The 112,331-nt window shown below is 39.1% G+C and overlaps 13 protein-coding genes, 1 long non-coding RNA gene and 5 other non-coding genes across 26 annotated transcripts; 15 read left to right on the top strand and 4 right to left on the bottom strand.

Moving 5' to 3' along the window:
* Nucleotides 1-21,835: 21,835 nt before the first annotated feature.
* LOC111599730 lies at nt 21,836-25,779 on the bottom strand. Its single transcript, XR_002751447.2, has 3 exons — nt 25,575-25,779; nt 25,208-25,243; nt 21,836-21,893 (listed from the first exon to the last, which is right to left on the bottom strand). It is a non-coding gene; the product is annotated as an uncharacterized LOC111599730 (long non-coding RNA).
* A 4,003-nt stretch (nt 25,780-29,782) lies between these two features.
* LOC111599727 (protein twist) lies at nt 29,783-33,110 on the top strand. Its single transcript, XM_023315471.2, has 3 exons — nt 29,783-30,814; nt 31,708-32,121; nt 32,543-33,110. The coding sequence occupies exons 1-3, from the start codon at nt 29,910-29,912 to the stop codon at nt 32,793-32,795; spliced, it is 1,572 nt and encodes a 523-aa protein (XP_023171239.2). The 5' UTR covers nt 29,783-29,909; the 3' UTR covers nt 32,796-33,110.
* An 11,131-nt stretch (nt 33,111-44,241) lies between these two features.
* On the top strand, nt 44,242-46,275 carry LOC111599676 (protein yellow). The gene is made up of 3 exons (XM_023315381.2): nt 44,242-44,627; nt 45,046-45,718; nt 45,784-46,275. Exons 1-3 carry the CDS (start codon nt 44,347-44,349, stop codon nt 46,273-46,275), a joined length of 1,446 nt encoding a protein of 481 aa, XP_023171149.2. The 5' UTR covers nt 44,242-44,346.
* A 1,630-nt stretch (nt 46,276-47,905) lies between these two features.
* LOC111599674 (trypsin alpha-3-like) lies at nt 47,906-48,831 on the top strand. Its single transcript, XM_023315378.2, has one exon. It carries the CDS (start codon nt 47,906-47,908, stop codon nt 48,680-48,682), a length of 777 nt encoding a protein of 258 aa, XP_023171146.2. The 3' UTR covers nt 48,683-48,831.
* Nucleotides 48,832-50,275: 1,444 nt separating this feature from the next.
* Nucleotides 50,276-57,691, top strand: LOC111599713 (fibulin-1). The gene is made up of 14 exons (XM_023315446.2): nt 50,276-50,474; nt 51,292-51,564; nt 51,638-51,874; nt 51,942-52,271; nt 52,822-53,094; nt 53,244-53,326; nt 53,399-53,456; nt 53,743-54,057; nt 54,677-54,814; nt 55,088-55,565; nt 55,815-55,947; nt 56,729-56,817; nt 56,998-57,228; nt 57,522-57,691. The coding sequence occupies exons 1-14, from the start codon at nt 50,402-50,404 to the stop codon at nt 57,682-57,684; spliced, it is 2,874 nt and encodes a 957-aa protein (XP_023171214.2). The 5' UTR covers nt 50,276-50,401; the 3' UTR covers nt 57,685-57,691.
* A 19-nt stretch (nt 57,692-57,710) lies between these two features.
* Nucleotides 57,711-60,061, bottom strand: LOC111599714 (transmembrane protein 104 homolog). The gene is made up of 4 exons (XM_023315447.2): nt 59,911-60,061; nt 59,264-59,721; nt 58,744-58,982; nt 57,711-58,677 (listed from the first exon to the last, which is right to left on the bottom strand). Exons 1-4 carry the CDS (start codon nt 59,962-59,964, stop codon nt 57,914-57,916), a joined length of 1,515 nt encoding a protein of 504 aa, XP_023171215.2. The 5' UTR covers nt 59,965-60,061; the 3' UTR covers nt 57,711-57,913.
* Nucleotides 60,062-65,304: 5,243 nt separating this feature from the next.
* Nucleotides 65,305-72,678, top strand: LOC111599661 (long-chain fatty acid transport protein 1). 6 transcript variants are annotated; one of them, XM_023315364.2, is made up of 6 exons: nt 65,305-65,445; nt 66,721-66,847; nt 70,405-70,658; nt 70,714-71,355; nt 71,457-71,658; nt 71,718-72,678. In XM_023315364.2, the coding sequence occupies exons 2-6, from the start codon at nt 66,794-66,796 to the stop codon at nt 72,657-72,659; spliced, it is 2,094 nt and encodes a 697-aa protein (XP_023171132.2). In that variant the 5' UTR covers nt 65,305-65,445; nt 66,721-66,793; the 3' UTR covers nt 72,660-72,678. The 6 variants fall into 6 exon arrangements, with proteins under 6 accessions (XP_023171132.2, XP_023171131.2, XP_023171129.2 ...); XM_023315363.2 differs by having other exon boundaries at nt 66,716-66,847; XM_023315361.2 differs by having other exon boundaries at nt 66,713-66,847.
* Nucleotides 68,005-68,767, top strand: LOC111599665. The gene is made up of 2 exons (XM_023315369.2): nt 68,005-68,212; nt 68,270-68,767. Exons 1-2 carry the CDS (start codon nt 68,129-68,131, stop codon nt 68,417-68,419), a joined length of 234 nt encoding a protein of 77 aa, XP_023171137.2. The 5' UTR covers nt 68,005-68,128; the 3' UTR covers nt 68,420-68,767.
* A 376-nt stretch (nt 72,679-73,054) lies between the features above and the next one.
* Nucleotides 73,055-73,854, bottom strand: LOC111599664. The gene has a single exon (XM_023315367.2). The coding sequence runs from the start codon at nt 73,679-73,681 to the stop codon at nt 73,073-73,075; it is 609 nt and encodes a 202-aa protein (XP_023171135.2). The 5' UTR covers nt 73,682-73,854; the 3' UTR covers nt 73,055-73,072.
* Nucleotides 73,855-73,933: 79 nt separating this feature from the next.
* Nucleotides 73,934-75,661, bottom strand: LOC111599663 (zinc finger protein 277). The gene is made up of 3 exons (XM_023315366.2): nt 75,294-75,661; nt 74,849-75,231; nt 73,934-74,788 (listed from the first exon to the last, which is right to left on the bottom strand). The coding sequence occupies exons 1-3, from the start codon at nt 75,532-75,534 to the stop codon at nt 74,084-74,086; spliced, it is 1,329 nt and encodes a 442-aa protein (XP_023171134.2). The 5' UTR covers nt 75,535-75,661; the 3' UTR covers nt 73,934-74,083.
* Nucleotides 75,662-75,985: 324 nt separating this feature from the next.
* LOC111599684 (H/ACA ribonucleoprotein complex subunit 4) lies at nt 75,986-78,472 on the top strand. The gene is made up of 6 exons (XM_023315389.2): nt 75,986-76,085; nt 76,151-76,513; nt 76,654-76,905; nt 77,096-77,370; nt 77,636-78,052; nt 78,116-78,472. The coding sequence occupies exons 1-6, from the start codon at nt 76,073-76,075 to the stop codon at nt 78,320-78,322; spliced, it is 1,527 nt and encodes a 508-aa protein (XP_023171157.1). The 5' UTR covers nt 75,986-76,072; the 3' UTR covers nt 78,323-78,472.
* LOC111599743 lies at nt 77,406-77,547 on the top strand. The gene has a single exon (XR_002751449.1). It is a non-coding gene; the product is annotated as a small nucleolar RNA snoR639/H1 (small nucleolar RNA).
* A 381-nt stretch (nt 78,473-78,853) lies between the features above and the next one.
* Nucleotides 78,854-78,943, top strand: LOC111599745. Its single transcript, XR_002751452.1, has one exon. It is a non-coding gene; the product is annotated as a small nucleolar RNA Me28S-Gm1083 (small nucleolar RNA).
* A 155-nt stretch (nt 78,944-79,098) lies between these two features.
* LOC111599746 lies at nt 79,099-79,193 on the top strand. The gene has a single exon (XR_002751453.1). It is a non-coding gene; the product is annotated as a small nucleolar RNA Me28S-Gm1083 (small nucleolar RNA).
* Nucleotides 79,194-79,366: 173 nt separating this feature from the next.
* On the top strand, nt 79,367-79,460 carry LOC111599748. Its single transcript, XR_002751455.1, has one exon. It is a non-coding gene; the product is annotated as a small nucleolar RNA Me28S-Gm1083 (small nucleolar RNA).
* Nucleotides 79,461-79,623: 163 nt separating this feature from the next.
* Nucleotides 79,624-79,719, top strand: LOC111599744. Its single transcript, XR_002751451.1, has one exon. It is a non-coding gene; the product is annotated as a small nucleolar RNA Me28S-Gm1083 (small nucleolar RNA).
* A 1,097-nt stretch (nt 79,720-80,816) lies between these two features.
* Nucleotides 80,817-90,013, top strand: LOC111599741. Of its 2 annotated transcripts, none has more exons than XM_023315502.2 (5): nt 80,817-81,113; nt 82,738-85,133; nt 85,618-85,778; nt 85,838-89,604; nt 89,673-90,013. In XM_023315502.2, exons 2-5 carry the CDS (start codon nt 82,739-82,741, stop codon nt 89,794-89,796), a joined length of 6,447 nt encoding a protein of 2,148 aa, XP_023171270.2. In that variant the 5' UTR covers nt 80,817-81,113; nt 82,738; the 3' UTR covers nt 89,797-90,013. The 2 variants fall into 2 exon arrangements, with proteins under 2 accessions (XP_023171270.2, XP_023171269.2); XM_023315501.2 differs by lacking the exon at nt 80,817-81,113 and adding an exon at nt 81,862-82,212.
* A 67-nt stretch (nt 90,014-90,080) lies between these two features.
* Nucleotides 90,081-92,117, top strand: LOC111599742 (7-methylguanosine phosphate-specific 5'-nucleotidase). 2 transcript variants are annotated; one of them, XM_023315504.2, is made up of 2 exons: nt 90,081-90,166; nt 90,887-92,117. In XM_023315504.2, exon 2 carries the CDS (start codon nt 90,959-90,961, stop codon nt 91,955-91,957), a length of 999 nt encoding a protein of 332 aa, XP_023171272.1. In that variant the 5' UTR covers nt 90,081-90,166; nt 90,887-90,958; the 3' UTR covers nt 91,958-92,117. The 2 variants fall into 2 exon arrangements, with proteins under 2 accessions (XP_023171272.1, XP_023171273.1); XM_023315505.2 differs by lacking the exon at nt 90,081-90,166 and adding an exon at nt 90,180-90,257.
* A 333-nt stretch (nt 92,118-92,450) lies between these two features.
* On the top strand, nt 92,451-97,023 carry LOC111599710 (ubiquitin-protein ligase E3C). Its single transcript, XM_023315441.2, has 8 exons — nt 92,451-93,310; nt 93,365-94,106; nt 94,170-94,584; nt 94,643-94,764; nt 94,840-95,568; nt 95,628-95,772; nt 95,834-96,533; nt 96,586-97,023. Exons 1-8 carry the CDS (start codon nt 92,975-92,977, stop codon nt 96,751-96,753), a joined length of 3,357 nt encoding a protein of 1,118 aa, XP_023171209.2. The 5' UTR covers nt 92,451-92,974; the 3' UTR covers nt 96,754-97,023.
* The last annotated feature ends 15,308 nt before the right edge of the window (nt 97,024-112,331 follow it).

Genomic DNA, 112,331 nt, shown 5'->3' with positions numbered 1-112,331 from the left:
TGAGAAATAATTTATGCATTTCTTTGTCTGCAACAGATAAACGATGCGACGGTCACTTAAAGTGGTTTCTATATGCGTGTGTACTGCTGGCTGTGTGTGTGTGCCAAGTAGAATACACGTTTGTTGCCTTTTCAGCCTGTAAGGCGTTTAGTGCTTAGTGTAATGATTAATTGATCGTATTTATTATTGATTAGATGTTAGAGAACTCGCTCTTTCGAGGATTACGACACGAGTTCTGCTAAGCGGCTAAGCGAGAGATAAATTATCCATAAGACTTAATCGGCTGCCTGAGCTTAATTTAGATTAAATACTGTCTTAGAGAACTATATTTTCTTTTGCCTGCATTGTCATTTGGGTACAGCAATAAGTGACTCAAAAGGCAATTGAGAGCTAACACACGTTGTATATAAAGATTAATGTAGTTAAAGGAAAGACTTAATAGAAATAAGCATCTAAATGGTAATGTCTCTTACAGTTGATAGTTATCGATCATCAACAGTTGTCAATAGATCAAACTTATCCTATATTTTGGCATAACTGCTTGAGATACTTATCTCCACTTGACTTAATAACGATTAGTGTCTCTGGGCTTCAAGCATGGGCTTAGAGGATATCGCTGGTCTAGATAACTTCAGTTAGACTTTGAGGATTATATCGTTTAGATGATCCGATAGGCGATAATTGTCTATCAATTACAATGTAATAAGAAGTGAGAAAACAACTCTCCTGATCTTATCTCTATATGTTTAACATCAATACAAGTCGCTTAATTCTGCAGCAATAAATCAGAGACTTATAGACTTTCTGTGTACACTTAAAGGGATCCATATTAAATGAATCCTTCTCATATATAGCAATTAAAAATGAGTTCGATTAGTTTTTGAACTGATTTGCTCATCGGATCAGCACATCCTTAGGCCATGAACGAAATCGTGCGTCTCTAATATGCGATAATATCCATGAATTAAAGAGTCTTGAGCTGGTGAGCGGTAATTGCTGTGTGTTAATTCAAACAAATGTCGGGAATTGCGCATTTAATGTGAAAATGAAGAAACATTGCGCACAGTATGGACGCCGCCTGGGATGACTGTGCTTGGCTTGGAGTGGGTATACATAGACGAACGTATGTGCCAGGTGCCAGACCGGGCCGGGTCGGGCCCAAACGAGCTAGCGAGTTAGGTGGAGCGAGTGAAATAAATGATCCCAGCTTCATGTTTAATTTATTTGAAAGTTAACACACATATAACAACTGCAACAACTACAACAACAACAGCAGCAGCAACAACAGCTAGTCGCGACGCGCCGTCGGTGACTGTAAAACAGTAAAACAAAATACAACGAAAAGATGCAACATGCAGTAGGGGTAAAGCCAGAGCTGCAACTCGAGTGCAGAAGGGAACGCAGGTGGGTTGAGGGGAGAGACGCCGCCTGGCGAACGGGCATTAATGCGTCGTAATCACACTAAGCAGACATTAAATGCGTTTTCGCTGTTTGAGCACCAGCCCGAAGTCGGGACAGCGCCATAGAAAAGAGCCGAGAGACAGGCAGCCAGGCGAGGAAGCTCACCAAGTAACAAGCAACAAGCGACTAGCAACAACAGCAACAACAGCAACAACAGCGGCAACAACCTCCACAACAGCGCCTAAATGATTGATAAAATAATTGCTTGCACGTGATGCGCACTTAGCAAATGAACAAAAGAGCAGAAGAGGCAAAAGTAGGAGCACGAAAAGAGAAAGGCTACGGCCTCACGCAATGCCCGCACAAGTCCAAGTGTCAACAACAGCAGCCACGCCAGAGGGGCCTGCCCCAAGCCCAGTCCAACAGCCCTGCCTAGCTTTACAAGTAGCCCAATAAAACGGGCTCAAAGTGAAGCTTATCTAGGCAACGAGTAACTATTAGGAAAGTGTAGAAATTAAAACAAGATGTGAATGGAGAGAGGCAAAGGCAAAGGCAAAGGCAAAGGCAAAGGCAAAGGCAAAGGCAAAGGCAAAGGCAAAGGCAAAGGCAAAGGCAAAGGCAAAGGCAAAGGCAAAGGCAAAGGCAAAGGCAAAGGCAAAGGCAAAGGCAAAGGCAAAGGCAAAGGCAAAGGCAAAGGCAAAGGCAAAGGCAAAGGCAAAGATATTTAGATCCTTAGATCTTTAGATCTTTAGATCCTTAGATCTTTAGATCTTTAGATCTAAATGCTGTTCTTTACTATTTCTTTACTTTATATCTTTACTATTCTTTATTAGATATTCGACTCTTATTAAATTATATGATTGGTTCCCACGTTAAGTCAGCCAAAACATTCAACTTGAAATAGTTTTAATTGATAATTTGATTTATGATTTACTTTTTACTGTGATTACTGTGATAATAAACTGAATTATTGCTCCAATATGCACTTATCATTCATTAAAAACACATTTTGTTTGTTTTTGATATAATTGAAAGTTTCTTGTCGCATTTGTTGACTCAAGTGTTGACAAATTTCCTACTAGCAACATCACTGCTGATCCCTGCTCTAAATTCTTCTACTTCTTGGGCTGCCAAATGCCTGACTACCATTTTAAGCGAGTGCCATTAGGTGTAAGCAGCCCAAGCTAAAAAACTGTATCAAGTCGAGAAACAGTCCAAAAACTGAAGTGAGGGCATTGAAAATCTAACGAATTATAACGTGGGAAACTAACTGAGGGACGCTGGCAGCACAAATTGCCGCAGTTAACGGTTCCTGTTTCGTCGCAAATTTGGCTAAGCAAAAAACAAAAAGAGAGACAAAAATACAGAAACAGAAACCGAAAGACAAGCTGAATGAAGCATCCAAGCCCGATACGAACTAAACCAGGCAGCCAGCCAGGCAGCCAGGCAGGCTGTGAGGCAGTCAGGCAGTCAGGCAGTCAGCTTGGCAACGATTGCCACGACAAGTGGCCCCCCGCACGGCTCTAGCTACAGTTCCAGCATTTGCCCGCCCACTCGTGCGCCACATTATTTCATGCAAAATCATGCCATGGGAACCACGACGTCGCTTCTCCCAAATACAGCAGTCTAGAACTATTAACGGACTAGCCCTCCATGCCGCTCTGGCCATGGCCAAAGCCGAGTCTCCTCCTGCTGCCTGCAACTAATGCACAATCATCGCAGATTATTTCATTTAATGTCAATACAAAAACAGCAAGCGAGCTGTGGCTAGAGCAACATCTTTGCTGATGCTGCTGCTGCTGCTGCTGCTATTGCTGTAGCTGGCTGTTGCTGGCTGTGGCAACATCGTCCACATCGCCATCGACATCGACATCGCCATCGACTGGGGCTGCGGCATCCTGGCGTGCATTGAAAGCTGAAAGTTTGACACTCCAATTCTCAATGCCGCAGGGCAAACAAATTGAGTGGAAGCGAGTGCAGAGGAGCCAGACAGGGGTAGAGCCATGGGAGGGGGCCAGCCCGTTAGTGTTTTGCAAACGAGTTTAAGCTGCTGTTGACTTTTGAAAAGTCTAAGGGCCCAGTCAGGGGACCAGACTTAGCCAAGTCAGCTCGAACGCTGGGCCACATTGCTCATACGCTCCGTTTGACCTTGCAAAATCCACGTTCAACGGTCGCCGCGTTTGTTTCATTTTTTTCAACAAATTCTTTTTTTTTTCATTTAGTTTATTTTTTATTTATGGCTGGGCATTGTGATATTTATTTGGGGCCGTCTTGATGGTCGCTGCGATCGCATCAGTCATGCGCCTGCCCCACTGAAGTGTGCAATCAATTTTAGAGCAGGCAAGATTTGCATAAGCCACAAGCAAAAATAGCAAAAGAAAACACTAGCAGAAAATCGCGGCCAGACAGCTATAAATGAAGTAATCAAGTGAGACGAACACTGATAGAGTGAAATGTATACAATTTGGCAAGGATGGATTAGGGAGTGTTGGGGCGGGCGCAACCGCAACAGCAACAGCCACAGCAACAGCAGCAGCAGCAGCAGCAGCAGTCATAAAGACAAGTATGCAAGACGGTAGCTTAGGCTCAGCTAGATTCAATCATTTCCCGTTTAACTCAATGTGAACTGCCTTTCTAACGTCACTGCAGACACTCGCTTTTGATTCAAGACTTTAACAGAGAGATAAATAACTCTCAGAGTCAAAATTGAAGCTTATTTATTCATATTTAAATGATTTCATAGCTTGAACAATTCCACATCTAAAAGGATTATAAAGTAAGTACCAAATCACAGGCAAATATAGCCTCCGGCGAGGGCAGCATCTATGTACTAGCATCTTTGATTAGCTGGCTTCATGGCAGGTTAGCTTAAATACCTCAGCTTAAACACCTATCAAGATCTATTTAAATACAAATATTTGGATTCTTCGCTTTCACAGTGGAGGCTACACTATAGATAAACATCATTCAAAATATATAATATCTATATTTAATATTTAATAACAAATTCTATCTGCATCTAAATATTTTATTATAATATATATTGTGTTAAGTAGTATAAATTAATAATATATATTGTAACATATATTTTGTTAAATAGCTATCCATTGACAAGTCCAAGCTCAGTCCAAACTACACACTTTCTTGTTCAGTGAGCTTATCGAGTCGATGACTTAAACAACGCTTAAGTCGGTGTCACGCTGTCCAGCTGGATGCTGGCAATCTGTGATATATGTTCAACACGATATGCCACAGGAACAAGTGACTTCGATAAGACACACACTGCTGCCACACACACAGCTCTCTTTGGTGTCCACGTTGTTTTTTTTTTTTGTTGTATTTTGGCTGTGCGGCAGGCTAACAATACAAGTTCAAAATAGACGCAAGTCCTAGTCAGATATCGGGCAATCGCTTAAATTAATTTGTTGTCACCAGTTTGTTCAAATAATCTATGCAGGCTGTGGGGCACAGGCGAATGTGTGCGCCACAGAGCTGTCCAGGTGGGTGGTGGCAGCAACAACAACACAGCAGTAGCAACACATGCCTCACAGCGGCTGTTGTTGTTGTTGTTGCTGCTGCTGATGCTGGTTGGCTGGCTGGCTGGCTGGCTGGCTGTCTGGCAAGTTGGAGCACTCAGGCCGCGGCCCAACCCAAAATTGTTCACCTGTCAAATCAGCGCGCTGCGATCTTTTATTGGCCACAGACAGCGGCAAAACGGCCAAGCGCCAATTGTTGCTGGCCACAACAGCAGCAGCAGCAGCAGCAGCAGCAGCAGCAACAACAACCAGATTTATTTATTTAAGCGCTCGAGTTGTGCACCCATTTGAAATTGTTGCCGCTGCCTCGTAAAGACTTAATTAAACCCCAATCTCGAGCGCCGAGACTCCGGGGCTGTGTCTTCGAGTCCGCGTTCGGCGTTGGTTCATTCGTTTTAGAGCGATAAATTTATGCCGCTAATTTGGCAGCGTTAACTCAATTTGTGACCACAAAATGCACAATTTGTCGCGGCTTTTGATTGCCACGGCACAACAGCACAACCACACAACTAGTCAGCCACACAGCCACTCGGATTGGCTGCAGTGCCTGCCGCAGTTTGCGGTAACGCCCCAATAAACTGCGCTTTGTTTTGCGGCTTTTGCTTACTGTCTAATTATAGGCAGGCCAACTGCAACTGCAACTGCAACTGCAACTGCTGCAGCAACTGCGAGCATTAACTAGGGACAACAACTGGCCGCACAGCCACAGCTACACGGCTACAGCATTTGGCCGGAGATCTGCTGGCAGCATCTGCTGGCCGAGGCACCCATGCTGCGAGCGTTTGCCCCACGCTCCCAAGTGCATCCACATAGCCACAACTTTTGCCGCCTTATCGCGACCAGCGAATCTTTGCCACACAATTGAATGCAGCTCCATGGAAAGAGACGAGGCAAAAGAGATTTTCCCATAGTTTGCCGCTTCATATTTTAAACTGATAAAAGTGTGAAGTGGCTGAAATGTGGTTCAGCTTATGCATAAAGCCGCCATATATGGCCAGCCCCGACTAACGGTCGGAGCACGCACTCTTTGGCTCTCAGGCACCAACTAACTGGGCTCATAAATCTCGGCAATTAATTTTTAAAGTGTTGTCACCGTTCAGCAAGCACTGCACCACAGCACCACAGCACCACCTCGAATGCCATGTGACAACTGTCAGCAACTACTTGATACAAACTGCAAGCATTCGAGCTACTCGCGAGTGAATAAAATGTTGCTAACATTTGTTTAGACTCTTTGCGTAATAATTAACGGCTGTGCAGACTTTAATTAAATTGCGCCCGAAGACCATAAAACGTAAAGTGATGCTGCCTCGAACACTAATTGACCAACAGACATCGAGATACCCTAAAGTTGCTCTTTCGAAACGTTTTCGATGGAAACAAGTGCGCAACAAAGTGGATAGCAAATCCTGGACATATAGAGCCCACATATTTAGTACTTACTAAATCGAAGTGGTTAATTTCGTTCACAAAGATGTGATAATAAAGCCCTGCCTCTGTTCTAGCATCTTATATTATTAAAGAGCAAGATCTTATTGTCATTTAGGCTTTTCCTAGTATACTTCCCATTTATATTTAGCATAAGGAACTATAGCAATATTTTTTTTTTTTTTTTTTAATTGCTGTTTTTATTTGCAATCTGTCTTATACTAGACAATAAACAAATTTGTTAACAATAATATTACGTAGCAATATGAATATTCAAAAGCTCGAAATTTCAATTTTTTATTCAAATCGCATAAGCTAAATCTAAATTAACTCAGCTTCTATCAAATGTACCTCTTGAAAGCAATTTTATTAACAATTGTTTAATTTTATAACCTGAATTTTAAATTGGGCTTAATGAAAATGTATGAAAAGTACAGAAGGCAGCGAGGCAATTTGTAACCCACAATTTTACCGATATTATTATTTTTTTCTAACTCATCCCTATTATCGATAAAAATCGATAAGTTGAGCTCGTTCTTAAAGCATTGCTGGAATACCAAGAATTTACGATGGGGTTTGTGTATTGAGTACACCAATTTTGTGTGAATATGAATAATAATAATGATGTTTGTTAAGAATATTTTTTAGTTTCAAATATGATAATAATAACAATATTTTTGCTCTTCTGACAATTTCTGAAATATGAAATCTGCAAAGCAGAAGGAAAGGCGCAAAATTCATTGTCCCCAATCATCATTTATTTAACCTATTCAAATAAAGTTTGTATGTTTTTCGTATCATATACATCAATACGAAGAAAATCAAATAAATATAAATATATTTTTTTTCAAACCATTTCTTGCGTTTTCACTGATAGACTTCAAATTGTAGTTGTACTAAACAGTTAAATAATGAATTTACAGTAACAATTCATTTAAGCTGCAATTAACAAGTAAAAATGCTCTCGTCGGGACTAACCAAACCTGAAGCCGTTATTCATATAGGAAATAACCCAAGCAAACACACGTAAAGGTGTTGAGTAACACTTAGAAACTCAAACACATTTCCCTAGATCCATTCAGCTGGTTATTCTGATCGGAAATCTGAACACTTTAGAGGATGTGTCACGCCTTCTGCTGCCCGTTGAATACATTTTCACACAAACATGAAACAGTGACCGACTATGTCCTCTCTCTGGCCGAAACAAACAGTGTTGAAAGCATTCGACTAGTGCAAAGTTAAACTAATTCCAATGTAGCCCAAATACCATATAACTTAATATGGGCTTGGACAATTGGATTGCATTGATCGAGCTGCTGAACCAAAAACTTCCTGCACATATTTTACAAGCACATCACATTCAAATCGTTAGCCAAAATGCGCTCAATTTTGTGTTGTTGTTTCTTCTGTTGTTGTTGTTGTTGTTGCTGTTGTTGTTGTTGTTGTTGTTGTTGTTGTCGTATTTTATTTTTCAATAATTTGCGCAGAAATATTTTTCACGAACGTGGGAAAAGCTCGGCTGTCTGCGCTCGCAGTTGTCCATGTTGTAATGCTTCGCAGACTTGTCTGCCGGCGTCGCTGCCGCTGTCGACGTCGCAGTCGGCACAGTTGGCGCAGGCTTGCTACGTGGCTTGTCTCGTCCCGTTGGCAAGCAGATCAGCTGCAATTCATGTCAAGCTGCAAATTCAACAGAATTCGAGCGCCGTCACTGTCGCCGTCGTCGCCGTGTTGCAGTTGCAGTTGCAGTTGCAGTTGCAGACGCAGTCAACCAATTATTTTTATCGATTTTCGGTTGCCAGCCAGCCAAGACGCAGGCGGCTGCTCATAATCAAATGTTGCTGCGTCGCGTCGGTGATGCCCCAGCCGAAATATGGCAGGCGCAAATGTGCGACTTGTTGCAAGTTATATTCGTAGTCGCAGTCGCAGTCGCAGTCGCAGGCGCAGTCGCATTCGTTTACGAATGATTGAATGCATGAATGACTGCTGACTGAACGAGTGTGTGAGTGTTGAAAATCCTTTCAATAAATAGCCAAAGACAAGTAGCCGTTAAAACGCATTCAGCCAGCGCAGCTCACCTGGACAACAGACCAACTGTCTGTCTGTCTGCCTGTCTGTCTGACTGTCTGTCTATCTGTCTTTCCGTCTGTCTGTCTAGCTGGCTGGCTGGCTGGCTGACTGTAGTTGTTGTTAGCTGTTGGCTTGTTGATTCATGATGCTGCTGGTCGGCAACTGCGTCTCCCGACTTGGCACCGTGTGGCATGTTTCGTTTGTTGCGTTTTTGATCGCAATTTGACAATGCGAACAACAACAACGGTTAAATAGACAGACAGTCAGACAAGCACACGGACAGACGCACATGCGCCCGCTTGTCATTGAACATTTTTTTATGATTTTTAACATGCAAACTGGCTAAAAGACAGTCTTCAGTCTTCAGCTTTGCGCCTTTCGTCTCTGGGCAATTCTTCATTAAGCAGAAAATTGGTTTTGTTTGGCTTTTATGGCTTAATTGAAATGACCAACTAATGCATCGATTGAATTGCCAGAGGCAGGAAGTATTTAATTGTAAATGGAAATAGAAATGGAAATCAAAATGGTTTGAATGCCTCTGGCAACATGCATCATTGCCATGTAGCATGCCACAAGACATTTCAATTTGAATCGCCTTTAATCACAGTTTTTAGCTTTATTTTTAAGTGTATGCTCCATTTTCATTAGCTTGCCAAATGCGATCACAGCTAAAGTGTTAAGACTTCATTGTTTAACTGTTAATTGAAATTAAATTTTATTTTATTTTATTTATATTTTATTTATTTACAGCAGTTTTAAAAGTTTATAGTAATTTTAAAAGCAATGCCTAAGGGAATTAAAAACACTCTTATCTCAGTTGTTGGTACAGTTCAACTTGCATATAATGGCAGATAATAGGATTGCGATAGATCAGAGAACGCTCCGAATTAAGACTAAAAATTAGGACTAAAATTAGGACTAAAAACATACAATTAAAAAAAACTATAATAATATTTATTCAGAAAAGGTAAAATGACTTCTCTGCAAGCGGCCTGGCGGAAATGCAGAACAACTTAACAGCGTTTCATTCCACTTATTCCACCACACACTTGGGTCACTTAATAGTTTCAGTTGTTCCGAACAGAGCGTTTCATTCCACTTGTTCCACCTCATACTTAGGTCACTTAATAGTTCTAGTTGTTCCAAAAAGCGTTTCATTCCACTTATTCCGCCACATGTTTAGTTTACTTAGTAGTTTCAGTTGTTCCAAATAGCGTTTCATTCCACTTATTCCGCGCCATGCTTAGTTCACTTAGTAGTTTCAGTTGTTCCAAATAGCGTTTCATTCCACTTATTCCGCAAAATGTTTAATTTACTTAGTAGTTTCTGTTGGTCCACTCAGAACTTCATTCTATTTATTCCACAACACTTAGTTCATTTCGTAGTTTCAGTCGTTCCAAATAGCGTTTCATTCAACTTATTCCACTGTATACTTAGATCACTTAGTAGTTTCAATCGTCCCAAATAGCATTTCATTCCACTTATTCCGCCCCATGCTTAGTTCACTTAGTAGTTTCAGTTGTTCCAAATAGCGTTTCATTCAACTTACTCCTCGACATGCTTAGTTCACTTATTAGTTTCAGTCATTCCAAACAGAGTTTCATTCCACTTATTCCACTACTTATGTAAATCACTTAGTAGCTTCAGTTCTTCCGAACCACGTTTCATTCCACTTATTCCACCACTTAGTTTACTGTAAGTCAGTGTTTGCCTAATTTAATTGTCTGATACGCAGAATTGTAACGAATAATCAAAGCAAACCCAAAAAAGTTTTTATGATAAAAAAATTGCTTCGGAAAGAAATAGGAGCATAATAACTAAAGCAATGAGAACTGTCTGCTGCTGATGATGCTGCATTCGACTCAATCTCAGTTCCGATGGTAAACAAAAGCAACAAGAAAAAATCACCCATGACAACAACAACAAAAGGGGCAAGCACGGCGACAGCAGCAACAAAAAATAGAACGTGAGAAATAATATTCGATGAAGCGCCAAAGTAAACGCTTCAAATGTTAGTTTTTTTCTTTGCTGCTTCTTCTTGATTATCAGTTGTTGCTGCTGTTGCTGTTGTTGCTGTTGTTGCTGTAGTTGTTTGCAGCCCATTTTGCGCCTGGTACACGCTACTCGTTTGTGGCAGCGAAAAACCTTTTGAAGGTTGATTGTGAAAGTCACGATCAACGGAGGAGTCGCCAACGAAATCGGAGGAGGCGTCGCTCTTAGTTTTATTTCCCGCTGCTTGATTTCTGTAGTACTTATACCCTTGTCGTGGGCATTATAGATGTGTCACGAAATGTGTAACGCATAGAGGCACAGGCTGCCCGAAGCCGTAAACTGATTAGTATCAGCAAGATATAGCCATGTCAATCTTTCATCTATCTTTCTCCATGTACACTGATGTCTCACCTTTTTAATATGTTTGTTACTCTTTTTGAGGAATTTCGCATGAGTTGCATATGCAAATTTTAATTGAATTCGAACTTATCTGCTCCGAAATTATTTTATAAAAACTGTTTTCTAAGAGGGCACATTCTGATGCGGCAATCCGTATGTGTTGCAGCCGTTCTTTCCTCTCTCTAGCCATAATTTTGTTCATTCACTGGTTTTGTTTGCCATCTCGAAATAGATTTGAAATCATTAAGTTTGATGGAAGTTTTGGATATTCAAATATGTCGGCTCCATTCAAAAGGTGACAAAAAAAGTATATTTTCTGTGATTACGCGCATTGCTGCAGCTTAAGACGCCTTGCCACATGCGTATCATTAAAGCGACGACGACGCGTTTGAAATGCACCGACTGCATTCAACAAAGTGTAGCAAGAGGCTAGAACACACCTTTCAGCCGCAACATTTGCCATCAACGTTGCGACATTGTGAAATTGTCGCCAGATTTTCGACACACCCGACAGAGTTGGGTTTTTTGCTGGGCTGGAAGTGGCAGAGCTTTAGCACTTTTATTATTATTTCTTTTAAATCAGGCAGCGAGGCAGCTTCTGACTGAGCGCGCAGCAGACAAACAAACAGACTGACTGCATGTCTGTCTGCCTTTCTGTCTGTCTGTTTGTCTGTCTGTCTGTCTGCTTGGCTTGCCACATTCAACGCCCACACATTGCTTGCGCCCACACACACACAGCCACATGTTCGAGACGTTCTTGCAGCACATATCGCTTACAGAAACGCATATCCACACCCAAAAAAAAAAGAAGAAGAAGAAGAAGAAACCGAAAATAAAAAACACTCAAACTTCCGTAAGCAGTCGACAGTTTAATGACTTTGATGACGCAGCGTGTGCTTTCAATTTACGATCAGCAGGCAACACAACTGCGCAACTGCAACTGCAACTGCAACGGCAACAGCAGTTGCGGCAATTGCCGTTTAGTTTTTGGGCTTGGGTGTTGCACCTTGGTGGGCGTTACTAAAGCAGCCAGAAGTTTCCTTTTTAGATTGGAGCGCATCAATCGACAGCCAGTTGCAATTTGATGGGCTTTGGATCTAACGAACCATCTAAAGCTAATGTAAAAAGTCGTTTGTCAGCAGCTGACTTTAGTCAACTATCGAAAACTATATCTTATCTTCCTAAACTTGGAAAGGCCAAAGATGTAGAATGTCTGTGGGATAGCAGCCATAAGAATAGATATCAAATATTTTCGAAATTAAATATTATTTATGATTAAATTATATAAATTTCTTTAAATTCAAACTCGAACATTTGCCCGAAAGAATTTGAAAAATTCTATCAATTCCACTCAGATTGAGAGGACAAATAGTACTTCACTTCATCTAACTACTTTCACTTTAAATGGAATGTGATTGGTTTATTTGGCTTCATATTTTCTAGTGAAAAAATTGATAAATAAATCTATATTTCTGCTAATTAAATTTAAATATTTGGGAGCTAGCTCTAAGACTAAGGCGCACAGCTAGGTCGAGTTGTCGTTCAAGCTGTCACAGCGGCCACAGAGTTCTTTTCGTTTGACAACTGCCAGTGGTCGAGGAAATCAACATTACTCATACGCCATGTATGCGCTGCAATTGATTTACATGTTTTATTGATGGCTTCGATGCGATAGTCGTGTATTTCATTTTATGCAGCAATAAATATTTGGCTACCATTTTCGTTTGCTTTTCGTGCTGTTTTGTACTTTTTTGGCCAACATGTGCCGTGAAAATGAGCCAATTAAAGAAATGCAAACAGCAACAAGAACCATAACAGCCTTGCGACCAATTCAGCTAGGCCAGCGAAAAAAAATATATGTACAATTGGCGCTGTGGCTGGTTTTCTTGTTGTTGTTGTTTTTGTTGAGCTGGTCAGAAGTAAAACCAATCAAGTGGCGCACAGTGTCACTATTACCACCTGACATTTACACAAATCTTGCTTTATGCCTCAACGAAATGAAACAACAACAACAACAACAACAACAACAACAACAACAGCAACAGCGACACAAGGCAAACAAACAAACAAACGGCCAAGCGACGACTTCCTAACAACGCAGCTCAACCGCCTATCGCCTGGCTGCGATCAAAATGCTTTGACTTGGACCCAAAGTCAGGCTAACACACAGAGGTTGCGAGCTGGCCAGGCAGAGCAGCAGCCACTCGGATTATCTTAAGAGCCGACCAACAGCAGCAGCAACCACAACAACAACAACAACAACAACAACAGCTTAACTCTTTTGTATGCGCGGCACATGGTGGCTGCTGCACCGCCGCTGTACCACTTGCCACAGCCAGCCAGCAAGCCAGCCTTAAACTGATCGCTAACAATCAATTTATTGATTGAGGTCTCAGGTGTAATCGATAAGAATGTTTTTCAGCTTTGCTTTTGACTTACTGCTCCAGTTCGTAGCTGCCTTTTTTCCACTCTTATATATATATATATATATATATATATATATATATATATATTCTTTTTTGTGCTGCTGCTGCTGTTGCTAACATATGACATGGCAACATGACATTATCCGATTCGCATTTGTTTATCTAGCCGGCATCGGGACCAGCTCTAAGTAGCCGCAAATCTTGACCGACTATCTACAAGTCAGAGATGGACATGTGCAGTGCACAAAGCACTCGTAAATCCCATTAGTTCAATTAATATAGACATAAATTTAACTAGAGCGGAGTTTCAACAGTAAATAAAAAAATATAAAAAAAAATCGTGATATATATATGATATATAAAGACAGTTATTTGAAGTCAAGTTGTCAATAAACCTTTAAAAATTTATTCTTCTTCCCTGAAAATCGTTTAGAAATTTAATACAAATAACAAAAAAATACTAAGAAATATAAAAATAGTTTTGATACATATCTAGAGAAAACTCGAAATAAATAAAATATAATAAATCTGTTCAGCTTTTATGACTATGAAACAATTGGCTAATAAGTGTAAAATCTATAAATATAATTATAAAATTTAAGAAAATATAGAATAATATTTAAAAAAAAAATAATATTAAAAATAAAAAATTTAAAGCAAATGCTTGAAGTAAATATTTATATTTAAGCATTAGAATATTATATAATATTTAGAGAATACATGGAATAGTATATAGTCATATATATAATGTTTAATTATATATAAAATATAAAATAAAATTATATTTAAAAATCATTTATAAAATATTCAACTTTGCTTGTAAGCCCAGCGAAATCAGATCAGAACTTCATTAATATATATATATATATATATATATATATATATATATATATATATATATATATATATATATATATATATTTAGTTTTCTGTTTTATATATATATATTTAGAATTTGTTCAGATATATTTTTTTAATTCTATCGAGTTCAGGTTGTCATCTCTAAGGCGAATGTTAATTAGGCTCTGGGTCATTGATTAGCTGGCAAATAAAAAATATTATAAGAGTGCACCATGCGGCTGGTTGCACAAACGTGGAAAACGTGGGCGTGCACACGGACGCAGAGTGATTTTTTCTTCTTTTTTTGGACCATTTTTCGGTGGCCTGCTACAGATTTGGTTAACAGTTAACAAGCTTATCGCGCTCTATACGGCAAACAAAGGTGACGCGACTGCAGCTGTTTTTGTTTTTTAAGCCTAAACGAAACAAAAAATAAAACAATTTGGTATAGTTTATTTTTGTTGCTGTTGCTGCTGCTGCTGCTGCTGATGCTCTTTTCTTTTTGGCCATGCAGATAATTAAGGCAAGACGTTGCTGGCCAGCTGTGGCTGCCAATTGCGGACCCGCAAGGAATCACAGTGGTTCACCCACTAGCCGGGCAGCAGGCAGCAGGCAGCAAGCATACAGCATCCACCGTCCATAGCTGCGGCTTTTGTTGTTGTCTTGTTAGCCGCCAGATAATGATCAGAGCGTGGAGCAGGCAATTTAATGGTAACTATTAATAACGTGATACGAAATTGGCGTTAATTTGTAGAAACACAGCCGCAAAAATCCCGCTGACTAATTTGAGCAAAACTAAAAGTGTAGCACTGTGTTGCATGCCCCCGCCAAAAAAGGATGTGAATGTGTGGTGCTGCTGCTCTCCTTGTTGCAGTTGTTGCTGTTGTTGCTGTTGGGTCTGCTGCACAACAAAGTCATGAGTCAAATTTTTCTGTTTACACGAAGGCTCCATTTAGGAGTATGTGCGCGGGTGCACGAATTGGAGGCGGATGCAGCTTGTTGCAGCTCCAGCAGCCGCAGCAGCAGCACCAGCAGCATTTGGCCCAAGAATTCTTTCACAGCTACGAACAAGCCTGGCTGGCTGCCACAGGCTATTGTTGGCTGTTTTTTATATAAGGCTTGCAGCAGTTGGAAAGGCCTCGAAACCAGTGCAGACACCAGCCAGTCCCTCCGTCTGTCTCGCTGTCGCTCCGTCGCGAACAATGCAAATTGCTAATATGCAGGCATTTTGGCTTTTTGCGGCGCTTTTGGCCTTTTTTATTTTTTAGTTGGAGACAAATTTTCGAACAATTTTGTTGTTGTTCGCGTTTTTGTTTTTTTTTTTTTGTCGGCGCACTTATGACCAATAAATATGCAGCTACAGTTTTTATGTTGAATGCCGCTCTGTGGCTCGGTGGCATTGTCTGGCAACGCTTGCGAAATTAGCTGCCAACTAATGAGCTACATGGGCCAACGAAGCGAAAAGAGTCGCGATGCAGATGCGATCGATATACATCAGCATCGATAACTTGACTGTGCCAATAATATGAACAAAATTGAAGAAATATATTTATTTATTTTTCTTTTTATGCTTTGTTTCTGTTGCTTTTGAGGAGCAGCCAGCGTCGTGGCTTATGATTCGTCGTCGTGTGGGTTGCTCTCGAACTCCCCCACACACTCTCTCGCTCTCGTCGCCTCGCACTCGCATCGATCGTCAGCAGAGATCGTCGTTAACATGTTATTGCACAGCACTTTTGTCAGCTTTCGAATTGTTTGCTCACGAAAGCGTGGATCTACTTACAGCTGCTACATGCCCAGGCCCAGGCCCTGGCTCAAACCCTGGGACGGATCTGCTGAGCGGCGTCTGGCTCTTGCTTTTCTTTATTTTTATTTTTTCTTTTATTTATTTTATATTATTCGCATGCTCCTGGGAAGATGCGCACACATTCAGTGAGAAAGACACTGTGCAGCAGGTTTTTTGGTTGCCCAGTTGCCACATGGGCGTTGATTTATGGGCCAACAACTGCTGCTGCGGCCCGAGGCTGCCTGTCGAGGGCATTGAGGCACTTGTTAGGCGTTAACTGACGCCAAAAGCTACGCATGTCTGTGATCAGTCTCAGGTTACTGAATAAATTTAGACAGAGCAGCGAATCCGCCTGCAAATGCGCCATGTAAAAGCATGACCGAAGCTCGTGTACTTGTATATTCCCTATGCATTATAAATGATCCTACACAACTTATCCTACATCTTAATTGGGTGCGAACAGATGACAGGGTCAAAATATACGCAAAACAAGCACAGGAAAAGCGCAGAAATTTAACAATTAAATTATGAGTGCTACAAGACTTACTCAAAGGACTCTCAGTATTCTATTATTAATGGAATCATCATCATTATTACTCAATTATTGGCAGCATTGATTCCTATGTCTCAGTAATATGTTTAACCCTGCGCAACCCTTTGGCAAGATTATAAAATAAATAGCAGTATTCCCTCAAAGGCTCACTTTCTTACTGTATTTGACTAGGGTCCTTAAAGGTACAAGCAGTGTATAAAAAGAGTTTCGTAGTTGAACTTGGGCTATTCGTGTATTCTATGTGAATTATGAATAGCAAATGAATAAATTTTAAAGAGAAATTTACAGCAAAATAAAAACAGCCATAAAATAGATTTTGATAAGCCTCTATCTGACTATAATTTTGGAAATAAAATCAAGTTATCTGAAAGGCAGCCAATAATAAAATAACACAATAAATTTCAAATGAATTCGAATGCAATTTTTTGTCCTAGCAAAGCTTGAGCCAACGATGTTGCATGTAGGCAGCTAATCCGCAATCAAAGTGCAACGGCAACAGTCGACATTCAAATCATCCTCAAAGCAATGCAGCAGAAGAAGAAGACGATGAAGAAGAAGAAACTGATTCCCCACCCAAAATAAAAGAAAAACTTAAGATTGCTGCACACTCCCCGCCCTGCGCATACCTTAGCCGCACCCTGTGTTGTCCAGTGTAATTTTTGGTTCGTGTGGCATATGCTGCTATAACATTTCGTCGTTGTTGCTGCTGATGCTGTTGCTGTTGCTGTTGCTGTTGCTGGTGTGTCAGTTGCACGATTGCCAGAGAGACAACGTGTCTCCAGTGTCATCAGCATCTCCATTTTTTGTCTGTTTTCTGTGTTTTTTTCGGGTGACTGCTGCCACCGGAGCTAGGAGCTGGAGTTGCAGTTGCAGGCGACGCTGGCCGTTGTTATAGTGCAGAAAAATTACTATGACAACGCTGGAAACAAGTAAACCACAGTTTACATTCACTCAATTTGGTGCGACAAGGCAGGCAGCGGTGCAGCGATGCAGCGATGGAGAGGCGCAGCGGGTGGGGGACTGGGTGGGGCAGCCGGGGCAGGCAGTGTGGCAATGGCAGAATCGTGGCGTGGTGGTGGCACGCTCATCTTCAATTTTTCTACGACGTCGTCTTTGGGCTTTGGGTCGGGCTCACACTCGAATCCCAGCCTTACCCCTCCGCGTCCACGACTAGGCTGGGTTCACTTGGGCCTGGGTTGAGTTGGAGGCGTTTGGTAGGCAGACAGGAAGGAAGGCGGGCAGACAGGCGAGCAGTCGGTACGCCGATCTGCGCAGCAAGATGAGTGGTTGGCAAAAATGTTTGAATGCGATCACGAACTTGACCTTTCACATAACCTCAAAAAGGCAGTCACTCAGTCAACTGGAGTCCAAGTCAACGCGAACGAGCCAAGCGACAAGCGCGCTACATACGCGCCATGTTAAACAGACAGAACTTGGACCTGTGCCCAGTCCCGAGCTCTAGCCTCCGACTGGGTGTCAGCCGCACAGCTCGGCTCGAGCATAATTAAAAAACAATCGCAGCGGCTCTCGGCTCTCGGATCTCGGCTCTCGCATTGTGCGGGCCAAGCAAATGAATTTTCTGCGAGTGGCATTCAGAGTCAAGGAGCGGCCGCTGCCTGCAGTTATGAAAGATTTTCCATCTCTTCAAGTGAGAGAGAGAGAGAGATGCTGTCTATCGCTCGAGATGCCAAAATCAGCAGCAGTCGCATCGATGAAGTGCAGCAACGGTAACAGCAAAACTTGCATATCATTCAATGCTTTGCTGCTTGCTAGAGTGCTGCCCCATGTTGCAAGTTGCACGTTGCCCGCTAACCCACTGCTCGCTGCCCGCTGCCCGCTGCCATGTCTTTAGGGTCCTTTGCTTTGGCAACGACCCGCGTGTCGTCGCATCTACTTAACCTGAAAGCCTATGCCCCCAAGTGCCGAGCCAGCCGCGCAGAAGAGCACCACAGCACCGTCTGCAGCGCAGAGTCTCAGGCTGAGAGACTGGGGGTACGGCACCAACGCCTGCACCAGCTGCTGCCCCTCGCCCATCCAGCGCACTGTGCTGTGCGGCTAGTTCAACAGCTTTATTTATGGGCTGTTTGGGTAGCTTAAATAAATCAAGTTGTAGTTGTTTCGCTTTAGCTGCAACGCTTCCCAGCCTGCAATTAGACTTGGTGGGAATTCGCACTCGACTGTCGGGCATTCGGCCGGGCAGACAGCCGTCTTTTTTATTTGGCACTTTTTGGCAGAATTTGGCTATACCCTGCGCACAGCAAGTGCTAAGAAGCTGCTCTACGTTTAACTGATGAATAGCTCCTTGGACACTCCACTCTTATTTCAAACTTGAATAGTCAACATACATCATTTAAATAGCATCCACATTTCAAGTATATCTTCACTCTCTTGCAAATATTTTATTTGAGTAAATAACAGAAAGATGCGATCTTTCCACCTTCACTGCTCTTAGCCGAACATAGCTAGGCAAATGCCAAGAGACAAGAGAGATAGATATATTAAGATAAGAGAGATAGATATATTAAGATAAGAGAGATAGATATATTAAACAGTTATCTCGGCTCTCGTATGTTCTTCAATACTCCTTAACAAGCTGACGGGATCGCTGCTCAGCTTTATAGTCGAGTACAGGGTATATCGTGTTCCCCACTTCGCTGGATGATTTTCATCTCGTTGTCTTTTTCTGCTTCATTCAGTTCATGCGCAGTTTGGGGCTATCGGCTATCGGCTATCGGCTATCGTGGCCGCTGCCTAATTGCATAATTATTTAAAAGCTTTAATTTATGTAGCCAAATAGCCAAGTGTACACACACATATATATAATAATAAACAGATATACATATATATATGACCGTTAAACTAAAAATTAAGCCGGGGTCTCCCATTATGTGCCGTTTGTTTTACAAATTTTAACGCTATTTAACACATTTGCCACAGATCCGCAGACAAGTCGCGCGTTGTGGTAGCACGCCATAAAAGCAAAGAAAAAACCATTAAGAGCCGAGCGACTGAGTGAGCCTCTCTCTGCGCTTCTCGATGGCCCAAGCGTATTGACAAAATTAATGATGCCCTCACTAATATCATGCCTAATTGATTAATATGCGCAACTGCCGACTGGAACTCAGTCTTTATATATTGTTATTTTGTGTTTGTATTTTGTATTTTGAATTATATATATATTCTTTTTTTTTAATTTTTCTCTTTTAGTCGATGTCTAATGAACGCAACGCGTTTTGGCTCTTAGCTGTTAATCTTACTGTATAGCCATTTAAGGCAGCCGAGCTCTGCTTCTTAATTAAATTATGTGTACCGCTGGGGCACCCTACGGCCAACGGCTTCGCAGCAGCAGCAGCAGCAGCAGCAAACATATAACTATCTATCTAACCGAAGCAAACATCCATCTCATAAGATAGTCACTGATGATGTCGCTGCTGATGAGTTGAGACCCGGAACGGGTAAGTACCACGCAGTGGGCAACAGTTTTGGGGCGTTGCTGTTAACTTCACACACACGCCACAAACCAACACAGTCACATTATGCGCCTAGTCAAAGAGAAAGGCTGCCAAAAGGTCAAATGGTCAACAGCTGGTGGTCGGTCAAGTGGTAAAACCAACAAGAACCAAACAGCAACAACAACAACAACAACGACACACGCTCTCTATGGGCTTGTTAGTTGCGCTAGATTGTATGCCCCCACCCTTCGCCTGTGCCTTCTGCTGCGCCTCCTCTATTTAACTGCCTTGGGTTCAAGCTTGGGTTCTGGCTCAGTGGGCAGCCAACAGCTGCGGCCCATTGTCGTTGCGTTAGAAATGGAGCTACGTTTAGAGGGAATCAGCGTGAATCCGTTTTTATGGGCCTACAAGTGATTTTCATGTTGATTACGAGCGAACGCTACGCTTGCAACAAGTTGCATGCCGCTTGAGGAACTCACATTAAATGGATATTAAAATGGATACACAAACAATTAAGCGCTTCTATTTCATTAACTAAATGAGCTGCGTGTAATGCTCAAGCAAATGCATTTGGCGTTTCACTTTCCAAATAATATATATATATATATATATATATTTAAATATAGATGAGATAAGCCAAAAAGTTGTTGCCAAAAGTTAAAGACTTCGTTCGCTTTTGGTCTCGAAATTCCATTGAATATATTTACAGCGTAAACGAATGAACTTTGACACCGAAGCGCAAGACCCGGAACACGTATAACATAAAAGTGAAACCGGAACTTTAGCTACTGGATAAGTTAGTTAATTTCGAATGCAATAAATCTTATAACGAACGTCTAAACACTTTTGCATGCAACTGAAATTTGCATAGTTTGATATAATCAACTTGGCTGCCATTAATCTATTTGCTACAGCAATCAAATCGGGATACCAAAGTTGCCATCTTAAACACTTCACAAATGTCGCTGGCATGAAGAACCTAATTTAGTTATCAAATATATTCAAATGTTTGCCAATTTAATCTGCTGCCAATCTACATTCGACGCGGCGACAAATTCGCTAACAAATTTGAATAGATTTGATTGATCGGTCAACGAAAATAGATTATATTCAAGATAGTATACGATAATAGGTATCATGAATCGCAGTTTCAGTGTGCGCAGCGTGTTAAAACAAGCTTCCTAAACTTTGGATCAGAATTCATATGAAAGTTCCTGGCATAAAGAGTCAAATTAATGAGATGCACAAGGAAGCTTCCTGGCCCCAAATATTAGTTTTCATGGCTTACCAAATATTGGGCTTAAAGCAAATTGATCTTCAGCTGATAGAATGCAGCTGCCCAGCCACACATATATTTTTATTATTAATAATAGCGTTAATAATACAATTTCTGTCGCTGATATGAATATGATTTATCGGCATATTAATGTCAAGCAAATTTGGCAAGCAACAAAATATTTGGCTGTGATATCGAGTCAGCTTGAAAATAGTTTTAAATTATTTACTAGCTAACTAACTAGTCTAAGCTGAGCATTTGTATCTTAAGCCCTTCGAGCATTATGTAAAATGGAAACACTTAAGAGCCAACACAACTTACTCGAAAACTTTCAACTTTCAACTTTCATTGAGGTATCTGAAGTATAAGGCCAAGCGCTTGAGGCTTAGCCATAGCATTTGTTCTGCTTATCAATTACACATTTTTTACCTGCCACCCACTTCGATGTGGGCAACTGTTATAATTAAAAGCCCGCCTCCAATCGCTTTTCACTCGAGATGCAAATTGGTTTCTTTTCGAAATTTCTACTTGACCCGTTTAGAAAAGCCAATTTTACGCAGATGATGGCTAGTCCATTGATTAATTACTCGGAACCACATATGTTCAGTGTGGCCAAGAACAGCAACAACAACAAGCTGCAGACGGAGCTTTAAGATGAGAATGTGTATAATTAGCAACTTACCGCGCGGCGAACGTAGACTCAAATCAACTGGTTCAACTTGAACCGGAGGGCCCTCTGCCTGCAAAAGAAGAACACAGAGGGAGAGAGATAGAGATAGATCGATCGTAACAGAAAGAGAAAGAGAAAGAGAGAGTGAGAGAGAAAGATGAGAGAGTTTGAGATCATTATCGAGAACATAATTATGACTAAGAATGTGGCTTATTAGATATGCAAGTAAACAATAAGGCCATAAGCTACGGCTTCGGCTAATCAAGTTTGACAAAATGCTGAAGAATAGCCAAGAGAGAGCCACTGCAAATGTGTGTGTATCTGTGTATCTGTGTCTCTGGCTGGTGCGTGTTTGCCAGCTGTTTGGCTTATTGAATTCAGCTGCGTGGAACCGCAAACGACTTCCGTCGGGACGAACGCTTCTGCTTTCTGCCCCATATGGAAAACCGCAATTGTTGCGCATTAAGCGCTTACGAAATTTTTGACCAATAAACTAGCGGCAATAAAACCGAACCGACAAGAAAATATTAAAAAAAAACAGATACATATCTATCTAGCCATATATATATATATATATATATCTATATAATAAAACTACAAAAAGAGCTGGCTTAAAACAGTTATTGGCTGCCCGCAGCGCTATAAAACGGATAAATTTTAATTTAGCATTGCATATGCAACGGAGTGAAGAAGTCGGGAGAGGGGTGCGGGTAGGGGGAGACTGGAGAGTGGAGAGTGGAGAGGGCAAACGAAGCTGAGCTTCGAGCTAAAGTTGGCGCGCTGAAGCTGTGAACTGGAGGTGCGAAAGCGCCAACACTTCGCGTTTCGCGCCATACGAAGAGCTTTTGGCCAAACGGATGCAGTGCGCTGTTGTTGCATACAAGCTGCAAACAGAACAGCAACAACAACAACAACAATAATAAAAACATTGCCCAGTGGGCAACAAACGACAATTGTCAAGCTTGTAGCGCAAATTATGAAAAAATGTCAGCGTCGAGTGGGCGATTTACAAGCTGGCCAACTTCTAGATGCTGAGATTTTTACACTTGGTCAGCCACGCGATGCTGCATGCCCTGTAAATGCGCAATTTGCCAATTGGGTATGAATGTTTCTTCTTTCTTGAAGGTGCGAACATACCTTGGCTTATGCCAGCCTCAAATGCAACTCTTACAATGCCTTAGACCAGAGTTTAATAAGCAGTCATAAGTCTACAGTTCTAGAAAATTCCCTTTAAAAACTATTTGCCTTTTTCGGCTTCTGGGAGAAAGCTCATTTTTCGCTTATTTTTTTTAATTTTTTTTTTTTTTATATTTATTATATTTTTACTATTTGAAAACTTCTTAAAAATATTAAAAGTTACTGACTTTCTCCATAAGTTGTAGCATAACAATTTAAAGCATATAGAATAATATTGCTAGAAAATTTTCTTTATTTGCCATCTTTGGGCTTTTGGGAGAAATTCCTCTTTTTGCATTTTTTTGTTTTATTTTTTATTTTCCTAATGTTTTTCATTTTCCGTAGATCACTCGACCTGAACACAATATGGAATACTTTCACTATTTGAAAACTTTATTTAAATATTAAAATTTATTTAATTAAATATTAACAATTTAAATCATCTAGAATAATAGTTCTAATTAAAACGACTTTGCTGCAGTCGAAGATCCCTTTTCACTTTTCATTTGAGCCAAAACAATTCAAATAAATTTTATTGCAACTAAAAGTTTTGTTTCTGATTTGATTTGATTGTATAAAAGAGTTATTATTTTTATGTAGCTAAGCTCAATATATATTTAAAATAATTTATATTTTCTTATTTAAACTGTCGCTAATATTAAACAAATTGGTTGAACTCTTAGCTTCAGCAACTCGCAGCTTGTAATTTTCGCAATGATATTGCAGTTGAGCTGCTGCGCTTGTTGCTTGTGAGTGGATAATTAAAAGTCGCTCCCTTTCAGTGGCTTAGCTAATTACAAGGTATTGCTGTAGTCGAGCTAGCCCTGGGGCGATGTTTGATGCAGTTGTTGTTGTTGTCGCTGGTGTGTTGCGGCTGCTGCATTTATTTATTCAAACAAATGCTCATTGCCTTTGAAAACAACATTAGATTAGATAGTTTGTCTTCGATTGTGTCCGGCGGAGCAGCCGCTGGGGCCTTTGGGGCCGTTGGGGCCAATGCACATGCAATCGTTAACTTTTGGGCTATTTTATCTTATGGATTGCAGTGACAACAACTTCATCGGACACATCGAGAGTTGAGAGTCGATGCGAGTCGATCGAGATGCATTGCAATTGATATGCGAGCCTAGCAACCGTTCAGCCATTTTATCTAATTGCCTCGCTTAACTGAGCTGATTTATTGTCCGCGATCTCGCTCTAGCCAGTATAGAGACTCCTAACCCGACCGCCCGACCGCCCGACCGCCCGACCGCCCGCTCGCCCTTCTTTATGATATTGTTATTGGCGTTGCAATCGCTGCGCTAATTTGTGTGAGACGTGCTGAAATGTCTCATAGGCGCCGAGATCGAGAGGAGTTGACCATTAGCTGCGCCTGTCCAGCATCGTCGCGTCGACAGCTCCGCCTGCGCCCCCCACTTGATGGCCAGTTTTATGGATTGTTTCCCGATTGGTATGCTAGCTGGCAAATAATATTTGCCGCCAGGAATTTTTCGGACAAAAAAATCGATTGCTGTGCGGCTTTTGCTTTGAGGCGCGCGCAGTTTGCTGCAATTGATGAGTCTTACAGTTGACCAGTTGCAGAACTGGGAATTGTCTGGCTGATATCATTAGCCGAACTATATCATTTACCTCAAAGTCTCTATGAGTGTCGTGCACGAAGAGCAAATCACCTTAATTGATTGTGATTCGAATTAGCTAAATGGCAAAACGGATTTCGGGGCGAAGCAACGCTGTCATCAGATATATTCTCAAATAATCTATTATATAGAATCTCTAAGGTATTTCTTCTTGTTTCAGTAATTTGACAGCTTTAATTTTAAGATATATCTACTCTCATGTTTACTTTTCTATTATTGGACTGCATTTAAAATGAAAAGTCTTAATAAATCTCAGAGGCGAACCTTGAAGTCTTTTATTTTAGTTATTATTCTTTCAGTTTGACAACATTTTTCATTACAATCATTGAGAAATTATGGAAATATTACTTGGTTAGAGAACTGCAGATCAAACCGTAATATCAAATCATATCTAAGCCAACCCCGACTCTGATATACAAATTTGCTAACTCTTTGTGATTTAAGACAATTTCATATTTTTGCTAGTCTGTTAATCTTAACCATTTGCATTTTGATTGTACGCCAGATATCCAAAGAAAACATGAAACAAATTTAAGAATAGGTAAAGGTTCACTCTAATGCTGAAACTCACCTCCTTTGCTGACAGAGGGTCGGATCCCAGTCCATTCTGAAAGCAAAAAGGAAGATACCAAAATAAAACAGGGTATAATAAAGCCAAAAGGTGTGTGTGTATGTGTGTATGTGTGTATGTGTGTATGTGTAGCCTAATTAAGCCACGACTATTGCTACAAAGGTGTCACTCAGGCACTCAGGGACGTCTGCTGTCCAAAAAGGGCAGAGCAAACAAGAGAGAGGGAGAGAGAAGAAAACTTGACTGGGATTGGGGCAGGGCATAGGCAGGAGGGCACATGAAAGGAAGACAAGAACGGGGGCACATGGCATATGGCGTTGGCGTTGGCGTTTTGGTGCTCTGGCCTAGTGACTTGAGTGGTGCTTACCATGAAAACCATTAAATTGTAAAACGTCTTACAAAATAATAATTGCCCGGCAACGTTCTGGCCACGTTGCGGAACTCCAACTGCAACTGCAACTGCAACGACGACGACGACGATGGTGCTTGAAATAATCGCTGCAACTATTGTAGTTAGTCTCTATTGTCGCAGCAGCTGTTACCGTTTGCCACTGCTGCATGCTACCCGCCAAATCAATGACAACAAACACAACAATAATAACACAACACAAAACAGAGGCGGGGGCAGAATCAGAGGCACTGGCAGAGTGCAACGCACCAAGCGGGCGGTAGTTGCAATTGCTATTTGAAATTTTTAAAATTTGTTGTTCCTCTTTGAGAGCGCTTTAGCGTCGGCGACGCAGCCAACGCGGCGACAGCGGCAACGGCAACGGGAACGGCGAAGGCGACGGCGACGGCGACGACGACAGCGACGGCGAAGGCACCGATGTTGCCCGCCGCATTGTGCAAAAACAACTTGCAGACGAAGCGAAAAGCTTTGCAGTGCGTGACGCGTGCGATCGAGCTGGTTGGCGGTATGTGAATGAGCGAGCGAGCGAGTGAGAGAATTGTTTAGCTAGCCGTAGGCAAATATTTATTGAGGCGGCAGCGCATGACCGTATTGTGTGTGTGTGTTTCTGTTCCACAATTATTCCGCTGTTCCACTGTCCCGCGCTTATTGTGCGAGCTGACGCTTGGGCGTCAAACGCACAAAATTCATAAATACATCCGGTCCGCTTCACTTATTAGCACTTATTGCAGCCGGCTTCCTGGGCGGGGGTGTTACACATTTTCCTGCATATCCGTTAAATTGCCGGACACGCAGCCGCGGGCGCAACAAACAGCAATCAGCAAAGCAAACGCACACACACACACGATGCACACTTAATTCGATCAACGACTGCTGCTGCTGCCGTAGTTGCTGTGGCTGCTGCTGCTGCTGCTGCTGGGGCGTTGTAATCACGCGCAGTGTAGTTGTAATCAAAAGGCTAGGCACATGCTACGCCCCACGGGCTGCCGCGTGTTTAAAATTTATTGACACTCGCCTGTACGTACATATGTATCTATAGGCATGTGTGTGTTCGCTGTATGTGTGTGCAAATTACAGCACATCCGTCATTTTAATTTCACTTAAAACGCCATTTAAATCAAGCGCACGCACGAACGCACGCACGCACGCACGCGCAGCAAATGCAAAAAAACAAGAGCAAAAATAACAACTGCATTAAATGCCGGCTGCCCATAAAACACAAACGGCAAACGGAACAGTGAGACGTATTGAAACTGAAACTGAAACTGAAACACAGGCAACGCGCACGCTTATAACGGTCGACGCGCAGCCAAAAGGAGTTCGTATGGTACCGTTTAACTGAACGCGAAGCTTTTGACGACGATAAACGAAGCGCGACACACGACCGACTAGCGCCACGTTCGCTGCTGGAATGAAACTAGCCGCAGCCAACATGTTGCGTTGGAGCAGTTCAGCATACCTGTATGTTGCTGTCTGTATTCGTGAATAGTCGCGCGCGTGTGTGTGTGTATGCGTGTGTGTGTGCGCCAGTTTGTTTGTTTTGTTAAGGTGGAGCTAGGCTAAATGACAAGTTGGCGCGCTTATTATTGGGTGGCCAACTGTTTACATTGTCTCACATGTGTGTGTGAGTGGAAGTCTGTGTGTGTGTGTGTGTGCGTGTGTGACTGCTTGTGTATTGTTAATTAACATGCATAGCCAAACACAGACGCGCGACAAGTTTGGCGTAGGTGTTGGCGCCAGCGTTTCTCATTGGTTGTCGGCGTTTGCCCAAAAGCAATTAATATAACAGCACATAAAGCTCCACTGAGTGTATGTGTGACAGCTTTTTAGATGCTTCCACGTCCATCAGCCTTGTTATGCTTTGTGCTTGTTTTTGTTTCGTTAATCTTACGCTGCATCTGCGCCACGCAAAACGCAAACGAGGCGAATTGGCGAGCGGAGCGAATAGGCGCACTGTCTAAAGCACATAAGACAAAAGGCATTTCGGCAGCTCGCGATTTAGCTGTGGGAGTTTTTTTCCCTCTTTCGCTCGTCGCTCGCCGCTCGCCTCCTGCCGTGCTTTGCACCGTTAGACGCGGCTGATCCACTTTTCCACGCGCTTTGACAACCATTTTTGGTAACAATAAATCGTGATACATCATCAAAAGTCAATTCAAATATGTAGACAACATTGTTTTTGTTGTTATTGTTGTTGTGGCAGCTACTGCTGTTGTTATTGTTTTTCCTTTTCGCCTGACATGCCGCAATACGAGACACAAAAAAATATTTTAATTTTAATTGATTGTCGAGCGAGATTTACGTGCACCAAAAGTTGCTTCTCACGCTCGCACACACACACACACGCACACACATGAACTGAGATGACAGGATTAGGATTGGAATTGTCAAAATGGAAAGCGGCTGCCTTTTTTCACGCAAAACGAATAGCTTAGAGCGCGCATTTCTTATAAGAAAATAAGAAAAACACGCAGACGTTACGTTTTTTCCATAGCATGTGCTTTTTTCTTATGCTCATCGAAATCAACATAAACGCAATTGAAATCAATATACTACGTGACTTAAGCGTGGCCAATGCGTAAAAAACAGCAAATCACCTAAAGCAAAAAAGGGAAATCAAAAGCAAACACAGTAAAAACAGCAAAAACAAAGCAAATGATGTGCTATAAATTTGCCAGTTTGATAGAAAACTGATGTATACTTTCAAGCGCTGCCATAAACTCATTATGGTTATGTCCGCACATCTGATCTCTCTTTCGCACAATTAAGATCTTAGCGAAGACAACAACCAAAGGTAAGCTTTTAAATCTATCTGCTTAAAAGTGTGCTCTTCCCTTTTGCTAGCAGTGTCTGAGGATAGAAGTGTAAATTTACAATTAATTGAATAATTTCTAAATAGAAAATGCATAATACAAAATGTATGTTTTATTGGCCCACCAACCAGGTAAGGTTGCCGTGCACAAAGTGAAGACAAAAAACCCTTGGCGTGGTTTTTCTCGGCCTCGTCCGCGGGTTAGGTAAGTACTCAAAGGACGCGAATCCGGCGTCCCTTTACAGCCGTACTTTCCAGCGGAAGTGCGTGCGTCACATTAATCGGGTATTTTTGGCTTGCAGGCAGGCGGATAATTATATCCGGAAATTTGACTTTCGCTCGTATTTTAGGCTCTTTTCTGTTTTTCTAGATGAGACTTCGATACATGTAAGTTTGTACCTATATAAATATATGTATATATGTGTGTGTGCATGGGAATTTACTAATTACGCATAATGAAAAGATTCCGTGGATTTTCCTTATTTCGAAATTACATGTAGGGTTGAGATTTAGACTCTAACTCTAGAATCTTTCATGCAAAATAAATGATCATAAAGAAAAATAATAAACAAAAGATTTAATATTGTTATTAAACATTTTAATCAAATAAAATTCAATTTTGTAATTAAAAAATTGAAAGTTTAAAATTCAATAAATTCTATTTGAATATTATAAATTAAGTATAAACTATCATAATTGTGTCTTATTCCGTATATAAGATGCAAATTATTTGTATAATTTTTAATATAAATACAAATTTATAAACACTAAATTTCTAATATATTTTTATAATCCAATGAGAGCTTTTTATTGTACTCAAAGTTGAATAAATTATAAATTTAATATAATATAAATAATATTTTTATTTAATATATCATTACATCCCTTTCGCTTATTCTCCTATGCTTCTTAGTTGCTTTATGCTTACGTAGAATTCACAAAAGAAAATAAACCCAAGCCCTCAAAAATCCAATGTGCTCTCTCCATCACTCTTGCTCCTTGTCTCTCCCTTTCGCTCTCTATTTTGGTGACTCGCTCTCTGCAGTTGGTTGACAAAACCCAAAGTGCGGAATTGCAGCCGCCGCAATTGAGAAAATCCAAAAGCGAAATGCAAACGAAGGCGAATTGAGCTGACGTCATACCTGCGCAGCAGCCGCCATAGGCTCGAACTCGTGCCAAGCGGCCGCTGCATGTGCTAGAGCGAGACAACTGGTGCAATGCGCAGCGAGAAGAGCGAGCAGCGAATAGCGAATGAGCAAAGCGCAAAACATCGATCTGAGCAATGGCCGGCAGGATCGTGCGTCAGTTGCGTTTCGTCTTTGCCGCTGCGCGCACACACAAGCTACGTCAATAGATCGCGAGGCGTTAATCAGACAACTTAACAATAAATACGAATAGTGCAAAAAATATATATACTTGAATATATATAAATATTTTTGAGTGCAAAGGGCAAGTTAATTTGTTTCAAAATTGCCAACCAAACAATGAGCGCACGCTCGGTGTCGCCAAAGGTGCTGCTGGACATAAGCTACAAGCCAACACTGCCCAACATCATGGAGCTGCAACACAATGTCATCAAGCTCATTCAGGTGGAGCAGCACGCCTACATGCAGCTAATGGACCAACCGAACACCCACTACTTGCATCACCAACACCAACAACAACAGTCGCAGCCGCAGCAACAGCAATATGCTCCATTGCCTTCGCTGGCGCCCAATGCGGCGGACTATGCTGCCTATGGCATAACAGAGCTCGAGGATACGGATTACAATATACCTAGCAACGAGGTGCTCAGTACCAGCAGCAATCAGAGCGCTCAAAGCAGCCTGGAGCTGAACAACAACCAAAACAACTTTGACAAACAGCAACAGACGTCAGCAACGGGCGTGGTAGCTCCATCTCCTCTTGGCTATTTGCTCAATGAGCATGGCAAGCGATCGCGCAGCAGCAGCGACTACGACTGCCAAACGGAGGCGCTATCCATGCAGCCCGAGCACAAGAAGCAGCTGCAACAGCAACTGCAACATCAACATCAACAGCCACAACACCAGCAGCAGCAGCAGCAGCAGCAACAACTGTATGTGGACTATTTGCCCACCACTGTGGACGAGGTGGCCGCAGCTCAGACGCAGACGCAGACCCAGATACAGGCGCAGGCGCCCAGCCAACAGAACGCCTGTGTCTCGCCCCACTCTCATTCCCACTCGCATTTCGATTTTGCCGCCGAGGAGGAGCTGCAGGATCACAAGCCGCACATCTTCAAATATGGCGGATATCCGCAAACAATCAATCAGCAGCAGCAGCAGCAACAGCAGCAGCAACAGCAGCAACAACAGCATCAGCAACAGCAGCAACAACAACTTCATTTCCAGAGCAACTACAGAGCAGGGTAAGTAGCCCTATAAATATGTATATCCAGGAGAATCTTCATTCTGGCCATAATCATTGACAGCCAATTTTTGGTTTACTGCGCTACGAATCCATTACAGCAGTTAGCCAACTTTTCACATCAAAATATATAGTCAACTTGATAAAAATTATATAGATATAGGCACTACAGGTCATAGCTTGAAATGCACCAAAATCTAAATCATTTTTATATTCCTTTAAAAAGTGAATATCATACGATTTACTATATCTCAATTCTCTACAAAATGCTCTTGATTGAAGAAGCTTCATGACGTATCAAGCCATGATCGATCAAATACAAGAGAAAATATACAAAAAATATTTATAATATCTCTACTGATAATATTTTATAAAAACCATTTTGGCTTTAGTAAAGCCCATTCGAAAAGCCTTTCGAATTGAACCCATTTTGAAAAATGTTTTTTACTATTCCTAGAACACAAAAAAATGTGAATTGCTGTTGAATATTGTATGGAGTCTAACTCCAATCAATCATAGCAAAAAGTTAAGAAATTCTATATTCTATAGATATATCCATAAACCCTACAAAAGTTTAGGGTAGTAGAAACTGCTTTGAGATCAGCATTTAAATTTTGAAATACTTTGAAATATTTTAGATAATTTACAGAAATTTCAAATTCAAGAAACCTAAGCGAATTCAGTGCTCGAAATATGGCAGATACTTTGGCTTTAGCTTTTGAATTCTTCTATCAGAAAAATAAAATATTTATATATAAAATATATAAAATATATAAAAGGATATTTTGCGGTTCTCTAAAGGCTAACAAAGTAAAAATTAACAAAGTTTCGAATAACTATTTATTTAAAATGTATTTTTAAACTTCTTTTACTTTCTATATTTGTGTTCTTTAGTCAAAATTATGACGCCTATGAGCCTGCCAACAGTCTGAATGGCAGCGCCTACTCCAGCTCAGATCGCGACGATATGGAATATGCCCGCCAAACAGTGCTCAGCTCAGTGGGTGGCTACGCTAAGGAGGATGAGCTGGGGGACATGTCGCCCACATGCCTGGGCGACGAGAGCAGCCTGCTGGATGCTGGCGATGTGACGGGCAAGGCGTTTCGCAAGCCGCGCCGCCGCCTTAAACGCAAGCCCAGCAAGACGGAGGAGACGGATGAGTTCAGCAACCAGCGAGTCATGGCCAATGTGCGGGAGCGCCAGCGCACGCAGAGTCTCAACGACGCCTTCAAGGCCCTGCAGCAGATCATACCCACATTGCCGAGCGACAAGCTGAGCAAAATACAGACGCTCAAGCTGGCCACAAGGTAAGTCCGCACTCGTTTCTGCCGGGCATTTCCGGCCTGGGCTTAACCCAGCTCCGTAGTTGCTACCTGAGGTGGAAACTTTACGCAATTTCAAAAATTCCAGTAAACTGCGAATATTTCAAATAGGCGTAAAAGCGAATGAAAAGAAAACTACAAAAATATCTGAAATATTTTAAACTCAAGCACAATTATTTGTTAAAAATGTTAAACTAAATTAAGGCAAAAGGAATTTTCAATAATTTTTTAAATTTTTTTATATATTTTTATGTTGAAAATATTTTCGGGAAATTGTTTAGAATATTTCAGTTTTTAAATTAGTCTATAAATTGCGTTTGGTTTTCTTAAATACGTAAACTTATTCGGGATCTTTTATGAGATGTTCAATTTCTTATCGACGTCTTTACACCTCTTCTGATTGCAGATATATTGACTTCCTATGCCGCATGCTCAGCTCGAGCGACATCTCGCTGCTGAAGGCGCTGGAGGCGCAGTCGTCGCCGGTATCGCCTGGCTATGGCAATGCCAGCACACTGCTAAGTTCCGCCAATGGAGCCGAGGCTGATCTCAAGTGTTTGCGCAAGGCGAACGGAGCGCCGATTATTCCGCCCGAGAAACTAAGCTATTTATTTGGTGTCTGGCGCATGGAGGGCGATGCGCAGCATCAAAAGGTCTAGCCAGACCAGACGCAGGTGATGGAGCAGGCAGTAGAGGAGGATGCGCAGGAGTGGGTAGTGTCGATTGCCATTGGGGCTTCCAGTTACTGAACAATAATGCACACAGCGTGAATAATTCCAATGCGAGTGCCAGCGAGCACTTGCAGCTCTTTCCATATCTTATAGATGACTAAGCTAAATCTAATTTAAATAAACAAGTGAACAGAAGAGAAATTTACGAAATATAGGAGCCAACTATTGCTAAGGTTTAATTGTATGTCTAGCGCTAACTAATTTAAATTGTATAAATTAAAAGAAAACATCATTAAAAAGAAACAAAACACATAAAAAACGTCGCCATTTTGTTTACTTTCTTGCGGTTGTCGGCGTCGCTGCTGTTGTTGTTGTCGTTGTTGTTGTTGCCGAGTATTTTTCCCCCATGAAATTAGGCGCGAAAATGTCGCCGTTCGGGGGGTCCGACTTTATAGTGCAATATCTGAACATAAGTTCTCATATATGCGATCGACAACGGCGACGACGACATACTTAGAGCGTAACGTCACGCCACGGACGAGGCAGCCACATTTATGTATCTCAAAGATACACAGTCAAGTATCTGTTCCACTCTCTCACTGTCTCACTCTCCCTCTCGCTCTCTCTCGCTCATGGGAATCGAGCGTTTGCAGCGAAATTTCGTTAAAGAAGAAAATGGCAACCGGAGACGACGTCAGCCGAGGGCTTGGCAATGGGAACACCATCCACATCCGGTGATTTATGTTCATTTGTTAATACTCATTTTTATTTTTATTTTTATTTTCATTTTCATTTTCATTTTTTTTTTTTTCAGTTTGTTTGGAGTTGCGTCGGGCTGCGCATAAAAACTGTTTACAATGTATACACAAAAGTATTTATGTCGCCAAAAATGACTATTTAAAATGCACATAATTAGCTCAGTCAGTTGATTTAGTCTGTGTGGAGCGCTTCAAAGGCGAACCAAATATCACTTTTAGTTGCTACGCTTAATTGCTTTTTAAATGACAGCCTGGCATGAGTGTTTTGAGTTATATACAAACTACCATACGCTCTTCCCTTGCCCATATATAGCGAGCTAAATATCCAGTCAGCCACGTTGACAGGTTGTTGTAGCTACGCACACACGCACACACGCACACACACGGACACATGGACACACAGACCCCAGCGACTCGTAAGTAGGCTAGATCTTTAAAATATATATAGAGATACTTGCGAGTCTTTGAATAAGTGCAGCTAAATCGTCTGCCTGAATGCCACAGAGAGTGCCAGAGGAAGCGAGACAGACAGAGGTCGCCCACTCGATCCCTATCTCTGTAGGTGCTAGCAAAGGAGCTGCTAGAGTGGGAGAGATTGAAAGAGTATTTTTCAAGGTGATGTCTGTTGTGTAGGACCCGCGCTATTTCGGCTAGACCACGGATTGCGATGAGGGGAATTTATTATATCTTATATATTTATAAATCATAATGAATCAAATGTTTTGCTTAGAAACTTTGATTATTGCCAGTTTAGTTGAGTTAACTAATTGGCCGCTGCGTCTGTGTGGTATTTGCCGGCAAAGCACGGAGAAAAATCAAGATTTTGAAGGAGTTAAGAAACTATTTGAGCATGTTGCGCTCCCAGCTTCAAGGCCTTTTAAATATATGTGTTTTCTAATTGCCACACTTATAAATATAATTTTTGCTAACTCAATCAGGAAGGTTAACAGTAACTTATTCGTTTAATTTTGATTTTCTAACGGTAAAACTGTAGAATATACAGATTGCCTGATTTGACAAGCCCTCGCTAAACGTGGACCTATAATTTTTAGGCACTTCTTAGAAATACTCTTCATGTACGTAACTTCAATTTTGGTTGTAAGGCTCCAAACATGTGGCAATTATGGGATATTTCCGATATGACACGCCCCCAAAGGGTCTACAGTGCAGGTAAAAAGTCACTCAATAATCAAGTTTTTCAGTTTCTTCAAATATACACAGTTTTTGGCTTATATCGCTGTATCTATATCTTAGATTTCAAGTCCCTAACTAATACCGCTTTAGACTTAATAGATACCTGGTAGTTCCTGATTCTCTACGCAAATCTTAACCCTCTAGTAGATACACCAAATTTCAAAGGGTTCGCACTCATACGGATAGGACATTAGGACATAGGACTCGCACATTGCACAAATCCATTATGCTACTGCACTCGTTAATGAATAATAACAGAATGCGCTTAGATCCATTCTCAAGCTTATGATACTCAATCTCAAATGCATTTTAAATACTCTAAACATCTAGCTTGAGTCAAGCCACTAAGCTAAAGACTAGGCTGACCGCGATCCAATAAAGGCGAAACTAGTACTGCGAACAAGATGATTTAATATTCATTATACCTCCCATAAGCTATCATCTAATCACAACATAAATTACAAATAAAAGTTCATAGGTCCATAGAATGGAAAGAATAAGCAAAGTAATTATAAAAATTAATAAAGCTGAAAAGAATAACATATCCCGCCCCATTTAAGAAAAAATAATGGAATAAATAGCAAAGAAAGCAAAATAATAATTACGAAAATTTTTAATTCTATATTATTCAATGACGTTTTTGGATATATCAAATATAAATAAAAATATTATGTTTAATCTAATTTCAATACCTTTACTATTATAATGCCGTGTGACTTAATTTTAACATGATATCCGCTAAAAGTCTATGAAGTAAATAATATTTTTTTTGACATTGGATACCAAAAACCCTTTTGTTTTTTTTTTTACTTCAGCGTAAGAAAACATTTTTAGTTCCACTCAACGCAATTGAGAGCTAGAGTTTCCTCGAAACACGTTTCTGGTTCATGAATATTATGATATATATATATATATATATGTATGTGAATACTCGAACGCCGAACGCCGTTTCAAGCAGCGATGGAAACCACCTTGATGCGGGAATGCAGAGTACTCCAAAGCCGAAGTGTCAACGCCCCCAAAGCCGATGTTTGGTTTTTGGGCTGCTAAAAAGCAATTGAGATCATCTCAAATAACGAGCGCATAAATCGAGTAACTAAATTTAGAAACGAGCAGCTAAGGCACTGATGCACATGCATATGGGATCCTTGCCACGCCATTTTCTATTTGCTCTCGGTCCATTATAGTTTTCCTATTGTTTTCGCATGCCAAAAATTCACATGGCTGTTAGGGACGATTGTTGTGCGATGTGCGCACATGGCAATCGATGGCATGTGCTATGCGCTGCGAATCACAGCAAGGCTCTGGCCCAAGGACCTCATGTCGTTTGCCAAACACAGTTTTTCCCAACATATGTGACAGCAGCTCGTCTGGATTGGACTCGACTCGACTCGACTCGGCACGTAAATTAAATGAAAACAATGCGCGTGGGAGTAGGCGCTGACTGCGTGTTGTGCTTGTGTCCTTTCATGAGGCGCTGCCTAACTTGAAGCAGGCGCCGCCTAATGGTGCCTCGACTTTCAGCCGTGTCGAGAGTATGTGTCGAGCTGCCTCTTTTTTCTCATTCCGATTGAGGCAGTTTACAACTGCCGACCAAAGGGCGGATAAATTATGATTATTTGTCTTCTTTTTTTGTTGCCTGCCAAACTCCATATTTTTCTCTGGAATTGCATTAAGCACCATATATTGCTGCTTGATCTATAAAGAGAGAGAGGGAGAGAAAGATTTAGATGTGGAAATATATTATTTTAAATAATTAATTTATTTAATTTAAATAAGATCTAAGTAAGCTAAAGCTTAACAATTGAATCCTTACTGCGTACTGTTAATCATTTGATTTGCTGTAGCTGAACCCATTCTATATATATTTATACAATAAAATAAGCTTAAAAAATACATAAGAATTAATTAATAAATAATTAATAATGTTTTAATAACAAGCCACACAGAACCTCATTTCTTTATATTATTTATGTACTTCAAGGATTCGCAATTTGAATGATTTTTATGATCGTCATAGGCCAGATGAGATATGATTTTATTGATTTTATTTTTATGGGCAACATTTATAACTTTAAATATTTGTAATATTCGCATATATTTTATTTATTTGAAAAGCACTACAAAGTCTTATTGAGCCGAGTGCTCTATATCATGTGAAGACGAACTATGCTGCAGTCCAATAAAGATTTTATATATTTTTTTTATTGAGTTGCGGCCATGTAAATTATTAATGGCAATTATTTATGAATTCTATGAATGATTTTATTTATTGGCAAAACCATTAAAACAAAATCTAAAACAATTGCCGAGTGCTGCAGCCCAGACAGTTGCCCCCATGTTGCGCGCAACACGGTGTGTCCAAAAACTATACGAGGCGTTTCGGATTTCAAAGTACGAGCAGCAGCAGCAGCTACTCGAAGAACGGAAGCCAGCGATGGAGGCGGACGAGACATGGGCAAGGAACAGGAGATGGAGCAGCAGACGCAGTAGGAGACTGCATTGTGACCCAGAAGGCAAACGCACTCATTTGTGGCCTGTTGATTGATTTTTAGTAGGAAGCTCTCTCTCTCTCTCTCTCTCTCTCAAACCCTCGCTAAGTAGAACATCTGCTTCACGCAACGCTGAATGCGACAAAATATACACAGACTGAGTAATTAAAATCAATATTCTCGTTTCGAGGTGTTCAGGCATTTGTCGAACTGGACCAGCATCCAATCAACAGCAAATGCAATTTGCTTTCTGTTTATTATTGTTGTTGTTGTTAATGTTATAATGATTGCTGTTTTGTTGTTGTTGTTGTTGTTGCTGACTGCTTTTCGAGTGCATTCGGCGATCAATCAACGATCAAAGTTCATCAAGTTGACCCAGCTGACTAATGGCAAATGCCCGAGTTGGCATCGCACGTCAACAACAGCAGCAGCAGCAGCAACAACAACAATTTACGCTAATGTACTATACAAACTAATGTCTACACACACCCACACATGCAAACAGACGTACGCTTCCATAAAAATGTATCTCAAGTCAATTCGTATACGCATAAAAGTACATACTATAAAAAAGGCATGGAAAATGTTGTTGCGGCTGCAATTAATTTCAGTTGATCGACTTTAAAATACTCTAGAGAGCAAAAGAAGAGAAAGAAAAAGAGAAAGCGAAAGCGAAAGCAAAAGAGAAAGAAAAAGAGAAAGAGACAGAAAAAGAGAAAGAGAAGAAGAACAATCTTAAGTTTGACTTAATTTTTTGTTTTGAAATAAAATGAATTTAAATACAATTAAATTAATGTCAATAAGCATTTATGTCCAAAATAAAATGTTAGAAAATTATTAAAATAGAAATAAAATAATTAAAATAAAAATAAAAAATAGACTCAAATGTATATTACTGATTCATGTTTTAAATATTTATATACAGTTCAAAAACCAATTAATAAATATAATAATTATAATATTCTCTCTTTTTAACTCCACAAAAATTAGATTGTATTATTATATAATATTTTAATATAAAATTAAAATAGTTCTTTTTTAAATATAATATTTTTATAAAATATCTAATAGTATCTGTTTATCAATTTTAATAACTGGTCGGGATAAATCTGTTTTATTGTATCTCCCAAAAGTATACAATAAATATTTTATTCGCAAAAACAATTTATATATAAAATGTTAATTCATATAAATGAAAGAGATAATTTACAAAGAGAGAAATTAAGATAACAGTGTAAAATGCACTTCATTTTTTATGGGTAAACTAAAAGCAAAATATATATATTTATAAAGGCGTATTCCCATATCTTAAACATTCTTAATTGTTGACACATTCTTTTAAAGAACTCTCCTATAAATAGCGCTTCGTTTTTATACTCTGTAAACTCGCTCTCGTAATACAAATACCCCTTTTTGGTATCAATCATTTTACAGCCTGCTGCGCATAGTGTATAAAAATCGAGCTATCACAGAAAGATGGAGAGAAGGACAGGGATATGGAGAGAGTGAGGGATAGAGAGAGAGAGAGAGAGAGGCGCAAGGCGGGTGCAGCTGAAAAGGAACCGCCCGTCTGTCTGTCCGTCAATTTGCCCGTCCGTTTGGGTAGCTGGTAGCTGGTAGCTGGCGGGTCTCGCGTCGGGCGTATAAATATTTTGCTTTTATATTTTTTCAGCCGAAGAAGCGCAGCACATAAACCCCTATGTAGTCGTTGTCTATAAACAAAAAAGCGTCCATAAAAAAGCACAGGCCAAAGGCAGCGACGCAGTCGGCGACGTCAGCGACGTCAGCGTTGGCGGTCGCCAATGAAAAAACAACAGCAACTACAACAACAACGACCAATCGACGCACTTTTTGTTTATTTACTCAAAAAGATTTTAGTGACTCGAACAGGGGTAGTCAGGAAGTAACTAAGTAAAATGCCTGTTTGAACTCTGCCCAAAACAAGAAAGAGAAAAAGAAAAAAGACCGTTTACCGAGCTGCCAAAATGGTCGCTGCTCGTCTTCTTCTTGATCATCTGCTCCTTCATTATGTGGTCTGTGGGGGTTCTGGGAACAGTGTCCGCTGCATCATTTGATGTAAACGCTTGACACTTTGCGCCAGCAAGGCAAACCGCAAGCAGGCAACATCTGGCGGCTGCCCAAAAAGATTAATTTCTGACAGCGCGGGAGCATCCCCAAAGGCCAATCTTACTAACACACATACCCACACACATATGTATATATATATATATTTATAAATATATGTTTATATATAATATATAGCTTCAGCTGTAGTTGCTGATGGACACTGATGCGCGTTTTCCACGCCACGCTTTTTCACGGTCGCATCTATCAATTCGTGCTGCCGCTGTCGTAATATAAGACTCTCAAATACAATTGAATTCGTATTACAGTTATATACATATATATAGATATATATACATTTCTTTTTGGCGCTGGCCTGGAACCGAGCTCTACGGCGTCAATGGGTCTCTAAAACTAATCATGTGCCAAGCGCGGAGACATAAAACATCACCCAGCAGCCACTTGACAACATTCAGTTTGAATTTCAGTTGCATGTAGAGAAAGGGTAGTATAACTATGTCATATACTTTGGAAGAAGTTCCCTGCCTATGTCATAATATATATTCCAGATCAGCAGTAGTCGAGCTAACACATAGTTGCTCAACGTAAATGTGAGATTCGAACTGATTATATTTAAATAAACTTCTATCACAGGCTCTATTCATTCAAGAACAGTCAGTTCAAATAAATCATTATATCATATCACAAGAACCTTCAATTGGGCTCTATGGAAAACTCAGTTATTGATTGTAAATTTATTTCGTTTTATTTCTATTAGCGCTTCCATAAATGAGATTGTGCCCAAGCCCTCATCACAAAAGAGTATTTAACCTTCTACCAATCCATCATCTACTGTTCTTTTGGGATTTGCTGTTTAGTACTTCATTATAAGCGCACTAACGATGTTATTTTAATGATCTCAGACCAAGAATCCACTTGACAAAATGCAGCAGCAACAACAACAACAACAACAGAAAATATATTTCACTCAAGTCTGGCAAAGAGGCGAGGGCAGGAGGGGCTGCTAAGACTAAGGGTGCTGCTTGACTCCGACGATACAGTCGTATATTAACAGGCATATTCACACATACATATATATATCAGATCATATATATATGCGCTTGTATGTAGGCAACTGCATTTATTTTTTGCACGGACAGACACTTTTATGTCCCGGCAATGTGTGAAAAAGTCCATTGAATGTCGGGCATTTCGCTGCTGCCTTGTTATATTTGTGGTATATGGGTTTCTACATGGTATTATGTATATACAGATACTACATGGTCGGGGTACTGTTGATTGGCATAGCCATAAAAATTCTTAGTGCCCATGCATGAGCTGCCATTGAAAGTTGTTGTTGAAAGATGATGCCAATACAGGAGCAGGTATATGTTCGATGGGCTCGATTGTTGAGAAGAAAGAAAAACTTTATATTTTACATTTTTAAACATTATTATTCATTAATTATTCTAGTAATTATTAATTATTCTAGTAAGCTCGTAAGCATTAAAATATTAAAACATAATTTTAAACTTTCTTCAATTATATCAGAAAACCATAAATTTTTTTTTTATTATTTTTGTATATTATTATTGTTAAAAAGAAATGTAAAGCTTTAAGCTAAAATATTTATTTTCCCTTCGTTCGACAACGTCTTCACGTTAATCTAAATATCTAATAATAATAAGAACATTTCAAATTTGTAGTCATATTCAAATGCCTTTCCTAAAGAAAATGCAAATAATTTCCTTTTAAATCCCCATTAAGAATGCTAAAGAGTTGCCGGCGAAGTGAAAGACAAATACTTTTAGCTACCTGTTTACTTTAGCTTACTGTAAATTAAATTTAATTTGTTTGATGCTACCCATCGATAGTCTTAGATCAATACACTCAACTCAATTGCAAAAATATTTTCAGATACTCCAATATAGGATAATTGATACGAAATTGATGTTACAACACCGCTAAAACAACACCGTTTGTCTGTTTTAATAAATTACCAACTGAAGCAGCCAAACACAACAAATGTGAGAAGCCCGCAGAAAGAATTAATGTAAATGATTGACAATCTGGTTTAAACACAGCTTTATAATTGCAAGAGATTTGCTGCATATAGTGCACAGCACATTGATACATATATAGTAAATAGTATAAAATACATATATTTAATATAGATATATTTATAGATATAGATATAGATATAGATATAGATATAGATATAGATATAGATATAGATGCATATATTATGTATAGATATATATATATATAGAAATATAGATATAGCTAACACTTCAAAAACTCTAAATTGTTTCGCAATAACAATTAACCCCGTTCCGAAATTCCCATAAGTGCTGGTAGTTGATATGGGCTCTGCTCTTGAGTCAATTTGGCCAAGTCATGCAAATCCGTAGATGTATACTCATATATACGAGTCTGTCATATATATGTATTCATAATCTTGTGTGAATGTAAACTCCAAGCTTTGCTGAACGCTGCTGCACTTGTCTGCACGCATGACCGGAGCAGGAGGGTGCTCTGTCTCCCTCTCTCCCCCGACTACGATGTACCGCGAGAAGGCAACGCATAAGGCAGAATCGAAAAGACAACAAATAATGATAAAGAGTGCCGAGTAAAACACGTGTTTCGAATTAAATGCAATTGTCTTGCCTCTCCCTCTCCCTCGCCCCGCCCTCCTTTCCACCCTTCACATGCTGCGTGCAGAATTTCTAATAGCAATTCCTTGGCTCTCTTTTTCTCAATATCACTCTCTCTTTCTCTCCCTGTATTTCTCGTCGTCTGCTTCTTTAATAGCGACATTGGCGATGTGCCTTTTACGCCGCTTGTTGAAATGTTAACGGCAATCGCCCTCCGAGAGACAAACATAGAAAACAACGATCTGTTAGAATGTAAATGTAGAGGAGACTGGAGACTGGAGACTGGTATACTCTAAGAAATATACTTAAAGCACAGAATTTATTGTGGTTTATTGTCTAATGGGATAGATAATAAATAGCTGTACAACTCCTATTACAAATGACAGTTATGGTAACTCTTTTCGATTTCGCATATGCTGATCAAGCAACCAAATACATTTCTACGTTTCAATTCCACGTGTTCCTTGAACCAAATTAAAGAGCATGAGGATACGAATGCAAAGTTTTAATATATTTCTATTTTTATTTTTAATTTGAATGCAAAATTAAAAAAAATTATAAATTAATGAAACAACATTTATGAATTTTTCTCAAAATAATATAATAATAATTTAAGAAATATGTTAGCCTAAAAATTTAATTACATTAATTTAATTGTTACATTCTCAGCCAATCAGCTGTGACAAAGTAAACCGTATAGCCGACATATCCAACTGAGTTCAGGGTATATTCGCCGCTAGCAATTTGCACGTGCGTGCAACCATATAAAAAATATATGCAAACAGCAAAAACTTCAATCAAATTGTATCTGAGATATTATTATTATAACAAAGCAAACGCTCACTCACACACCGACAGGTGCAGCTGCGCAGCTGAGACGTCGACGTCGACTGTGACTGCTGCCTGCTCATGGCAGCAGCTTGAGCTGGGGCAACGGCTCAGCTTGGGCGCAGTTGAGGAGCTGAGCTGATGGCCTAAAGACACGTTCGGCAAAACGAGTACAAAAGATGAAACAATAAACTTTGGCGGCAAATCAACTGAAACCTAACGGAAATTGCATATGCAACAAAAGTAAACAAGTGCGTGGCGCAAAGCATTAGCTTAAAATCTTACTTAAAAGTAGCAACGTCGCAATGTCAACTCTTAGGTTGCGCAATAAACTGACTTGGGTCCTCTTGAGCCAGTGTTGGGCAGTGTTTAACTAACATATAAAGTGCTAAAAGAAACAAAGAGTGAAGAGTGAAGAGTGAAACGAGAGAAAATGAAACACACAGTGAAAGTGAAGATGCTCCATCAACATTATCATCCGCATTGTGCGGCACTTGTTGCTGCTGGCTGACATTTTGGCCTCTTTGCAACTGCAACAGGGAAACAATAACAAAAACCAATTAGCTACGGCAGCATCTATTTGTTTCTTGTTTATAAGCTGGAAATTTAAATTCTTTGTCTTATTTTTGTAAGCAAATAGAAGATAGAGTTATTACTGCACTTCAAAGTCGTTTTATGTATTGGTATATATCCATAAATTATATAATGATAAATGACTTATTGGTGTGTCATAGATCTATTTTGACTACCTTTGTCGAAGTATCTTCCAGCAATAGTTCTTAACTAATATGTCTAATTGAGTTGATAGAGATTTTGTAACTTGTAGATGTTTTCAGATAAATCAATTAAAATGTCTCTTAGACTACAAAGTTAAATAGTTTTTATAGGAGTAAAGGAAAAACCGTTTGTCCAAAGAAGGTCACACTTTTCAAATCATTAATGAAATATATCAATAATAGCTGAAAAAGCTAGAATTAGAATCTTTTAACAATGGCGACAGAAACTGCCAGTAACCAAAACCAAAATAAATAAATAAGACTCACCTTGAGCAGCACAGAAATAGAAAAGGCCCCCATTGCAGCCTCCAGTTCCAGGTAACACCACGAACCATAAGTGAACCACAAAAAAGGCAGGTTTTCATTGTGTCAGTTCGCCTACAATTGGACTTCACATCTCACTCACGTCTAATTATCTGCAATTTCATTTTGAGAGTAACAACTAAGCCAAAGCAAGATAAAAACAAAAAGAAAAGTAACTACCACTTAGCATTAACAATAGTAACAACCAAAAGCTACCTCATTACCCGCAGCAGTCGACGTTAATCAACACTGTTATCGACTTATCGTCATTGTCTGTAGAGACTTGGGAAGTATTTGAAGCAACAAGTACACATGGCCACGCCAAGCTTGTAGTATTTAACAGCAAAAAGACATTCACTTCGTTTCAGTTGTTTTTAGTGCGTGAGAGAGATTGGTTGCAGTGGAGGCATTGCAGCATTGCAGCAGAAAACGAAAATCGGTTCATACATCTAACACTACATATTCATATTATGTGTTTGTACTCAGCTAACCAGTTTCGTATATATGTTATGAAATCGAGTTATTTTACAATTATTACTTTACTTTCGATCGTTGGCCTTCGATACAATTCGATTGGTGTCAATGCTGCAAACTCGGATCAAAGTCTCCTAAGCACGCATTTTAAGCTGCAAAATCCACCAATGCCAGATGCTAAACGGGATAGTAATTTGTTTCAAATTATAAATGAGTGGAAATATATGGATTTTGAATATCCAACGTTTGTTGAAAGACAGCTGGCGATCAAAAATGGGTAATAAACCAATCAAACAATGTTTCGGACTTCCGCTTCAATATATATATATATATATTTATACATACACACATATGAGCATTAAATTGATTTTGTCTACACCTCAATAACGAATGAACACGTTAAGAATGCATATTCAGTTCATTAGAGAACAGAAACTGACTGATAAATCTTCAAAAACATTTAGTTAGATTAATTTTCCGTATTTACTATAATTGAACTAGGCTTGTAAGTAACCAGTATCAGTGAGTATCCATTGTCTTAATATTGCATAATCAAGCAATATCCACGAGTATTTTCAGATTTCTAGCTCAATCAGTTGAGTTAGTTATTTGAGTTTAGTTATAGCATTCACAACTAAACATGATATTTATATACATATTAATATATTTATGTGTATAAATATTTTTCCATCTAGCGATTTTATCCCGAAGAATAATTTACCATTAGGCATTGATGTATATGGTAATCGGCTTTTTATAACAACACCGCGCTGGAAGGATGGTGTTCCGGCTAGCTTAGTCACCGTCACATATCCAACAAAGGAGATAAGTCCACCGGTAAAGCCCTATCCATCATGGCAGGCACACAGCAGCCCCTACAATGCGGACTGCTCCAAGTTGATATCCGTTTATCGCACCGCAGTCGATGTCCAATGCAATCGGTTGTGGGCTATTGATTCTGGAATTGTGAATGCTACGGTTAAATTAAATCAGATCTGTCCACCCAAAATTGTGGCCTTCGATTTGAGCAGCGATGAGATGCTCGTCCGCTATCAACTGCCCGAATCACAGATTAAACAGGACTCGTTGCACTCAAATATTGCCGTAGATATTCGGAATAATGATTGCTCGGATGCCCACGTGTTTGTTACAGACGTCTGGAGATTTGGCATTGTTGTCTATAGCTTACTAAAGAACCGGAGCTGGCGTGTGACAAACTATAATTTTTCACCCAACCCCTTGGCATCGGATTTCAATGTCTACGGCTTAAACTTTCAATGGTTGGACGGGGTATTCGGCATGAGTCTATCGAATGGACCCAGAAGCTCGGATCGAGTGTTATACTTTCATCCCATGGCAAGCTATAAGGCAAGTAGTTGTAGTTCACCTAGTTCATTTTTGATATTTAATTCACGTATGCTTTTGCTTATCAGGAATTCATGGTGTCGACAGATCTATTACTGGATGAATCCCTTTGGACTAACGGCACTGTGGATACATCCAAGTTATTTATTTCGATTGGTGATCGGGGCTTAAATGGCCAATCCTCCACTTCTGGCATCGCTCGAAACGGCGTTATGTTCTTTACCCAAGTACATCGAGATAATGTTGGTTGTTGGGACACGTCCAAACCATATAAAAGATCCAATTTGGGTACTCTTCTTAAGAATTCAGGAAATGAAACGTTGATTCAATTTCCTAACGACTTAAAAATTGATCAAGAGCAGAGGCAAGGCGTTTGGGTCATCAGCAATCGTTTACCAATTTACTTGTACAGTCAACTCGACTATAGCGATATCAATTTTCGTATTTTAAGAGCCGATGTCGATGGCATCATTGCGTCAACAATATGTAATCCCATGTTCGAATCAGCCAGGAAAGAGAAGTTCACTGTTGTCTCCATAGAAGAGGGCCAGTGTTATTAATTAATAATAAATATTAAGTATTCAGAAAAATTTAATGAATAAACAAAAAAATTAAATAAAAAGTTAAATAAATTTACTTCGGAAACTGATTGAATTGAAGAAAGAGACGATGAATTTTATATAATTCCAAGATATAATTCCTGAGAAACTAAGATAAATAAGCCACCAGCAGAGTTCAAAAGGTTCGGATTCTTATAGGTATATCTGTATGGGAAGTGATCACCCTACAATGTTGCTAGTTTAGCTCAAAAGCGTTGAAACACATAGTTTTTTACGAGTTGATCAGCCGCGGTGCGCATGGATATATAATATATATAATGGAGGTTCTTATTAAATTAGGGGATACCCGCAGCCCCCGCATCATACACAAATCATATAAATATATATAATATATATAAATATATATATCATCATATCATATAAATATATATAATATATATATAATGGAGGTTCTTATTAAATAAATTAATTTCTGTTTAATTTACTGAAAAGCAGAACAAGTAGTTTGGATAGCATTACCAAATATTTAAAATACAAGTAAGAAAGTTCTAGTTGACGGTGCCCAATTAGGGGATACCCGCAGCCCCCGCATCATACACAAATCACACGTAGTTACACGTGTAAACACTCAGTCTATTCAGTATATATTCAGTCTGTGGCAACTATTGGTATCCAAAATATAAATATGATCAACATTTATATAAAATATAAATAAAATTAAACGCAAAATTTGAACAGTCTATCTCTAACTGAATTTAATAACAGAAGTTCAATAACGTTATGGATCCATTACACTCAATCGTTAACATTTATCGATTATTTGAAACAAGCTTGATGTCTGCGAGCATTTCAATTGCATTAAAAGTCTCTATATACTTATCAACTTTCCTTTCGCTAAGTAGGTGGTGATACTTGGTAAGCGCATTTAAAACAAGCAAGAAAGCTCTAGGCGGGCTGCCCGACTAGGAGATACCCTGATCCCAGCCCTATCAGTGTTTTTTAATATTTTCCGTAGTTTGTATATGGTATCTAATGGTGAATTATTCTTAACTATTATTATTATTAACTATGAGAGCTTGAGACTAATTCGATTTATGTTCCATGATCGGATTATCTCACCATTCGTTCCAAAATAAATAGAAACTCATATTAGATATGATGGACGAGTTTTGGTATTTCTCAGAAGACTATTCCCAACTTGTTGACATCGAGAAGAAAAGCATGTAAGCCAATTACTATTTAATCGATGTGTTTTATAAGAGGCATATGTAATAGTACAAATCGGTTTTTTCCTCGGTTTTTTTTTTTGACTTCTTAAGTGTAATACAACACTCGAGTTAGTATCGAGGTATTTAGCTAACACCACTCCATTGTTAAATTATCGCAGTATATTCTTCAACAACTGCAAACCACAAATGAACTTATCAATGACAACTTTCTGCAAATATTCTCAGAGCAGAGACTTCCTAATTAACAAATATTGATAAACAAAATATACATAAATTAAATTATATCTACCAAACTAGTAGAGGGTTCTAATAAAGTTTTTCTGATTATGAAAGGTAATTTCCGATAACGCCCTGCAATGTTGCTATAAAACCGTAAGTTTTCTACTTCAACTTACCACAACATGGCGATGTACTTGGCACAACTAGCCCTGCTGCTCACGACGGCTTCGCTCCTGAGTGCTCGGGAACTGTTTTCGAAAAGGGTTGGATCGCGAATTGTAAATGGACAAGAAATTGACATATCAGCGGTGCCCTGGCAAGTTGCGTTGTTGAAACTCGACCGTCCTCATTGTGGTGGCTCCATTTACAGCGCAGATATCGTCATAACTGCAGCCCATTGTATTAATGATAAAATAGTACATTTTTCAGTACGAGCAGGTTCTTCAAACGCATATGAGGGTGGCCAGGTAATGGCGGTGGATTCCTTTCGGGTCCACGAACACTTCTCTTGGAAAACCTTGGGGAACGACATCGCTGTAGTTTGGCTGGCTGAACCACTTGAGCTGGGAACTTTAGTGCAACCGATTCGCTTGGCGACACAGAGTCCCCCAAATGAAGCACCTGCTTATGTGTCAGGCTATGGCTATACGGGATATGAAAACCCAGCCCATTTGAATGGTGTGGATCTGAAAATTGTGGGTTATGAGCAATGTAAAAAGTCCCATATGGGTCCGTTACTTTTGAAAGGTATGATCTGCGCCTTCGGAGATTCGAAAGATGCATGCCAGGGAGATTCTGGCGGACCCCTGGTATCTGAGGATCAACTTGTTGGCATTGTCTCTTGGGGCGTTGCCTGTGCTGATCCGAAATACCCAGGAGTCTACTCCAATGTTGCATATTACCATGACTGGTTGCTGAAAACCATAGAGTCATCAGAAGCAAATCTGAAACATATATAACAAGCAAGAAAGCTCTATTCGGGGTGCCCAACTAGGAGATACCCTGGTCCCAGTCCTATCAGCGCTTTTTAATATTGTCCGTAGTTTGTATAGAGTATTCAAAAAAATAAAAACAAATAAAAAACGACATTACGAGTCCAGGATTCGAACCCGGAATGTTTGAGCACCGTGCACCAACTCTACCAACATCGCCACTCCATAATTTAAAAAAATAAAACAATAACAAATCTCCAACGGTCTCGAACCCTGGGACTAGCTGCTTACGAGCGCCGCCCCTACCAACACAGCCAGTGCACCTCTTGCAAGAAGTGTTGCAAATTTGAAGTTGAGTAGCAGCTGATAATTCAAGAAGTATTCAATCGCAATTTCTATTCTTCAAATACGCACACGCACACTTGGCTTGGTAGAGATGCAAACGCCGTCACACAGTGACCCTAGTTCCAACTGAACTTAAATTTTAAGAATTTGGGGGAATTTGGAGCCGGTATCAAAAATCCAACAAAAATCAAAATTGCATAAAATATACATAAGACTAAATACTTAAGACGTCCGAGATATAATTTATTAACTGCATTTCAATCATGTTTTTATTCGATAACAATTAAATGCGAATAGTTATCGAATATTTGAAACAAACTCGATATGCTTGGGCTATACACGGACCTACAAAAAACTATCTACAAGTCTATAGCTCTTATAGATGCTGAGATCGACGCGTTCACACATACGGACAGACGGAGAGGGCTCAATCGACTCGGCTTGTCGTCCTGATCAAGAATATATATACTTTATGGGGTCTGCCACGCCTCCTTCTGCCTGTTACATACATTTGCACAAAACCATTATACTCTGATTTCCCATTTTTAATGGGATCAGGGTGTAAAAATATTCTTTGCCTGTGTAACCTTCCGCAGCATAACTACAAGTATATCTGTATATATATAATGTATATCTCAGCGAACGTAGAAACTAAATCTACTGATAAAATCATGATACCCTACATGACTGGTGCAGAAGCTGTTGCTTTTTAACACTTGAATATATACGAGCTTTCATATTGTTCTTATGAGAAAAGGAAAAAATCAAATATATACCAAGTTCAGTAGATAATTTCGCAAGCCATTCGAAAATGAAATTATTACGAATTAATCTTTTCATTAGAGTAAAATGAGAAGTTGAAATTACATTTAACACTTTTCAAATAGATGTAATATATTAAATTTAATATTAAATTAGTATATAATTAAATGAGTTTATAATTCTATTTTTTTTTTACCTTTCTTGGGAAGTTGGTCTTTGTTTAAGTCGTATCAGCAAGTAATTGCTTTTAATAATAAGTAGACAGAAGATCGAAATTTCTTAAAAAATATTAAAAGACGATGGAAGAATTTGATTTTAGCTCACTTAGGGTATTCAAATGTACATAAACCTGGCAGCAGAAACTGAATAAATACATATATTCATAGCATTTTATCTACGGGAATGGAGAAGTAGCCTCGCTTTGAGAGATACAGCACTTGTATCAGTATCTTTATCTCTGTGTTTGTCCCACGCCTTGCACGACAAACAAGCATTCAACTTATTCATATGCGACCCACGCGACTTAACCGATTTAGTCAGTTGAGAAGAACAGTCTTATTACGCGCATTACATCGTACATAGCCTTGTATCAAAGATCGCAGAATATCTGAAATTGATATTATATTTATAATATTCGATATGCGTGCGATTAAGTTAATTGGCGTATTATTTTGCCTCACCATAGGTCATTTGGATAGTGCATTAGCAGACGGTAAGTCAATGGTTTTTTAGATCTGTAAAATACTTTTCTGAATACACAAAAAAGTCTAGTATTTCCCGTTTCATAATGGAAATTTTTAAATAAATAAATAATCCCATTTTGAAGATGCTGTAAGAAATGTGGATTTATTTATTTATTTTTAATTGATATATTCAAAGATCTTAAATATTTAATTAGAACATTTATGTGGCCTTTTATGAGATTTGTTTGTAATAAAATAGTTTTTCTTTTTTAAATGTACACATGTACATAGTATTATATATATTATATGTAATATATTATATAAAGAGCATACGAATTGAGATTCTTGATATCTCGCCAGTGTTTGTTTGTCGGTAAGATAAGCCGTAGACGTCGCCAGTAAGAAGACACAGGCAACCCTAACTTGTGTGCTTATATAATTTATGAACAGACTACTTATGTAGGTGTAAATCAATTGTACCAATGGAGAAAAGTAAAACAATTAAAAAGACAAGGGGAAGACAAATTGCAAAGACAAGAGAAAGGAAAACAAAATAAATGAAAACAGAAGATGGAGCAGACATCACTAGAAATGAAAATGTGTACTGAGGAAAAGAGAGAATAAATAAAAATAATGATTAAGCAGAAAAGAGAAAAAGAATACAAGAAACGTGGTCTGAAATGAAAAAGAGAAAATGCTGAGAGAACGTGAATTAAATCGTGGCCAGTGAAATGTTCATATCAATGAAAGATATCAAAAATCGGATCTTTTTAAATGTATTTTATTATGGCAAGATATCGAAAATCCTAACTATTCAAGATATTCAAAATATTATATATTTTGTAGAACAAATCGCAGACTACATTCGCAAATGTTGTATAAGTGGCTTGCGTAATGCTCGTACCACAAATGGTTGCGATAAAATGGAGTCGGCTGTGGCAAATATATCGAAGCTTTGGCTTGGCTTGTGCTCCTCAACATTTGGCGTTTGCTGTTCAAGGGAATTGGATCGCCAGAACTGTGAACTAGGTCGCCTGGCTGCTTTGGAGGGTTCTTCGTGTAATAACGGTCATAATTTGACTTCAACATCCTATACAAATTGCTGCCGAGCTTGTCAAGGTATTCGTGCATAGATTATAAGCCCATATGTAACATATGTCTAACAATCATTATTTTTTGATGGTCTTGTCAGTTGGTTTGGCTGTTAAGGCTAGCCAACAAAAGTGTAGGGATCCATTGTTTTCATTTCTTTTGAATATTGATTCGTATCAGTTATGTTGCTCCGATGACGGCTTCTCAAACCCTCCTTCGGAGCCGGATTCTGAGAAGAGCAATAAACTAGACTTTAATATTGATCATGAGGATCCAGAAGAGGATATAGTCGAAAGTCGCGAAAACGTCGATGGAACAATTATCCTAACCGGTGATGGTGAGTACCTTTGGAATAATAAGTGTTTGATATATGACATGCAAGTATTTCTATATGTTTCTAACAGATGATATTTGTGGAAAAATTCCCAATCTGTGTGAGCAAGTCTGTATTAATACATACGATGCGTACAGATGCAGCTGTAATCCAGGTTATAAGCTGAACGATAATAATGTTACCTGTTATGAGGAAAAAAGCGACATTTGTCCCAGCGGCTACATTTTGGATGGTAAACAAGGGAAATGTACGGACATCGATGAGTGCCAAGAGCAACTGCACGAGTGCAAGGCAACGCAATACTGCCACAATACAATCGGCGGATATCACTGTCTCAATGTGAAGGCAAAGAGTTGCCCAGCGGGCTATCTCTACAATGTGAAGTCAGATGAATGCGAAGGTAGGCAAATATATCTAAGTACTCTAGTAATTCTAGAAGCCCAACCTCACTAGAAATGGGTACACAGCCCAAATGAAATAAGCAATTAACAATGGTCTAATCGGGGGTGTTGACTAGCAGCTTCCTCAAGCCACGTGCCGGGTTGCAGCTTCAACATTTTTATCTCACTTCTATACACACATGCATCAAGTTCCAAAACTCTATGACAAAAATTTGCGTTCCTGAATAATTTAAGTGTTAACTTTCAAGAAATTATTGGGTCATCAAAATGTGCTTTTTCTCCAAGGCAAAACTTTTCGTCTTCAAGACTTACTTTTTTATACCTGAACCCTTTGTGAAAAATCATGTAACAGGCAGAAGGAGGCCTGAGACAGCCCATAAATTATATATCATCTTGATCAGTTCGACGAGCTAAGTCGATCTAGCTATGTTTGTTCTAAAGACTTTTCATTTTTTCATGTATCAAGGATGTCTCCTAGTCGGGTAGTCTCGACTAGAGTACTCTTACCTGGTTTCATTTTACTATTGACTCTTACAACATTTCGAATAGATGAGGATGAGTGTATCCAGTCGCCATGTGAGAAAGGATATAAATGCTCCAATTATCCAGGCGGTTACGACTGTAATCTCATTGAGAGTGAAACCTGTGGCACTGGCTTTCACTTAAAAGCTGGCAGCTGCGTTGATATTGATGAGTGTGAGCACAACGTGACCAACTCCTGCAGGAGCGATATGCGCCAGGAGTGCAAAAATACAGTAGGCAGTTATCATTGCACCTGCCTGCCCGGCTTTAGCTTGGATGTAACACAAAACAAATGCGTGGGTGAGTATCTGATGAGCTTTTCCCTCAAAATGATACACATACATACACAAATATAATATATATATAATATATATATTATATATGTATGTATTGAAGCACATGACTGGGTAATAACTAACGAATGATGTCTGTGTGCACACTTCCTGTAGATATAAATGAGTGCTCAATTAACAATCACAACTGCCTGCCAACTCAAAGATGTGATAACACCATCGGTTCATACATTTGCACGGTACTTCTATTTGCCTATTTACACCTTGAAATTCCAAATTATTTATATCTATAAATCAAACAAATTTTATAGCGTTGGACATCTTGCGGCACGGGATACACATTGAACGCTGGAACTGGAAATTGTGATGGTAAGCTAAAATATTTACACAGAATAAGGAAAGTTGCAGTCCGGCGACAGTCCAAATCCAATTTCACTTTTTCTAAGGCCAATATTGTAATTTAGAATATATATGTTCTTTGGTAATATTACTATAAATTACTTCAATGTATATTTACTTAAAGAATATATAGAATTCACATGATCTAATCAAGAACATTAATTTAAGTAAAAGTACTACATTTCCATCATCATTTACAGCTTATTAAAAACATATTTTTTGTTTATGTTTCTATGATCTAACTGTGAATTCTAAGATGATGATGAGTGTGCGCTTAATACACACAATTGTCCACTGAATTACGACTGTTACAATACTAAAGGATCGTTCCGGTGCCATAGGAAAATAACAACAACAACAACAACTACTACTACTACATCAACAACGACAACTAGTACAACCCCATCGCCAGCACCTGACAGATTCAGGGAAGACAATCCACATTATGTGTCAAATCAGGCTCACAGTCGCTTGAATTATGCTGCTAGTTATTCCACTAACTATGGATCGAATATGTCTCAAAAGCCCTGCACAGAAGGTTTTCACAGAAATAATCTTGGAGCCTGCGTCGGTAAATACTAAATACAATTTATCTAACAAAATGTTTATTAAGCGATCGATTAGTACAACACAACAAAGCTTGGAGACTGCAATCTGAGACTTCTTATGAAACCTTCTTATCACGTCAGCTGTTAGACATATTCTAAGATTAGTCTAAGTGCAACATATGCAGTTTTCTCACATTCAATATCTAATAATACTTATAATTTGACTGTTCCCATTTCGTATAATTATGTAGTCATTTTTGGCTATCAACGAATGAAATTGGCTGGCAAATAATATAGTTATTTAGTCAATTCATTTGGTTGAAATTAAAATTATACAGCAAACAAAGCTCGAGTCGGATGTGCCTGACTAGGAGATATCCCGAATATCACAATTCGATTCTTCGAATACAATGGAATCCACGCATTTTAAATAAATGTATGTGCTCTAACTGAAAACTATCCTCAATGATCCTGCATCCAAAGTCAAAGAAACTTTTCCAAACAGCTTTATCTTTCCGCATTGGCTCCATGGTCTTTAATTAGACTTCACGGACAGCTTTTGGCACGTATAGCTTTCTGTCCATAGATAATTATCTTAATTCTAGATAAATATTTTAATATTGTTGTATATTTATTTACCAGATATAAACGAGTGCATAGAGTACAAGCCGTGCAGAAGCCATGAACGTTGTACTAACACAAATGGCTCGTACCGCTGTGAGAATCTTATGCAATGCCCTGCAGGATTTAGATCAACTCCCGATGGAACATCTTGCATTGGTTTGTATCGACACGAGTGTTTCTTCCACATTTCAAAAACAAAAGTCACCAAAAGTCAAAGAAAAAAATATTGTAATACAGTGGACAACTGACCTAATTCCTAATAATAATTCAGTTGGAAAATTGTCGGTCTGTTCGCGTGTCCGTATTATACGTTTGTGTGTACCCTTATCTTATCAAGTTGAAAGGCCTTAGTTTGAACCGTGGAAGTCGATGATATTTTTCATTAGGTTTCGACCGACTACAAATAAGAATCTTACACATATTTCACAGACATCAATGAGTGCGAGACAGGAGATCACAACTGTGGCGAAAAGCAGATTTGTCGAAATAGGAATGGTGGCTACATTTGTGCATGTCCAACTGGACATCAGGTGATTCGTCTGTCGGATAGTGTCAACAGCTGCGAGGATATTGACGAGTGTGCACAGGACGCTCCCGTGTGCTCATCGAATGCGAACTGCTACAATACAATTGGCTCATATTACTGCGAGTGCAAGCCGGGCTTTCAAAAGAAGCCGCTCAGTGGCAACGCAAATAGTATGGATCAGGAGAGCTGGTATGCCCATGGCCAATGCTTCGATGTCGATGAGTGTCAGACCATACCGGGCCTTTGCCAGCAAAAGTGTGTTAACTTCTGGGGTGGCTATCGCTGCACCTGCAACCAGGGATATGAACTCAGCCCCGATAATCGCACCTGCAACGATATTGATGAATGCGAAGTACATAAGGATTACAAACTGTGCATGGGGTAATTTACTTTCTTTTAACCTTAGCACATTAGAGATTTATTGAATCATATAACTTAATAACTTATATAACTGATATCGCGCGATCTTTCCGAATTAACTCTTTCCATTCTTAACTTTATGGAACATCTACAACTAAGTAAATTGTAATTCATTGCTAGCTGAATTCAAGTCTCACAGAACTATTTAATTTATATATAAGAGAACTTTATATATTAACATATTTGTATTTTAATATAAACTATGATTAGCTTTTGCATTAACACGGCTGGCTCATATCAATGTTCCTGCCCACGTGGCTACACCTTGGCCTCTGACAAGACGACTTGCCGAGACATTGACGAATGTGAAACAACTAGTGAGACTCATGTGTGCACTGGTCGGGTGAGTACTTTTCATAAAGTATACACAAATCCATTCAATATATACATATATATATAAATATCTATATTATTAATCTTACAGCAATTACAAGTTTTACCGTGAGCATTGAGCTTATAAATTATTACAATTTTTTTTATTATACCCTGATTTAAAAAAATGCAAAATCAAGTTATAATGGCTCTATTTAACTGTATGTAACAGGTAGCAGGAGGCGAGTCAGACCCCATAAAGTATAAATATTCTTAATCAGAACGACAATCCGAATCGATTGAGCCCTGTCAGTCGGTCTGTCTGTATGTGTGAATGCGTAAGTCTCAGCATCTGTAAAAGCTAGAGACTTGAAACAATTTTTATGTGTCCGCGCTTATCAAATTGATTTCAAATACTCGATAACTATTTCCGTTTTATTGTTATCGATTAAAAACGTGATCAAAAAGCAGTTAAATTATATATTACATTAAAATTTTGTATTTATTTTTATGTATAATTTTACAATTTGGATTTTTGTTATATTTTGGATATCAGCTCCAAATTCTTTAAATTTAAGCCTATTGGAAATAGGTCTAAGGTGTTTTTTGTTTATTAATTATAAATGATAGAGTAGATACGCATTGCGTAGGTAATCTTGGTTCGAATCTTGGTGTCGTAATGTCGGGTTCTATATGATTTTTTTAATAATGCTCAATATAAACTATGGAAAATATTAAAAAACGCAAAAAGGAGTTGTTTTTTTATTGTATTCATCTAATTTCTTTTAATAAAATATTTTCTCTTTTGTTAGAATGATATTTGTACCAATATTCGAGGAAGCTTTAAATGCACCACAATAAATTGTCCCACTGGCTACATAAACGATGTGGATCAGAAAAAGTAAGTGAATTGAAGTACGAGTGTCAAATTAACATTTTACCTTATATATACATTTATATATATATATATATATATATATATATATATATATATATATATATATATATATATATATATTATATTATATATATATATATATATTATATTATATTATATTAATATATTTTTTAATACTTGCAGCCGATGTCGACAAAGCAGTCATTTTTGTGAGGGTGAAGAATGTTACACAAAAGCATCCGCATTTACCTATCATTTTATAACATTTGTGTCGAAATTAATGATACCGCCAGATGGTCGAACCATTTTTACCCTTCGGGGACCCATATGGTATGACAACATTGATTTTGATCTGAAAATTATAAGAGTTCAAGCAGCCCCCAACATCGAAAGAGCAACAGACAGTTATTTTGAGTAAGTATATTTACTCGTAAAGATACATAAAATGAATCGATATTATCAATCATTTGTAAAAACTTTATAACAATGGATATTAATAGCATAATATAATAAATTATTTGTGTATAGTTTTGATGCATCCTCAAATGATTCAAACACATTAGTTAATTCGAAAAATGTTAATAATTTTGTAACTTAACATAGCGTAAGTTGTTTTTAATCGAAATAGTTTATATTATTTTTAATATGTATGTTTCCTGTACGATAAAGCACAAACTTGATTAAAGAATATATTTTTGTATTTCCAGCACGTTAAAAACCAACAATCAAGTTAATGTGATATTAAAAAAAGCTCTCGAGGGACCACAAGATATTGAAATTGCTTTAAGTATGACGGTATTTACCAATGGAATGCCTCGTGGCAAAAGTGTTGCCAAGCTGTTCTTGTTTGTCTCGCAATATACATTTTAATGCACACTATATTCAAATTTGTAATCTTTAAAATGTAATTACCAGCTAAGGCTTATATAACAAATACAGTTTTTCAACGATTTCCATATGATTTCTATGTCCTGGTGATATCTAATTTTCAATTAGTTAATCAAAGTAGGAAAATCTTTTAATTTGAAATCAAATTTCACAGCCGATGCTTATTAATACTAAGAATTATTTTCTGTATGTTGTGCGTGTGTACATATTCTTAGCTGAACAATTTAATAGATACTAAAAACACGGATAATACTGACCAAGTTAACACCAGCGCTAACCATATGTTTGATTGAAATGGACTTTGAAATTGATTTATAATTCCATTACCCAGAAGTTCGGAGCATGTTACTCGCGAGAAATAGACCAAGCAAACAGGTATGACATATTGTATGCCAACTCCAGCATAGCTCCCTGTAAATGCCACTAGGGTAGATAGATTTTCAGTGAAATATGTTACACAAAAGGGTAGCAGAACAGCTAAAAGAGGGAAAAGACCTCGTATGAATATGCTATATGAATTATATCGGGACATATCCAGAAACAAAGTCTGAAGATTGTTTTTAAGGGTAATAGCAATAAGTGGATAACTAGTGGATAACGTAAATACAGGAAACAAGGACAGAAAATAATCGATGCCAATAAAAAAGGACGACATGAAACCATCAGTTGTATCGCGATAGGGCAGAAAATTCAATGTGTAAAGGTCTTCAATGTGCTCAAACGCAAAAACACCTGAAATCGCGAGTACTATGTAAAACGTACAAATTAAAATGTAATCGTATGAAAGAATTTTGGCAATCATTGACTTGGTTTTAATTGGAGCCACTAAACTGGGCAACGAATGGTGACACATGAACGAGTAGACACATGCGCCAAACAATGATGGGATGCCGTAAAAGTTTACGGCAACTGGGTGTCCTTTCGCCCCATCAGTACAGAGCATCTTGATGGCAATGCATATCATTAGAAAGAATGCTACATGAAAAAAAATAAATATTATTAAATTATGAAAGATGATCCAAGTGTTTTATTACATCTTACCCAACCATCGAAAAACGGCAGTTAGCATTTGTAAATACTTTGTTTTCTGAATGCTAAATATAACGAGTGGTCCAAAAATGATTGTAAATCCAATCAAGATTATTCTGTACATAACTAGCCTTGATAAATTATATTCCTTCCAGCACGCACGATTCTCGTTGCCCTTAAAGTCACCAAGCAGATGCATTGAGCTTGATTCTGAAATCGAGATGTCCGAACTGTTTGAATGATCGTGTTCGCTGTAAAAAAATATATTCATAGTGTTAAATATTCATCTTATATCGTATATGATAATAGACTAAGCGACAAAGAGTCTTATACATGTAGATACATTTGACAACCTCTTTTGATTATGCTTCACAGTGGTATTGCTTCGCATGCTTTTTATCTAATAGCGAAGGAATGCGACGAAATATGTTACAACTTCAATGTAGAACTTAGACAAAATGCAATAACCCACCACACCACAACTTACAAATTACAAATTTGTGTTGTATTTAAAAGGTTTACAAGTGCTTACCATAATACGTCACGCAAGCTTCTAGCCACAGCAGCAGAATATATGCTCAAATCTCCATACAGGTAAATTATAAAGCATAGGTAAAATAATGTACGGCCGAAATCATTGAAAAACATTGTGGCCATTTCACCTAATTCAAACTTTTGCGTTAATTGATAATAATGGAATTCCGCATTATGAATTGTCAGGGGAACCGTTTCGCTTTCTGTGTTCGAAAGTAATTCATTCTCGTCTTCATTCGAATTGCGTCTGTAACGTAAAGCCTGAAGACTTTGCCAGTGCTTTATCGCATTCGCGCCAGCCATAGCTTCGATAACAAATGTTACTGTGATATAGCTTACAAGAGCTAATAGTATTATCACAACCAAACTTAGGCACCATCCTGCTTTGGCAAAAACTCCTGGCAGAGTTAGCGCTCCAGTCCCAACAATAAGATTGAATATGAAAATGAATCCGACCTGCAGTGAATATCAAAAGAAGCCCATAAATTAATTATAATTACAATTTAGACAATATTATAGGACCTACATAGTATGGTAGTGAGATTGTTATATATACATACATACGTATGTCCACTCTACGTATGGTTATATGAGCGCAAAAGTTTACCGTATAAACATTTTTAATATGTATTTTTTTGTATTTACCAAATTAGAGTATGAAGCCGAGTCAACAGGTGGGGAACTAACTCCTCTACGCATTTTATTTTCTTTGTTGTACAAATAGATAAGACAATGTGACCACGCAGTAAGTTAGAAAAATAGAATAAAAAATACTTTTGTATACCGTTTTTGGAACATTTTTATTTTAGCTACAGTAAAAAACAAGTTTAAGCAGGGCGGCAATGTAGTTTTTATTTAGAGAATTACATTTCCGGCGGTAAAAGTTAAGTTAGTTAGGCGATAGATAATTGAAATATAAATAGTTTTAAAATGCCCATATAGCACTCGCGGCCAGATTAACAAAAGAGTATCGATACTGCTTCAAGATTTTGGTGTAAGCTAAAAACAATTACTAACAATCGATTAAAATTATGCCGATACTAGTATTTTTATTCAACCTCATTTAGTATTTTTTTTCAAATGTATTAAAATATACATTGTCACATTACTCTTAGTGTTGTCAATCCATCAGCTTTGGTATTTCACACAATTAACGCTAGATATATTGAGAAATAGTTGGCAAGAAATATAATTATATTGAATCATACAATATTCACAAATACTCCCAGACTTAAGAACTTTTCAAAATATTCATGTGGCCATCGAAAAAATATCTCTAGAACAATATAAAACACTTTTCGTACTATCTTTAAGTTATTTTTTACTCGAAAGTCTCCATTTAACACCTGTGTCACGTCTGCTTTAATGGCTCGAATATCATCGTAAATCGCTCAGTTCATGGCAGTTTATAAAATAGTCGCATGGTGATAGATCACGATAACACGAAGGGTGGTCGAAGACACAAATCTGTTTTTATCATCAAAAGTTTACGAACTTTTTGGTGCATTATCATGCAATAACAGCTGTTTTCCCTCTGGATATTAATGTCTAACACGACTAATTCTTGACCACAAACGATGTACAACTTGTAAATAGTATTCTCCATTAATAGTTCGACCTTCTGGAACACATTTCTTGTGTAGAATACCCTTTCAATCGTAGAACGTGATCTACATTGTCTTGATTCTGGACTTCTGTAAACGTAATCTTTTGACTTCCATTCTGCAGATTGACGCTTAGTTTCAGACACAGACATTTCTTTTGCTAAAATCGTCAGTTAAAACTGTCCAAATGGTAATTTTTCAGCCAACATTCCTATAGTGTGTCATCGTCATTTAAATCTTCACGACCATTTTTAAATTATTTAAGCCATTTATGAACTTTTGAGCAAGCTAAACAATAATCAGCATACACTTTTTGCGTCAGTTCATACGTCGCCTCACTCCAAATATAAAGAAAATTGAATATTTGCTCTTTGTAACATTGTATTTTTACGATACAAGCACAAAATATACTGTCTTCAAGAGCGCGTAAGTTTTTAACCTGTCAACTGAATTGCATGAAGTTGGCTGCGTTTGAAAGGTTAGTGTTATCAACGTTCAATAGATGGCGGTATGTGTTCCATGTCAAACAGCACCAAGCGCGCGCATTTTTACTATACATGTGCACACATGCATTCAAATAAGTGTATTCTTTTGTATTCCAAGAATCGAAATTGCAATTGAATTAAAATAATCTATTATATTGTAATAAATTTTTATTTTATATATTAATTGTTTTTTTGCGAATAAAATATTTATTGTATACTTTTGGGAGATGTCATATAACAGATTTATCCCGAACAGTTATTAAAATTAATTTCTAGATGTGCGATTAGACTGGCAGTGCTCTCAAACCATCTATCCTAATCTAATCATATACATATAAATATATATATATATATATATTGTGTATATATATATATATACATATATATATATATATATATATACATATGCAGATGAACGTGAAATAGAATAGAATATACTAGAATACAAAATTCTTAAATTTAATATATTTCAGCTATATATACTGGCTTGTCCACTTACTAGTTAAGATCTAAGTCTAATCCAACTGAACGGAATAATAAAAAGGTCATCAATATGTAAAAAGCTTTTCTCAGTGCAAATGTAAATTACAAACTAGTTCTAATAATAATGCAACATGTTGAATAAATTAATAATGAATATTATCTGAAAATAATATATTCATAAAATAACATTTTTAATTCAGTATTAAAATAATATCTAATGATACAATCTAATTTTTTATAGTTTAAAATAGAGAATATTATAATAATTATTATTAATAATTTGTTTTTGAACTGTATATATATTTAAAACATGAAACAGTTATAAACAACATGCGAATCTAATTTTTATTTCTATTATAATTTTCTAAGATTTTATTATGACATAAATGTTTATTGACTTTTATTTAATTTTATTTAGTTTCCTTTTATTTTAAAAAAATTAAGTCAAACTAAAGATTGTTTGGCGTCATAATAATTCTTCTTCTTCTCTTTTTCTGTCTCCCTTCTCTTTCTTTTATTTTTGTCTTTTTCTCTATTTATCTTTTTTTTGGTATTTTCTCTTATTTTTTTCTCTTTTTTTGTCTCTTTCTATTTTTTGACTCTTTCTCTTTCTCTTATTTTTGTCTCTTTCCCTATTTCTTTTTTTGTTTTTTGTTTATTGTTCTTTTTTTTTTGTCTTGTTCTCTTTTATTGCCTCTAACCCTCTTCCTCTTTTCTGTCCTTTTCTCTTTTTTGTCTCTTTCTATTTTTGTTTTTTTTTTTCTTTTTTTGTATCTTCCTCTTTTTTGTTTCTTTCTCTTTCTCATTTTTGTATCTTTCTCTATTTCTTGTCTTTTTTGTCTCTTTCTGTTCTTTGTCACTTTCTCTCTATTGTTTTTTATCTTTCTCTTTTTGTCTCTTACTCTCATTTTCTTTTTTTATCTCTTTCTCTATTTTTTCTCTCAACTTAACTTAGACTTAAAACGGTCGAAGAATTTCACCACTGCATTGTATCAATCATAACCTCTTGATCTGCAAAAAAAAAAGACAAGAAAAACACCGGTTCGCCACCTGGCTCCAAACTACACGATAATTTTGCTTATGAGCTACCTGCACCGTCACTGCACGGCTCATGCATGGAATTGCAAATCGCAACTTAAGTAGCTGCTGACAATTCAAGCACAATTCAATCGCAATTTCGATTCTTCAAATGGAGAAGAATAGGAAATATGCGTGGGCGTGGCGCTGCTTGACATCTGCTTTTGCAAATTGGCCAAACGTTTTGTTTAATAACTTCTTCTTCCAACAAAAATCGGCTTGTCATCCTGATCAAGAATATATATACTTCAAGGGGTCTGCCCCGCCTCCTTCTGCTTTTTACCATTATACCCTGATTTTCCATTTTTAATGGGATTAGGGTAGAATAAAAAATTATTTTAAGGTTTCCCAAATTATATCATAGAAATTTTATTTATATTAAAAATGTGTATTAAAAACGTTTGAAACTTTAATTTAAAATATTTACTTTTACTTCGTTCGACAACTTCTTATTTAGACTAACTAATAATAACAAGAACATTTAAAATTCGTAGTCATTCTGAAAGCTTTTAGCTTAGATTAGTTGATATTTTAATTGATATATGCATTAGGCATACACAATTTCCGTTTAAATCCCCATTTAGAATGCTGAAGAGTTGAAAGTGAAAGATAAATACTTTTAGCTACCTGTTTACTTTAGCTTACTGTAAATTAAATTTAATTTGTTTGATGCTACCCATCGATAGTCTTAGATCAATACACTCAACTCAATTGCAAAAATATTTTCAGATACTCCAATATAGGATAATTGATACGAAATTGGTGTTACAACACCGCTGAAACAACACCGTTTGTCTGTTTTAATAAATTACCAACTGAAGCAGCCAAACACAACAAATGTGAGAAGCCCGCAGAAAGAATTATTGTAAATGATTGACAATCTGGTTTAAACACAGCTTTATAATTGCAAGAGATTTGCTGCATATAGTGCATAACACATAATACATATACAGTAAATAGTATAAAATACATATATTTAATATAGATATAGATATAGATATAGATGCATATATTATATATAGATATATATATATAGAAATATAGATATGGCTAACACTTCTAAAACTCCAAATTGTTTCGCAATAACAATTAACCCCGTTCCAAAATTCCCATAAGTGCTGGCAGTTGATTTGGGCTCTGCTCTTGAGTCAATTTGGCCAAGTCATGCAAATCCGTAGATGTATACTCATATATACGAGTCTGTCATATATATGTATTCATAATCTTGTGTGAATGTAAACTCCAAGCTTTGCTGAACGCTGCTGCACTTGTCTGCACGCATGACCGGAGCAGGAGGGTGCTCTGTCTCCCTCTCTCCCCCGACTACGATGTACCGCGAGAAGGCAACGCATAAGGCAGAATCGAAAAGACAACAAATAATGATAAAGAGTGCCGAGCAAAACACGTGTTTCGAATTAAATGCAATTGTCTTGCCTCCCTCTCCCTCTCCCTCGCCCCGCCCTCCCTTCCACCCATCACATGCTGCGTGCAGAATTTCTAATAGCAATTCCCTTAGGCTCTCTTTTTCTCAATATCACTCTCTCTTTCTCTCCCTGTATTTCTCGTCGTCTGCTTCTTTAATAGCGACATTGGCGATGTGCCTTTTACGCCGCTTGTTGAAATGTTAACGGCAATCGCCCTCCGAGAGACAAACATAGAAAACAACGATCTGTTAGAATGTAAATGTAGAGGAGACTGGAGACTGGTATACTCTAAGAAATATACTTAAAACACAGAATTTATTGTGGTTTATTGTCTAATGGAATAAATAATAGCTGGACAACTTCTATTACAAATAACAATTATGGTAACTCTTTTCGATTTCGCATATGCTGATCAAGCAACCAAATACATTTCTACGTTTCAATTCCACGTGTTCCTTGAACCTAATTAAAGAGCATGAGGATACGAATGCAAATTTTTAAGATATTTTTATTTTTATTTTTATTATGAATGCAAAAAAATTATAAATTAATGAAACAACATTTATGAATTTTTCTCATAATAATATAATAATAATTTAAGAAATATGTTAGTCCAAAAATTTAATTAAATTAATTTAATTGTTACATTCTCAGCCAATAAGCTGTGACAAAGTAAACCGTATAGCCGACATATCCAACTGAGTTCAGGGTATATTCGCCGCTAGCAATTTGCACGTGCGTGCAACCATATAAAAAAATATATGCAAAGAGCAAAAACTTCAATCAAAGACAGCAATCAAATTGTATCTGAGATATTATTATTATAACAAAGCAAACGCTCACTCACACACCGACAGGTGCAGCTGCGCAGCTGAGTTAGTATTGTTTTAACTGTATTCGACTCGGACGTCGACGTCAACGTCGACTGTGACTGCTGCCTGCTCATGGCAGCAGCTTGAGCTGGGCTCAGCTTGGGCGCAGTTGAGGAGCTGAGCTGATGGCCTAAAGACACGTTCGGCAAAACGAGTACAAAAGATGAAACAATAAACTTTGGCGGCAAATCAACTGAAACCTAACGGAAATTGCATATGCAACAAAAGTAAACAAGTGCGTGGCGCAAAGCATTAGCTTAAGATCATACTTAAAAGTAGCAACGTCGCAATGTCAACTCTTAGGTTGCGCAATAAACTGACTTGGGTCCTCTTGAGCCAGTGTTGGGCAGTGTTTAACTAACAGATAAAGTGCTAAAAGAAACAAAGAGTGAAGAGTGAAACGAGAGAAAATGAAACACACAGTGAAAGTGAAGATGCTCCATCAACATTATCATCCGCATTGTGCGGCACTTGTTGCTGCTGGCTGACATTTTGGCCTCTTTGCAACTGCAACAGGGAAACAATAACAAAAACCAATTAGCTACGGCAGCATCTATTTGTTTCTAGTTTATGATAGAGTTATTACTGCGCTTCAAAGCAGTTTTTTTGTATTGATATATATCCATAAATCCATAAATTATATAAAGATAAATTATCTAATGAGTTATTCGTGTGTCATCATCTGTTTTGGCAACCTTTGTCGAAGTGTCTTCCAGCAATAGTTCTTAACTAATATATGGCATTGAGTTGATAGAAATCTTGTAACTTGTAGAGGTTTTTACAGATAAATCCAGTAAAACGTTTCTCAAACTGCAAAGTTATATAGTTTTTACAGAAATTGAACGAAAAATCTTTTGTCTAAAAGACGTTTCAAATCATTAATGAAATATATCAATAACAATTGAAAAAGCTTTACGTTAAAGGAGCTCTGATATACCATACCATGCCATGCCATGCCATGCCATAGCCATGATTGTCACCTCAGTACCTCTTCTTCCGCCTGGACCAAAAGGTCTTTTCTAGGCGAAAAACATAAAAAAGCAATTAAAAGTACATTTAAAACGCTTTAGTTCGCATATAAGTTGAGTTACGCTTTGCCGTAACCATTAATTAGGCGTCAAAATTGCATCCGCTTAAGCAGAGTTAAAAGACTTTTTCAACAATTAAAGCCACGCATGGAGCTCATGGCAACAGAAACTGACAATAGCCAAACCCAAAATAAATAAATAAGACCCACCTTGAGCAGCACAGAAATAAAACGGCCCCAATTGCAGCCTCCAGTTCCAGGTAACACCACGAACCATAACTGAACCACAAAAAAGGCAGGTTTCCATTGTGTCAGTTCGCCTACAATTGGACTTCACATCTCACTCACGTCTGATTATCTGCAATTTCATTTCGAAAGTAACAACTAAGCCAAAGCAAGATAAAAACAAAAAGAAAAGTAACTACCACTTAGCACTAACAATAGTAACAACCAAAAGCTACCTCATTACCCGCAGCAGCCGAGCATCCGAGCAGCCGACGTTAATCAACACTGTTATCGACTTATCGTCATTGTCTGTCCCACATCGGAGAGCGAAATGAATGATGCTGTTGCCCCTGGCCAAGGTACGACAGCCTTGAACTCCATGCAGGTAAACTATAGTTGATATATTATTAACATTTTTGGGGCTTTTGTGCTCAATCCGAAGCCACCGAAACCAACTTGCTTTGTGCCACAAAATAAATGTGAAAAAAATCGTACGAAACCAGTTTTCTTTCCGATGCTTTTTACACCCTGTGAGCAGAAAATTGGGTGACCGAGACGGAGCAACTGACTTGCTGACTAAAGTTTCTATTGTAAAATAGTTGTAGCAATTATATAACTTATTATTAAACTATATCTAAGAGACTAAGCTAAGACACGAGAATCATATTCTCTTTGTTGAGTTCTAAATACCTGATATATATATATTTATATAAATATATATATAAATTAATATATATATATATATATATATATATATATATATATATATATATATATGACATTTGTGACAGCTATTTACAGGGTATCGCAAGGTGTAACCCACTCAAGTGTTAAACCCGTTAATTGTTGTGATTTCAGTGGTGCTTGCCCTGCCTTTTTATGCTTTTAATGCTACAGAATTATATAGACAGTCGCCGCATACAATTCATACATGGATCGATCAATGTGCCCATGCCATGTTTCAAGAACAAGTCTCATGTAGTTCACTCGGCTGTTCAGTCGCATCTTAATATTCAATGGTTGACTGGGTCTGAAAGTCAAGTCCATGGCGTAGGTCAACACCAAACTGGTTGACAGAATCGATTCTTCTTGTTTTTATAATGCATATCTCACGCTGACTCCGCTTCAAGTTTCCTCGTGTGCCACAGCTTGAGATCTACGCAGTATTTGTTAAATGTGCTAAAGATTATCATGGCAAAAAGAAATACTAAGTAGCTTGGACTGTCATTTATGAGGAAGTAAATAGCTTTACGCACATTGCATGCCGAAATATTAGATGAGCTAATAAAGAACAAACAATTAACACTCAGGTTTTAAAATTTCATCAATGCTATGTCCGCATAGCTCGAAATTTATGGAGTTTACTGAATGGCAATGGATGTATTTAGTAAGGAAAAACATAGAGAAGGAAAGATAGGTGTAAAAAAAAACAGAAAACAACTTTTAGAACTTTCCGGAACCGTGATAATAAGACAAGATGGAAAATTTAATTAGAAATTGCTCAATAAGTTTATGATTTGTTTGTGGGGTTTGTAGGGGTTATCTGATCTCATACCACATTCGACCTCAACGTCAAATATTTGAACATGAAAACATAGTGTCTAAGGCAAATGCTATATCTAAAGAATCTGAGAAAGTCGTAAAGTCGTGCAAATATTTGAAGACCATGATGAAAAGCACCGATAGTGTGCGATCAGAGGAGGAGGGGGCTCTCCCGACCACTGCCGTAAAACTCAATATCTGGCACAAGGTAAAGCAATATAGCTATTCACCTGTAATCAACTGACGGCACTGCTCCCAAGTTCAGATACTCTTCTATTTGGTGGGTCTGACTGCGGCCTTGACCATTTGCCTGCTGATCCGATTATCCAATAAGCTGGCAGCCGATGCCCAGCGAAAGGCGATGGCTCATTTCAAAGACATCTCGAGCCGCATCGGTCACCGATTTGACAATTAGCGCCGCTGCGCATGACACCAACACCAAAATATTTATATTTGCTATAACTAACAGTTTGTGCAAACATCGCGCCAACTACTTAAACAATACTGTAAACGCGCAAATGATTCGATGTGCAAATTAAACAAGTGGCAATTAGCTGAGACGCAGGCTCGACTGGACGACTGCCACGAAGCTAACGAGTAATAAAATTGCTATTTAAAGACGGTTCACAAAGAGTGCTTAAATAAAAGAGAATCGCATTTAGAGTTTATAATTATCAAAATTGGGATAGGTCAACGAAGCCTAAAACTGCTGTAGATATCATAATGCAGTTATGCGGGTAGAACATTTTAAAATAAATATATATTACGATTTATAAATTTATATAGAAGATAGATGATAAAAGCCAAGAGATGGAAGATATATAGAAAATTTTGAAATAATTATATATTACGATTTATACATTTATATAGGAGATAAATGACAGAAGCCAAGAGATAGAAGATATATAGAAAATTTTGAAATAATTATATATTACGATTTATACATTTATATAGGAGATAAATGACAGAAGCCAAGAGATCGAAGGTATATAGAAAATTTTGAAATAATTATATATTACGATTTATACATTTATATACGAGATAGTTTTTGAAATAATTATATATTACGATTTATAGATTTATATAGAAGATAGATGATAAAAGCCAAGAGATCGAAGATATATAGGTAATTTTGAAATATATATATAATATATAATATATTACGATTTATAGATTTATATATAAGCTAAATGATAGAAAATATTTATATAAAATGTAAAATAAAATAAATATATTTAACTTTTTATTTTTAAATTTATTTATATATTCTTTTTTCAGTCTCTTAGTTGTTGTCATATATCTTCTATATTTTCTCTTCAATGTTCTACCTTCTATTTCCTATCTTCTATCTGCTATATAAATATAGTTTAAGCGATTCGTGAATAGCCACATTTGATAAGAAAACTTAAGACAAGCAATCGCAGTTCGACGATGTTTTATAAATATATCTTTTGGCCTCACCTCAAAATAATCATATACTTTTGCTGGCTCAAGTTGAGCAATAAAAAGCTTTGCAAAAACTCTGATCTCAATCGGATGAATATGAGAGCTCGTCGCTCTTGACCTTAAACGGTCTAGAGATCACAGATTTTAATGGGATCAGGCGACAACTGTTGTTTATTAAAAATGTACATCAAGCTTTAATTATCCTATGCAAAACAAGTCTATAACGTTCGGAGCTTCACAAAATCGATATCCAGATTCAACAAAAAAACAAATTTGATTAAATTTTAAAATAACCGATGTTAGCTGTTAATCGAGCAAGAGAAAAATATCTGGTATGTAAATAATATGGGAATCGGGTTGAGTTTCGGCCTTCGATATCTTGATAACGTTCATATAACTTTGGATAGCAATAATTTATTTTATTTGAACTGCGTAACACTAAAAAACCCAATCCTTAAGATCTGAAGGAATTGTACCTCGAGAATAAAATGATCGAAATGACTGAAAAGAACCAGTTTCATGTTTGACTAGACAGTAAAGCAGACATTTATAAATATATACATTTTAAAACACTATAATTAGACTTGACGTTGAAAACCTTCCGTTCGTTAGAACCTGCAAACCTACAGTTGACATTTGAGTCAAAATACGCAATAAAAACTTGTTTTTATTAGATTATAGAGAACCTGGAAAGTGCACTTTAGTATAAGGATTAGTAATTAGTACAGTATTATATAGAGTATATAGTATATAATGTATAGTATATAGTATATACTATATATATATATATATATATATATATAGTATATAGTATATAGTATATGGTATATAGTAAATAGTATATCAGAGCGAGTCTACATGGAAAATTCCGCAGCTCAAGCTTCTAGAATTGCTGAGATCAAAGAGTCCACAGGAAGATAAATAATGTCGTTTATCGATTTATATTCATTTCAGACAGCACCTAAGGAAGTGCAGATCAGCATGGGGAACGAGAAAGCTAATGTCAATGAGAAAAGCAGCCGTCGCGCCTGGCTTTTGCTGGGTCTCTTGGTTCCACTTCTATCCGCGATTACGGCTGTGGTTTGGTATTACGAGGGGACCTGGTACGGACTGGCTGCCCTCTATAGCAGCTTGGTTGTGGTGCTGTTGGTGAAGCCAGGCTGGCGCTGGTTTTACATAGCGGCAGTGACTGGACCACGCGATACCATGTGAGGCAAATTGGATGCACTTGCTCCATTCGAATTCTCATATGTTTTGTTGCAGCGCTCTCATTGCGTATATACGCGTTTTGCTGTTTATCAAGCGGCTGGAGCGGAAGAACCTCAATGTGGGCGACGTCTTCGAGGCGAATGTGGCTAAGCAGCCGGACAAGCTGGCCATTGTCAGCGAGTCGCAGAAGTGGACATTCCGACAGCTAAACGAGCAGGCGAATCGCGTGGCCAATGTATTCCACAGTCATGGCTATAAGAAGGGCGATGTAGTCGGCCTGCTGCTGGAGAATCGCCCCGAATTCGTGGCCACTTGGCTGGGCCTCTCCAAGATTGGCGTTATCACGCCCCTAATTAATACGAATCTGCGCGGCGCTTCGCTGCAGCACAGCATCAAAGTAGGCAACTGCACGGCGCTCATCTATGGCATTAGCTACCGATTGGCGGTCATGGATATTGCCAAGGATCTACCCGCCCACGTGGCGCTCTATCAGTTCAACGATGAGCCCAATGTGTCTGAAGGCGCGGAAGGTCTTACCCAGGGCTTGGCGCAGCAGCTGAACGCCCTGTTGGAGACGGTGCCAAAGGATAAGGTAGCCGCCGGTGCAAGTCGAACCGATCATCAGGATAAGCTGGTGTATATCTACACATCGGGTACTACCGGACTACCAAAGGCAGCTGTCATTACGCATTCGCGGTAAGTTCGGCTCTGGATTGATCTTGGATCTTTCCCAAAGCCCCTGGGCTGGAAGATCTCTGCTGATAATGTAGCTATTAACATATATCCTGTGTGAACAGTTATTTCTTTATAGCCGCTGGCATACACTACACCTTGGGCTTCCGGGACACGGATGTGTTCTATACCCCGCTGCCGCTTTACCACACAGCTGGTGGCATTATGAGCATGGGTCAAGCGCTGCTCTTTGGGTCCACCGTGGTCATACGCAAGAAATTCAGTGCCTCGGGCTACTTTGCCGACTGCGCCCGCTTCAAGTGCACGGTAGGTGGAAAGCTCTGGCAGCTCCTTAGGCTAGTTTTCATCTCACACATTCTCCCCAGGTTGGCCAGTATATTGGCGAGATGGCCCGCTATGTGCTAGCTACGCCGGAGGCTCCACATGATCGTCAGCATCAGGTGCGCATGGTCTTTGGCAACGGACTGCGTCCACAGATATGGAAGCAGTTTGTCGACCGCTTCAACATAGCCAAAGTGGGCGAGTTCTATGGCGCCACCGAGGGCAATGCGAACATCATGAACAACGACAGCACAATGGGTGCCATTGGCTTCATTTCTCGCATATTGCCACAGATCTACCCCATCTCCATAATCCGCGCTGATCCGCACACTGGCGAGCCCATCCGCAACGAGAAGGGTCTCTGTCAGCTATGTGCTCCGCACGAGCCGGGCGTCTTCATAGGCAAAATTGTTAAGGGCAATCCCACCCGCGAGTTTCTGGGCTATGTGGATACCAAGGCCTCCTCCAAGAAGGTCGTCTATGATGTATTCTGCAAAGGCGACAAGGCGTTCATATCTGGCGATCTGCTGGTGGCCGATGAACGTGGCTATTTGTACTTCAAGGATCGCACGGGTGACACGTTTCGCTGGAAGGGTGAGAATGTCTCCACCAGCGAGGTGGAGGCACAGCTCAGCAATCTGGTTAACTACAAGGACACCATTGTCTACGGAGTGTGCATACCCCAGACAGAGGGACGCGCCGGCATGGCAGCCATCTATGATCCCATCCGGGAGGTGGATGTTTCCAGGCTGGGCACAATCCTCGCCAGCGACATGCCCAGCTATGCGCGCCCACAATTTCTGCGCTTCTTGCGGCGCGTCGATCTAACAGGCACGTTCAAGCTGCGCAAAGTGGAGCTGCAGCAGCAAGGCTATAATCCAGCCATAATCGAAGACGAGCTCTACTACGCACAGCCCGATGGCAGCTATGCTCCACTAACGCAGTCCATTTTCGAGCAAATCCAACGCAACGAGCTGCGCTTTTAAAGCAACGGCAGCAACAGCTTCCAGCTTTAAGAACTTCATAAGACTAACAAGAGCGAAAGATTATCTTTAAAGGGCACCCTTGCAGACATATGCGTAAAGTATTTCAGAGGCACAAAACGTTAAGTTCTATGCAGAATGCCATTTTCCAGTCAGATTTCGGACTTCGGATTCTGAAGACTTTTATGTCCGTTACGCTCAGCAAGGGTACAATAATATTCCAGGACTTATTGCCTGCCATTCTACAAAGCTAATTGTCTCGCAGTATGAGAACCATATACATATTTAAGTTATAGATAAGCGTCAGTTTTAGTTGATGGATAAGTGTATTGTGCTAGCGTATTAAATAAAAATCTTACAGGCGAAGAGTGGAACAATGTCTAAGGGTAAATACTTTTGGGAGACGATTAAGCACTTCAGTCCTTAGGCGGCACATCCTTTGTAAGCTCGGATCGTTTTTGCTGCTCCATTCGCTGCTCGACCTGGTCGAGGCGTTCGTTCATGGCATCCAGCGAGGTGAGCAAGCCCGCTTGTATTTCGCCATAGCGTTTCATGGCCAATATTAGACTCTCTTCAATCAATTCGCTTTGTTGTGCATATTCTCCGTTGTTATCAGTAATTTGCTTTAGCTTGTCCAGACACTCACTGGGTATGCTCCGAAAGTATTCGGCACCGAGCGCAGGTTCCAGCTGTTTGATCCGCCCAAGCTGTTCGCTCTGTGCGTATAGCTCAGGTGCAACTGCATTTATGTAGACCTCTTTGGCGCGAACCTGCTGCTGATCTTCCAAGTAATTGGGATCCAGATACTTCTCAAGTTCCGCTGCGCGGCCAACGCACTGCTGCACTTGTGCTCGTCCCGTTGTGGCTTCGCTCAACAAGGCGTTGGCAGAACAGAGAGTGTCCACTATGTTGGCAGTCTTCGTTGTGTTTGCGCCATCGGCATCTCCAACATGGGCTTCAGGTAGAGGACCTAGCACTCGGTTAAGTGCATCGATTCTTTTCTCCAATATATCTAGTGCTTCCATTCTAATTAGCAAATTTCTTAAAGAAAGCGGAATGATGTCAGTGCAGTTAGCAAAACAAAAACACACAAAAATACCAAAAACGCGTTGCACTTTTAGTGTAGCGCTTTACAGCACTGAACTGCTTCAATTATCGCCAGCCACAGAGCAATATCGATACTATATTTGAAATCGCTTAGGGTACATTTTCGTACACTAAGTCACTATACTTTGTTATACGATGAATCTTTCATATGAAAAATTATTCCATAAGATTATATTCATAAGATAAATTAGTATCTTCAATAACGCACAATACAATTGTTATAGTTTGTACATAACATGTGTTTATCTATATTTCAGTTATCCTAAATGTGTTGACGACTATTGAAATTTTTAAGTGTTTTGTTTTATTTGCAGTAAGATTCATAATTTAAAATTCTCTAACGATAAGCTCTCCGCATCCTTGTTTATCTGCGCCACACTATCTTCAGAAATGATGCGAACCACATCTGCATCCAAATCGTCCCCCGTGCTGTCGTCCAGCACGCACAAAAGTCCATCGTTATCAATGTAAGGAAAAAAGAATTCTGGTTTATCCCATTTTGAACGATCCCCGATGCCACAGTGCGATTCGTTAACCATGTGTTCAGCCAGCAGTTCAAACTCATCAAATTGCAAATCACAACAAACGCAGCGCAACAAGCAAAGCTGCCGCCGCACAAAATTCACAACCTTGATTTTCTGGTAGAAATTTAAAGAGCTGGTGACGGCCTCAAAGTCCAATCGATGTGCCTCGATCATGTGTCGCTTCAGATCACAATACTGATTCTCCTGGTGGGCACAGTAGAGACACTTAATGACATGAGGCTCTCCATCAGCTGCCCAATCGGACCAATCTGAATCGCAATCTGCATCCGAGTCCCTGCGTGCAAAATGCTTGTCAAAGTCGACGCTGGCACTGTCATCGGATACGCCGGACTTTTGCGTCTCGCGCGTCTGCTTACGCGGCAAAGATCTTGGAGTAGTACGATTGTAGTTGATTAGAAAGAATTTGTCGTATTCACGACGGTTGGGATTTATACGTTTGTGGCCCTTCTTGCGCATATGCTCCTTCAGCGTTGGCCGATCCTAGTGATAACCACAAATAGCTTTAGATAAAATAATATACTACATTTTTGATAAATATACCTTGAAAATCTTTTCGCAGTACAGGCATAACAGTTTGTTTAGGTTATTCTCCAACTGATCGAGCAACTCATCCACATAGACTAAGTTCTCCGGCTTGCCCACAAGCAGAAAATGCTTTTCGAACAGATGTTCCAAGTAGTCGGCGCGTAATCCTTTAATGACGGTACGACAGAAAAGGCACTCTTTACTAAAGGTACGATCCGTTAGCTCAAACTGATGTCGTTCCAATGCAGCGCTCAAGCGCTGGTTCTGCAACCGCTTTCGCAGTTCAAAGTCCTGCGGTAATATATCGCATAGCAGATAATATTTCTCGTTTTTGGCGTAACTTCCATCTGGCAGCTGATCCAGAAACATTGTTGTACAATACTGCTCGAACTCATGTGCTAGACAATAGATAGGTACTTTATATATATTTACTCCACTTGATATATGTAAACAAACTTACTTTGGAACTCCTTTTCCCAGTATTGCAAATAATCCTCAAGGAGTGCTATGTCCTCAACATCTGCTATGACCAGACGATGCTCGAGGTACAAATGTGCCAAACAATCGTCTCTGTCATCGGGGAATATATACACTTTGTTGCATTTTAAGCACTTAATGGCCGTGTTCTTTGTAGCTTTTAGTTGAGCTTCGTTTTTACTAACTAATGCTCCAGCAATTCCACTTCCCTCAACCTGCTCCATTTGTTGACAAAAACAAAGCTAGAGCTGTATTGCTACTTATCGGAAAGTATTGTAAATGCGGCTTGCAAGTTCGATAGTAACTATCGACGAGTATCATAAGATGATATTTAAATCTAGATCGAATACTTATTGTTATAATATACAATTTAATTTATTTATGAAGTCTTATCATGTCTTGAATTATGATGTGCTTCTGATCTTAAGCGTCTAACCTATTAAATTATTTTGTTGTGGAAGCAGAATATAAATGACACGTTTTTTCACTTTGATATTAATCTGAACAATATTTATGATGAATAAGCTTAATCCGTTATGGTGTAAAGTACTTTTAATATATTTACTTTTACTCCACCAGTTGCGATAGGTGTTCATTACTTAATGTAATGTATCGATAGTCTAATCGAATATTCCGAACTAGTTCAACACTGAACTACTGCCTTGCAACACGTGTGTCACTCGGCCATTTTCCTTAACCTGGCACCACGTGTGGACGTACTCTAACACCGCGCGCATTGTGTCTGAAATAAAATTGATTAAAATGACTGACGTTGGTAAGTAACCATCAAAACAATATAAACAAAGTTATCTTATGTCATTGGGTAATACATCGTTGCAGATTCTCGTAAGAAAAAGAAGAAAATCAAGGAAGAGCCACTCGATGGCGAAGATATTGGGACTCTGCAGAAGCAAAACCAATTCCAAATAAAACCATCCTCGAAAATTGCTGAGCTTGACACATCCCAGTGGCCTCTGCTGCTTAAACACTTTGATAAGCTAAACATACGCTCTAATCACTACACGCCGCTAGCACATGGCTCCTCGCCGCTCAATCGTGATATTAAAGAGTACATCAAAACTGGCTTTATTAATCTCGACAAGCCGTCAAATCCAAGTTCACACGAGGTGGTCGCATGGATCAAAAAAATATTGAAAGTGGAAAAAACCGGGCATTCTGGTACATTGGATCCGAAGGTTACAGGTAAATGGTGGCAATTGTTATTTAAATTATGACGATTATTTGATATTCGATATTCCGCTCATATCTAACGTGCGGTATTTTTTGAATCTAACCTAAAAATCGTAACTAACGCACGTACCTACGCATATTTTCTAACACAGGCTGCTTGATAGTCTGCATTGACCGCGCCACACGTCTTGTCAAGTCTCAACAAAGTGCCGGCAAAGAGTATGTTGCTATTTTTAAACTACATGGACCCGTTGAATCGGTTGCCAAAGTTCGTCAGGGCTTGGAGAAACTGCGTGGTGCTCTTTTCCAGCGCCCGCCCCTCATCTCTGCTGTAAAGCGTCAGCTACGTGTGCGCACCGTCTACGACAGTAAATTACTGGACTACGACGAATCACGTAATATGGGTAAGTTATTAAATACACCACACTCCAATCCAGATATAGTTAGTGCGTTGCTGTCTGGCTTATGGCAGAGACGTACATGGCTTACAAAATCTACTGGAAATACATCATAATTATAGTATTTGCTCTAGCAAATGCACAGTTTTATTGGTAACACATTCTTTTGCTTTTGTCTCGACATTCACGTGCTTAGGTGTTTTTTGGGTTAGCTGTGAGGCCGGTTCCTATATACGTACCATGTGCGTCCATCTTGGTCTAGTTCTTGGCGTTGGTGGCCAAATGTTGGAGCTGCGTCGCGTTCGCTCTGGCATACAGTCCGAGCGTGACGGCATGGTTACTATGCATGATGTACTCGATGCCATGTGGTTGTACGAGAATCACAAGGATGAGTCTATGCTGCGTCGCGTGATAAAGCCATTGGAGGGTCTTCTCATTAACCACAAACGCATCATCATGAAGGACAGTTCGGTATGTTTACTATATTATTGATATTTTTAAAGTGTACCCCATGATATTAAGCCGGCAGACGTTCGTATTTTAACCAGCGGCGTCTGTGACTATGACTGGGAACAGTAATGTTGCTGATGTGTGTATGTTGGTGTTGCGCCTACCGTGCGTTTCTGACAAAGTTATTTTCAGACCACAAATCTATTTCCAAATAAATACTTATATATATATATATATGGATTTAGAACTATTTGCTTAAAAAATAATATCTATCAATTTACTTTAGGTCAATGCTGTTTGCTATGGTGCCAAAATTATGTTACCTGGCGTTTTGCGCTATGAGGATGGTATCGAAATCGAGCAGGAGATTGTCATCTGCACCACAAAGGGCGAGGCAATTTGCTTGGCCATCGCATTGATGACCACAGCAACTATGTCTTCATGCGATCATGGCGTCGTCGCAAAGATCAAACGTGTGATCATGGAACGGGACACATATCCACGCAAATGGGGATTGGGACCTAAGGCTTCAGCCAAGAAAGCGCTTATTGCTGCCGGCAAATTGGACAAGTTTGGCAGGCCCAATGAGAACACTCCAAAGGAGTGGCTAACAGGTTTTGTGGACTACAATGCCAAGAAGCCAGCCGCAGCTGTTGCTCCGCAAGCTGCAACGCCCTCAAATGGTTCCACCGAGATCAGCAAGGTTTGAAGAAATATATTAATTATACGAATAACATTTGGTTCTAACAACACTTTCTGTAAGCAGCGGAAACACAGCGTATCCAGTGTAGATGAATCCGCAGTTGATGGCACGCCTGCCACGACAGAAAAGAAGAAGAAGAAAAAGAAACATAAGGGCGAAGAGGAGGCGCCAGCTGCAGAGGAATCAGTAGCTGAAGTACCTGTTGAGAAAGAGAAGAAGAAAAAGAAGAAGAAGGATAAAGATAGAGATAGAGAAGAGGCTCAGGAATAGGAATAGAATAATTCCTATTAAACTAGGTTTAGGCATTAGTCCTCTACTATTTTCAGAGCATTTTCTTAGCTGTTAAGTTTAAAATTTTAGACGGCCCTTTGTTTGTATGAGCTGTACAAATGCAAATTTCAATGCATTTATAAGTGACATTCGCAATGCAATAAATTGTATACTTTTATTGTAAATCTTCGACTATTTAATTACAATTTGTTAACTTTTTAGACTTATTTAGCGAGAGTATCAAAGACGATATATAGGTGAGTTTTTAATTGTTATGTTCTATTTCTAAATGTTTTGCTATCATCTCATGAGCATGTTCAATACGAGATGGATCTTAATGAATTGATAACAAAGTAAACATTTAATTGCTTTTATCAACTTATCTTAATCATATTTTTTTTTAGTTTTTTAAGTAATTTAGTAATATTTATGTTGTTTTTCAGATCGTAAGCTTTAATACGTACGAGGAAGTCTGCCAAATAAAAAGGTAAATATTGCTATATCTTTTAAAATCAATTAAATAAGCTGAAATATTGATGAGCTTTAAGCTTTCGCCCCTATCTGAAAATTAAGAGAAACTTCTCATGTTGAATGCGTGATTGGTCTTACTGAAAATAAATTTTAAAGCAATTCTGGAAAGTTATGGAATACATTTTTAATAATATTTTTTTCTTTTTCTTATAGGTCTATGACTCTTGTAAACTCACTATTGGGTCGGTTGTATAGCTTAATAAAGGTTAGTAGTATTTGTTTATTTAAACATCATTTGAATCTCCTATTATTATGATGAGCTTTAAGCTTTCGCCCCTATCTGAAAATTAAGAGAAACTTCTCATGTTGAGTGCGTGATTGGTCTTACTGAAAAAAATCTTAAAATAATGCTTACATTTTATATTGAAAACATTTATAATTCAAATTTGCCTTCATTTTATAGTTGTTCCATGACTGGTGCCCACTGACTGTGCCCACTCAACGATCGCTGGTATCGCTTCAACGGCTTAATACAGGTTAGTATCCATTCAATAAACATCATTTGAATCTCCTACTATTATGATGAGCTTTAAGCTTTCGCCCCTATCTGAAAATTAAGAGAAACTTCTCATGTTGAGTGCGTGATTGGTCTTACTGAAAAAATCTTAAAATAATGCTTAAATTTTATATTGAAAACATTTATAATTCAAATTTTGCCTTCATTTTATAGTTGTTCCATGACTATTTTGTGCCCACTCAACGATCGCTGGTATCGCTTCAATAGCTTAATACAGGTTAGTATCCATTCAATAAGCATCATTTGAATCTCCTACTATTATGATGAGCTTTAAGCTTTCGCCCCTATCTGAACATAAAGAGAAACTTCTCATGTTGAATGCGAGGATTGGTCTTACTGAAACCTATTTTAAAAATAAGTACAAATTTATTTGTAAAGTTTAATTAAAGAATTTCAAAATTTTATTTCAGTATTCCTATGGATATAAACCTCGAATTTATTCGTCTTTTAAAGGTAAGCATCCATTATATTTCATTTGGAGTTCAATATATTTTTGTTTTGATGACAAAGGAAATCTGAATGTGTTATGATTCACAAATACCGCAACAACCCAATCCTCAAAAATAGGTCCTACTGAACTAAAATTCTTACAATAATGTATTTTATCTTTGTATAACAATAAATTTATTTGACTTATTTTGCTTAATTTGCAGGGTTATGGATCTCTTTCACATATTTTAATTATAAGGTGGGTAATTTTCAATAAAGCTAATTATCAGATATAAAAAACAAACTAAAATGATGAAAAAGGAAATCTGATGTGTTATGATTCACAAATACCGCAACAACACAATCCTCAAAAATAGGTCCTACTGAACTAAAAAATACCAACACGTTTTATTTTTAATTTAAATGATGTAAACTTAAACTGAATTAATTTTTTCTGTCCATTTGCAGGTACAGTACGGTTCCCTAATACATGTGATTGATATATGTTTATTTATATACTATATGTATAAATAAAAATACATATATGTATGTATTTCTATTTATATTTAAGAAAAAAAAAATAAAACTAATAATTAGAAATAAACATTTGTTTTGTTATGCACACAGTTCCAGCTGCGCCTAACCTTAAAATGTAGGTTTGAACAGGGAGGGCCATTTACTTGATGAAACGTCGCACAGGGCTGCCTAACTGTCCGTTAAATGATAATGTGTACAATTTTGTCGACGTGGCATTGCCTTAGTAAAGTCAAACATGAAGCTGGTGTTGGGTTTATATTATTAACTTAGTGTGCTTGTAACCACGTGTTTTTCCTGTGGCGCTAAAATCAAATCAAGCCACAATTTTCTTTCTGCAGGAGTTCAGAGATTGCAGTACGCACTAAAAACTTGCTATTCTATAAAAAATTAATACATTCAGTTATAGCAATTGGTAATAGCTTTTAGGTTACCAAATAGCATTTCCCGCAAATTTCGGCAGCTTTGAATATCATTTGGATTCAGGTTTTTCGCGCTCAGCAACCCTGTGTTCCATTCCACGCTGCTCCCTTTGTGTTCTGTTATCGGTCTCCATATTGAAATTCATCATGCAGTTGTCGATATATGTATGGAGGTGTGAGTTGAATTGTGTATGTATATGTGATTGTTCGTATGTGGAGCGCTTTTAACGACGTCAGCATCGAGAGCCGCAAGTAATTGCGCGTTTAAGTGAAAGAAAAGTTAAGATATCAGAATTTTCCCTCGGATTTAGAGATAAGAAAATATAGTAGTGTGCGGTGTGTGCACAGTTTTGTGCAGGTGAGTGTTTTTATTTATATTTATATATACTTTTTTACTTGGCAGGACATTTTCAGCTAATCGAAATTTTTTCTTGGTACTTTTTCCGAGCGTTTGTTTGTGGGGCGGGCGGTTTTCGGTGCTTTACATTCTGACGCATGCGATCGGCAGTAGCGTGTGCATGTATCTGCTGCCGTGACGCCATCTTGGATTTTATTTTGAGGTTATCGATTTATTTAATGCTAATTGCGAATTGCTTAGAATTTATTTTGCAAAGTACGCAATATTGTAACCCTTAAGTAAATAATGACGATGCGTTAGTATTAATTAGTTTCTTAAATGTCCTTGACATAATTTTCTTATAACATGGATATTGTCATTTCGAAATGTTACAGCGCGTTTAAGATCGCAGTTTCTAAACTCTTGTTTCTTTTGTACAGTTGAAAAATGATAACGTGGTTTTAAAATTAAATCTCATAGCTTCAATCCATTAATTTTTAATTATACTATAGTTAATGGCCTTTGCTTAGCTTTCTTTTTAACCAAACCAAAATAAATCGGTTATCGGTGACCACGTGCGCACGCACACAACTTTACATAGATTGCACTTAAATGTACATAAATACATACATATGTATGACATAAGAATGACAACTACTGTTGTGCCAGTTCCATTGCATTTCATTGGAACGCCTGAGAGTGGATCCACACACTAACACGTTGCGTACATTCACAGACACAAAAACACACACACACAAGACAGTCGTCGCAGGGCCCGTACATAGCTGTTTGTGATCGCAAAATATATGCACGCGTTCTTCTTGAATTTAAAGCAGAGTTTAATTAACTACAATTGTCTTTTTTTTAACACATGCATAATGCTAACAAGCTTTTGTGTTTGTTGGCATTAGTTATAATTCGGAACTGCTCAAAGCAAAGTGAGAAAATGATTTAGTTGCTTCTGCTGTTGGTTTTTTGTATCTTGTTTGTGTGTGTGCAAATGTCGGCGGCAACCAAATTGCTGTGTGAGGTTTAGTCAAAGCCGTCCAGATAACTAGACCAATAATTTGGTGGCCCGTTCTTTTCGGCATTTACCGTTTAATTTGCGAGCCATTAATAAGTACGTATTCCCTTTTGTGTATGTACATATGGTTAACCTATAAAACATTTCGATTCAAGCTGTTTGAAAAGCTTAATATCAATGATGTTTGAAATATCCTGGTAGAGTAAACTTCCGCTATTGGATTACATTTAATATTTCCTCATTCAAAGTTAAATTAAATTAATAATAATGTGGTGGATAGCTATCCTTTGATGAATGTTTTTCTTTTAGTTCCATTTTCATCCGTCAGGTGATTAATGTGTGTATCTATAAACAAAGCAGTGCTGCCTATTTCGATTACATTTTTTTTTTTTAGCTAGGCAGCACTTTTAATGTAAATGCTATTTCCTATTTCTTGTAAATATATAAAGCGGTATATATAATTCGTCATATATTTTTATCGATAATAATTTATTGAATGTATATCGTTTTCGTATAGTAATAAATGGGTCGATAACAATCAATTTATTTCGCCTATTTAGTAAAATGAATGAAAGATATCGAATTTGAAGGCTTATAATTTATTTTTGTTTTGTTTTATAGAATGATACAGGAACTTCCCCGTATTGTCCTGAAAGGCAAGGAGTTGAGAAAATTTCTCTATCTGAAGCGCAAATATCCTGTTTCGCAGGAGTTTCTGCACAGGAACTGGGGCAATGCGAAGCGCTTTATTATTTACGCTTTAAATCCACGCTGTGTCCTGCGCACCTATGCCTGGCGTAAGCGCAATAATCGGGTCCTGCTCATACGCCGTGCCCGTCTCCTTCTCTTCGACCCGCGACTGAAACGCATGATTAAGCGACGTAAAGCTAATACTAAGCAATGGTCGTCGCATATTGTAAGATATTACAAAACAATGGGCCAAATAGAAGAGTACGAGGAGACGGAACTGTATGGCGAGGAGTTGTCCAAGCAGATGAAACAGCAATTGGAGCTGCTGAAGAGCAGCAAGCGCGGTCTCTCCCTGATCGAAGATGCGAACAAAAATGTGGAACTACCTCAAGAGAAGCCAGGGGAGAAGATAGAGGAACGGATAGAAGAGAAGAAAGCGCAAATGCTGGTAAAAGAGGAGGAGTTAGAAGAGCAACAGGTAGAGGACGAGCCTGCCAAATTAGTAGCAATCATTGAAGGTACCTTTAAAAAACATGATACATCTAAAGAAAAGCCTGCCATAAGACCAACTCCTGGCAAGGACTCGCCGGCCATAGCCGTGGTGCTGCCCAGCAGCAAAGCTGAAAAACGGCCTGAACTGTCGCCGGAAAAGACAGCGGGCAGCAAATTTTTGGACATGCTAATGAATAAAGTGCGTGTCAAGACTTTTGCCAAAGAATTGAATTTCTCCAGATCTGCAAATGAATTGCATGGTAGCTTCAATAAGCCTGCATCTGAGGCAAAATCTGACTTTAGCTTCAATGATGAAACGAGCGAAGACTTCGTTGGCTTTGATGAGAGCGCCCATCAGCCGGGCATGCTGCTGACGCCATTGGTGCCGCAGAGCTGCAAAACAGTTGACGGCAACGGGGCCTTTGTTAGCGACGCACTGGAAGCGTATATGAAGAAGAACAACCTGCGGGATACGCGTTCCGCGGATCGGGAGCTGCTTGAGCCCATGTACCAGGATGGACGCGTCACGGCGCACAGTGTGCCGCCGCATATGGACATGCCGGCGGTGCCGGACAGCTTACAAAAGCTTCGTACTGTTGCCGATCGTCGGCATTATCTGCAGCGCTCAAAGAACCAAAAGATGGCCATCATCAATAACGAGGCGAACATCTATCGCGAGCTGCAGCGCAAACAACGACAGCGCAAGGTGAAGATTGCTGCAATGCAACAGCTGCAGTCGTCCAGCACTAAAATGCCCTTCACTCGGCAGGGCTGGCAGGCGGCCAGTTACGTGGCCACAGAGACAGACAAGTATTACTACCAGGTCATACGCATCGATGGCGAAATGGTGCGTCTGCCTGGCAGCCGGGGTAACAATGTGCATCGCGAGAAGCAGCCGCATCGCAGCACGCTCACTGCGCAGGAGCTGGCCACGCTGAAGTGTCGCAGAAAATGCGTGGACGCGGCTTTGCGGAATGAGTTGAAAGTGATCCCCACGCGCCAATGTCAGCTCAAAGGCAAGCTGCAGAAGCTCAATCAGTATCCATTGCCTGCTATATTTAGGCCCTGCCCGCTCTCACAGAAGCCGTATCAGAAGCCACTGGACGATGATACAGCCGCGCTGTTACTAGCCGGCGGGAGCATGGCTGTGGTCAGTATGCCCACAGTGCAGCTGGACGTGAAGCCGCAGCTGGGCCGGCCTCTGAATGAGATTGCCAAACGTTATTTGCAGTACATTCTTCCGCATCATGACATAACACGCGAGTGGGCCGAGTTCAGTGTGTCCACGCTGCGGGAATCGCCCAATAGCATGCGTGAGGCAGAGGCACAGGCCGCCGCCCAGTCCACAAATGTGGGCAGGCGCAAGAGCTTCACTTTTGTGATACCCTATATGAACGATCGCAATCATATTCTGGTGCGACGCGTTGTAGATCGTTCCGAGCAGCTGGATGAGAGCTTTAGAGCTTCGCAGCCACCGGGGAAGCTGCGCGAATTAGATTTTCGCAAACTGTTGCCCAAAAATCCAGATCCCATTGCCTTGGACTGTGCGGATATGGTGAATGACATGATTAACACGGTAGCCATCAGCTGCAGCGAGAACTCGTTCATCAGTGTTGATCCCGATGCGGCACGTGGTGCCACTCCAGATATAAGTCCCATTAAGGAAGAATTTGCTGCTGCAGGCAAGTCGGATGTGACTGAAGCCGATGGCCTATCCAAGGCGGGTCTTAAATTGGCCAACAACAAGCCACGCCCCAACAAACAACAGCGTTTAGCTAAAGAGCTGCGCCGTCTCAATGCCACCATCATCGATGCGGCCGCCATAGCCAAGGACGGTAAGTTCCATGTATTGAAAGATTACTGTATGAATTCGATTTGTGGAGATATAAATAGATTTCATTATTATTCATTAAATTTTCACATATCAATATTCCGTATGTCCCTCTGTACATAGGTATAATTAGTATTTTTTCTATTTTATAAAATATTTCAAATCATTTTGATAATTTTTGATAATCTGTAGATTTGATAAAACTTACCCAATTTATTGGTGGGAATACTCATTTCCTATTATTTTTCTGTATATTTTTAAATTCAAATTATAAAATTTCAACTATATGTAATGACTTCAGCTCAATATTTATCAATTCCTTAATATATATAACTTATTTTTTTAGTTAGTCAAATAAATTGACCACTGCAACAACATCGATCGTTGCATCGCTAACTTTAAATGTGAGATTCGATCGTTAAATTAAGATTTATTTAAATGAAAATTGAAAATTTAATGGATTTCAAATTCCCTTATCCTTTTTATAGCGAATAAGCCTTGCATCAAGGATCATTGCCAACTGGGATGTCTCTGCGAGAGCGTGGCCAGTGAGCTGCCCCCTCGGGAGCATTGTGGACGCGCAGATTGCGTGCTGGAATGCCGCTGCACGGGCGCCGAGTTAACACGGATTATGCGTGTGGAAACAGACGTGAGTATCAAACATAATCAAAGGTTCTATCGTTATACTGAGCTGTGTCTCTGCCACAGGGTCGCGGACTTTCAAACGAGGATGCCTTCAACTTGCGTCGCAAGGCAACAGCACGTTTAGCCAAAATGGAAAAGGACTTCACTTCGACGCTGGTCCTGACTGATAACGAGACTCTGCTCATCAACGAGACGCAGTGTGACAAGAAACGTCGTTGCACTAAGGTACCCAAGCGCTACGAGGACTTCGATGACTCCATCGAGGATGACGAGGGACTGATGCGCCCCGGCAAGGTCGCAAAGCGTGAGGCCAACATCAAACGCGCACCCAGCAGTACCGAGAGCATCAATACGTCGCTCATTGAGCCTTGCTCGATCAAGGACACGGACTTTGATCAGCTCAAGCACTGCCAGGTGTCCTTGCGGCGTCTGCCCGATGTCGCTAATTTGGCTACCTTCTGCATGACCCATCAGCTGTATAAATGCTTCTGCGGCGGACTAGCGCTCGAGGGCAAGCCCGTTGTTATTGAAAAGGAGCAAGCGGATCTCCCTATACCTCACTATGTTCCCGAGTTGGCGACGCGCGCTCACTACAGCTTCGAGCGGCCGCCGGAGGAGTCCAACAAGAAACGGCGCAAGGAGAAGCCCCAGGCACAGAAATTACCTCCGTTGGTGCTGAAGTTGCCACAGCCACAAAAGCAAACGCCGCAGGTACTAAAAATTCCTTTGCCACAGAAGCAGCAACAACCACAGCAACAGGTACAACCACCGAAGCAAGTATTGCCGCAAAAGCAACAGCAACAGCAACAGCAGAAGCAGGTAGTACCACAGAAGCAGCTAAACAAAGAGGTGGCTACCATTAGACTTCAGCCAATTAAGTTGCTTCCGAAACCGGCGACTGTTTTGAAAGTGAAAATACCGCAGCCGCAACGTGTAGCACCCGCACAGAAATCAGCTGTGGTAGCGGTGCCACAACGTACCGCCGAGCTGGACATAATCTTTGGCTATTATCGCTTACGTCCCCATTTGTGTCGCCGTGCAGTGTCCGTGCCCAGAAATTGTTATTTGCGTTTGAATAGACTCCGCGCGAATCGCATTCGCTCGGAGGTGACACGAGCTGAGACAGCGGAAACGCAGGCGCTGCTCGATAAACGTGTTTTGAATGCTGTTAGCTACTATCGCTCCGAGCTAGATCAACAGCGCCGCTTGGAGCAATCGCCGCCGACGACAGAGGTAACCATAATTGAGGTAGGCGACGATTCCGATGAAAGCGAAACGGAGTATGTTTCACGCAAACGCAGCGCAACGGAGGGAACAAGCTTGGAGGACCCGCGTGTTAAGCGAAAGAAGCTGAAAGCAGAGGAATCAAAGCAAGCAGCCAAGCAGAAGCAGCAGCCGGCAATGCAGCCCGCAGCCAAGCTGGAAATTCAAATGCCTAAAATATCAGCTTGCTACTCGCTGAATGCCAATGCCATAGATGTTGGCGTGGGCAGCAATGAGGCGGCTGTTGTGGCTATCAATGACGATAGTCCAAATGTGGATTCCGTCTCCTTCCGCGCCTCCTGCAACGATGTAATCAAAAAGATGAACACTCATGTGAGCAAGAAAATGCAGGACATCGAGCTGGCGTTGCAGCGCGAGAGTAAAATAATTCCAGCTCCCAATGAGGAGATATTGTGCATCATCAAATGGACCAACTTTTTGGCCGCTTTCGAGTCCAACTATGTGTTCATCTGGGATGTGCAAATGAAGAACTACAGCTTCCTGGCGGCAACAATTACGAACATGATGCCAGCGGTCTGTGGAGCCATTGCCGTGGTGAACACGCACTTTGCACCCGATCGCAGCACCTTGCCGCTGATGGCACGTATGCTGCTTGAGGGTAAGCGAAATGAGAATACGAGTCGTTTGGCTGTGGTCATGCAGGGCAGGCAGCAGTATTGGCTGGTCAAGGGCTTTCTGCGCTACATGGAGGGCAATGCGTGCACCAAGCCAACGCCACAAACACATCCCATACTGACAAAGAAGATAAATGTTCTCTGTACGCTGATGGTGAAGCAGCGGATAAGGGAGCAGCAGCGCCAACAGCGGGCATCAACAACTAGCCCGGCAAGTGCTCGAAGTCTATCTGCAGTTCCTTCTCCTGCTCTGTCCTCAGTTGCAGCAGCCACTGCGAGCACACCAGCTACGGCTACTTCCACATCCCTATCAGTATTAGTTTCACCTACAGCTACACCGGCACCTGCAGATACATCCACATCGGAGGAGACGCTGTCTAACGACAGCAAGGAGCCGTCGCTCATTTGCAGCAACATTGAGTTTCGCAAGGTCATTGAATCAGACATTGCGGATCTGCGAATACCGGAGACCAACACGGATGATCATCGTTGGCTGGTGCTTAATTTGTATGATGACTTCTCGCATATCTTTGTTCCTGCGTTCAAGGACATGATCTCATTGGATCGCATACATAATGTGGCCCGCGTTGCGCATGACACCAATAAGATGGTAAAGCTGCAATTCTTTCAGGATGCCCCCTATGATGCCTTCGTAACGCCTACATCCAAGCGCAAAATCTACTTTGGACCGCTGCGCCTGGATACGCCGCCTCCTGTGTTGGTGCTGTTGCAAAGTGTGGACGGAAAAATGATGCTGCGCGAGGTCTACCAGCGGAATCACAACATTCCGGTGCAGCGGGACAGACGTACCATGGCCTTTTGGCTCCTCCAGATCAATGGCAAAGTGCACTTTGATATTGATTTGACAGCAACGGTGAATTCGTCACCAGAGTCAAACAGCTTGGAGCCTGTTGCTGCAGAACCACAGGAGGCGGACACAGATGAAGATGATTGTGTCATAATTATCAATGACGATGACGAAGATAAAGCAGAGGATGAGCTGGATGTGCTGTCCGCGAAGGAACAGCTAACGCAGCAGTCGAAGCAGGATCAGCCTGCAGCTGCGCCTCTTGTTAACTTCACCATACAAAAAATGAACTACGGAAGCGTTGGGAGCCTGCATATAACAACAGCTGCTCCACACACCGGTGCCATGGTCAAGGAGATTAGGAGTACTGATCTCCCCGCTGGCTTTGTGCCTTTTGTATCAAATGTGCCTGCCATGGGTGACGCAGCGCTAGTCACACAATTTCTAACTCCACAGGTGCAGCTTACCCAGACGAAAGCACCGTCGCCCCCAGCTGTGATCACCAGCGAAGTTAATGCAGAGTCGCCGCCACTTAAGATAAGTCGCATGTCAGCGCAGCAGTGTGCTTCGACGGTGATAGCCGGTGCAGCAACTGCCGCCAAAGATCCGTCGGCACCTAAAATCAACAATACGCTGCAGCAGCTGTTGAGCAACAGCAATGGCAATATTAAAATAGGCCACCCAACGGCGAGCTTGACCATTACTAAAATGAAGATCAAGGATAGCAACACTCCACGGCCTGCTGTTGAGCCTATAAAAATTGGTGCCAAGCGCAAGATCCAGGAGCTGCCCACGGCTATGGCTGATAGCTCTGGACAACCCACGTTGCTGAAGCAAACATCTGCAATTGGCCACTTGCCACAACGTCAGGTGCGGGCACAGCATCCAAAATTGGCGGGCAAGGCAGCTCAGTCCACAGTGATTAAAACTTTGCCCGCGAAGCCGTCCGTTGCCATCGATCCAAGACAATCACCGACTGCTAAGGAAAAAAATGGATTTCTGGTGGCCAAGAATTTGCCCCGTTTCAGAGCCAAGATAGTCGATAGCAAGCTCATGGTCAAGATGCCCGACGAGGTCCTTTACTCGTTCAAAACCCGTAACGCCGCCAGCGACTATCTCAATCGGTAAATTCTGCAGATACATTAATTATAGTCGACGCTCGCAGTTAACATTTTACGTTCTTCAATTACAGCCATTTGTCCCGTGAGCTTAGCCTGAAGGGCTCTTTGCCAGGCGATTGGAAATTTCTGCCATTTGAGAATAGAACTCAGAACCAAAAGGAGCCGGTCGCATCACCCATTGTAATCGAAGATTGAATAGATGGAAAGGAAACTTAGTTTCCAAAAAGAAAGCAAAAATATACCCGCGCAGCATCCAACATAGAAAAAACTCATTTAATGTATAGAGAATTAAGTTGTTAATTTATCCTTAATTGTGAATTGAAGGAAACATATTTTTTTATTTAGTTAATATATAAAATATCCAACGAGCGAGAGAGACGGAGAGATAGCACAAAAATAAACAAATTATGAAACTTTATGCCCACTGTTGCGTTTTATTTGGTCGCGCACGTTTTGTTCCAATTCCATTTCGTTTCGCCAAAACAGCTGTTCAAAGCGAAGTGTTTGTAGTTTGCGATTGATAGCGTACGTCTTGGGTGTGCAGTCAGCGAATGTAAATCAAAAAGTAAAAAACTGAATGCTTGTTGCGGCATTTAATGTCAGCAAATACATAAGTGCAGAATCAAAAAAAGCTTTAGTAAAAGCCTGATAAGCCAGTAAGAATAAAAAATTTGCAACACTATGAATCAAGGCCAGTTCAGTAAAATCAGCCAAGAACGCACAAATCTCTTTACATACATATACTTGATAGCGATGAGCTGTTGAAAGGTTCTATGCTAATAAATATTTATTAGATACATGAACTAAATTTTGTGTTAATTATATCTAAATTTTGTGAATGATGTTATTTAAGATCAGTTATGTGAAATATACTGGGGATATTCTTAAAATAATAAGAGACTTTTGTTGTTTAGAAATTTATAGATATATTTTTAAAACAAATTATCAAATATTTTCATACATGAATAAAAAAGGTAGCCTCAGTCAATTGACTAGAGTATAACAGAGTTAGTATTCGAAGCATAACTTATTAAAGAGGGTTAAATTTGTCCTTGAGACTTTCAAGTTGTAGATCGGTTAAAGAGAAAGACTTGCACTATCGGCCACCTCTAAGCTCACACACACCTACGCAAACACACACACACATGTATAGATAGGTGCATATGTATAAATATAACTAATAATACATACATATGCATATATAAGTAAGAAATTCACTCATGGTTGCGAACTTTTGCTAACGATAGCACATCGAATAATACCAATTTATATATTGTAATTTCAGTCAGTGAGCGCTATTCACGCCGAACGCACGAACGAACTATAAACAACAGAGAAATATCTTAAATCAAATAAAATGGGTGCTACAGAATTAAATGCATCGCAGAAAGATCGTGTAGGCTATGTGCGCATACAGGATATACCAGTGTTAAATCAGGACCATTGCAGAATGCGTGATTCACAGCGGGTAGAGCGAATTATTAATGAATTTGTTTGCGGGGGACCGGAACGCATGCAGGTAGTATCCGACTTTGATTATACGATCACAAAGCAACGTACGGATGATGGCGTTGCTGTTCCCTCGAGCTTTGGCATCTTTAATTCGTGCAAGTCCCTGCCAGATAACTTTAAGGAGGAGATTGACAAACTTTTTCATAAATACCATCCCATCGAGATTGATCCGCATATGCCCATATCAGAGAAGGTGCAGTACATGATCGAGTGGTGGACCCAGTCGGGCAAATTGGCCACTGGCTTCGCCTTTGATTTGACCGAATTGGATCAAATGACGAGCCAATTTAAACATGCGCTACGTGACGGAACGCATGAACTATTCGATGCACTGCTGCGACTGCAAATTCCAGTTCTTGTCTTTTCTGCTGGTCTGGGCAACTCGGTAGTATCACTGATGGAACAAGCGAACATAATGCAGCCCAATGTCAAGGTTGTTTCGAACTTCTTACGCTATCGTGATGGACTGTTGGACGGTTTTCAAGAGCCAATGATACACATTTTTAATAAGAACGAAACTGTGCTCGAGGGAGGGGAATATTATGAACTGGTTCATACACGCGATCATATCATTGTCATGGGGGATTCCCTTGGCGATGCGGACATGGCAGCCGGCGTGCCATCTTCATCGCACATTTTAAAAATTGGCTTTCTCTTTCACCATGTGGAGGCCAACATGGAAAAGTATATGAATGCCTTTGACATTGTCCTGGTGGATGATCAAACTATGAGTGTGCCACAAGCTCTGCTCGCACTCATCGACAAGCGTCATCAACTGCGTCATCCACACGGAAGTAATGGAACAGCTCCTGTACAAGCTCAGCTACAATCGGCTTCACTTTAAAATTAGATTTGGTCTACTTCCTTGCTATATGTAATTTGTTAACTTATTATTAATATAAAAATCATTATTATATTAATATAAAAAACAACACAAAAGAAGCTACAAATTAGTCGGCTTAGGCATAGAAGCTCACATAATTCACATAAAACACATTTGTTTTACGTATCATAAATAAATAAAATAATAAAATACCAAAAGTACATTTGGTTAGCAATTTCTAAGAATCTTTTAATAACAATCGAAGTTGTCTATATGTTAACATATAGATAGATTTGATATACAAATTTTTATTTAAAATTTACTACGAAATCATTTTTCAGAATCTAATATTTATATGAATATGTATGTATGTATGTTTTTGACGACGGTAATAAAATCATTATTTAAAGCCTAATACAAAGTTTTCTTTTAGCTGCTTACATTTTAGTATATATGTGCTGAAGTTGTAAAAAATCATTTTTATAAAGGTTGTTTGATATTTATTTCATAATACAAAAAAAAAGAAACAAAAATTAAATAAACATTTGCAAGGTGTATTTATAAAATGTAATTCACAGGGATTTTTCTAACGTACCCCAATGATATTCAATTGTTTATTTGATGTTTAATAACACTGGAAAATCGCATAGTGCTGAACATCGACGAACAGCTGGCAATTTTTGTCAATAATTAGTGCTTTTGCGCAACACAGAGAAAATATACAAATCATTCGTTTTAGCAAGTTTTTTTTACGCAGCCAGAAAATTTAACGTAGCCAAGTGAAAAGTGTATTTTAAGTTGGAGTTGAATCAGCAGCAAAACTCGTGGCATCGCTGCTGTCTGTAGCATTTTGGAATTTTTAGTAGCGCAAAGACGTATACCAATCAAGAAACAAAAAACAATTATGTGCTGAGTGGGGGACTGCGATTGATCAGCTGGGGGAAAATACAACAACAACAGCAGCAGCAGCAGCAGCAGCAAAAGCAGAAGCAGCAGTGGCGGTAACAGCAGCTGCAGAAGCAGAACAATTGGAGTGTCATGTTCGGGTTCGATGGCGAGTATCGGCGACGACCAGTGCAAAGTCTTGGCGGCGCCTCGCAGACCTGTGACAGAGATACGGCCATACGAAAAGCGGCGGTGGAACGACAAAAACGCAACGAGCTGCGACAGAAGACTCACGGTGCAGTTGTGCTGCAATCGTATGCACGCTCTTTCATCCATCGCCAGCGACGCAAGCGAGCCGAACGCGAGGCTTTCGATGCGTATTTGCATGCACACCGAGATCGCGTTACGGAGGATGTGAGTCTGTGCTTCCTCTTACGCCGTCTCACTTTTTTTTACAGTAATCGAGTGCCCAAGGACAGTGAGCGACTAGTAAGCTACGTTCCACAAATAGTTATGCCTTATTTAATTTGATTGCCTTTTCAGATTGAAGTATGTCAGCAAATTTTGCGAAATCCCACACGTTTGCTGCAGCATGCAGCACACGATTCCGTTTGGTTGCTGCGGGTGTGTAAGGTTTTGGATGCGTGTCTGGTGCAGTTGGCGCTTCCGCACAGCGTGCAGGCGATTCCTCTGCGCATGCTGGAGACCTTCACTACAGTCGCAGCCGTGGAGCGATATGTAGAAGATGAGACGGTGCTGTACAAGTATCTGGAATGTGTCTTTGGCTTCCTTATCACACGTAATTATTTTGTGCGTTTGCGTCAGCTACTAGATGACAAATGCCCGCCGCTGGACGGCGAGACACTACACGCTCCAACTCCGTTCGCCGATGCGTTAATGCAGCTAATGTTGCGACCATTGAGCGTTGCATTGCGTCAGCCATGCAGCGAGTTGTCGCAGCTCTTCAGTCGCAAGTTCATTTGCGATATTTTAGCTACGCCACACACAGAGCCAGTGCGTTACTTTGTGCTGCCCTGCTTGGCGGAGAGCGAAGAATTTCCTTATGCTCTGCTCATGCACACGCTACATGCGTTACTAGACATAAGCGAGTACTCGCCCGTTTCAGAAGTCGCAGCCACAGATAGTGTCAACACCAATAACTTGTTTTATGGTGTTATGCAGGCTGAGGAAGCCGGGGTGAAGTCATCAAAGGCGCAGACGCACGATAAGCTGTTCAGCTCGTATTTACTTAACTCGCTCTTGGTGCTGGATCGCAGCCACCTAGGTGTGTATACATATATTCATAACAATCATAACAATTATATTTAATTTGTTGACCAATCTACAGGCACATTAGAACAGAGTAACCTTCTAATTGTCTATGTGCGTGTCATTGCTGAAATGATGCCCAACATCTTGCAGCTGCCAAAGTCCACCCTGCGCACGCATGCGACACCACATCGTCACACAGACTCCGACGATGAGGACGATTCAGATGAGTCCGACGAAGAGGATGATGGACAGCCCTCGACTCGCACGCTCGACTACGACATGGAGCAGTCCTGCCGCACGCCAGGCGAACTGAGCAGCAAGGAACGAAATAGTCTGCTAGAATCGATAACCATATTAAACGAAACACAGCGTGTGGATTTCATTGTACAGCAAATTGAGCCGCACATTGAACAGAGCCAGGTTATATACGCGCTATGCGAGATCTGTCACAATTTGATGATTTACAATAAGCATGCAGTCTATGAATATAGGTAATCGTTATTGTATTGTTAATTCAGTTATATGTCTAATTTCTATTTGATATTATAGATTGCTATACACTTTGGCCTTTACGCCAAAATTCATACGAGCTGTTTGGTTTAAGCTGGCCGCCGAGTCAACTCAACTCGGATTTTCATCGCCGCTTTCACTTATCTCTAAGGGTGTAGTTCGTAAGTATAGACAACATCATGTAATCATTAGACTTTTCCGACTTTAATTATCATCTAATGGAAATAATTTGGCAGCCAAGAAGCAGGGCGTGGACCGTACTATACCTTTGTTAGCGACCTTTTGCATGCTTTTTGGACGTCTGTTGCCCACGCTGCACGATGTGGAATTCGTCGAAAAGAAACTTTTGGAAGCGGCCCCTCAACATCATGCTAGACTGATGCCCTTCTCCATTGCGGAGATAGTGCAAATGTCAAAGACGCTAAAGGACATTAGTTTGGGCCTGGTAGAGCTCGCCTTTCGTAGTGTGCTGGGCCACACTGATGCTGACGGCAAGACGTTGCGTCATCAGAAGCAGATTTGGGCAAATTTATTAAATGTCGTGGTCTTTGTGCTCAATCAAATACACTCACGTGATTTACGTTTGGGCTTTTGTCCCGAAGGTCATTGGACTGTTTCTCGATTGGATTTGCCACTGGATAGACCAACGGATCTGCCCTTGACACACAGCAGTCGCTTGAGGGGCATACGCCCATTTCAGCCCATACGCGATTTCACACGTGAGGACTTTGAGAACGGACCGCCCATGTCAACCAAGCAAAAACGCTCCATTACTATATTGCGCGAAATTCCTTTCGTCGTGGCGTTCAATAAGCGTGTTAGCATACTGCAGGGACTGGTTGCTGCTAACAAGATGCGCGTGCAGGGTCATCTGCAGGCTTTTCTGCAGGGCCCCTCCATTATGGTAACTGTGCGTCGTACGCATTTATATGAAGATGCCTACGATAAGCTGCGTCCAGAGAATGGTATGAAGCTAAATTATTTTACTGCTTTCTTTTTTCACTAGCTGATTTTTCTCTTCCAGAACCGGACTTACGCTTGAAGTTTCGCATACAGTTTGTTTCTCAGTTGGGATTGGATGAGGCGGGCATTGATGGTGGTGGTGTATTTCGAGAATTTCTATCGGAGCTTATAAAAACAGCTTTTGATCCCAATCGGGGATTCTTTATGTAAGATGATAAGAACTCAAAAATCATTTATATTCGATATTAATTTATGTCACGTTCTTAGGGTAACGACGGATAACAAATTGTATCCTAATCCCAATGTCGCGGATCTTTTTAGTGACTTTGAAAAGCATTATTATTTCATTGGTCGTATTTTGGGCAAAGCAATCTATGAAAATTTATTGGTTGAGTTGCCGCTGGCTGAATTTTTCCTAACCAAGCTAGCCGGCAAATATTCAGACGTGGATATACATCAATTGGCCTCTCTAGATCCGGAGCTATATCGAAATCTACTTTACCTCAAAGACTATCCGGGCGATGTTAGTGAACTGAATTTGGATTTTACAGTCGCCAGCAGTTCGCTAGGGCAAACGCAAGTGGTGGAGCTCAAGCCTCAGGGTCAGAGCACGCCGGTGACCAACTCGAATCGCATCGAGTACCTGCAGTTGATAGCTAACTTCAAGCTCAATGTGCAAATCAAGCGTCATTGCAAAGCCTTCCGCAAGGGATTGTCCAACGTATTGCCCATCGAGTGGCTTTATATGTTCAGCAACAAAGAGCTGCAAATACTCATTTCGGGCGCCGAAATACCTATCGATTTAGAGGATTTGAAAAAACACTGCAAGTATGGTGGGGAATACACGCCAGAACATCCTTCAATCGTCGCATTCTGGGAGGCTGTGGAGGGCTTCGACGATTTGCAGCGACGGCAACTGCTCAAATTTGTCACCAGCTGCTCGCGGCCCCCTTTGCTGGGCTTTAAGGTGAGCTATATACGCAACGATATCGATTTAAACTTATTGGTTCTTTTCTTAGGATTTGGATCCACCGTTCTTTATACAAAACGCTGGGGATATGGAGCGCTTGCCCACGGCCAGCACATGCACGAATCTGCTAAAACTTCCGCCTTTCAAGAATGCTGAACAGATGCGCGAAAAACTAATCTATGCCATACAGTCCGGTGTGGGCTTCGAACTTAGCTAAGATGTGCGTTCCTTTCTGGCACACCAATTACACACACATATCGAATGCAATAAACCCACACAGAGAATAACAGGACACCTATCCAGCAACGGAATCGATGGCTGGGCAAGCAAACTATTCCAGTTCATTTAGATATGTAATTATGATAAACGTAATAATTTGTCTAATGTAAAGTATGAAGCTTATGAGGTCTGTTTTTCAAGTTTTCTTTTTAGTTGATTTGTGTTTTTTTTTCATAGGACACAATATAAATGTAAAAAAAAACGAATAAACACTTTGTTTTGGAATCGTTGTTTCGTTTAGCAATTTGTTGCATTTCACAAATTAAGCACTTGAGGCCTGAAAGCAAAGCGTTTAAGTTTATACCTCGTCCCACACGACTGACCAGGCTCTATTCAAGTGCCTGGCTGCATGTGTATAGGTGTGTAAAGACAGCTATTTCCGATTCATTGTGACAAAAGCATGCGGAAGTGCACGCAGATGCACACGAGACCTGCAGCAGCACAAGCTATCTGAGGTGTAGCTCCTGCTCGTGGGTTGATTTAGTACCGTTCTATAGTTGAATTTTAACTTGCTAACAATATACTTGTCTTCCTTCTATTTACCATCTAAAATAAATTAAATAAAAAAGAATACAACTTTTATTTCAGTTGCATTTTATTTATTATGTATCTAAATAAATGGGCGAACGAGGCACCGCTCAAAGAGAAAAATTAAATTCAAAACAAGTATTTCTTGTGCTTCTTACTGCTTTTCGACAAACAAAGAGATGTGTATTTAATTTTAACAAACTTGTTAAAGTTCCAGAGTTTCCGAATTCAAAATGTAATAAAAATAATATGTAAATAAATATAAAACGTATTTTCAAATTGATAATTGGAATACTAATGGTTCTAATATAGGCGTGGCAGCTGAAAAGCACAGGTCAATGACAAGGTTGCAAGAAAGTAGTTTTGTCACCTTTCATTAATGAAATCGAACTTAATGAGAACAGCTGTGGCTGCTGTGGGGTATGTTGGAGGGCATCAGATGTGTATTACTCCAATGACTTTGCGAGTAACTATGCATAGGATGGAACCATGCTACCAATCCAAACTGCACATGTTATGACTGCGGATATAATCGGCATCAGCTTGAGATGATGAAGGAACGAACGAGATTTGGTTTCCGAATGGGAACCACTATTCTATTCGGATAAACGTGTTGAGCTTTGAAACTCTATCTATAAAACTGTACTAGAAAAACATATTTCTTAAAATTATTAAATAAGTCTTGAGCCAGCGAGTACAAAAGGGAAAAGCTTGGAGTTTCTTTCCAATTAAGAAATCGTTTATATATTTTATTTTTTACAGTGAACTCTAATTTATATTAAATATTACTTTGTCGTCTTTAGTCTAAACTATATAAAACAATTTAATGAGTCTAATAGAATTTTAAGAGCCTAAAGATGCCTAGCCCCTGCTCTGCTATTGTATTGAATGGGCTAATTAAATTAATTCTTTGTTTTGAGCAAGGATAGTTGAGATACGATAGTATAGGAAATTAAATGTATATATTCTTTTTCTAATCAGGATCAGGAGAGGCTGTGTGTGACTACTGAAAGATAGTCAAAAAAGCAATTAAATTAATCAAATTTTCAAATCTAATAAGAATTTGGATTTCTTATATTCCTTTCCTTTGGCGTGCCTTGGCCATAGCGCTTTAATTTCAAGTGGCTCTGAGCGATAGTCAAACTGCTGGAACTTTTATGCATGGGCAGCGCAAAAGGTTTTCCATAAAGCCGCAGCAGCAGCAGCTGGTATTTTCCCTTACCGTTGTAGCTGAGCTCGCTAAAGTGCGGCAGGTGACCACGTGAGATGTCCACAGGAGCTGTCTCCAGAATCCGTGCCAAAATGCTAAATGCAAAATGCAAAATTTTCAATTGATGAGGCTCAAAAGCCAAAAGTCAAGCATTGAATTTACGATCTGCCCCGCTGTCAGTTGATTGTAAAGCTTGTGTTTGTGTATGTGCATGGGTGTGTAAGTGTGTGTGTGAGCGTGTTTGTGTTTTTGTGTTAATGTGTTTGTGTTTGTATGAGCGTGCGTGTGTGTGGGTGGGTAAGCGTGTTCAAGCTGCTATTTCCGTTCCAATGAGACACGAAACACCCGGAAGTGCATGAAGCTACACACATACACACGCACACCCGCCCACACGCTCACACACACCTACTCGTGCAAGTGTGCGAGCTGACACAGCGCCACAAAAGAGTGCAAGTCCTGCTGTTGACCAGCTCCTTTGCCTGAATTGACCTAACGCATTTCAATAGACTCTATTTAAACTTTCCAATTTAAAATACTATATTTGAACCGATTAACGAGCTTTGTACCTTAAAAACAAAAATTAAATAATGACATTAAAACAATTCCAACTTTTCTGTTATTTAAATATGTCGACAGATTAGCATCCAGCTGGGTAGAGTCTATTAACAATTTTGTTAGCTATATTCTGGCTCTGTCCTGCTGATTGAATTTTGTATTACCTGTCTAAAAGAAAGGCTATAACTGTTTATAACCAATTAATACTGCGAGCTTACTCAGAATATAAGTTAAGTAATTAAATAAGAATTTATTCAGTAGACGAATAAATACATCTATTATTTATTTATTTATTTTATTTTTTGAGTTTATATTTGTATATGAATATGAAAAAAATTTTCTAAATATATATAAAGCTGTAACAATATATAATAATATAATCGTAACCTGATATCTTGGTTAAATCCAGATCAATTTACTTAAAACAAGTTTTAAGATATGGCATTAAATTTAGAGAGATTTATGTATTGCAATTCACCAAAAACATATTTAAATTAAAAAATTAGTCTATACATTCAAAATTTCTTTATATCTCAAACAATTGACATTCACAAACTATTATAAAATCAAAAGTATTATTTATTTAGTTTGAAGTAAGAAGTCACATTGAAAGTCCCCGAATACATATACAAACGAATTTATGGGAAACATATGCTTATGTTACTTGATAGCTTTGTATTTTGAATCCTTTTCCCTCTCTTCCCTATTTTGCTTTGAAGATTCCTATACCCTGAACCCATTGAAAATCGCAAATCAGGGTATAATGGTTTTCTCAATATGTATGTAACCCAATTGAATATCTATTTTTGATCAGAACGACAAGCTAACCGATTTAGCCCTGTCCGTCCGTCTGTCCGTATGTGTGAGTGCGTCGAGCTCACCACATATAAAAGCTAGAGACGACAATTTTACAGTTATAAAATCATATTTCGTACGGCTTAAGAGCTAAAGTCTCCTAAATTTCTATTTGGTTTTGTGTCTATTTTCATTTATTTTAATTTTTTATATATTTTGAATATCGGCTTCGGTTGGTCATAGTGCTAATGTACGAAAGAGTTTGCATTTTTGTTAAATTGACAAGTACTCCTATAAAATATGTAGAAATATGCTGAAAATTTAATTCGAATCCAATCTGCCGAAGCATTTTTGCTATTCATTCTACTTCAAGCATTCTTTTCTATTCGAAGAATCACAATTGCGATTGAAGTGCACTTGAATCTTTATTTTAAATGCTACTTTATTTTAAATTTGCAATCCTCGTGTAAAGCAGTGAAGTCGCTGGTGGTGATCGGTGCTTATATATATGTTGGCTCGAAACCTGGTATTCACAAGTTAATTTTTCCTCCTCTTTATGATAGATTTATATAAAAGCAATGGAAGAAAAGGTCGATTGGACGGGGTTCAGGCAAGGTATATTCCAGTCGGTTCTACTCCTTCGACTGACGAGATTTCTTACTTGTTTTATATAAATTCCTTGACAGTTGCTCTGTCAGTCCATGACTCACGTCCTGCGGCGACATATTTTGTTTTGTTTTGATGCTTATTTGATTTTCCGACTGCCCGCTGCATTTTTTGCTCCCAGCTTCTTTTCTTTTTTGCTCTGGCTTCTTTTCAATTGCTGCCACTTGCACGCGCCCCGCTACAACTTGTGGCAAATAGTTTTGTGTTTCGCTGCACAGCCGGCAGCTTGTTTGTGTTACCCGAGAGTTCTTCACTATTTAGTTTTTTTTGTGCTTTTTGATTTGTTTTTCTTTCAGTTTTGTTATTGTTGTTGTTGCATCAAATCATGCTTCACGCACTGCAGTTGCAAAGTGTGCTGAACTTTATGTGGCATGAACGGACGGAGAGCGGGCACTCAGCTAAATATGCACAAATATTTATTTGCGCGGGCAGCGAGCAACAACTGGGAGCATGCGTGCGGGGCAAGCAGAGGGGTTGAGTGGGGCGGGCAGATAGCTGTGTATGTTGTGCGGCATGTTTGGCAGTTGTCACAGTAAATCCTACCCCTAGCCCCCTGGCTGGAGGCAAAGTCATCGCCTTGCGCTATTTGCTTAGCAATTTTGGTGCCGTCTGAGACTCAGCTTGATGCTCGTCTACTATTTGACTGTTTGCTTGTTGACTTCTTTTTTATGACGACTTACAGATACAGCACGCGGTTGCACTTAGCCTCCGACTGCCTGTGGCATGGGGCTTGTTGACTTGACTTTAATTTTCAAGTGAGAGATATTCGAATTTTATTGGCTTCAATGTGTTCAACAATTTGTGAGCATTTTTGGTTGCTTTGGATTAAATTGTGGGAATTCATTGATTTTTAGCATATATAATTGAGTCAATTAACTGATTGGCAGTATTCAATTATTTAATAAGCCTTAAATTATATATTGTATATGTTATTATTTTGTTCTTTAGACTATGGCTTGCTTTTCTGGATTGCTCGTCATAAGTGAATTGAGTTTTACAATTAATTTATAAAGGCCCAAGTAGATGTGTGATATATGAATTCAGCTCTAGTAACCAAAATAAAACAATTTCATAATTGTGAATATGTTTAAGGAATAGCAGATAAATGTAAACGCATTCCACAGAAAAACTCTCAAATGAAAACAGAATTTAACAACAAATGCAGGGAGCATATAAGGAGGAAATGTATACAATTTTAGACGTATAGATCAATATCTTCTGCGGTGTTTTCTTCAGATACTATATAAAGAATGAGCAAATAATTCACTTAAGCAAATATTCATTTCAAAACTCTACAAAATTCTCAACGCAGCTTTAGCTTAAAAAATGTACATTTTTTGAGAGGGGTAAAAATTGGAACAAACTGACATTTTGAAAAGTGTAAAGTAATATATTTTACTCAGCTGGCTTTGCTGGATATAGTTGAGCTTAACAAGGTCTTATCGAAACAGCTTGAAGAATAGACCAAAGTTTCAGGTGCAATACCAAAGAGATTCTAGAACTATCTATTGCCTGTCAAACTTTTACACCATTTCGCAGCAACTGTAAAAAAAATACAACTTCGCCACACACACACCTAAGCCCAACTAGATACCCTTATATTTTTCCATTTTTGTTGAGTGGGTGTGTGTCGACGACACGACTAGAGCCAATTGCCAGCTCCCTTAGCCTAATAACTAACCAAACACTTGGCGCCAGCCTCTTTGGTCTGCCTAGCGCCCACTTCGTGGCACGGCTTAGCCTTTTGAGCACGCGCCCCAAACGGAGCACAGATAACCCATAAAGTTTTGGCAAAAATAACACGAGCGCGATTTATTTGCCATATTTCATGGCAAAACAAAATTTAAATGTGCCGTATGCGAAAACAAAAAGTGTTTAAGGCAACGTGGCGTATACGTAACGTGTGTTGCATAGTTACCCGTAGAAGAGAGCGCGCCCGGTCCAGCCATCGTAAGCCCAGCAACTGCCTGGCCACGACCCCGACGGCTGGCAAAAGTTTAGCGCACCTTTTGGTGCACATTACAGCAAAAAATTCAGAGCTCTCTAAATGGACAAAAATCACAAAATATCTAATACCCTAACAGACTCTTGGGAAAATATTGTAGCTCAATCAACGCTTCGATATTCATTTGTATGACTATGCCATAGCTATTTAATTAAAAAAACATTAAGTATATTTAAAGTAATAATTCGTAGAAAACATAGTTAGCAAAGCTGAAGGAATTTCAAAATTAAAATAAAATATTCGTTTAAATTTTTTTAGAATTAATTTGATAAGTAAAATTTAGTCAATCTGTATTTGACTTCATTTTGAATATATTTATAGTGTAGATCTTGTAGAATATTTATTATTATTAGAGAGAGTAAGCGAAAGAGAGAGCCCCAGATGGCTGAAAAAGTTGATCAACTTTTGGCGATGACTGTAAAAATAAACGTGCCACAATAGTTGGCACAACTGGCAGGAAGCTGGGCAGGCAGCTCGTTTACGCATTTAAATTCAAATAACTTTTATTACCAAAACTAAAGCCGGCTCTTGAATGTGTTTGTGTGTGCGGGTGTGAGTCTTTGCGTAGTATGTGTGTGGCTGTACGAGTGTGCACACTCCTGAGTGCAATAAAAACTTTTGCATACAACAAAACTTTGGGGCCGCTTTGTTGGCTAAATTATGGCTGCATATATAATCGTACTCACACGATCCAGCGGATACTCGTTGAAGCCTACATAGAGCGATGTGAGCAACTGGCATAGCATAGGTGAGCAGTGCGAGTGTGCAAAAGAACTGGCTGCTGAACCGGCTCAGCTGATTAACCAGCAAATGTAACAACGACAACAATATCAGCAAACACATAAGTAATGCATTAGCCACGCACAACATGTGGTATTCGCAACATTAAGTATACGCACCATGACGCCAGCCGGTTCGGTGGCTAGCAAGCGTAGCGGCGGACCAGTCGAGTGCTGCAAATACGTAATTGGCGCCACTAGAACAACACCCGCAAATCTTGCCTGCATCTCGAACGAATGGCCCGCGTAGCGCAATCGCTGCTGACCCGTTGCGCGCTGCACTTGCTCTGCAATCGCTGGCATGTTGTGGATGCCAATCTAATGCAAGTGGAAATTCCAAAACTCTGGCTGGCTGGCCGAAAGCGTGTGGTGTTACCACGACAGCTCAGTGCTTTGTTCATTTAGCAGCTACACGTTGAAATGATCTCCAGGCACAATGTAGCCTACCGAACTGATCCCACTATGCATCAGCACGCGAGGCTGTAATGTGGGAGAGCATAAGCTGCGAGGTGGAGTATTGTGCATTGGTTTCTGCCAGTTAGATACAGTTTTAATGTACTCCGAATTTCCAATTTAAATTTGTTCAGCATATAAGCATCCCAGTTACGTGGCAAAAATCAATTTTGATGCAAGCAATTGCTCAGGTGGATTAATGAATCTGATCGAAAATTCAGATTGCTAGAATCTAGAATCTAAAATATTTGAAAGTAGACGAAAGTAATGGTTAAATATAAGCATATAAAGTTGAGTAAAGTAGGTTGACAAATGAGAAAATTTTCTCATTGAACTGTCAGAAACTTTTAAGTGAAATGTAAATATTTCGGTTTCGTTGGAAGTACAAATTTATTTACAAAAAAATTAAATGATGAAATATGCCCTTTTATTAAGTAATTTAAGAGCTATTTTTATTTGATAAGCTTCTATATCTTAAAACTTTTTTCAACTTTAACGATTAAATTGGCTCATTCTGAGATTTTTAAATAACCTTTAACTCTTTAACCTCTGCCAAAATGATATATACTATTTTTAGAGTTTTTTTTAATTAAAAAAATGAAACAACATTGACATAAAAACCACATAAAGATGAAATGTTTTTTAATAGCAAAATAAGTTTCTCATTTGTTTTGCTATTTTAACACCCATTTTTGACCAAAATCACATTTCTCACGTTTGACAGATTTGCTGATTTATTTCAAATTTTTCCGATGCTTGCAGCTTGAATTCTATATTTTTGCGGCTTGTCATGTGTATTAAGGGATTAGATATATAATTACTATTTTTTTCGATTCGGGTTCTCAAAATATACATATTTAAAACTTTTAGAATTTTGCATCAATAGTGTTTAAAATATAAAAAATAAGATCCGAATTGCCGCGCTCCTAATAGGAATCGAGATATATTTTAATCGATCTGTAGAAGATCTTAGCAGATGAATAGACGGACAATATACTAGTTTACTAGTACTAGCTTACTTCCTGAATGAGTAAAAGTTCTGAGTTAGATAATGTGCTTCCTGATTAGTTTTAGCTTTAAATGAAATAAAAAGGCCTTGAAGCCGTGTTTCTATGCTAATTAAGGACAACCTTTTCTTATTCATTCAATAAAAAAGAATATAATTTAAATACATTTTTAAAATTCTCAAAAGCGTTAAAATGTGAGAAGCAACATGCTGTGCACAAGCATTAAGAAATAAATAAAAATAATAATTATATATAGCAATAATACCTTGCGCCTATTACAATGTTACACGAGATACGCTACTAAATACTAGAAGTAATTTTTTTTAATAAAAATGTCCTTGAGTATACTCAATTATCTCAATTGACACTTTTTAAAAGTGTAAATTCAAACTATTATTCAGTCGAAATTATTTAAAACTCTTCTTCATTGGTAAGAAAACTCTCAGCAAAAGAGTATATAAACTAATCTAGAGCGGACTTTATGTAAGTATATAAATACCCTAAATATACTTTAAATAGGGTCTTTGAAGTCTATCTTTTAGATGTTAGGCTATCGCATCTTTGACTTATAGATATAAGCCTCGCAATAAGATAGGCATTTGTTAGTTTTGCAGTCGAGAGGATGGCAACAATATCAATTTTGTGACATGTTTATCTAGTTTGTGTCATAATTAACTGGTTATATTTATATCGAGCGCTGTTGACGTGCTAATTGCTGGCTGAAACGAATGGTTGAAAATAAAAACCTCTGCGTTTAGTGGATGGTGCACCCGGTAGTGCAATTGCCTCAAATGAGTGGTGCAAGTGACGTTGATGATGCGGCCTTGTCGCCCTAATTGGCAATATTAATTTACTGCAAAGTGTTGTGGTTCTAACTGAATCAGTCTTACTGCCTGCATTATAAATGTTACACATGGCAAATGGCATGACTCGCTTTATATACAAACACTCACATTAGTATGCATATATATATATATATATATATATATATATATATATATCAATATAGATATGTATATATATATGTATCTCTATTATACCACTTTTAGTGTGGATGTGAATGCACATGTTTAACGGCCTAAATGATTTACAATTTGAATTGCGTATACGTGTCGAAAATGCAATCGTGCTAATTAAAGTGACCGCGATAGGGCGTGAAATTATTACATCGAGCCGATATGACGTCGAGCTGCCGTACCTGCCAGCACTGATAGTGCGGTTAGCCAACTGGCTATGTGTTCAGCTGATAATAGCGCTCCAGCATTGACGTCATCAACAAGTGGAGGCTGCTCACAGTTACGACCAACAGAGTGGGCAGCTGATTTTGGCAGCAATTGATGTGCTTTCTAGGATTTATAGAGTTTGAAATCAACAACAAATATTAAAGAAAGTTTTATTGTTTTATTGTCTATTCAGTGAGTTGCTATAGATCAAATCTCATTATTATTATTATTATTAATATTATAATTATTATTATATGCACAGAACATAGTTACTTGGTAATTAGTTGAAAACACATTGTTTGTTATTAAATTTAAAGTCGGCTCTCTATTCAGACAGTACTATATCCACACACTAGACTAGGATTTGAATCCAAATCATTTGCATACCTAAGTAATCCACTGGATAAGATGATATTTTCCTGAAAGCATTAAAAATGTGAAATCAGGTTATAATGCTTTTGTTAAAATAACAGGCAGAACGATGCGTGGCAAACTCCAAAAAGTTTTGCTATACTTGAGCAGCGCCAACAGCCGAGCTGAGCCATGTCCGTCTGTTTGTCTGTCTGCGTCATCTATGTTGTCATCTACCTTAGAGCCTATGAAAGCAAGTGAACTATCATTCATTGGAGAAAAAAGTTTTCGCGTTTCAATGACCCATAATCATCTTAAGTGATTAAATAATATCTTGTGGTTATAGTCTTATAGTGTTCCTATTATGAACTCCAAAACTCATGCTCAACTTGGGCTATTTAAGTTGTAGTTGCAACATGCTAATCAATTGTGAAGTTGCAAGTTCGAATCAGACAGAAAAATTTATTTCTCATCGAAATAATTTTCATATGGAGCTTTTTTAATAAAAATAAAATTGTCGCTTAAGGTTAGAGCTCTCATCTGAACAATCTAAAATGATGTTATTTATGTATTTTCGAATTAGTAACAAATTATTTTTTATTTTATTTCCGCGACTAGAGAAAACTCAATAACCGTCTCTGAGTTAGTAGAGACAATTTCCAATACCAATTCAAATATCGAGAAAATTAAATTAGATATATTTATATAAGATTTTTAAAGGCCGATGTTGTTAATCAATAATAATAAAATACTCCTCTCTGAGTATGTGGAGAGTAAATAAATATGGTCTAGCTGCTATTTGGTGTTCCTCAAACTTTATATAAGCTTTGCTGATTATACAATTCCTAGTTTTATCTGATATCTGTTGGTGCATTTATATGAAATTTAATAACAGCTCAATGGCTTGTAACGAAATGATCTAAATTACTGAGCTGATTCATTGCGTCAACTTTATGGCTAATTGTTTATAATCATAATTATCTCGATCGTTTATTGTGCTGCTTATCTATTTGCATCCTTTTGTGCAGCCCTTACACACTGAACGTCTTAATTAAAAATGTAAAGCTCATTAAATTGAATGCAATTTCTCAAGCAAAGTGCCAGACAACGAAATCGTTGCACCTGCCCACACCCAGCCAACGACAAAGACACGGTTGACAGGATGATGCACTCGTTGAGGTGAGAGCGTGGCGAGGCAGCTGCGGGGTTGCGTTGATGACGACGTTGATGATGACATTATCTCATGCTCATTGAACGCAAATGTGGCGTTTTGTCGCACACCATAAAGGGGAAGAGTGCCACATCAAAAACAAAGAGCACAAGAAGTAAGAAATGAGAAATGGGAAATAAGAAAGAAAATGCAACTGATTTTTCCGACGACACTTTTTGGCCAGACATGCATTTTGCACGGCAATGCCCCACCCTCTCTTCTGGCTTACCTATCTATGCCTTATGTCACCGGGTTTCTAGTTTTGTTTTGCTCAAAATGTTTCTGCAATATGACAACAACATTCACTATAACAACTACAACAACAGCAGCAGCAACAACATTGCCAGCTGCAATCGGAGCTGTGGTCTCGTGTTCCTTGGCAATACATAGGGAAAATGGAAATGTATGTCTCTGGATATGTATAAGTACATATGTATGAATGACTGTTTAAATGCAAGTTCATAGGAGCGTATACATATTTAATTGCATGTATACATGTATTTATTTGTATACATGTATACATTTGTATATATTTGTGTGTATGTGAGTGTGCTCTCTCCAGACAAACACTAATAGTATTAACTTTCAGTTTTGCCTTTTTATTTGATTTGCATAAATTCCAAAAAGATACGCACACTCGAATTACAAACCTACATAACAGAAAAAACTGAAAATTAATATAATTATCAATGGACATCGAGAAAGAACATTTCAGCCGGGCCCGACCGACTGCATAATATAAAGTAAAGCTCTCTATTCCGGACACAAATTTTGTGGTCCATTCATTTGAAAATCTTGATGTTAAAATAGGTTCAACTCCAAAAATCTTAACTGATTTGAAGTAATAAAAGCAAAACTACATCAGTTGCCAATTCAATTCATCTGATTCCCATTTATAACTTATAATCCCTTATTCTTCTCTTTATATATGGTATATAAACATATGGAATAGCTATTTGTATATAGTATCTGAATAGACAATATTTATGTAGTTCTATAGTTTGCATTGTATGTATCTATACATGTAAGTTATGTGTATGTGTATGTGTAGCCACTTTTGTGATACAGGCATATGGCAATGTATGTGAGTATTATATGTATACCTCTATATATGTTTTTATTTTTATGTGTTTGTTTCGACTTATGCATGTTTGCATGGCAATATTTAGTTTCACTAAGTTGTCTACTCTGAGACAGCAGACAACTCGCTTCTCCAAAAATCGTTTACCTCAGGAACACGCGTCATGACCAAGCCGCTTCAAGTAGCTTTGGAAACATCCGTGACCAGAAAGAAACAGCGAAAAATAAAATATAATCTGGCCATGCTTACGATTTATCCATAGTTCTAAGGATAAGCATTTACATAATTCGTTGAGCTGCTCAAACTTCTTTGTCATAGCGCGCCGCTATTTGATCGGCTTGTGTTGCTTAAGCTTCTCCCTTTTACAGACTCGTGCGCATTCTGCTCTGCGGATTCGCTGACCAAGTCCTCTAGAGTATAACGGGCGTCATAACGCTTGTAAGGAAAAGACGGACCATGCCTCCAGAGTATGTATGTTTGTATATCTACATACATTGCTGTTACTTATGTGCGTGTGTATTCAGGTATGTCTGCAGGTATGTCTGCAGGTATGTCTGCAGGTATGTCTGCAGGTATGTCTGCATGTTGGTACATCTGTTGGCATGTAGAGCAGAAGTTTTCTTTCCTTGCACCGCATTTTAAATAATTCTAATTGTACAGAGGGAGCCTCTCTGTGAGATTGTCTTAAGCTACACTGGTGCATTTTGGACAGTGTTGGTATAGACACTGTTTATACAGTACTTACTCACTTGCAAATAAATACTGCTCGTTATTTGGGTAGCGCCCCATACTTAATCATTTGATTTTTTCTAATTTCTATTTTTCTATTGCAACTTCGATTTTTTAGGTTTCTCCATATCCTCATATGTGATCTCTGATATGAAGAAAAATATAAGCTCGATAGAAGCTCTATACTTCTTTTATGCTTTGTTGTTCTGTTTTCGCCTAAAAACTTTCACTTATTTTGTTTCAAATTCAATTATAGATATCAAATTTTTTGCGTAGCCTAAAAAGTTGATATTCTTTTATTGGGAAGGTATGAGAGTTTATCTCTGCGGTAGAGTCAACTCTAACATATTATTTATGAGAAAGCTCCAAAGATTTATTTCAGAAGCTGGAGATTTACAGACACAAAAAAAAAAAAACAAATATATGTGGCATGTGAAAAACTCATTAATGTTTATTTTTGTGTGCCAAATATAATCATTGGAGACTCAAAAGATATATATTTTTAAGCTTTTTATTCATAATTGGGACTAGTAGCTTAAATAAATATATTTAAATTTTTTACTCTACTACGACCATAAGTGCGAAACAGGTGAGTAGGTGAAATTGTGTGCTGGGAAAAGACGATATTCTTGGTAACACCTTCTATGTGGTCATTCAGTGACATTTTTCTCGTTTTGTTAACATAATTCGAGGAATGCCGCACAGAAAGTTTGCGACGTTCAAGTTTTTTTATTTAATATTTATTCTTTTGTTAACGAATTAAGTCAGCGCGCTTCGGGCGCATTTAAATTGACTTCAATCGTGGGCAGACCTAACGCCTTGACCATTAGTCGCTGCCCCCGCACTCTAGCCAGCGCTGCCGCTTAGTCTGGGAAGCGTTTACGCCAAGTACTTAACAACTTTAATGAGCGGCGGGCAAAAAACTGCCCAGCGTCCAAAGTAGCCAACGCGCACTTACTACTAATGGCTGTCATTATCCTTTATCCTTTGGCTGTCGCTACTGTCAGTCTCACTCTCTCTCTGTCTCTCTCTCGCTGTCTATCTCTCGTCGGCCAGCTGTTTATCTGGCCTTTTGTTGGCACGCACATTTATTAGGCAAACCAAAGCAAGAAAACCAACTTGGCCCAAAAAAACGACGTTAAAGATAGAGCAGGAGAGAATAAGAGCAAAAAATTAAGTTAACTCAATTTAAAAAAGTTTTCGCATATATATTTTTTTGGTTTTGGTTTTGTTTTGTGCTTTATTGTCTGTTTGCTGTTTGTTGTTTGTTGTTGTTTGACAAAAAACGAATTAAGCCAGGCAAGAAAAACTTTAAGTAGCTTTTGTGTTGGAGAAAGTATTAAAATCGCTTCTCAAATGGAACTGAATGAGACAGAGTCGGCCCTTCGGGCCGTCCTTCCGCCCGTACGCCCACGCCGCAGCCGTTGCGTGCACAAAAGTAAGTGGCCAAAGGATTCCATGCGCCAAGTGTCCTTGAGTCATATTTACTTAACTTTGGCTCAAGGGCCTGCCATCCTATCCCTGCCCCGTACTCATCCCTTGCTCCAGACTCAGACTCAGACTCAGGGTCGAGTCGAGTTTTTTGTGTGTTCGCAATTTACGCAAGATTTTCTGATTTCCAGCTGGAAAAATGAATTTTCACTAGTCTTAACATAAAAGCATGAAAGGCCCTCGAGTCGAGTTAACCAAATTTTGTAGCACATCTTATATTACAAAATTCTTTGGTCTACCCAAGTGGATGCCATTGAGCTAAGAGCTTAGAGCTTAGAGAAGAGTCTAAGTTTTGAAATTAAATTGAATAAATGTATTTCCATATTCTACTATTGCCCAAGGCTTACATTCATTCAGAACACAATGAAATAAACTCGTGATGGAGCAACGGCTAGCAAGAAAATGTAAGCAAGAAGACAACATTCGATTTGCCTGCTGAAGAAATTGTAGCTCTGAGTCTAAAAGGGATGCTATGAGAAACGTGAGTGACTGAGATCAGTAGAGATTGGTGGCTTTCATTTGTTATTAAGCATAAGGAACCTCTCTGCTCACGTTATCATTATGATTTCGTCGGTTACACAATTCCGTATACCAAATGGGAAAAATATTCATGTTGCACTTTTGATAGAATAATATTTTTAATTAAACAAGTTTCTGCTAATTAAGCAAAATTTGGTCTATATATTTAGATGGATATTTAGAGATACAATTATATTCACATGCTTAATGATTCACTTAATCGAAGTAAGCAAGTGAATTGTTAATTCGCTTGCAATCCACAATCTTCAGCGTCAGTGATTGCTCTTAATATCTTCAGGTAAGCTGGAATGCGTGCACAGTGGCGAAATACGCTCCAGGTGCTTGCACAATTTGCCATAAAATCAGAGTAAGATCTAACCTTTGAAGTGGGGCAGGCCATTAAGTTTTATCTGAGTGCGAGAATCGGGCTGCAGCTGCTTTCGTTTGCACAGCGAAAGACACGCAGTCAGCTGGCTTCGCTGCGCTGGCAGCTCAAGGATTGGGCAACTGGCTGCACCCGCAGCATCCGCAGGCAAAGCCAGAGCGAAAGTCAGGGTAACAGCAACAACAAAGCAACAGCGACAGCGACAGCGACAGCAGCAGGAGTAACAACAACAGCACCAGCGGCATAAATCGCGCCATGAGTTTCAACTTTCAACAAAGATGTAAGCCAAGTTAATTGCTTTTTGTTGCCGTGCTACCTTCTTTATATATTTTTTTGTTGCAATGTCAACAATGAAACTAAGTTGCTGTTGTTGTTGGCGCTGGTGCAGTGCCCGTTGCTGCTATTTGAGCAGCTCTTCACAAAGAACAACTTGGCAGCACGGCAGCACGGCAGCAGCAACGGTAACTTGTCCCGTTTAGCTGTTTGTGGGTGCGCGCAGCCATTTTGTTGCCAGCGCGCTTGAAAGGCA

This window comes from Drosophila hydei, unplaced genomic scaffold (genome assembly GCF_003285905.1).
Source record: "Drosophila hydei strain 15085-1641.00,03,60 unplaced genomic scaffold, DhydRS2 tig00000060-arrow-pilon, whole genome shotgun sequence".
In the NCBI taxonomy this organism is placed as follows: Eukaryota; Metazoa; Arthropoda; class Insecta; order Diptera; family Drosophilidae; genus Drosophila; species Drosophila hydei.
Note: the sequence above shows the minus strand (reverse complement) of the source record. Positions and strands in the feature narration are given on the sequence as shown.

Bases quoted from the DNA above. Each gene is read 5' to 3' on its own strand.
- LOC111599727 (XM_023315471.2), top strand. From the start codon at position 29,910: ATGAGCGCACGCTCGGTGTCGCCAAAGGTGCTGCTGGACATAAGCTAC. The intron at 30,815-31,707 runs GTAAGTAGCCCT...TGTGTTCTTTAG, and splicing joins CAGAGCAACTACAGAGCAGG to TCAAAATTATGACGCCTATG. The intron at 32,122-32,542 runs GTAAGTCCGCAC...TTCTGATTGCAG, and splicing joins ACGCTCAAGCTGGCCACAAG to ATATATTGACTTCCTATGCC.
- LOC111599676 (XM_023315381.2), top strand. From the start codon at position 44,347: ATGTGTTTGTACTCAGCTAACCAGTTTCGTATATATGTTATGAAATCG. The intron at 44,628-45,045 runs GTAATAAACCAA...TTTTCCATCTAG, and splicing joins CAGCTGGCGATCAAAAATGG to CGATTTTATCCCGAAGAATA. The intron at 45,719-45,783 runs GCAAGTAGTTGT...TTTGCTTATCAG, and splicing joins ATCCCATGGCAAGCTATAAG to GAATTCATGGTGTCGACAGA.
- LOC111599674 (XM_023315378.2), top strand. From the start codon at position 47,906: ATGGCGATGTACTTGGCACAACTAGCCCTGCTGCTCACGACGGCTTCG.
- LOC111599713 (XM_023315446.2), top strand. From the start codon at position 50,402: ATGCGTGCGATTAAGTTAATTGGCGTATTATTTTGCCTCACCATAGGT. The intron at 51,565-51,637 runs GTATTCGTGCAT...TGGTCTTGTCAG, and splicing joins TTGCTGCCGAGCTTGTCAAG to TTGGTTTGGCTGTTAAGGCT. The intron at 52,272-52,821 runs GTAGGCAAATAT...CATTTCGAATAG, and splicing joins GAAGTCAGATGAATGCGAAG to ATGAGGATGAGTGTATCCAG.
- LOC111599714 (XM_023315447.2), bottom strand. From the start codon at position 59,964: ATGCGTAGAGGAGTTAGTTCCCCACCTGTTGACTCGGCTTCATACTCT. The intron at 59,722-59,910 runs GTAAATACAAAA...TATTCACTGCAG, and splicing joins CGGCTTCATACTCTAATTTG to GTCGGATTCATTTTCATATT. The intron at 58,678-58,743 runs GTAAGATGTAAT...TTTTTCATGTAG, and splicing joins TGCCGTTTTTCGATGGTTGG to CATTCTTTCTAATGATATGC.
- LOC111599661 (XM_023315364.2), top strand. From the start codon at position 66,794: ATGAATGATGCTGTTGCCCCTGGCCAAGGTACGACAGCCTTGAACTCC. The intron at 66,848-70,404 runs GTAAACTATAGT...TATTCATTTCAG, and splicing joins CAGCCTTGAACTCCATGCAG to ACAGCACCTAAGGAAGTGCA. The intron at 70,659-70,713 runs GTGAGGCAAATT...GTTTTGTTGCAG, and splicing joins ACTGGACCACGCGATACCAT to CGCTCTCATTGCGTATATAC.
- LOC111599665 (XM_023315369.2), top strand. From the start codon at position 68,129: ATGATGAAAAGCACCGATAGTGTGCGATCAGAGGAGGAGGGGGCTCTC. The intron at 68,213-68,269 runs GTAAAGCAATAT...TCCCAAGTTCAG, and splicing joins AACTCAATATCTGGCACAAG to ATACTCTTCTATTTGGTGGG.
- LOC111599664 (XM_023315367.2), bottom strand. From the start codon at position 73,681: ATGGAAGCACTAGATATATTGGAGAAAAGAATCGATGCACTTAACCGA.
- LOC111599663 (XM_023315366.2), bottom strand. From the start codon at position 75,534: ATGGAGCAGGTTGAGGGAAGTGGAATTGCTGGAGCATTAGTTAGTAAA. The intron at 75,232-75,293 runs GTAAGTTTGTTT...TCTATTGTCTAG, and splicing joins CTGGGAAAAGGAGTTCCAAA to CACATGAGTTCGAGCAGTAT. The intron at 74,789-74,848 runs GTATATTTATCA...GGTTATCACTAG, and splicing joins ACTGCGAAAAGATTTTCAAG to GATCGGCCAACGCTGAAGGA.
- LOC111599684 (XM_023315389.2), top strand. The intron at 76,514-76,653 runs GTAAATGGTGGC...TTTCTAACACAG, and splicing joins ATTGGATCCGAAGGTTACAG to GCTGCTTGATAGTCTGCATT. The intron at 77,371-77,635 runs GTATGTTTACTA...AATTTACTTTAG, and splicing joins TCATCATGAAGGACAGTTCG to GTCAATGCTGTTTGCTATGG.
- LOC111599741 (XM_023315502.2), top strand. From the start codon at position 82,739: ATGATACAGGAACTTCCCCGTATTGTCCTGAAAGGCAAGGAGTTGAGA. The intron at 85,779-85,837 runs GTGAGTATCAAA...TCTCTGCCACAG, and splicing joins TTATGCGTGTGGAAACAGAC to GGTCGCGGACTTTCAAACGA. The intron at 89,605-89,672 runs GTAAATTCTGCA...CTTCAATTACAG, and splicing joins GCCAGCGACTATCTCAATCG to CCATTTGTCCCGTGAGCTTA.
- LOC111599742 (XM_023315504.2), top strand. From the start codon at position 90,959: ATGGGTGCTACAGAATTAAATGCATCGCAGAAAGATCGTGTAGGCTAT.
- LOC111599710 (XM_023315441.2), top strand. From the start codon at position 92,975: ATGTTCGGGTTCGATGGCGAGTATCGGCGACGACCAGTGCAAAGTCTT. The intron at 94,765-94,839 runs GTAAGTATAGAC...ATAATTTGGCAG, and splicing joins TATCTCTAAGGGTGTAGTTC to CCAAGAAGCAGGGCGTGGAC. The intron at 95,773-95,833 runs GTAAGATGATAA...TCACGTTCTTAG, and splicing joins CCCAATCGGGGATTCTTTAT to GGTAACGACGGATAACAAAT.